This window comes from Polypterus senegalus, chromosome 9 (assembly GCF_016835505.1).
Source record: "Polypterus senegalus isolate Bchr_013 chromosome 9, ASM1683550v1, whole genome shotgun sequence".
Lineage (NCBI taxonomy): Eukaryota > Metazoa > Chordata > Cladistia > Polypteriformes > Polypteridae > Polypterus > Polypterus senegalus.
Window position 1 is genome coordinate 48,692,370 of NC_053162.1, and position 144,179 is coordinate 48,836,548.

The 144,179-nt window shown below is 38.1% G+C and overlaps 4 protein-coding genes across 8 annotated transcripts; 1 reads left to right on the plus strand and 3 right to left on the minus strand.

The window, feature by feature from the left end:
* Positions 1–6,389: 6,389 nt before the first annotated feature.
* cmtm3 (CKLF-like MARVEL transmembrane domain containing 3) lies at positions 6,390–38,627 on the minus strand. Its single transcript, XM_039763096.1, has 5 exons — positions 38,320–38,627; positions 14,055–14,210; positions 12,780–12,875; positions 9,260–9,368; positions 6,390–6,450 (listed from the first exon to the last, which is right to left on the minus strand). Exons 1-5 carry the CDS (start codon positions 38,434–38,436, stop codon positions 6,419–6,421), a joined length of 510 nt encoding a protein of 169 aa, XP_039619030.1. The 5' UTR covers positions 38,437–38,627; the 3' UTR covers positions 6,390–6,418.
* An 8,947-nt stretch (positions 38,628–47,574) lies between these two features.
* Positions 47,575–60,217, minus strand: LOC120535333 (chemokine-like factor). Of its 5 annotated transcripts, none has more exons than XM_039763099.1 (5): positions 60,148–60,217; positions 58,946–59,067; positions 54,606–54,761; positions 54,425–54,520; positions 47,575–49,292 (listed from the first exon to the last, which is right to left on the minus strand). In XM_039763099.1, the coding sequence occupies exons 2-5, from the start codon at positions 59,003–59,005 to the stop codon at positions 49,170–49,172; spliced, it is 435 nt and encodes a 144-aa protein (XP_039619033.1). In that variant the 5' UTR covers positions 59,006–59,067; positions 60,148–60,217; the 3' UTR covers positions 47,575–49,169. The 5 variants fall into 5 exon arrangements, with proteins under 5 accessions (XP_039619033.1, XP_039619032.1, XP_039619034.1 ...); XM_039763098.1 differs by lacking the exon at positions 60,148–60,217 and adding an exon at positions 59,400–59,473; XM_039763100.1 differs by lacking the exon at positions 60,148–60,217 and adding an exon at positions 59,321–59,345.
* tk2 (thymidine kinase 2) lies at positions 59,536–85,311 on the plus strand. Its single transcript, XM_039763097.1, has 10 exons — positions 59,536–59,919; positions 64,447–64,484; positions 64,840–64,914; positions 71,297–71,350; positions 72,809–72,898; positions 72,999–73,072; positions 76,434–76,522; positions 79,005–79,084; positions 79,264–79,344; positions 84,168–85,311. The coding sequence occupies exons 1-10, from the start codon at positions 59,730–59,732 to the stop codon at positions 84,276–84,278; spliced, it is 882 nt and encodes a 293-aa protein (XP_039619031.1). The 5' UTR covers positions 59,536–59,729; the 3' UTR covers positions 84,279–85,311.
* Positions 85,312–103,012: 17,701 nt separating this feature from the next.
* LOC120535334 lies at positions 103,013–117,975 on the minus strand. Its single transcript, XM_039763103.1, has 2 exons — positions 117,462–117,975; positions 103,013–104,607 (listed from the first exon to the last, which is right to left on the minus strand). The coding sequence occupies exons 1-2, from the start codon at positions 117,801–117,803 to the stop codon at positions 103,273–103,275; spliced, it is 1,677 nt and encodes a 558-aa protein (XP_039619037.1). The 5' UTR covers positions 117,804–117,975; the 3' UTR covers positions 103,013–103,272.
* Between the last annotated feature and the right edge of the window lie 26,204 nt (positions 117,976–144,179).

Genomic DNA, 144,179 nt, shown 5'->3' on the forward strand with positions numbered 1-144,179 from the left:
TAAAAAACAGCCCTTGGTTTGCATTGCAGTTGAATGAAAACACAGATGTCGCTAACACAGCAGAGAAATACAACAGGTCAGGACATTTTTCAAATTTTGGACACGTTCATGCAGGCAAATTTAATTGGTCAAATTGCATGGACATCTGTATGGATTGCGCTGCTGCCATGACTTGCAAGCGTAGTGGAGTCATTGCATTAATAAAGAGCTCCAGATGCCGTGGATACACACTGCACGCTTCACAGATAAGCACTTGTCGCTAAAAGGTTAAAGGACGACTTGCAACAAGTGCTTCAAGACATTGTTAAAGTTGTAAATAGGATCAAAGCATGTCCCCTTAACCACAGGCCATTTGCCAGACTGTGCAGTGACAAGGGTGCCAGTTTTGAAATCCTTGTGCTGCATTCTGAGGTCCGGTGGCTGTCTCTTTGGGCAGATCTACAACGAGTGTTTATATCTATCTGCGCAAAGAGCCGCTTCAGTTTCTCTCGTCTGATTACTCTCAATTTGTCAGCTGTTTTGACAAACAGTTGTGGGTTCTTAAGCTTGTGTATTTGGCCGACATATTTCAACTTTTAAATATATTGAATCAAAGCATGCAGTGCTGCAGTCACAGGATACTTAATTTGCAAGATAAGTTTGTGCATTTATATAAAAAAAAATCGGGCTTTGGGAATAAAAGCTAAACGAAGGAAATCCTGTGATATAATTTCTCCTTCAACAGGTGCTAGGAACATCCCGTGTGCCTGTAGACATAGTTCTGCCTATAATATTGTCGCATCTGACACACCTGAAGGAATACTTTAGCAACTACCTCCCAGACGTGGACAGTCATCATTTAAACTGGATCAGAAATTCATTTGAGCGCAGAACTGAAGAGGATTGTCTTGATTTGTAGTTGCAATAGCAATTAACTGAAATAGCCAATAATGGAAGTTTGAAAATTCAATTTCCTGCCATTCCTTTGTCAGAATTTTGGAGCAATCTCAGAAAACAAATTCCCAGTGTTGAGTGAAAAAAGCCATCCATTGCCTCTTACGATTTGCAACAATTTACCTGTGTGGGAGAGTTACTGTATGTCTGAATTGAAAGCACTGAAAACCAAAAACAGAGCACGTCTAAATGTGGAAAATTATTTTAGATTGTCCCCAGGCTTGCTGCAACCCAGAGTGGACAAACTGAGCAAGGATATCCAAGACCAAATGTCTCACTAGGCCTAGGGTGAGTATAATGTATTCATTTATTATGAGCAGTCTGTTTTTCCATTATAAAAGTGCCTTGTTTTATATAGTTTTGTTATATGCACTAACAGGTAGCAGGTCTGTATAGCTGTTTATTATATGCATGTCAGTTTTTGGATGGTGATAGGTAGGGAGTCCTTGGCTTAAGGTAAGTCTCTTAGGGAGGCCTTGGCATGAAAAAGTTTGGGAACCCCTGCGCTAGTGCATTCAGAATAAACTGCCAGGAACTGTGGGAGACCCTCTGAATTCATAGAGCGGAGGGCCACTCCTATGGATGATTTGCAGGTGTCCCCAGCTCTTGGGGGACCACCCAAAAAACACATGGAACATAGTACAGGCAAAGAAAATTCAGCAGATAATTAATAAAAGTAACATTAACATAAATAAATGACTCAATAAATAACGAAAATGACATAAAACAGGACTTTGAGCCCCAGCAGGAAGAAACAGTCATAGATGGTTTTAAATTAAGAGTCCGGAGATCCGAAGTCAGAAAAACAAACTAAGGTTGGTGCCAGTGAGTAAGAAAATTAGTATTTTAAACAGAGCTCAAAACATGCAGCAGAAATCTGGCGTAAAAAACAAAAAGGCGTAACAGCACGCCGAACCAAGATACAACTGCACAGACACAAGTCCTGGGATGAAATAAATGATTTATTACAGTGAAATACAGGTGTAACAAAAGGCACTATATAGGGGCCTGACCCGACACAGATAGACAAGGGGGCACATATAAAATAAAACTATATTATATTTTTCTTCAGCTGGAGGGCACGTCTTCTCCGTGTCCCCCAGCCACAACACTGTTCCAAAACACCAACACACCACACACTTTCTTCTTCTTCTTTACCACCACTCCTCCTCCTAGCTTTGTCCACCTTCCACCCGACTCTTACTGCTGAGTGGTGGTCGCTGGCTCCTTTTATTGGGTACCCGGAAGTGCTCCAGGTGCCTGATTGCCGACATCTGGCTGCACTTCCGGGTGTGGCAAAACTAGTGCCCAGAAGGTGCTAGCAGCTCCTGCTGCAGCACCCCCTGGCGGTGCCTGCGGAACCCAACAGGGCTGCACAAAACTCCAACTCCCATGAAGACCTGCGGGAGTCGGATGCAATGCTGCAACCCAGGGAGGCTGCCATCTAGTGCCCAGCGGGAGATGTTGCGTTTCCCATGCATGCTTCCTTGGTACATATGCTACAGGGGTGTCCTGGCCGGGCATGGGCCCCTAGCCATCCGTCACACAGGTTTCTTATAACCTTCATGACAATTCTCTTTTCTCCACTCTTTTTCTCCCAAGTGGGCTTTGTCCTTTTCACCTGACTCCAACTTTCCTGGGTGAGGCATATTAGTTCCTTTTATATAAGACCTGGAAGTACTTCTGGTGCTAAGACATTGGCAACAGAAAGCACTTCTGTGTCACTCGAAAGCCCCACAAAGTAGGGATCACTAATCCCTGCTGTACCCCTCAGTGGCACCAACAGAACCCAATAATAATACCCCACGGGTCTGCAGTGTTCTGTGGATGTTTGTATGGGTAGTCCAGGAATGCTGCCTTCTAGTGTTTCAATGGAGCAAACAGTCAACACAGGTTGTCTCCCTGTACCTCCATTATGAGGGCTTACTGGCCAGCTGGAGCCCCATCCGGATGCCATCATATACACTTATGTGTTGGCATTTACTGCCAAATTCCTGGCTCAACCTTTTTTCTTGCCTATTCCTAGTTTGGCTTTCCAAACAAGGATGCTAGCCCAAGCTTGTAGTCCACTACAGGACATAGCGAGAGGGTTGGGAAGTCGATAACTAATCATAAACCAAAATGAGAGACAAGAATCAAAGTCAAGAAACCAAAATGAATCAAAACCAAGATGTCAAATGAATATAATAATCTGCACACCCTGGATGATCTGGAAACGTGTGATGCTGACCTGCATCCTGGGCCTAGTGCAGCCTAGCCACTGCACGACAATAATGGCAGTGTTTATACAAAAACAAAATGGTGTTATGGGAGAAGGAGAATTAAAAATAGAAATGTTCATAAAAATGCAACAAGCAAAAAAATTCCTTGACCTCAGAACCCCCCCAAATAACAGCTTAATGATTTTTGAGGCCAATGATAGACTAAAAAAAGTTAAAATAAAATCAAGTTATGACATAAAAGGAACAAATTTTCACATTCTGCACAAATATCAGCCATTTGAATTTTTCAAAGCAAATATTTCAACTATAATCACAAAATTATGACATGAATTTAGAGGACAAACAAAAGAAAAAATAAAAATAACTTTATAAACAAATTGGAGCCAAAAAATCTGTGGATTTTCATGGGCAGTAGAAGAATAAAAAGCATAAGAATCCAGTTGTAGTGAATTAGTTACAGGATATTAAACTGTGTTAACTGCATCCGCGTTCTTCTGTTTTAGACAGTAGATGATGTGCTCATTTAAAACTTTTATAGGTGTTTACACTTGTTGATTGCTCAAGAAAAGCACAGTTAAACATATGTCAAGATAGAATATGTGAAACTGAAGAAAATGGCTCAGATGGTGGCTAACATTTACTTTATTTCAAAATGACATGGCACAGAGTAGATTTGTATTTTAATGCTATATACATGCCAACTTGGTTGAGATGACCTAGTTAGTAGGAATAACCTAAAATGCATTACAATGAAAGTTTGCACATATTGAATTATTCAGATAACTTCAAATAATGTTTCTCCCAGGATATACACAAGTGGTAAAAACAAAGTGCCATAGTAATAACAGTGGTTCACTCCCATCAAGCATCTCATCTTTACAAATGGCTGACATCCTAACGTTTTGTTCACCATAAGACGAACACAAAACAAAATGCCTGAAGTACTGAAAGTCTTTTGTGGCGTCTTTAAGAAGCTGTCGGAGTTGTGTCTCATGTTGATGATTTTTCAAAGTACTGTGTGTTCATGTACCGGAATGTTGTACCTTTGATCGACTTGGGTTTTGCCTGTTGTGCTGGCATTTTGAGCTTATTAAAGATTAATTAAAAAAGGAATTTGCCAGGGTTAAAAGCACATGGCAAGCTTTGTAAACGGTAAAATATAAGCACAACGTAAACAAAGTTAATTTAATGGAATTTAGTGAGTAAATTAATTGACAGCAATATTTAAAAAAATTTAAATCTTTCACATCAAAGTACCATGTCAAAAAAAGATTAATGGCAGACCTGCTGCCAAGGTTATTGATTCAAATACTGCTTTTGATATGACATTAAAGAAGAGTGGCATTGATAAAACGTGAGTTTATATTTTCAAGTAGCTTTTACAACGAAACAAAAAGTTTTTTCTGTTGAGGTGATCAGTAGCAGTGCTACTATCAGTGTTCCCAAACCTCCTGTATAACAGTGGCGTAGCGTGGGCTTTCGTCGCCTGGGGCCGACCGGAAATTTGCCGCCCCTCTATTTAGTTATTCTTAAAAAATAGACAAAATAAAAAAGCTGCATTAAATTTTTTATTGATTAAAAATTTACTTTTCGTATTTTTAATAGCAAAATCTTTTATACAATTGTCAATATCAATATGTATGTCATGTTCAATTGCCAGAATAGCTAAATTTGTTAGCCTTAACGTGGACATAGTTGATCTGAGATAATTTTTGATTAATTTGAGCTTAGAGAAGCTTCTCTCGCAACTAGCATTACTGATGGCAGATGTTAAAAAAATTCTCAACATTATGACAATGTTTGGTAAACCATCTTCAAGTTTGGACTCAATAATATATTTTAATAAACTCAGAGAGCCGGACCTAATGAGTTCTTTTTTACAGTCTGGGTCTGTTGCAGCTACAAAAGCTTGTAGACGCACGCGCTCAAGTAGAAATTCTTCTTTATTAATGTCTTGAGGAGCTTGGTCTGTTAAGCTCGTCCCTGCTCAATATCACTTCAGGTCTTAAAAAATCATATTTTTGCGCTAGATTTTGCAACTGTTGGAATCTTTCTCGAATTTCAGCAGATACTCTGTCTATTGAAAATTCACTTAGGTAGGTTTTATCGTCACTAGATACTGTCGTAGATTGACTCTACAATGCGCTGTAAAAACGTCTGAGAAAAATTCTATTGCACCACCTGCTTCACCTGCCACCCTTTCCGCACCCGCGCTGTCTGCTTGGCTTGAATCAGCGCGGGCGCGATTTGCAGTTTCAAATATACCTATATTTTTTAAATTTAAATATCATGGTGATTGCTGCGCCCTTTTGATACGCGCCGGGCCATGGCCCCCTCGGCACCCCCCTCGCTACGCCACTGCTGTATAAACTTTGTATTTGCTTCTGTTTTCTTTTTGCTTTCATTTTTCTTTCTCCCATTCAACACAAACTTTGTATTTCATTGTTTTTGCAGACAGCATGACTACACCTTTAGGTCAGATGTTGGTCCTCACTACATTTATAGTGTGACGGTATTCTTTTTTTATTTTTGACCATACATCGTTCTCCTCTCTTGCTAAATGAATCTTAGCCTGAAGAGGTCTGTTAATTTTTTACATTTAAGATGTCTCACTTAAACGTTTCCCAATGTTGTTATTTGTCCTAGTGCCTATATAAATACAGGGAACTCCAGTTTCTGTATTACGTCTTGCCTAAAGAAGAGGCCTGAGTTGCCTCGAAAGCTTGCATATTGTAATCTTTTTAGTTAGCTAATAAAAAGTGTCATTTTGCTTGACTTCTCACTAAACATTCATAATAAATTTAATTTCTACTGATAAGTATTGGTGACATTTTTATTTAAAGAACTAAGCATTACTTTGAATCCCATGTAAATTGATAAAAAAATTAAATGTAGTGTAGGATTTTATTCATTTAATAAAATTAACATTAAAAATTAAAATTAAATAATTTAATCTGTTGTCTTTCAAATTACCAACTTCAGAATTTTTGAAGTGATTATTATTTTGATGAACTTACCACTGACTTGCCATAGTTATTATTTTTGTAGAAAATGTACAGTCAAATTAAATAAAAAAATGGTTTACTTTAAGCTGTAAGGGTTCACTGTGGTGTGTAGATTTTATGGTTGTTTTGTTTTTGGTTTGCTTCGTCAGCTGTTTCATTTTCCCATTGGATGAGCTGGAGTATAGGGGTACAATTAAACTCCAAAAATAATAAAGGAAAAAAATCAGTGTTCTTGTCCTACATATTTTATTTCCAATATTAATCAGAATCGGAGTCAGAGTCTTCCTCACCTGTGAATAAAGGATTGAAAGAGCATTAAAGACAGAAAACCTCAAATTTACTAATGTAATATGACAGTACATGAGCTCACACAGCAACCAAAAAGTGAAAACACTTCAGTAGATAACGGACTTAAACTCTATAGGACGCAGAGTCTTCTACGCAGATGGGATTACAGAGGTAATCGAACACTTCACATTCCTTTATGCATATGGCTATGTATGAATTTGCTTGCCATGTCTTGCAGACTACCTTTTGGGCTGCAAATGTGCCAGAAAAATCAATGCACTACAATACTGCAATATTATTTGAGGAGAGATATCATCGATACACTCAGTTTTTTAGACATGCTTTCATTTTCTGTGCCATGTATAGATATGAAAATCTATGCCACGGTACAAACATTTGTGATGCACCATCTGCTGGACTAAAAACACTGTACCATCCTATTAATATGTGAAATCCAACAGATGATGTACCTCAATGTTAATGCAGCTGCCAACCTTCCTATACCAAATTTTAAGCTCACGTTTATGTACAGTTTTAGGTTCAGTTTGTTTTCACCGTGTTACAAAGAAGAAAGAGCTTTAAATGCAACATGCAATCTGATAGCATTGTCATAATAAAATGATTTGCACTAGCAAACAATAGACTCAGACTCCGTCTCCAGCTCCAAATGTCAGGAACGCTTAAAACTGATTGATATTTAGTTTAGAATGTACAGACGTATGCAATCAAAGTAAAAACAGGCTAACAAGAAACCCCGGCTGAAATTGTACACAATTTTCAAGCTTCTTTGAGATTTGGAGCGCTCCATGCTGAGTGGTTCACGTCCAACTACCCTAAAACAAAACTCCATGAGCGATAAAAAGTGGAGTAACCTCCTTAAAGTTCTAAAAGTAAGTGGATCCCAAGATTCATTAAGGTTTTTTTTTTTCTTTTGACCCTATGGTTAATTCCCATGGAAACTTTAATCAGTACTACTCATGTTTTGTATAAACTTACTTAAAATAATTTATTTTAAAAATAGCATTGTAAAGGTCTACGTGTATGTTGCCATGAGGTACATTTATGTAGCCCTTAGAAATCTGAACGCACATTTGTATAGATTTAAATTTGCCCCCTGCACGCGTCGCTTGGCAACCCCCCCTTTGCCCCACCGGCCTGCGATATGCGCCAGCCACTTCGCGTCTCTGCCGCTCACATTGTGAAGAGGGGGGCTGAACGCACTCCAAGGAGACATGTTCGCTTCTCCGAAACCCCCTCTTAAACGGTGATACAATGGGAAACAAATAGTTTTTTTTTACCTTCACTTTGTTCGATCAGCTGCTGGCTTGCTGCTGCCGTGCCGTGTGATCTGCATCTCGTGCAGTGCACTTCTGTCATATCACCTATGTCCATATATTCGATCTTTTTGTGCTTTTGCCTTTTCATCAATAACGCATTGAATTTTGATTCTGTGTTTGGAATTACATCATGACAACGCAACGTATAACTGCCCGTGAGTGAATATCGTTTCTTTCTCTCTACAAGAAATGTGTCTGACAATATCTTGCGGAATGTGAAAGTGACTTTCTAAGAAAATCACGTCTCGTCTCTCTATTCCTTCCAAGATTTTTTTTTTATAATAGAGAGACAAGATTTTAAACATGAAATATTCAAAAGTTCATTGTTACTTGCCGGTCTTATTTCAAACGTAAGATGTGATCTCACACGAACTCACCCAATGCAAAGGTCCAGTTATATACAAATATGTGTATGTGTGTTACATACTGTAAATGAATTTTCCCAGTCTTACCGTGGAGAAGGCTGAGACACTTCAAATCTGTTTCGACTATAAAATAGTGTGATGGATTAAACCAAGAATTTCTGTGATACAAAAGACTTGACATTTTTGCCTAAAAGGATACGACTTTAACCATTAACTTTTTAATATCAGAGTATGGCTCTATAGGAAATCCCGCAACTACTGGACAGAATCGTCCGAAATCCTCAAGTGAATTTGAAAGAGGGGAGATTGCTAGGAGATGGTTTTTCATGCGGGCCTGTGATGGTGAATACTACTCCACTTGGAACAGGAACAGTGTCCCAGGTCTTGTCAGCATGGAACTGAAGTCTTAAGTATACCGTCAGCAAAGATTAATGGGTTTGGGATCAGATAAACCTAAATTATGTTTATGATGACGGCCATTTGTTAGCATGGACAAAGGCTAAACAGGTAAGCACGTCAAATTAATCTTACTACAGATTTCAATACAAGTAAGTAAGCAGAACTATTCAAGGCAAGATATCACAACAAAGTAGAGGTTCGTTTACTTTCATGTCAGAATTCCTTAGACTCCCGTGTGCAGAACTCCAAATAGAAGTGCTTATGAGCTTTTCTGCTTGTGCATGATGCCTCAGCCATGTATTAAGTGATTTCATATTGGTGAGTTCACCTTTTCTCATTATTGGTGTATTTTGAACTATTATAAACTGAGGAAATGCATTAAAGGAAAAACAGAACAAAATGCTAAAAAGACTAGAAATATGACAAAACATATATAACAATATTCTCCTTTTGAAATAAGACACTGTTATTATAAACTGGTGGTCTAAGTTCTTTTATGAGGCGATGCACAGCAGTTATCTCTAAGGCAATTTGTTTAGCATTGCACAGTAGTGGAGTTAAATGATGGGATAAACTATCTAATAAAATATATGACATAACACATCCCTGTCACGCTGATTTTGACACAGGACATGTATTTCTTCTTAAGTATGTTTTTATTGGCATTTACCCAGTTACATGATTTATAAAAGGCTTTAAAGCATTCATACCTTCAGCAGGCTCGTCAGTAGTATCACCCTTCTTAAGAAAATTGGCCAAGTCATTGAAGATGATATAAAAATCTAAAGCAAACACTATTGTAGCTATAAAGCCAAATACCTGCAAAGAAGTTGAATTTGAAAAATATTAATATTATGTGAGAAAGAAACTACAATACAAAAGTGCATATGAAAAGAATATCATCATATACCCCATAAACAGATAGAATATTTTTTAATTAGCAGGTAGATGGATGACAGAGATGTATTTAGAAGGCATAAGCCTTTTAATCAAAAAGTCTTTTGTAGAACACCAGGCCACACATTTCATTAATGTTTACACTAACGTTCATGCATTTTAACAGCTGTATGCTGGTTATCTGATAGTACTCTGTGAAAGCTAAATGTATGAGAAAGACATGTCATTTGATGATGAAAGAAGTGCAGAAACATCTTTTTTTTTGTGATAACATGATCAAATTAGACATTCAAATGTTAACAATGCAGACCTCGCTGTGTGAGAGCTGTCAATAAGGTTATCATCTGAAATTGAGAATCAGAGTTCTGTTTTCTGCCTGTCTTTGGGAATTTAATGGTGCACATCTGTGCAGTTATACAGTCATATGAATTGGGAACCCCTCTCAGCCTGCATAATAATTTACTCTACTTTCAACAAAAAAAGATAACAGTGGTATTTCTTAGGAACATCTGAGTACTGGGGTGTTTTCTGAACAAAGATTTTTAGTGAAGCAGTATTTAGTTGTATGAAATTAAATGAAATGTGAAAAACTGGCTGTGCAAAAATTTGGGTACCCTTGTAATTTTGCTGATTTGAATGCATGTCACTGCTCAATACTGATTACTTGCAACACCAAATTGGTTGGATTAGCTCGTTAAGCCTTGAACTTCATAGACAGGTGTGTCCAATCATGAGAAAAGGTATTTAAGGGGGTCATTTGCAAGTTGTGCTTCCCTTTGACTTTCTCTGAAGAGTGACAGCATGGGATCCTCAAAGCAACTCTCAAAATATCTGAAAACAAAGATTGTTCAATATCATGGTTTAGGGGAAGGCAACAAAAAGCTATCTCAGAGGTTTAAACTGTCAGTTTCAACTGTAAGGAATGGAATCAGTAAGTGGAAGGCCACAGGCACAGTTGCTGTTAAAGCCAGGTCTGGCAGGCCAAGAAAAATATAGGAGAGGCATATGCGCAGGATTGTGAGAATGGTTACATACAACCCACAGATCACCTCCAAAGACCTGCAAGAACATCTTGCTGCAGATGGTGTATCTGTACATCGTTCTACAATTCAGCGCAATTTGCACAAAGAACATCTATATGGCAGGGTGATGAGACAGAAGCCCTTTCTGCACTCACGCTACAAACAGAGTCGCTTGTTTTATGCAAATGCTCATTTAGACAGTCCAGATTCATTTTGGAACAAATTGCTTTGGACTGATGAGACAAAAATTGAGTTATTTGGTCATAACAAAAAGTGCTTTGCATGGCGGAAGAAGAACACCGCATTCCAAGAAAAATACCATTATGCTGTGGGGCTGTGTGGCTAGTTCTGGGACTGGGGCCCTTGTTAAAGTCGAGGGTTGGATGAATTCAACCCAGTATCAACAAATTCTTCAAGGTAATGTTCAAGCACCAGTCACAAAGTTGAAGTTACGCAGGGGTTGGATATTCCAACAAGACAATGACCCAAAACACAGTTCAAAATCTACAAAGGCATTCAGGCAGAGGGAGAAGTACACTGTTCTGGAATGGCCGTCACAGTCTGCTGACTTGAATATCATTGAAAATCTATGGGATGATTTGAAGCAGGCTGTCCATGCTTGGCAGCCGTCAAATTTAACTGAACTGGAGAGATTTTGTATGGAAGAATTGTCAAAAATACCTCCATCCAGAATCCAGACACTCATTAAAGGAGGCGTCTAGAGGCTGTTATATTTGCAAAAGGAGGCTCAACTAAGTATTGATGTAATATCTCTGTTGGGGTGCCCAAATGTATGCACCTGTCTAATTTTGTTATGATGCATATTGCATATTTTCTGTTAATCCAATAAACTTAATGTCACTGCTGAAATACTACTTTTTCCATAAGGCATGTCATTTATTAAAAGGAAGCTGCTACTTTGAAAGCTCAGCCAATGATAAATAAAAAGCTAAAGAATTAAGAGGGGTTCCTATGCATTTTCATATGACTGTATGAGGTTGTGTCATTGTCTTTACTGGGAGTTATTCTGTCTATGAGATGTGCTAAAATGGATTGTGAGGGCGGTGGAAGGCAGTTAGTTGTGAAGGAGCTTGCTGTAAAAATTCCAAAGTAATAGAATTATAGTCTATCTTCTTTAAATCAAGTGTTACATGGTCATCAATTAAATAATGTGATCCATGTATGAGGTGTTGAAGACAAATAAGGGAAATTATTAAAAGGATATTAGAGAAGCTAAACGACAGTTTGAGAGAAATATTGCAGTAATGGTAAAAGATGACCAAAAGAGATTCTTTCAGTATTTTAATAGTAAAAGAATAGTCAAGAAGTGGGGTAAGTGTAATAGAAAGTGTAAGAGGGAATTAAAATATAAACACAGTGAACTGGCAGATGCTCTAAACTTGAATATTCTTTGCAGGTTTTAACATTTTAGGAAGTGGTAACAGGGACTACTAAGTAGGTCCTAAATGATTTGCAAATTGTGGAAGGAGAAGTACTGCCAAGATTAAAAAGTCTGAAATCAAGGACAAGATAATATTTATTCTCAAGAATTTAAGGAGGTTAGTGGGTACATAAATAAACCCTTGACACATTTTTAGAAGGTCACTGCAAACTGGGGAAATTCCTATGTCTTGGAAAATGGCAAATAATATTCCCCATGAGGATTAATAAAGTGTATCAAAATCAAAAAAGGAAACTATAAACTAGTAAGTCTGTGAAGATTCTCAGTCATCCAGGTGAAATTATCTGGTAGCTGAGTCATGACTAACATGAGTAAGATTAACATGTAGGAAATAAAATTTCAATACACAGTGGGAGATCTGAAACATGAAAGTACCAACTACAAAGAAAGAGCAATTAGGCTGATTCTAGGATGCAAGGTATGAATAATGAGGAGAGACTGAAAGAATTGAACCTTTTCAGTTTAAGAAAACAGAGATTAAGAAATGACATGATTTAAGTGTTCGAAATTACCTTGTATAAAAGAAATGAATACAGTCAATCAAGATGGTTAATTTAAAGTGAGTTCAAGAAGAACACAAGGACATAGTAACATGTTAAGAGTAAATTTTGCACAAATCTTACACAGTTATATTCCACAGTGAAATATAGATACAGTCTACAAGTGACTAAGCAGTGTGATGTACAGTAGGACTCCAAGGACATTTAAAACTTGACAGGATGTTTTTTGGAGGAATTGGCTGGATAGGATTGGTGAGCTTTGTTGGCCTGAATGGTCTATTCTCATTAAATGTTTTCCTGTTGTTCTAATGTGTCTATAAAAACATATTAAGTCAGGGTTTATACTCACCCCGGCTGCTTTGGATGCTGCATCTTTATATTTTGAAACTGCAATAATGGAAATAATAAAGTATATAACTGAAGCACTAACACAACGCAGGAAGTCCTAAAAAAAAAAGAAAAAAAAATACATAGGGTTTTATTAAAAGTGCCGTTTAGAGTACATAGCCAAGAATACCTTAAAATGCAATATACATATCAAATATAAATGAAATACACTGCATGTCAGACATACAAACATCCTGTATGTAGAGACAGATGTAAAATATTTAGTGCTTTGGTTTTATAACACAATGCGAAGAATTATGATGTTCTACTGTATGATTTTCAGCCTGTGCGTTAAGATTCAGTACTTTTTAAAGGAACCAATAATCTAAGCATTAAACATTTTAGCCAGCAGCACTTCAGAAGTGGTCATCTGCCTGAAGCTAAGCATGTTTGGGCCCAGCCAGTACTTGGATGGGAGACCATCTGGGAAAAACTTGGGATGCTGCTGGAAGAGGTGTTGGTGAGGCCAGCAGGGGGCACTTACTCTGTGGTCTGAATGTGGCCTTCAGTGCAGTGACGAGGACATTGTGCTGTAAAAATGGCGCCGTCCTTCAGATGAGACGTAAAACTGAAGTTCTGACTTTCTGTGGTCATAAAAGGTCCCTGGGTATCCTTCAGAAAGAACAGGGTGTATTCTGATTTACAGGCTAAATTACCCTTCAGGGCCTAGTTGTTCTGGCCCACTATCTTTCTCTCTCACCATCTAATAGCTGATGTATGGTGGGTGTACTCACACAAAAATGGATGCTTTCACATCATCCAGGTGGATGCTACACATTAGTGGTGGTTGAAGTGGCCCCCCACTCATTATGAAAAGCACTTTGAGTAGTGAGAAAAATGCTATATAAATGTAAAGAATTATTATTAACTTTTTGTGAGTTATAGTACACAGATATGGGTAAGGTGATATAAAATAATTAATAAATATAATGGCATTTTTTTGTCCAGCACATTTATCAGAGTAAAATGTTTCTACTTTTATGAAGATTTGTATTATAAATGCTATAGTATATCAGTAAACTGATCACAACCTGTCCACTATGTCACCAGTTTTCTTAAGTTCCAATGCCACATTATGGCTTGACACCATACATGAATGAATCAGGTGATACCAGCAAACTGTGGTCTTGTTTTAACTTTGTGCTACAAAGTGTGGGTTTAACATTAATGATTCTACAGGGTAACAAAGTGCAGCTTTCTGTTAACATAAAGAACAGACGTTCACTTCTACACTTACCATTAATGGCCAATGGAAACCTTTGAAGCGTTTGTTCAACTTGGTAGAGTAAGCAAAGAGTATGAAAAAAGCCATCAGGAATTCAATGAGTGGCACAGTCACAAAGGCAGCAGAAGTTGACACCACAAAGCAGATGAATGTTATGAATGACAGACCCTGATAAACAAGATGAATACATTGATTTGTTAAAGATTACAAATACATATTAACTAATCTCAAACATGCATTATGAATGTACAAAAATTGCTATAGGCATACTGTTCACTTAAAGCAACTGAAAATATGATACTGTCACATTGCAAGACCTGGTTTATTTGAATTAAAAAAGTGATTTTTATTAGCATATCCTCAATATATAAACTGCTGCCGACCCTGGCACCCTGGCACAATACACAAAAATATGCACAGAACATAAAAGCTTTGAAATGAATGAACATCAGTCAACTACAGTACTCTTAAGTTAGTTTTCAAGAATTATCTTTTTAATTGTTCATATTTAGGAATGGGACGTACAAAGTTGCACATACTCTTTGACTCGGCATTTCCTTGTTTTTTCTTGCAAATTAAAAAAAGAAAAATTTAAAAAACTGGCAAATGCCTTCTACTGATAGCACAGCTGGCTGGCTGCTTGTTTCAACGGTCATTTCATCAGTGCCAGGTTTTGTAATAGAAAAATGTCAGAGAGGCATATGCAGGATTAGAAAGGGAGCCTGTAAAGAGTAAGAGTGTGGTAAGTAAAATGAAAAATGGGAATTAAAGACTTTGAAGTTTTCACAGTCTACAGACAGAGTTCAGTTTTGTGGGAGGTCATTAGTAGAGAAGCCCCCTGCTGAGAAGATAGCTGAGGAATTTGTTTTAGCCAGCAGCTAATCTCCCATTAAATGTACAGCAATTGGCACTTTTGTAGCTGTTCCTTGCAAAACTTTAGCCTAATGGGAGGGAGAATTGTGGATGGAATAATGGCAACACATCAGAGACAGTTGAGAGATGACTCTTCTTCGGTGTCCACAGGTGATCCGTTTTAATCCTTTATCTTAGAATGAAATCCAGAGTTTGTCAGCTCTGCCTATTGTAATGCCATATCTCACTGATTAAGAGGCAGTTCTTTACGAAGGATACCCAGGGATCTTTTATGACCACAGAGAGTCAGAACTTTAGTGTTGCATCTCATCTGAAGGACGGCGCCATTTTTACAGCACAGTGTCCTCGTCACTGCACTGAAGGCCACATTGAGACCACAGGGTAAGTGACGCCTGCTGACCTCACCAACACCTCTTCCAGCAGCATCCCAAGGTTTTCCCAGATGGCTTCCCATCCAAGTACTGGCTGGGCCAAAACATGCTTAGCTTGCTTAGCCTGTCTAACTTAGTTTCCTGGTACTTTATCTTGTCTTGAATATTTTTTTTTTGCTTTTAAAATACCTTGTGAGTTGTGATGTAAAGTTCCCAGTATCAATTAAAGATTCCTCTGACTGACTTCTGACTTCTCTGCATGTGCCCAGCCCAGCTTTTCACCTGCCCACAAATACAACGTCCAGGACACCCTATTTGCAGCAGTTTCTGCTTTGATTCTGTAGCAGCTGCATTTAATATCCTCCTGACTTGGTCTCTGAATTCCATTTCCTTTACTAATGCTTTCACTGGCCGACTTTCTCTTTAATATTGTGTGTTCTCTAGTACTAAGTGGCCTCCAACATACCCCCCCCCCACCAGCTTTAATTCCCTTCACCTCTAGAGAACTATGTTTGCACTTCCTGTTAGCTCTGAAACATCACGTATCAGCTTGTTTTATTTTCATTACATTTTGTTTTTCTTTACAATTTGTCCATGACAAATAGAAGTTGAGGGTGAAGATTTTGCTTTTTTTTCCTCCCATGTTTTTAGTATCAAATGTCTCCAGTCAAACTGGGATTTCCAGCTTTTCAATGAACTTCTTAGATATATTTTTAAGAAAACCTTCCCTGGTATCTGCCTGTCTGGATGACGATGCAGCATTTCTTTGCTTCTTTGCTGTGCTGCATTAAAAAACAGCTGGCTGGTAATTGACTCCATGACCCTTAGAAATAAACAAATATCCCCTACAGCTACAGTACAGAGTGACACCAAAGCATTGTCATTCTCAAGCTTTTCAATATATAAACCAGAACCCATGTTAACTGATGAAGTGATATATGAGAGTATGTTTTTGTTTTGAATTTGATAAGAGCATCTAGTAGAGCAAATGGCAGCTGGGCTTTAGTATTCAGAACTCTGGGGTTAGGCCTTCAGGGCCAAATGTGTTTCTTTGCACTTTCCCTCCATTTTTGCAATACATTTCTGTACTTTGAGCCAAAGTGTTTTTACACTTACAAGTAATTTCTGATAAAAAATGATAATCTGATACATGTACAGTATTTTTGAAAATAAAAATGCAAAATAGATAGGCATTTTCTGCCAGTTTATTTACTTCTTCATTTATTGAATTGAATCTCTGTGAGGACCAGTGGTGACGATGACCTGTTTGAATTTAACATTTTCTAATATTAAAATATATGCTTAAAATAAAGCAGTCATTGTATTCATTGATAAGGTGATAGAGGTGGAATTAAACATGGTGATAAGTCACAGCAGTAGGTAGCAGCCTGTGAAGCCACTGGGAGCCCTCGTCTTCTCTGTGAGTGGGACAGCAGAGCCACAAATTTACATTGGGCTCACATGGAATGGCCAATCAGAAAAAAGCAACAGCTTGGTGCCAAACACATCATCAGACATAGCTTGGTGGGTCCAGACAAAGTGCTGCTTCCACCCCTTCATATTAAGCTTAGTTTGATGCAGCAGTTTGTCAAGGCCCTATAAAAAGATGGAGTCTGTGTGTATTTGTACCAAAAGGTTTGCCTGGGCTAAATTGAAGGAGGGCATATTTGCCAGACCTGATTTTAGAAAAATGATTTCTGATGCAGAATTTGACCTGGAACAAGACTGCTAGGGTAACATTCAAAGAAGTAATTTCTAAGTTTTTAGGTAATAATAAAGATACAACTTAAAAAGAAACTGTGAAAGATGTATTAGTTGAGTTTAAGGAATTGGGTTGCCGCATGAGTCTTGAAGTTCACTTTTTTGGAGCGGTGAGTTACGAGCAGGGTGAAAGATTCTATCGGGATATCAAGGTCATGGAAAGAAGGTACAAAGGACTTTGGGATGTCAGTAGGACATCAGACTACTGCTGGATGATTAATAGGGATTCATCAGAAAAAGTGTACAAACAACAGGCCATCAAATGACCTTTTGTATCAAAACCTAAGGGGTGACAAAACCTAGAGAAGCTATATGTAACTCAATGAGTATTTATTTCTGTTTTCTTTACCTATATTATGAGACTTATGAACTCTTTGAGACCCTCCCCAACAGGACAACACGCAGAAGCGTGATTGCCTCTTTTGAGACCCTCTCCCAACAGGATGACATGCAGACACACGGCAACTGTAGATTTGCAGCACCACAGAAATGACTACAAGGTAGTCGCTGCCATGCATAAAGCGCCAGTCACCCAATGGGTGATGCAGGGAACATTATAACTTGGCCTCTGACCTGGCCCCAACCCTGACTGTTTTCTGTGTCTGTGTATAGTAGAATGGTAGATCCTGTTACAATAAATAACCTTGCTGTTCTTGTTTTGAGTGAATAAAGCGGGTTTTGATGAAGTACAGTACTGAGACTCAGCCTCGTCTTTGGGGAGCAAGACACCGACTCACGTATCACAATATGTTTAAAAATATTAAATTGGCTAAATATTTTCATGTTGAGTTGATTTAAAACAACACTGTATTCACTTTAATAAATGGACAAGAGTGTTTGCCTATCCAGTTGCTATGTCTCTGTCATTTCAATAGATGGTGCATCAGAAACATTAACACTGCTTCTACAAATCCCGTGCCAAATGGCATATAACAGAGATATACCCATTACATGGCACATTGAAAATGTTAACCCTGAGGTCTACATTATATTACTTAGATTTCATCCTGTCTTGGATGATTAGCACAGTAGTATACAAACAAATTGTATAATTTGTTAACTTTTAGTTACATTTTTTTCAATTTTGTACTTAAATGTGATGTCATTTAAACATTCTAACTGCAAATTTTCATTGTGTTCATGAAAGCAAGTAAAAATAACTTCACAATTAAAACATTGCTTTTATAAGTTTACTTTTGCAGACCTGTGTTTTTCATATTTTCTTATGAGAAGGAGAGGAGTCTTTTATATATTTAGCTTAAAGTTTTGATGAGGTGCAACAGCACTGTATGAATAAGCACCTCCTAAAAAATATTATAAATGATGATAAAACCTCTAAAGTAATATCAAATAACTAAAAGGCTGTTCAGTTAAACAGTAAACACAAAAGACACTTGAGCAGTGAGTAAAGCTAGAGCATGAAGTTAACTGAAATTTGACTTGTTCACTCATCTAGTCTAAAAACATGTACATGTTTTGCTCCTATTTTTTTGGGATGTCTAATATTGTTTCAAAATACTGCCTCACGCATGTGCCTTGGGAACAACTTAAAGGCTCTGGTCATGGTAATACCTTGCTGATCAGCAGGGTGGCACTATATACTCATGTTTCTTCTCTTCCTCCCGCTACAGACTGTATGATTGACAGCCTTACCACCTCTGACATCACATCTGGTGTCCGCCCACCTGGACCTACCCCTTCCTATCTGGCCTATACTTAACCAGAGGTGACGCCATCTTGGAGCAGTCACTCTAGAAACTTGCATCTGTGAAGATGTTTTTTTCCCTTCCTAACATGTTTATACTTTGCATTTGCTTTCAATTATATGGGGTTTGCCGTGGGTACCCCAACTGTTTTTTCTTGTTTGTGTTTTTCATTATAATACTAATGCTTGCCTCTCATTATCTATTCATCTAATATCACTGACTACACGGTCTCTTTGCCAGTAAGCTTTTGTTCCTCTCAGCTACCTGGAATCAAACCACCATGAACAGAACTAACCAATATGCATCTGTCAACATGATAAAATGAAATGAGAACCATTTAAAAGGTCATTTTGAATAAATTAAATGGGTGTCTGAAGTACAAATAGTGATAGTCAGGGAGAGAAGATCAGTAATTCAGGCACTAGGCAACAATAAACCCAAGAAAAGGTACTTGCAGAGATGTACTCAGGCATTGGCAAAAACAAAAAGCCAAACCAAATAAGTAAGACTATTTTTGGCTGCTTTTTCATTTCCACTTGAGGGAAGCATTCTTTTTAGTGGATATTTAAGGGGTTTGGATTACCGAGTACTTGTGACCATCACATTTGTTTAGATGTTAATAAATTATAACCTGAACTAGTGAATATATTGGCAGACACTTGAGATTGCTATTGCAAGAATCACAAATAGGCAACGGTCAAAATCATCAGGCTAACTTTTGTGAAAAGGACAAACCTGAAACTCTTTAACATTTTCTTTAGAGAATGAAAAGAGTGTTTAATTTGCGGCAGCTTCTCTACCTTTAATAAGATTCTGTCCATTTAAATTGCAAAATGAGCAGAGCATTACAATGATATGATTAAATGTAACAAAAATAAGTAAAAAAATGAATTAATTTTACCTCAGTCATGTGTAAAGAAACACTGAGAAAATTTAGAGAAAATGTCAGAATAGTCTTAAATACCATTGGAATCATATAGTACCAAAGGCTGTCAAACAAAATGCTGAAGTGGAAAAACTTATTCTTGAGTAAACCCCAAAAACTGTCCAACTAAAGCCAAAGGGAAATCAGTGTGAAAACTCAACAATTATTTTTAACATATTGCTCCACTATTTTTAAATAACTGAGATATGACAGACCTTGGAAAAATGATTGTACCCCTCTTCGTCCAGTAGAAGGTGTATAAATGATGGGAAGGAGGCGTTTGTCTAAAGCCATCCCCACTTTTTCTAACCATCAGTCGTGTCTTTCAATTGATCCTCTGTTGGAATCTTGAAGTGTTTCTTTTCTTTTCATCTGACAATACAGTGAATGTTTCTCTGGCTAAATGGCATATGGTTTACTTACTCGTGACTGAAAGGTAATTTTTTTCTGTAACTGTACCTCACTGCTACAAACTGGATAGTCATAGCTATACTGTATGCTTCTCCTCTATGACATAAGCTGTTTAGTTGTTTAAAATGACAGCAAAGGCACTCAAACATGCTGATCTGGAAATGTAGGTACTAATTGCAGATGTTGCAGTCTCTAAGATGGCACGTTCCTCCTTTCTCTCACTCAGCTGGCACTCAACACTCAAATATGTTTAAGTTTCTCTGAGTGCCAGATTTGCATTACTGGAAGCTATCTCCATATGTCTGCCACTATGATGGCAGCATATTTTTGAGTATAAAGTGGCACCACCATCTCTTAATGTCTTGGTCAATTTCTATGTAACTGCAGCTACAATAGATTAATGTGCTAACACAAATGAGAAACAAGTGTGAAGAGACACCTTACAACTCTTTTGTAACAGGTTAAAACATTCTTAAAAATAGAGATGCACCTGGTGTCATGTAGTATTTGAGAATAGAAAGTTTTTTTAACTACTACTAGGAAACAGTGAAATTAAGTTTAATTGTATTTTCTAGAGTGAGAAACAGTAATTAACATAACAAATCTCCATAATGGATAAGACAGGTAAGAAAAAATCTGTTTTTTTTAAAAAAGGAATCTTTTTAATAACTTCTTAATACAGTGTATGAATGGAGAAAGCAATTGATAAAATATACCTGTATGAATATTAGTAATAAGCAAAAAATATTTTTCTAGTATATTCATACAAGTATAGATGTTAATAAGGAGATAAAACCAACTCTCCATCCATTTTGTGAACCTGAATGTTGCAGTATGCAAAATTGGGCACAAGATAGGAACAAACCCTGAAGAGAGCGCCAGTCCACTGCAGGGCACACTTCCCATCGAATATCAAATAAACTAAACCTACACACTAAATCAAACAAGATCATTTAAAGTCCAGCCAGTTAACTTAATATGCACCTCTTTGGAATGTAGGAAGAAAATTGTCCCAGACATGGGAAGAACATGCATGCTTCACATTGACAGTGACCAGGCTATGATTCAAACAGTTTTCTGGAGCTAAAAGGCAGCAGCTGTAATCCCTGTGCTACCATGGTCTCCATGTCATACAGTGATAAAAACAAAGAGCAAATGAACTAAATGTTTATTTTTGTGCTTTTCAAGAGGAGTGCTAGTGACATGACAGTAGGTACAGTACAGTATCTCATCCACATGCTTCTTAAAGCAGGGGTCTCTAGCTCCAGTCCTGGAGTGTGACTGTGGCTGCAGGTTATCATTCTAACCTTTTTCTTAATTGGTGGCCATTTTTGCTGCTAATTGTCTTCTTTTCCCTTCATTGCCTTGTTTTATTTTATATTCAGTAATTTGAATTGCTTCATTTTTCCATTAAAAAAAACCCCAAATAGAAATGAGATGTGAAGCGAGCCAGCTAATTTGGGGCCACAAACTACAACTAATTTCACTCCAACTAGTTTCTTAAATAGAAGGGAATTCTTGTTGCTAATTAAGCCGTTATTTAATTCTATGGCTTGTTGGTGTTCTCATTCTAAACAACAGCCATTTCCAAAACTGTTGATTTATTTTTCCTAAGAGCTCCATCAATGTTTTGTGGACCTGAGCAGACCACTACTGAGACCTTCTCCCTTCTTTATTACTGATATTGGAGGAGGATACAGGTTTGCTGGTCAGGTGTTGGTTGTTTTTATATATTTTTTTACTTTTTGGCTGCTAATTATGAAAAAAAGAAACAATTGAAGAAATTGAGTCTTAAATAGCAAGGCAATTAAAATTAAGGTAAAAGAGCTGATTAGCAGCAAAAACTTGTTATTAATTAAAAAAGGGTTAGAATGAAAGCCTGCAACCACAGTAGCGTTCCAGGATAGGAGTTGGAGACCCCTGTGTTAAAGGTTGTCAAGATTTCTGCTTCATCTACATGACTCAGTAGTTCATTCCAGATTCCCACAACTCTTTCCGTAAAGAAATTCTCCCTGGCTTCAGTCCTAAATGCACTTCTCCTTAATTTTCACTGGAGCTCTGAGTAGGTCATTCACCCTTAAGTTGAAAGAATTCAGCTGGATGTACTTTATAAATGCCTTTGTAAATTTTGAAGACTTGGATTAGGTCTTCTTGCAGTCTCCTCTGCTCAAGACTAAACTTTTTTAATTTACTGAGTCTCTTGCAGTGTGACATGTCCTGAAGTCCTGGGATACACCTGGGTACTCTCCTCTGCATAGCGTCAAGTGCTGGTATGTGTTTCTTGTAGTGTGGTGACCAGAACTGCACACAATCTCCTTATAGTGTCACAGCAGTGCATTATATAGTCTGAGTATAATGTTCCTTGACTTAGGTTACATTGTAAAAAGTGATTAATATAACATTTTGTATTATATAATATAAAAGTACTTGGATCATAAGTCATTGGGAGATCATTGTAATTATTTGCTGCACCACTAATGGATTAGAAGCTGAAACTAATATACATTTTTTTGGTTCTAAATCAATAGCTTATTGGATCACACAGTTCTAGTCACATTGTGAATCATCCTCTTTAATAAAACCCTTGTGTGCGTCCAGTGTCCGTGTGTGTGTCTTCTGGTGAAGTGCGCATGCATGGGGCCACACAGCACGTGTTCAGTCTCTTTCTGTGCATTCCCTGTGCAGAGAGAGGCAGACACACACACACAGGCGCGCGCGAGTCACACACACACACACACACACACACACACACACACACACACACACACACACACACACACACACACACACACGAGTCACACACACACGCGCACACGCGAGACAAACAGGCACACACGCACACAGGCGTGAGACAGACAGACACACACACAGACACAGAGGCGTGCGCTTAAGAGACACACACGCGAGAGACACGCAAAGGCGCGCAAGAGAGAGACACACACACCCAGGCGCGCGCTTGTGCATTGTTGCAATGTTACTTTTCTTGGTTGTTTATTAAATTACAGATTTTTTAAATGTTCATTTTTTCCCCTGTGTTTAAAACTCATTAAAAAAAGAGTTTTTAGCGAGCGGGTCATAAGGCTATAGCGCAAACTCATGCAGTGTTAGTTTTCTCCGTTGTTCAAGGTTTTCTTAGTGTTAGTCAATGTTTTTACATTTAGTTTACTATTACGCTGTGCTTTCTATGATATAGTTAACTATATTTGTGCTTAAAAACTTAAAAAAATATATATGTACATACAGTTCATACAGTCTGGAATGGATTATGGTCGTGAACCGAGGTTCCACTGTATTACTGTCAGACAAAATTACAGGCATTTCACGGAAATACAAACCAGTATTACTGAGAGAGAAAATTAAAGGCACACAATACAGTGACACATATTACAGCCACATACAAGGTCCCTTGCCATTTAATATAGACTGTTCATACAAATATTTATGCACTACTGTTCTAGCGCCCATTATTTTAACGGGCTTAATGTCTAGTACTAAATAAAAGTGTCTATTTTTGAGTGGTTTATTGCTTATAAAGTTTCAGCTACAGTCTTGTGATATCATTGCAACATCATGTGGTTACTCAGAGGTTAATAATTATGCCCTTTCAGGGTTAAAGCATGCCTTGGTAGCTCATGCTTCTAGTCCATCCTAAGAGGCTTGCACACTCTTAGTGCTTCCAATTAACTTGAACCACACACCTCTGTGGATGCAGGAGGAAAGGCCATACAGAGTTCCAGTTAGTGCAGCAAGGAGAAGTGGTCATTGCCTTATTTGCTTAGGCTTTTATGGAGAGAAGTAAGACAAGAGATAAGTGATGCACATGCAGAGCTTTCTGTGTCAGAAATACATCTGTAATTTTCCTTAACCCTGTTCCTCATCATGTTCAATAAAATCAATATTTACTCCAGAATGGAAATATGACTTGGAAAGTTATTTGCAAATTGTAGGGGCAGAGCAAAGTTCTTTCTACAATCTGCTGCTGCCCTTCCCCAACTCTCAGGCAACATCCTAACCCAGTGCACAACCACATGGAGTTACTGTACATCTGATTAGAGTATAACTGTAGCATTCACAAACCAGCTTAAACCAATTGAGGTGAGTATGTGCCAGAAGCAATGCAAAAAACAACACTGGACAAGGCACCAACCCATAATCAAAGGTCAATTTGGAGACACCTACTCATGCTTTGATAGAAACTGAAATAACATGACGAAGAACCAATATATGCACTACTAGCTACTGAAAATAGGGCCTAGGTCATCCAGCAATTGACCTATTTCCAGCTCTGAGGGAAAAACATAATAGGTTTGAGGGATGGCCGGGAACCTTACTTTGCCAGGATGCTCTCAGAGGGGAAAGGACTGGGGGAGATAGTGTGCATAATACATTGTCTCCACCAGAGCCCTAGATGTTCTTCGGCTCAGTCCTTTTGGGTTCCATGGGTGCCGCTAGGGAGTATTGTGGAGACTGGCAAACCCTACTTTGCTGGGCTCCCTCAGCACCCAGAAGTGCTTCCAGGTGTTACATAAAAGAAACCGCCTGACTCAGAGAGAGAGAGATAAAGAGAACACGACAGTTACTGTGTGCTTAACTGTACTTGTGTTTGTGTCGCGAGAAGTGTTTGGTGGATGAAGGGTTTCCCATATTAAAACACCCTTTGTTTATTGAGACGTGTGTTTAAGCCAGTGTGTGTCAGGGGTTTGGGGAGATGGAACACCCCCTAGTGGCCACAGAGCATAATAAAGTTGGGCCCTAACTATCCTTAAAAGTGGTCTGTGGTTAAATTGGAAGAAGACCTTCCTGTTAAAACTAATTTCACTCAACTTGTGTGTTTGCATACTAGTAAATGTTCAAGTTTTGGTTCTCTATCATGAATTCAACCTGAAAGGGGTATAAAGTCAAACCTTGCTCCAAGGAGCAGGGCGTCTGTGAAATGTGTAACTTGGAAGACAGCTATATTGCATACTTGGGGGCTACCAACTTCCAAGGTTGAGCAAGCACAGGAATCAGGTACTCAACAAATTTATATCATGCCAAGGATGAACAGCCACAGTTGAAACAAAACCATGGGCTTAGATACCAGTGTATGCACCAGCAAGATCCATAAGTTCTTTGGTAGAATCTATCTAAACTAAATGCAATAGTTTTCAGAGAATGATGCATTAAGAAGCAAGGTGTCATAAAGTGCTTTACCTGTATTAAGACAACCCAGAATTCGTTACAAAACAGTCAGCAATAATTGTGTTGCTTTCTTCTGTGTAACAGTTACCGTGTAACAAGGATCATTTATAACTCTGTTGGGAAAACTTTCCACTTTGCAAGCTGTTTAAATTCAATTTTCTTAAGCTGAAATCAAGAGATTCTTCGTAATAATGCCTGCTTAGCCCCTGTCTGGCTTAAGGCTATATGTTACAGGGTTAATTACAGCCATTTGCCTCAAGCAAAAACCACATAGCCAGGGAAAGCAGCTGATCTCCAGATTTCACTTCAATCTATAGAAAAGCATATGGAACCAAGTAGAAATTAACCTAAGAAATTATTCACGTGACTCTAGTATAGTCAATTCGGTGCTATATGCTGTTTTTTCTTATGTGTCTTGAGTGTTTACAGTAGATATTTCTTGAATCCTAGAGTTTTCCTATGCATTGAATTATTCTGTTTCATTAGACAAATGTCATTCAGTTATCTTGATCTAAATATAAAGGCTGGAGCTCTCATCTACAGAGCAAGTCAAGTAGGGTCATTATGAAAGTATAATTTATACCTTTGCCAATGGTGGCACTGATATATTGTTTAATTAAATAACAAAAACTCTTAACTCCTTGCTAACTCTTAACTTCATGTTTCGGGGTTTTCTCTCTGTGAGCCCTGACTGGTAAGCATCCAGAAAGTATCCTCAGTGCACAGGTAACCTTGCCTAGCTCTTTTTGATCTGGGGAAGCAGCAATTCTGCACCAGGGTCTTCCTGTATAGTTAAGACCCTCATATTATCTTAAAGTTTTTGGCCAGCTTTGTTTTGGGGAAATCTCATTTTGGCCATTTGTACTCAAAATCTCATTCTGATAATCACTAATATGTGACTATTAGTGAGGAGTGGGATCTAGACTGATTAGTAAACTTTAAAGTTTTGTCTGTAGACTAGGTGTCATTTAACTGCCACAATCTGATGGATTGTTTGCAAAATATCCACTGCTAAACCAATTCACTGTTCAATTTCACATCATTTCTGCCCTTGAATGAAAAAGAATATGACTCATATATGTGCATGATGATGGTTTATATGGAAATTAAAACTGATCCTAAAACAATATGAGGTCATCAGTTATAGTCCTTGGTGGCTGCAGTATTTCATTTTATGGTTTATTAGCATTTTCATTTTTCTAAGACAAATCTTTATCACATTGTAGATTTTTTGTTTCCTGGGAAAATTATCCATGTTTTGTGGTCCAGAACAGATTTGTACCTCTTGGTTTTTCCCTTTTTTAAACCATTGTATTAATACAGATACCTCATGATGCATATACTGTGCACAAGATTAAATGGAAGTTTGTTAGATGGAGAGCTGGTGGTTCCTTTCTCATCTTCACCCCAATATTAACTGATAGCTGGCTAAGAAAACGAAAACAATTAAAATCTTAATATAGCAGTTTAAAACTAAAATAGTCAATTAAGGTTTCTGAATTGTAACAAAATAACTAACACTAAGTCTTAAAAATATGTTGCTTTAGTAATAAATAAGTGTATTCTAAGTTAGAAATTGGTTAAAGTCAATAGATTAAGATGCGAGTTTATCTTGCATTAATAAAGATTTGGATATGTTTGTGCAGGCTTTTTAGCATCTTTAGCTCTAATATTTTACACCTGTTTTGCACTTTGGAGCATGATGTATCCAGATTTTTTAATTTGAAAATTATTTGAACTGGTTAAAAATATTTTTAACCATTTTGATATATTAATGGGTGCTGCCATTCTGTGATTGTTATTTTTAAGACGTGATTCACAGTAGTCTTTGGAGAGGTTTTGGGGGTGACAGCATGTGTCGTTATTTGCACAGTGGAATAAAAGATCAGCTCAGGCTTCTTGCTCTATCTGAGATTGCAGATGACTCATAACAATTGTTGGCAAAACCTTTTTCCAAAATACTTTTCTGGTTAAAGAATTTTTGAATTTTTTTGTTTATTTGACTACGAATTTTGATTGCATGCTTTTAGTTTAGATTAAAATATTTAGCTTTATGTGGTTACAATCTTTGCTTTGGTTTATGATTTGCGTCTCCTCTTCTAGTCTTTTCGTTTTGTGGATTCTATTTTCCAGTTACTAGCACAACAATATTTTTTGACTGTCTGGAAGCATTGTAACATTTAATTTCCTTGGATTCACTATATCTTTATACAACTTTAATTAAATTGATTGTTGGACTAGCCAAGCCCAGACTCCTTAAGACTACTGAGTCTATCATTACAATACTTCCACACAATTGATCCTTGAAGCATATTATAAAATAACTGCTAAGAAAAGCTGTCCAGCTCAGCTTGCCTGCAGTGAGCATGAAAAAAGGGAAAGAAAAGTTTCTATTACACCCCATGTGTAGCTCCTCTTGAGCTGTTAAGTTGATAGCCACTTAGTTTTAATTAAATTGAACACATCTTATTAAAAGATATGTAATGTTGGTCAGTTATTAATAAATTACTTAAAAAAAAAACACTGAATAGTATTGTAGAGGGTTGCAACGTGGCACACTCATTAGTAACTGTTATTGGTCGACTGGAGTTTGCATGTTCACCTTATTTAAACTTGGGTTTTCCTCAGAGTATTTCAATGTTCTCTAGCAATACAGAAATGTGTGTTAATTTAAATGGCAACTAAATTGCCATGGTGTTAATGGGTAAGTGTAAATGACTGCCAAACAATTGCCTGGTTGCCCCATCCAGGTTTGGTTCCTACCATATGCCTAATGCCACTAACAAAGGATGTTTTCTCCTTGTGGCTTTCAAGTAGATTTTAAGAAGTACTGGAGATAAAACAAGAATTCTTTGATGAAACATAACTGTGCCAAACAGTTCATTGGTATACAATTAAGTTGCTGCATTATCTTAATGTATATTTCATGCCTGACTCTTCCCATGCCATCAACCAATAATAAAAAAAACATTATGTTTTTAAAATACCAAGTACACAACTTCCATGGGTATCCATCTTCACGGTCAACTTTCATGCAATGCACTCATTGGCTTGTCAATGGAGCATCGCTAACCTTCGTTATGTATATCAGGAGTTCACTCTGCAATTTAGGAGGGTACAGCTATCACATTACAGAGAGTTGTGCTCAAGCATTGATGGAAACATAGTGGATCAAATGCATTTTTGCTGTGAGAAACCTCAGAAGACGCTGTTGTCTCCCTTCTTGCTTAGTACAATGAGTGAATATGTTCTGCTCTTCCATGTGCATCCCAGCTGTAAACTGAAGCATAAATTCTCCTTGATCCTCATGAATCATGTGGTGACCTGCATTAACAGAGAGTTGAGTGCTTTGGACTCTCCAAAATGATCAGCTTTGTAAATGTCATCTGCTCTGCTTCAGGACTCTACCTGACAGCAGAATTCGATTAAATACTAAAATAAGTAAAGAATAATAAACATTGTATTAATAATTGTTTGGAGACGTTTGTTTTATTGTTGTTTATTAATGCATGATGTACAGGTTATTGCATTTTGTGTATAGTATTAAGTGTCCACCCATACCTCATTTTCTTCATTACATAGACTTGAAAAGCATTTTATATATTAATATCTACTGCAGGGGTTTTCAGTCGTGGTCCTGGGGAACCACTGTGGCTGTAGATTTTTGTTCCAGCCAGCTTCTTTTTTTAATCGGACTCCTGGGATAATTAAGTGAACTGTTACTTCCCAAATTCTGTGTTTTGGGAACAATATAGAAATGAGAAAACTAAGTTTCGTAAAGAAAATATATATATATTAAAATGTGCTAAGCAGTTATATGGGAATAAAGTATTTTTTTTCTTTTTATCAATATTTTCATCTTGATGTTCTTTCTACTTTTCCAGGAGTTCTAGTTTAATTAATCCATTATTTACTAATTAGTGGGTCTAACACTAAAGTAGTTGCAGCCTTTGATTATTCAGTGTTGTTTGCTCTGCCAGTTTTAAATTGTCATTACTAAGATACAACGAAGGGAGCAAACTGCATAAAAAAAGGGCAAAATATAATGAAACTAGCGGCGAAGTACTGCCTTAAAATTTTTATTAAGAAGAAAATTAAACCTTTTTAAACTGAGGGAAAATATACCAATAATTATTTGTTAAGGATGTCTTTGTATACCACATTGTGAGTTTGGCCCACCGGTTGTAATATGACCAAGCTGTGCGCTGAGCTTACTCTTGAGCATGCAACGTACAGTTGGCCATGTGAACAGTAATCTTGTTTCAAATCTCACAGCTTGGATTGCTGCTGTCATAATCGGTTTGAGTTTCATGGTTTGTTTCAATTACGACAGTATTTGTGGGACGTGTTGAAGAGACATTCAGCATCTGTCAAGTGTTATAAGTATACAACCGGTTTCATCGATAACTACTGAAATCGTCACCTGTCAATCTAAGATGTTTAAGAGGCATTGGCTGTTGTCGAAATGTGTAAAATATTTGGCCATTTCGGTACACTTGAAAGTGACAACCAAACAATTCAGCGGCAGCCATCAACTCACATGCAGATCCATAGGTGAAGGGCTTAAGCATTTCACTCTTATAGTGCTCCTGTGTAGTATAATTATCTCCTGTACCTTCATCAGTCCACACTTTGAACCTGTCCCAGTCATTCAATACATAAGACACAATGTTCTTCCGGATATCAAGAGTGAGCCTGATATGGCCGTGCAATATGTAACAAAGAGAATTGAAAAGGTAGGTGCCATCTTCGGGCATGAAAACCACTCGGTAAGTGACAGTTCTTTGATCGATGGTGATCACCTCGATAGACATGTTAATGGGGGTATGGTTGGAATGATAAAGGAAATGGGTACCTGAACAATGTAAAGTAAGTCTAAAATACCTACACAATAACTATAATCATAATAAATGAACAATAAAACAGCGGAGAAGCCGTGGATTAAATAAAAAGGCTGTAGTTATCAGCAGGGAGACGTGAATCCCGTGGCGAAGCACGGAAGGGAATGTAGAGACTGGAGCGACGGACGGCCTTATATAGGCAGGCAGCCAACAACGTGGGAGGCGTTGGGATGGGGACCCAACACGCCTCACGGTGACCGAGCTGTAGGCTATGGACGTATATATGTACGTAAGTAGGATTCAGTTAGCGTTGGGTACCCGCGTACCAAATTTCTTGAAGATGGGCCAATAAGTAACAAAGACCATTGAAAAGTTCAATATGGCGGCCGACAGTGTAAGTAATCTGTAAGGAATCAGCCTGCCAAATTTCAGCCTTCTACCTACACGGGAAGTTGGAGAATTAGTGACATTGGAAACTTCAATATGGCGGCTGACAGTGGCATCATACCACTGAAATAAGTGCGTACATCGGTTTCGGTTAGCTCAGGGAAGCCGCCTACCAAATTTCGTGAAGATGGGGCAATATATAAGAAAGTTAAACATGGCGGATGTTGTTGACCGTTATGACCATTACGCATAGAATTCCGAAATGAAACCTGCTTAACTTTTGTAAGTAAGCTGTAAAGAATGAGCCTGCCAAATTTCAGCCTTCTACCTACACGGGAAGTTGGAGAATTAGTGACGTTGGAAAGTTCAATATGGCAGCTGACAGTGGCGTCATACCACCGAAATAAGTGCGTACATCGGTTTCGGTTAGCTCAGGGAAGCTCAGGGAAGATGGGGCAATAAATAAGAAAGTTCAACATGGCGGAAGTTGTCGACCGTTATCGACCATTATGATCGTTACATGTAGAATTTCGAAATGAACCTGCTTAACTTTTGTAAGTAAGCTGTAAGAAATAAGCCTGCCAAATTTCAGCCTTCTACCTACATGGGAAGTTGGAGAATTAGTGATGAGTGAGTGAGTGAGTGAGGGCTTTGCCTTTTATTAGTATAGATCAACAAAAGAGAGTTAAGCACTGAAATCTATAGCAAACATAGAAATATTTCTAAGTGTCTTGTAAATGTACAAATCATGCTGCTGTGCTTTTCTGAATGTAGAATATGAGAAGTGGAAAAAAATACTGGCTAATTAAATGAGATCAGTGTTATCAGTTGTTGTCACTGATTATGAATCTGGTTGGAACAAAAACCAGGACCAAGATTGAAAACCCCTGATCTACTCTCTAAAAATAAAAAAAAAACTTCTCTGTTCTACTGTTCTGCAATATATTTATGATACAGTATATTTTTAAAATGTACTTTTGTATTCCCTGCTCTGCGCTCCAATAAACACACGTTATCGGCAATACACTAATAACCTAATTGTGCTCCACTCACTTAGAATCTGGAACCAATGTAGAAAGCATTTTAAGACGGAGAAGCTTCTTTCTGTGGCACCCCTGCAAAAGAACCACCTCTTTCAACCCTCACAAACATATGCAGTTTTTAATATCTGGAAAAAATTTGGACTTAACTTGTTAAGAGATCTTTATATAGACAACGTCTTTGCATCCTATGAACAATTACAGTCCAAATTTAACATTCCAGCTACAAATTTCTTTCACTATCTTCAAATCAGGAACTTTGTTAAACAGAACCTTCCAGATTTTCCTCATCTTGCACCCTCATCCACGCTGGAAAAAGTATTGCTCAATTTCAAGGAGTTAGACTCCATCTCTACAATATATAAAATCCTTTTACAATCCCTTCCTTTCAAAGATCCAAGAGGACACTGGGAAAATGACCTCTCAATTAATATATCAGAAAAGGAGTGGAAAGTAGCAATGCAGAGAATTCACTCAAGCTCCATATGCGCAAAGCATACAATTATACAACTCAAAATTATATATCGAGCACATCTGTCTCGACTAAAACTCTCAAAATGTTTCCAGGGCATGATCCAACCTGCGAACGTTGCAACCAAGCCCCAGCCTCACTGGGTCACATGTTCTGGGCCTGCACCAAATTAACATTATTCTGGACAAAAATTTTTAATTACCTCTCAGACAGTCTTGGACTCACAATCCCTCCTAACCCATTAACAGCTGTGTTTGGGGTTCTTCCAGAGGGTCTTAAGGTGGAGAAAGACAAACAAATTGTGATTGCATTCACTACACTGTTGGCACGCAGACTTATTCTGATAAACTGGAAGAACCCAAACTCTCCTCTTTAAGTCAGTGGGAAACCGATGTGTTATACTATTTGAAATTGGAAAAAATCAAATACTCAGTTAGAGGATCTGTACAGACTTTTTTCAAAACATGGCAGGATCTAATCAGTAATATTTTGAAATGTGTTTATAAAGCACAGAGAATTTGTTGATTTAGGTATTTTTTACAAGCCTTAAATTTTACACCATTTGGCTTGCTCTCTCTCTCAAGGGTGGGGATCGATCTGTTCTTAGCATAATTCTTTTTTTTTTTGTAAAAACTTGATTACTATGTATTGATTATAATAAAATTAATAAAAAAAAAAAAATGTACTTTTGTTTGAATATTTCCTAATATATAACTTATAGATTACCATTCTTTTTCCAAAATGAACAGTATAATGTGAATCATGCTTTAAGTAACTTTTGAAAACACAGGTAAAGGTTATATTATATGAAATTAATTAGAGAAAAGATTTCAGTGTAATGTTAACAGTTAAAAGAAAAGCTAAACTGTGGTTTTATAACATACATTTCAAAAAAGTTAATAGTAGTCCATCCATTTGCAAACTCACTTTTTACTTAGCAGGGTCTCATGGGAACTGAAGTCTATCCTAACAGGTTGATAAGATTCCTATTCTATCAAGCAGAAGAAAGGACCCAACACTGGAAATGATGTCCGCATGTTGCATGCACACACCCACACTTACTCATACCAGGCCAGTATAAAACTGACATAATACACCATTTTTAAAGATTGTGAGAGGAAACCAGCATGTGGAGAAAATGTACACACAGAGAACAAATGTCCAAGTAGTGAACCCATATCCTAGGAACAATGAGACAGTACATTTTCATCATTTTCAAATAGCTGCTGCTAGCAAATGTCTAGGAAAAAAGCTATTGGTATGGTAATAAGCAGCGCCTAAAGTGTCATATTCCAGATCCAGATGAATTTTCTCAAGAGAAGGGGCAAGCCAAATGGATGAACCTTTTTTTGCATTGTTTAGTTTAACTTAAGAAGTAAGCTAAGGACATATTACATATCCAAATTCATTCTTTGTAAAAGGACAGATTACAAACCTGCAATCAGGGATTAAAACTATATTATTCAAAATGGATACTAGAAAGAGAAGTTCAATAAAAGTACAATGCACATATGGGGATGAGGCCCACATAGTGACACTGATGAAGCAAATATCTTACACTGGATTCTCTATACAAAATATAAATAAATAGTCTACAATGAAATGCTAATACATATTATTTCTTGATTCTTGGCTATTGTTTTTGTGTTGTATGTTTGTGTATCCCAAATTCAAACGACTTTCCCTCTGGAATAATAAAGTTTTCATAAACCTAAAGCTACATTTAAAAGGGATAAATATCGCAATGCTATACTACCTAAATAAGAACATTTAACATTATTAAAAATATGAACTTAGATTACTAAGGTTTACAAAATAAAGTAACTCTATTTCTTAATCTGCCATGAAGGCTTGAAAATCAACCACTTTTATAAATGTAAATTTTACTTCTTGAGTGTTTCATACTTGGCATAAATTATTTAGGAGTATATACAAAAAGGTCTTGTCTTGTTTAATCATTGGTTAATAGAAGTTTTAAATACAGTATTTCAAAGGTTTGCGTATTTTCTTAGGATGCCGTTTGCTTTATCTTACATTTTGACACTTTCAGGGTGCAGTCTCCACACTAAAATAATAGCGAAAAAGATTAATAACAATTGGGCTTTTATTAATGAAGCAGCAGAAGGAAGACATGAAAACAAAGAGTATACAAAGTAAAACATTAATAGAGTTCCAACTTACAGCCTCCTTGGGCTGCGTAATTCCTGATGAGTGATCCCTATCTATTAATGACATTTTCCCATCACTCCGGTTTCAAAAGGACTCCTCTTTCACTTCCTGTGTCTCATTATCTCTCTCCTTCTGTTTAATCTCAGCCTTCCTCCTGCAAGCCGAGTCTTCACCCTGTTCAACTCCTGACTCTAGACTGAATTAGGACCTTTGCCATGACCAGGCTTTACACACCATTCAGGTGTCACCTCCATCCAAACTCCAGAATTGCTTCTGACTTTTGAGAGATCTTACATTTGCTCCAAAAACACAAAAGCAGAAGTTCTTTTAGAGGTTTTTTTTTTTTGTCACTGCACCATACAAGGCCAGCTCTCCAGTGCAGCTCTTCTGCTGGTTATTCATTTTGATAGATGTTTCCTCCCTAGTTTCAATCTTATTTTCAGAGAATCCACCACTAAACGGAGCACCAGTCCAATGCAGGGTACACTTATTCACACATCTATTCTCGTGCAGAGCCAATTTAAAGCCTTTGGTAATCCTAGTCAGTTGGATGAAGAAAGGAAACCAATGGAGCCAGATTTGAAAGTGAACGGTCAAACTCCTCGTACATTGTGACAATTTAAATATGCACTTAATCCCATAACCCTAAACCTGGCAACTGAGGCACTGAGTGAATCCTAGCTTACTGTGGTCATGTTACATATTCCCACTCCGGTTACAACTCTCTCTCAGTTCTGCTTTTCTTCCTGTACAGTTTCCTTCTGGGATACTTGGCCCACACATACAGAGCCTATCACTCCCCGGAGGGCCACACTGTCAGCGACCTCTGCTGCTCTTTGTCTCTCGCTCTTCCTTGGTGGCTTTCTTTAGGAATTCCTTCTACTCTTTTTTTTTTTTTTTTGTAACTAGACTTATTTGACCAATTTATTACATTTACTTATTTAGCCAATGCATTTATCCAAGGTGACTTACAACATTTATGATACAATTGGTTACATTTCTTTGGTTTTCCAATTGAAACACAGGCAGGTCAACTGACTTGCTCTTGGTCACACAATGTCTGTAGCCAGGCACCAGTTTACGATAAATACTGAGAACTGTTATCTGTTGCTAGGTAGTGGTCATCCTTTATTCTGGTAAAGCTATATGAAGTTTCAAAGCCAAAGTGATATAAAAAAAAATGTGTACATAGTGTATGTCACATAAACAGACTGGCAGTGTAGCATAATCAGTCTTAGTTGTATAGTGCATCTTTTGATGTGAACACCACCCACGGTGCTTTCTTCTGTATAGTACAAGATATGATACATGCCTGCATGCTCTTCCATTTAAAAACATACAACTTAGTATATTAAATAATATATATATATATTGTATTATTTTTTAATCCCTAGTTCACACATCCATCCATTATCCAACCTGCTATATCCTAACCACACGGTCACGGGAGTCTGCTGGAGCCAATCCCAGACAACACAGGGCACAAGGCAGGAAACAAACCCACACACACAAACACCAAGCACACACTAGGGACAATTAAGGATCGCCAGTACACCTAACCTGCATGTTTTTGGACTGTGGGAGGAAACCGGAGTACCCGGAGGAAACCCACGCAGACACGGGGAGAACATACAAACTCCACACAGGGAGGACCCAGGAAGCGAACCTGAGTCTCCTAACTGCGAGGCAGCAGCGCTAACACCGCACCACCGTGCCGCCCATCCAGTTCACACATGTAGGGTGTAAACCTACAGTATCAACTGCAAAGTAGAAACACACCTTGGACTGGATACTTGTTCAGTTGAAGAGCACACCCATTCATTTACTCAAAACTCACTCATAATGGACCAGTTTAGAGCTGCCCAACATCTGTGGCATGCATGAAACCAGACCATCCAAGTATTCCCAACACAAATAAAAGGAGAATATGCAAAATCAATAAAAGCATAGCAAAGCACAGGAAGAGAACAAGTGACTCTGGAGCTGTGAGGCAGCAGCATTAATTACTGAAACAGAGAGAGGAACAGAAGAGAAAAGTTAACATTGAGGAATTAAATGAGAAAAAATAACTTAAACAAGAAGAGACTTTATTGAACACTTTTAAAGCCAGCTTACATGCAAAAGTTCTTCTCCTTTTCAGTGACTAACATCTGAGCCCCACAAATGCCCACCCTTGCTGCGGGGAGTTGCAGCTTGTGTCGTTTAAACACCAACACAGAAAGAACGCATGTGGCAGAACAGCTAATGCAATCAATTAATGCGCACATAATGGAAGGATAACTAGTCCTTTGAGGACTGTGCTGTATCCCAGAGGACTAGCATGTGTTACAAAATACGAACAACATACAACATTTCATTCTACAACCAACTTAATCCAGTTGAGAGGATTGGAGTGGGCAGAACCTTTTCTGGCACTGGTATCATTTTGTGCAAGGCAAGAGTCCTTCAAAGGGTCCACTCACACACATCCAAACCTGCACTCAAATGGGGTCAGTTTAGAGTCACCAGTACAAAGGGATGTGGGAGAAAAATCTACACTTACATGGGGGGAACACACTGAAACCAGGTGTGAAATTTGAACCCAGGATTATAATATAATATAATATAATGTAATATATGCAGGGAGTTTGCATGTTTTCTCCATTTCTGCAAGACTGTCCTCCAGCCATCCCCAGTCATGTGCCTTTTGCCTACCTATCTCAATGACACTGTCCTCTTTTCTAGAATCCACACTGAATTGCAGCTCTGCTTTCCTCCCTACAGAAAGCTGGAATACGTGTTAATCATGTTAATTTTCAGGACTCCTTCCATAAGGGTTCAGGTTATAGAAGCATTAAAAAAGAGAGAAGAGAACATCAGGTAAGCTGATTTGTGTTTTCTATTATTTAAAAGAAAGTTATATATTTTACTTTTTTGGAGATTCCCAATGTGTTGATCGGTCATGTAAGTAAGTAATTTCACTGCAGCCTGCACATTTGACAAAACTCCTTACTACATATTAAACTTACTGGTGGGTGATTCACACTTGACCATACTGCTACTACATATTACCCTTATTGATGGGTGCTTGTAACTTGTCCATAACCGGCACTACCTTGTGAGTGATGATGCTAGAATAGGGAACAGCAGGCTGAGAAAATAAAGGGAGAAATAATTTAAATCAGTGGCGAACCCAGAAATTGCAAAATGGGTGGGCCAGGAAACAACAGGATGGGCAAGCAATAACCCGTTCCAGGGCAGGTTTCCCCATTTAAACTTCGTGTGACTCGGTCTAATGATGGCCGCAGTAAGGTCCAGGAGGGGGGGTCTGTCCCTTGAAGTTTTCTGCCAAATGGTGTCATGTTGATTGAAGTGAAGTAAGGTCCATGGGGTCCCACTCTTAAGATTATATTACTTAGGGGCTTTGCTTTAGAATGAGGGGTGCTGAATTACTTTATATTAAATTCACCCCGAATTACTGTATATGTCTCTGTATATAAATTTTCTTTTAGCAGATGCACATGCAAGTGGTTTGAAATGCTTACAATCATACACTGAGGTGTGAACTTTTAATCTTTCGCTTTTAACACCATATCTGTGCTCTGAAAGACCACACCGCTTGCAGTATCTTAGAATAATAAGCACATCAGGAAATGACTTCAGATGTAAATGTTCCATCTCGATAGATACTTTGTGCTCTAATATTTCATGTTATAAAAAACACTATGTGGTCTTGTTTTATTTGAAAGATGCATGAAAATATTACTGCACTTCATATTCTTCTAGGGGGCAGCTGACAAGGCAGCTACCATTCACACTAAGCCACATAAATATTGTTTTACTTATCTGATTGTTTATGAAGTGCAAGCAAGGCGAGATAACAGAAAGCCACATTCATTCAGAAATACAAAACTGTTATTTATTTACAAAAACCCAAAACCATGACCAAACATTTCATTTAAGAGTTTCTAATTCTAGTTACCGGGTCTCAGTATTTGGTTATATATATGATAGTAAGTGAAATCCTAGTCTCAAATGCAGAAAGCTTAACATTACATTTCTTTTACAAGTCATTTTAGCAAACCGTTAGAAGGAAACAACAATGGAAATTCAAAAGTTGTGCGCTATAGTATTAAACAGGGAAACGACTCTCATAATTACCACTTCAGAGATAAGCAGCAGTCCTTTCCGAGAGGTGACGAACTCTCTGTCCGGCAGTAGAGCTCTAATTCCAGTTTGTGGCTCTCCTCCAGACTCGGGACGCTCAATATCCCCCATAACGGTTGCCCAGATGGACGGAACCCCCAGAAAGAGAACCCAAAGTAGGGACTGAGAGGAGCAACAATCACAGTTTGCCTGAAAACTAAATTTAAGAGGGAAACGGAAATCATGACACTGCGGAAACAGAGGAAAAAGTTGAGCATCTGCTCACTACGAAAAATTAGCGAGCGCTGGATAACTCGCAGGCTGAGGCAGGGGGCGTACGTCTGTGTGTGCGCGCGCGCGCGCGAATGTGCATGTGTGGGTGTGTGGCGGGCAGCGAGCGACAGTGATGGCCGCAAGTTTAGCGCGCAGCACTCAAATGCAGACTGCAGTGGCGAGTCGGCGTCGTTGGTGGAGGAGGAGGAACTTTAAAAACGCTTTCTTTTTGAATACTCTCAGATTGTGTGTACTTTAAATTGTACCGATTTAGAATATTAAGTTTAATAACCATCCAACGGTCATCCGCTGGCTCGTTTACGATGAGCGATTTTAGAAAAAAGGCTAAGTATATTAAACTTTGCTGCGTGATTTAAGAATATATTTCTAGTAAGCATTTAAAACCTTAAATGCCTTCATTTTTACAATAATAATAACTTTTTGTAGGCTATTTATTTGGTTCGGTTGAATGTTATATTATTTTAATGTGAAGATATAGTTGCATTTTTTTTGCTTCATAGTTTCACAGAACACGCGCATCTTTATTCTAATAATTAAACCAGATTTATCGTATTAGCTCGGCTCAAGGCTACATGGCGTCCCTAGGGTTAGGGGATAGGTGCGCGTTCATATTTGTATTCGGCATCCAACAGCGTGGGGTATGGACCCGCTCGGTGATTGTACAGCACAGTATATGAAATCAAAGACGGTGGGCGGTCTTTTATGCATATTGGTGGTCGTTTATAAACGATGCTCTGTATTAACATCCGATAGGAGAGACGGGGTTGGTGGCGTTTGAATGAGCCTTGTCGCCCCTATGCTGGTGCCTACTCAGATTTAGCCTAGAGCCGGCCCTGCGTATGAGTTGCAGATAATGAAAAGTTAATTATTAATTCCCCAAGTTTTACTTCGTCGTGTGTAATAAATATACCAAATATTGTTACATTAAGTGGCCATCTGTGGTGTGCTAAAAGTCTAAACGTTTTTGTCTGCTTGTTTTTTTTACTGTTTTTCTTACCAGATTGTAAATTCTAGCCCATATACTCCCAGATTATGAATAGTCTTAAAATTTACCTGCTGCTATATAAGTACAGTATTCTAATCCCTTCCTTGTCTACAATTTTCTTAGGCTACAGTCTTACCATAAAGTCACTTACATACATTTTTTCCGTCATGAAGGTGCACTGTATACCCCAGAATTACAAATCAAAAACAAGATTTTATAATTTTTGCAAATCTATCAAAAATTTAAATCTGAAATATGAACATTGGAACAAGTAATCAGACCTTTTACCCAGTGCATAGTTGAAAGTCCTTTGGCAGCATTTATGTTCTGGGGTCTTCTTGAGTATGACGTGACAAGCTTCAGGAAAACCTGGAATTTGGGATTTTCAGCCATTTTTCTCTGAGATTCTTTCAAACTCTGTCAGGTTGAATGGTGGCCGTCAGTGGACAGCTGTTTTGAGGTCTCTCCAGAGATGTTCAATTGACTTCAAGTTCAAGCTCTGGCAGGGCCACTCAAGGATATTGCCAGAGTTGTGCCTAAGCTACTCCTGTGTTGTCTTTGCTTTGTGCTTAGGGTTACAGTCCTGTTGAAAAGCTAACCTTTGGTCAGGTCTCAGTTCCAGTGTGCTCTGCAGCAGGTTTTCATTAAGGATATCTCAGTACTTTTCCTTAACACTGACTAGTCTCCCTGGCCCTGCTGCTGAAAAATAACCCCACAGTGTAATGCTGCTGCCACCATGCTTCACCACTGGAACGGTATTGTGCAGGTGATGAGTGGTGCCTGGTTTCCAACAGAGGTGAAAGTTAGAACTGAAGCCAAACAATTCAATCTTGGTTTAATCAGACCAAAGAATCTTATTTCTCATAGTCTGAGACTAGGCCATGGCTATTCACCCACACCCCTGGAGGGCCACAGTGGCTACAGATTTTCATTCTAACAAGTTTCTTGATTAGAAGACAGTCCTTGTTGATAATGAAATTTGATATTTAACGTTCTGGCTTGTTAGTGCTTTTATTCGTCCAAGGCACATATTTTCTGAAGGCACTGTAGATACGTCTCCAGTTAGGTAAATTACACCTAACCTAATACACTATGCAGCACTGCAGACATTTTAAGAGAAAAATCTCAGTCCAAAATCTTATAAATATAGTCCAGGGGTCTTAGTATATGCATTCACTATACTATGAAAACGAGAAAATGTTCCTTTTATAACACATTAAGCATTATATCACTCCCCACAAATACTATACAGAGAACACACAGGAAATTGATTTTTCTCATACATGTTTGGAAATTATTATTATAAATTATTTTCATAGTTATTTAGTCACAAATTTACAATGAACTATGACAGCCACTGCCCCTTCCTATCATGATGGGCACCTCTGATTACGGGTGCAGAAATGTGTCCCATTGTAGATTTTGTTTGTTTGGTTTTTTTTTTAGTTCCTCCAAGGACGGGCAGAACACAAAACTGGACACGGCTCTGGCACACATTGAAATACAAAGTTCCTGGACTCATGCTTAGTCAGCTAAGTTGCATTTTAGAAAATGTCAAATTCTGTTTTCCTCAGAGTTATAAGATCATGTGATCCATGTTAGTTTTATGAAATTTAGTATATAGTAAATGAAAAAGATTGCTTATAATTATACAGTAATTACTTTTAAGAAAATATTAATAATTAGCACATGTGCAGATCTATTCACAAATTATCATTCCTCAGTAAGTGTGGTGGGACAATTACATCTGGAATGTGTTCCATAATTCATAGGCTGTAGAATAATTGAGAACTTAGTGTGTATCATTAAATATGATTTTTTCTTCTCATTTTTTTACTCTCACAGTGATTCGTTTGCCAAATTGTTTCATTCTGACACTTTTATTTTGTGCAAATGTTTACTTTTTATTTAAACATTAAGGACACGACTGCTCATGTGGACTATTTAATCATATTGACTCTGTTTTACAATATGGCCATTTGTAAGTATGACATTTGCTTGTGAATAGAGCCCCCTAAGTCTTTATTTGGGTATTTGCATATATAGACTATCTTTACATCTTCTAACTTCTTACTGCCATATTTGGTTATGGATATTACATCTTTATTTCAATCATTGCTGTTTGTGAATATATTACATGTGCTTCCTTTAAAAGTCTAAAAGCAAGTCATGTGAAACTATATAAGACCTCACGGAGACTCTTTCTTAAACTGTTCAGAGCTTCAGGAACTTGAGCTTGAAAGGCATTCTTGTAGCAAGCCAGCTAAAATGATATACCAGACTTGATCAGTTGTAGAAAATATCCATTTCATTTTTATAATCATCCAATATTACACTTTTTACTATGTTCTTTAAAATAACAAGTGCACTACATTTTTTGAAGTTGCATCATGGACAAATTCAGTCAAAGCTATTTCTTTTTAAATGTAACATTTTTCACTGATGGGGTCTGTGATGGCACTGTTTAGGTGAGATGACCAAAATGCTTGTGTACAGTGTATTAAAATAAAAAAAAACAGACCATTGTATAAACTTTATCCAAAAAAATCTTTATTTTGTCTTCAGTTCCACAACCTCCCTATATAAAAAACTTCATATATAACACATACTTCATAAATAGTGGTGTATTACATTACATTCAGAACATAGTCAGATCCTTTTTTTCACATTTTTTTATGTTGCAGCCTACTGCTAAAATAATTTGCATTATTTTTTTTCTCTCATTAAAGCCACACTCAGTACTTCAGAATAGCAAAGTGAAAACAGGATATTAGAAATTTTTGCAATTTAATTAAAAATAAAAAACAGAAGTATGAGATTGACAAAAGTATTCAGACCCCTTAGGCATTACTTCATTGAAGTCCCCTTTGGCAGCGATTCCAGCCTGAAGTCTTCTTGGGTATGACATGAAAAGCTTCACCACCTAGATTTGGGGATTTTCTGCCATCATTCTCTGCAGCTCCTGTCAAGCTTTGTCAGGTTGGATGGAGGCCATCAGTTGACTGCTATTCATAGTTCTCTCTAGGGATGTTTGTCTGGGTTGGAGTCTGGGCTCCAGCTGGACCAATAAAGGGAATTCCCAGAGTTGACTTTAAGCCACTCCTGTGCTGTCTTCGCTTTGTGCTTAGCTTCATTTTCCTGTTTCTAAGGTGAGCCTTCAGCCCAGACTGAGGTCCTGGGTGCTTGGAGCAGGTTTTCATTAGGGATATCTCTGTGTTTGCTCTGTTCAGCTCCCCCTCAACCCTGCCTAGCCTCCCAGTCCCTGTCACTAAAAAACAACTCCATAGCATGATGCTACCACTGTGATTGTATTTAACAGGCAATGAATAGTGCCCGATTTCATCCAGAAATGACGTTTAGACTTGAGGCCAAACAGTCTTAATTTTTATCAGACCAGACAATCTTATTTCCCATAGTCTAAGAGTCCATCAGGTTTCTTTTTGCAAACCTCAAGTGGGGTTTCATGTATCTTTTTCTGAGGATGGGCTTCCATCAGGCCACTGTGCCATAAAGCCCGGATCACTGAAGTGTCGCAGTGATATGGTGATCCTTCTAGAGGTTTCATCCATCTCCACACAGTTTCTCTGGAGCTAAGCCACAGTGACCAGTGGATTCTTGGTCACCTCACTTACCAAGGCCCTTCTCTACTAACAGCTTAGTTTGCCTGGACAGCCAAAACCCTGTTTTTACTTTGTCATTCTGAAGTATTGAGTGTTGCTTATTACAAGGAAATAATTCATTAATTTGATTTTAGCTCAAGGGTGCAATATAACCAAATGTGAAAAAAGTGAAGGGGATTGAAAACTTTCTTGATGTACAGTATTACTTTTGTTTTGTTTCTTTTTGGCTCATTTACCTTGCAAACGCCAAATTCAACATAAAAGTGAGCCACTGCTTTACCGGACAGATTGTTTGCATTGAACTGTGCAAAATAATGAAAACAGAGCATTCAGTGTTATAGTAATTTGTTTAAAAATTAAGGCAATTAGTAGCAACTCTGCTATAGTGTGGCAAAGAAAGAGTCACTCCCATCTACAGTGAATTTTCCAATGTGATAACTCACGTAGGATGTTTAAAAAATGTGTTTAACCGCTGAGTATCACTGCTTCCTGGTATATTTAAATCTGGCTATGGGCAATTATGTTTTAATATATGGAAAAATATGTACTTAAAAAATTAAACACATTCTGTCAACAATAAACTTTTTAACTTCGTTCTTTCTGAATTAAAAAGGAGTAATGCTAATTTGAAAAGAAAATGCACTACAAAATTAACTTTTAATTTAAGAGTAAATTACGTATCTTTTAAGTAATACTTTATTTTACTTGAGTAAAAGTAAGTAAATAATAGGGCTTCATGATAATTAAACTACAATACATTTTTAAAGTCCAATTGTGAAAATACCGTCTTTGACATATTGATTTAACAGTTCTTTATTAGGAGCAGGCATGAGCTAACATTTTATTTTTGAATCATGCTTTTATTAAAGATTTTTTGTTTTTTATCTAACACTCTTTAAACTACTATGCTGAACAGTCCACTAATCATAAAATGTAAGGACTCAAATTACAGTCTTAAGTACAGATTTACAGAACATGCCAAAATCTTAGTGGCAATAGAAGGGGAACAAAACCTCCAGCATGACAAAAATAAACTCCTGTGGATAATTAATTCTCTGCATATGAAGAATGTCAGCACTTAGCTAACCACCTCTTTGTGTGTGGGCACCAGCACAAGACTCTACATGCCAGCCTTGGTAATGCTAGTGACTTGTGAAGCCATTAAGCAGAAATTAAGACTATACTGACACTGCTTCATCCACTTCCTGTGTTAGCATTTTTCTTGACTAGAGGAAATCAATTGGGCAACAGATGAAATGGTACAGAGGACAGAAGCAGAATGACAAAACCTTTAATGCCAACAGATAGAATTGTCATTTCAGTGGCCTCTTTCAGTCACCAGCTTTCGATCCATTTAAGCCTTTCTATGCTAAGAATGAGATGGAGCAAGACATAAAGAGTAGTGGTCTGCCATCAGGTTTATTTAGTAGTTGATCTGTCTGCATACTGAAATATTCATCTATCCATTCACCCATTTTCTGAAGTCACTTTTCCAGTGCATGGTTGAAAGTAGATAAAAGAATACTGCAGTCTTTTTAGCATTAAAAAATCACATTCTATTGACATAGAGCTTTCATACATGTAGAATATTGCAGTCTTTTTAGTGTATAAAAATCACATATTAATGGCAAAATTCTGTGATTTCAGAGTTTCTGTGTATCTAGAGGTAAATTTAGGTTATTGCTTCATGAAAACATGTACAGATATTCATAGATGCTTGTCCCAAAAAAGAGATATTGTGATACAGAAAAATGTACACTTTATCTTTTAGAGTATATCTTATTTCTGGGAAAACTTAAACTCACCGCACACTGCCTAGCATATTAACTCAATACACACTACTAGTCAAAAGCTTTACAAAACCTCTACTTTTACAGTTTTTATTGACATTTAAGTAGTTCAACTTCAGTGTATAACCTGAAATTGAACAACGGTAAGCAGTAAACTGTGTCAGGGATGCCAGGGGCAACGACCCAGCCGGGACGCCATGAGGGACCGGATGTGGGTCTGCGCCCACCCTGTTTCACATGGTTGCTTTGGGGGCCACGGGTTGAGGGCATGGAAGCCCCACCCTGTAAGGGCCCGTGGTCACCGCCAGGAGGCGCCCCAATGCCTTGGGGACCTGTTACCTCAGCACTTCCGCCACACCAGGAAGTGCTGGGGGGAAGATTTAAGAGGACACCCGGAGAGCTGCCGGGAGAACAGCCGGCACTTCCGCCACGCTGGGCGTGGCCAACGAAGGAGTGTCAGGAATCACCTGGAGCTCATCCGGGAGAATATAAAAGGGGCTGTCTCCCTTCATTCAAGGCTGGAGTCGGGTGGAAGCAGGACGAGGCAGAAGAGATTGTGGAGGCAGCCCGAAGAAGAGGCATTTGTGTGGACAGGACTGTGTGTTGGGGGTTTGTGCACTTTATTCTGTGTCTGAGTGACACCTAACTTTGTAAATATTGTACATAATAAATACGTGTGGTGGTGAAAAACAACATGTCCGCCTGTCTGTGTCGGGGTTGGCTCCACATCTGCTAGAGATAAAAAAAAAAAGTTCAGGTTACCAAAATCTGAAAAATAATGTACTTTTCAAAGTTATAGAAAAAGTTCGTTTTCAGGGTCAAGTAATGTGTTCACAGTTTACTGCTTTTCTGTAGCAACTGAAGTTAATTAGTCCTTCAAAAATCAAAGCAAACTATTCTTACAGGTGTCCCAGCATTTGCTGATTACTTACAATCCATGTCTATATCAAACCAATGTTTTGGAAAGCCAAACCTGTTCCTGTCAAAGTTTCCTCCAATTTCCAAGTTCCTTTTCATGGTGTAATAAATTGTACTTGCTGAGACCTTAGTTTTCTTCGCAATTTCTCTTAAGGCAAAGAAAAATCTACATTTTTAAGGCTTATAATGTGGAAATTAAACTACATTATTCTTCCGTTTTTGGTAACTTAAACTTTTTTTTAACCTCTGCCAGTTTTTCCGGCTACCTTTGAACCATTTCAGGTTATTTACTGAACTTGAACCACTTAAATTTCAATAAAAACTGAAAAAATTAGTGTTCTAAAACTTTGGACTGGTAGTATAATTTATTTGGTGTGGTTGTACAAGAATTTTAAGTTTAGAGTTATGTACTTTACAAGCTGAAAAAGGATCAGTCTTTCAAGTAAATCTAAAGTGATTTGTAGGGGATGGATAGCTTCTTTCATTGTGAAAGTACAGCTGAAAGTAGTAGTATTTTGCTGCACACAGTTCTGTTGTTTCTAATATGAGACTTCATGCTGCTTGAAAAACTTCCTGCTGAGTGTTAATCTATTCCAGATTTCTGCTGCAGGGTACCTTATTCAGTTTGTTGTGGGAAATTATTATGAGGATTATTTTTTCTCATGTGATTTTGGCAGTAGGAAGAAAATAAATGTTAGGATCCTTCATTATTAATTTATTTTTGCTAGATTTCTGTTACAACCCTGTAAGCACTTCCTGACTCTCACTAATGTAAATAACATAATTCTGTTGATGCCTTATAAATAAATGCATAAAAAAACAGAAAACAACTGATCCTCTGAAATAGCCCAACAAACACCATAAACCAACCACATACAGTATATAGTAAGGGCAACTTTGGTAGAAATTTCAGCCTGGAATCTTTTAAAATAAAAAAGCAGGCTTAGCACATTTGGACATTTTGATTTCAAAATATTACATGCTCCTTTAAGTTAATTGGAGACTGTTTGTGTCAGACCCTTAAATTATTGTTCACTGAATTGTGAGCTGTTGATCATACTGCATTAAACTGACAAAACCACATTAACTTGTTTCATGTTGCAAAGGAAGACAGTTTTTCTTTGCAGTTTCTTGAAAGTCTTTGATGTTGCAAATATAGTGATAAAAGAGGGGCCAAATTTATGAGCACAGCATTTAACACCGGTTACTTTTGAACTGATCTGGTGGTGACCCTTTCTTGAGTTACAGCATATAAGTGAAAAACAAAACTTCAGTAAAACAAAAAATGAGGGATATAAATCAACAAACACATATTGCACGTGGCTCAATATTAATAACATTTAGCATACCAAAGCAAATTTTGTTTTTCACTAGCTTGGATTCCATTATGGCTTAAACCTGTTTGAGGCCCATGTCTCACTGGAACCTGGCAAAGAAACTGAGACATCATATGGAAAAGTGCTGAGTTAATATTCTAAAGCTTAATCATTATATTCAGGTTTGGCCTGCTGCCACACTCAGTGTCAGAAAGCATATTTGTAGAGACAGATATGGAAATTCCAGTTTAAAACAGAATTGTAGCCTGGTGTATATGGTGTATTGTCATAAAGAAAATGCAATGTGAGATTAGTATAAAGGTAAAAGAAACATGAAAACAAAAGGATCGTATTTCATACATGCAAAACATTTAAATAAGATACAATTATACATAAAACCCCTTTAAATAGGAATACTGTGGGATTCACTTTTGTACAGCACATCAGTTGAAAATGATAGCACATAATAGTATATAAGTACTTACATTAGCATTGCATTTGTGCAGTTTAACTTATATCTCGTGTCATTCCTTCATTTGTTTTACTTTCTAATAATTACCAAAAACAAACTGACATATACCATATACACACATTTATATATACACACACACACACTGATGGAAAATGTAAAACAAATTACCAAACTGTAACTAATTCATGAAAATAACTCTGACTATTTACACCAGTTGTCTAGCAGTCTCTCTGTATTTTGTGTGCAGTCACCACTACTTTACACCTCTGGTGCATACAGTCAATACGTCTCTGAATCTGCAATTGTAGAATGTTATCCTTTTCCTGCATGAAGACGGACATTGACAGGCAGAAGGTCACATCTGCAGATGTTACATTAATGTTCAGTGTTGGGTTAAAGTCCGGAAAGAAGGCACAACAAGGCAGCACAGGCACACGTTCATTCCTCAGGATAGCTGTCACAATAGCATCTGTGTGTGGCCTGGGATTATCCTGCTGCAATGTTAAACACCTAGGAGGTGTGAGGGCAACTTTGTATGCAACTACGTTAGGCATAACTATTATTCTTTCATTACAGAAATTATTTGCAATGTTGCAAAGACTGCATGAACTGAATATTTAAGTTTAGTTAAAAGCACAGGTATATTTATTGGTTGTTAGGTGAGTATTTTATCCAATGCAGTCATAAAAGTATGAAATTACAGTGTAAATACTCCATGTAATTGCTAAACTTAACACCAGCTTAATTACTGTAAAACTGTTGGATTTGTCTAAAAAATACACAAAGTATGGAATATGTACAAAATAGCCTGACAAGGTTTATTTCATGTTATGACGCTCTGTATCTATTTCTGGTCTTAAAGGAAATACCAATATGAAAAAATATGTGATTAACAGAAGATGGCAGCAAAGTTAAATAGTCACAAGAAAAATGCAAAAGGAAGCTTACCATCACATCTGTGTTTTACATTTTCCCCATGAAAGCAGTTTCAGATCTCATACAAGTTTAAATGACATTTGGTAGCATGCCTTTTAAATAAGCCAAAAAATTCTAGCAGCTTCTGTTCCTTTGTAGCTGAAAAAGCTAGCAAATCACTAAGCCTACAGACAGCAATAATTGTTATTTTAACAAAATCTTGAAAACATATCAATATGTTCTGTAAGTTTAATCACATCTGCACTAATACATTACTGAATTAACTCATTTAAAAAAATATTTTTAGAAAATAAACACAATATCTAATACAGTATTAATACATTACTGATTATAAAATATTTTACAGTAAAATGCTCTGTTAAATCGTCTGAATATACTGGCATAAATATCAGCATAAAACTGACAAATTTATATATTGAAATACTGAAAATAGAAAAACAAGGTGTCATAATTAATAATAAAATAAACATATATAATACACAATTGTTAAACAATCCAGCAATATGATACAAATAAGTTACTTAAGTTATTTTCTCAACTTGTTTCAGGTTTATTTGTGGCTGAAATCTCAGGACGTCTACATTGATTAAAAGTAATTTTTGTGAAGAGTAGGTAGCCATCAGTAGCCAAGATTCCAGAAGCAATTAAACCAGTAATCTGTCAATAGAACAAAGAAGGATAAGGTGTTAAGGTGTATAGTGTTAAATTGTTCGTGTTTTTGAAAATATTAAGCTTACTTCCTTAAGTCCTGGATCATAGGGTGCCCAAGCCAGTCTGCAAAGGCAATGAATTCAAGGCCGGGAAACAACCCTGAAGAGGGAACCAGTCCATTCCAGGGTCCACTCATGCACACACCCACATTTAAACAAATTTCAAATTGCGAGAGAAAAAATCTAAGCAAACACAGGGAGAACGTGGAATCCCATGCTGTTAACGTCCAGGGGCCTCATTTATAAAGCATACATGTGCACAAAAAGAGGCTCAAAGTGTACATACTCAACTTCCCGTGACAAACATATTACACCTTAAAAACAATGGAACTGATGAACAAACATTATTTTAATTCCCTTTTAAAAGGTCCAAAGCTATATATTTGCACTGAGGGGCTCTTTGGTTTTTTGTCAGTATCAACTACTTGTCACTTCTTAGGGAACTGACCGACAGGTCAAAGGAATATCAAGCCAACAGCAAGCTTCTGTTTATGATGAACCATCTGCAATCAAAAGGTCTAATAAAAAAACTATTAAGACATATAAATGTGTGCTGTGTGTGCAGAGAGGTCATTGTACATTTTAAAAATAAACATAACCTGATGCAAGGGAAAAACCTTTGGCATTCGATGCCATAAATGGATGAATGGTAAACGTGAATGACATGTTGTTGCAGGAACTGTATTTACTCTTTGTTGTTCAGTGTTAGTGTGCACGATAATGTAAGAGTTGATGTATGCTTGAAAGAACTGGCAGCTATATTTATGAAAATATGATTGGCAGTTATATTCATGAAAATAAAAATTGCAAAATAGACATACCAGTAGATACAAAGATGGGGCTGCACCACCTCCACATCAACCTTCTGGCTGCACGTCTAAATGAACAACTAAAGAAATTTAACATCACCATCTAATTGGAAATGCACACGTGCCATGACAAAATAGCAGCAGCATTTTAACATATTGTATATCCATTGACAACAATACTTATCTAAATTCTGTTTTTGTTGTTATGTCATATAATGATGCAATAGTTCAAATGACAGAAAGATATCACAGCAGACAGCGGCACTTCTCTAAGTGGAGCCCAGTAGCTGTGGTAGTCTGTTTGTGTGTGTATCTGTCTGTCTCTACTGTCGCAGCGCTCATTACAACACAGTAAAATAATTCTTATGCTTTGGTTACCTTGTGCTACTGAGCTGCTGAATGGAAAATAGCAATTTTAACTTTTTATTTTATCTCAGCATCAAGTCCTTTGTTCAGTATCATTTACTTTCTCCTTGAAACCTTGGTGGTGTTTTAAACTGCCCAGACTGGAGGAAACTGGGAGTGGGGGTTCTTGGAAGAAACCTTGTGAGTGTACACTGTGTGCACAATTATTAGGCAAGTGAGTATTTTGACCATATCATCATTTTTAATGCGTATATTCCAACTCCAAGCTGTATTAACTTGAATGCTTATTGGATTTAAGCACGTCAGGTGATGTGTATTTGTGTAATGAGGGAGGGTGTGGCCTAAGGAGATCAACACCCTATATCAAGGTGTGCAGAATTATTAGGCAGCTAGTTTTCCTCAGGCAAAATGGGCCAAAAAAGAGATTTAACTGACTCTGAAAAGGCAAAAATTGTAAAAAGTCTTTCAGAGGGATGCAGCACTTTTGGAATTGCTAAGATATTGGTGTGTGATCACAGAACCATCAAACATTTTGTTGCAAATAGTCAACAGGGTCGCAAGAAACGTGTTGAGAACAAAAGACGCAAATTAGCTGCCAAAGATTTGAGAAGAATCAAACGTGAAGCTACCAGGAACCCATTATCCTCCAGTACTTTCATATTCCAGAGCTGCAACCTACCTGGAGTGCCCAGAAGTACAAGGTGTTCAGTGCTCAAAGACATGGCCAAGGTAAGGAGGGCTGAAACCCAACCACCACTGAACAAGAAACATAAGTTGAAACGTCAAAACTGGGCCAAGAAATATCTGAAGACAGATTTTTTTCAAAGGTTTTATGGACCGATGAGATGAGAGTGACTCTTGATGGACCAGATGGATGGACCTGTGGATCAGTAATGGGCACAGAGCTCCACTCCAACGTGGAGGTGGGGTACTGGTATGAGCTGGTATTTTTAAAGATGAGCTAGTTGGACCTTTTAGCATTGAAGATGAACTCAAAATCAACTCCCAAACCTACTGCCAGTTTTTTGAAGACACTTTCTTCAAACAGTGATACAGGAAAAGACCATGATTTTTATGCAGGCCAATGCTCCATCACTTGCATCGAAGTTCTCCACTGCGTGGCCAGCCAGTAAAGGCCTTAAAGATGAAGGAATAATGACATGGCCCCCCTTCCTCATCTGACCTAAACCCTATCGAGAACTTGTGGGCACTTCTTAAACGCTAGATTTACGGGGGAGAAAAACAATACACCTCTCTGAAGAGTGTCTGGGAGGCTGTAGTCACTGCTCCACAAAAAGCTGATCGTCAACAGATCAAGAAACTGACAGACTCCATGAATGGAAAGGCTTATGACTGTTATTGGAAAGAAGGGTGGCTATATTGGTCATTGATTGATTGATTTATTTTTTTTGAAATGTCAGAGATGTTTATTTGTAAATTTTGAGGTGTTTGTTTATTATTCTCACTATAACAGATGAAAATAAACAAGTGAGATGGGAACATTTTCATTTTTCCTTTAGTTGCATAATAAATCTGCACACTAATAGTTGCCTAATAATTGTGCGCACATATGTATTCCCCTGATGATGTTCACACTCACATTTCCGTTGTGAAACATTCAGGTTTCAGGTTTATTAACATTTTGGATTGACTGATAGCACTGTGTTTGTTCCATATTAAAATTAATCCTCAAAAATACAACTTGCCTAATAATTCTGCACTCCCTGTAGTGTTTGCAGTGCAGAATTATGCCACTATTCACTAAACACTTTTTAGCGGCTTGTTCTGGGACTTTGTTTTCTAATTTGAGAGTAACATCTTGTCCCGTGAGACTATGTGGTGGCTGGTTTGTTGGTAAGGTAACTGTCTAGGCCCTCAGTGTTTCATATGGCCTTTACTGTTTATTGTAACAGCAATCACTTCATTACATGTGCCAGGTGGTAGCAGCTACCCACTCAGGCACTGGTGGCTTACACCGTTCCAGGTTCCCAGAACACACAGGAGAGGTGCTATAATACAGCGCATGATCTTATGCACTCAGTTGTGGAGCACAGCCTGATACTTTTGAAGGCATGATCTTGATGTATCAGGAGGGAGCTGCTCTGTCAGCCAATGATGTTTTGCAACATTATGATTGCATATGTATGAAGTTGATTAGCAAACTGTATATATGGATGTTTCAAGGGGGCATTCAAGGCATGTTTACATACACACATTTACAGGATGATTGTGATGTATAAAGGTTAATTGTGTAGAAATGTGTGTGTGCCAGGTTTTATAAATCAGGTTTTTATTTTTGTGTGCATGTTTTACTGTTTTTCTTTTTTGAAGTGTGCTTATTTTCTCACTCAAATCCATGCAAAGTTTTGTAAATGAGGTACCAGGTGCAAGACTTTACCCAACAGCACTTTCCAAATGCTGCCACTCTTCTGATGGCTGTTAACATAGTCTCGCCTGTTTAATATTCTGTGTCTTTAGCTGTCTCCAAAAATATATACAGTATATTTGCTTTCTGGATCCTGTATCCACCCATACTCCTCTCTACAACTCAAAATATTCAGTATCTATGTGACATCAGTTTCTTTGACCTTGTACAGCCTGTATTAAATCCTTACTACAACTTGTGTTTGTATTGTAAATATCGTTCTGTTTCCTGCTGATGTGGTGTCTCCCACTGAGCTGTTTCCCTTATATCTCAATACTGATGTTCAAAGTGACTACAATCTCACTGCCCTGAAATAAACTGGCCTTATTATCATTGGGCTATATACAATATAAAAACAGAGTAGTAGATGAACAATTTACTACACCAATGAAATCATGTTTACTAAACTCCACTTTGGACCTACAAGAATACACCAATGAAATCATGAAAGAGAATGTCAATACAGTACACAGAGGTCCCCTCAGCCAGTGTCATGTGTTTAGTGTACAAGAAATTTGAGACAGTAATGCAAGAAATTATGTACCTTGCACTCCTACAAAATAATATGGAATAGAACAGTTTAAAATCTTTTAATGTCTCAAGACTGAGATCCATGAACTTGATGAATCTTAAGTCCTGGAATGATTTTGCTAACACCCAATTACATAAGAGTATCAATACAGTATTTTCAAATTATTTTCTTATGTACAGTTTGTGGTAACTCAGAATAAGACTTTTTATTTACTTCATTAATTCATTTGTTTTATGTTTTTGTTAAACTGTGTCTTAATCTTTACCAATGTTAACATATCAAAGGCAGAAAACACAGGATATGGTAAAAGGTAAAGGGCCTTAACAGTAATAACTGGCACATTCATCCATCTGTGAGAAATGAATTAACATGTCCTCATTTCGAGTGAGTGGAAACAGCTGAGCTGATTTGGGCTTGGAGCTAGAATGTCATCTGGGCACCTCCTAGGAAGAAAGAGCACTCAACAACAGATCTAGGACATGTTGGAGGAATTGCTGCATATACCTCAACTGAACAGAGAATTTGCTGAGGATGCTATGACTTGACTTAGGAAAATAATATATAAAGAGAAGTGCTACAACTACAGTACAGTACATTTCAGGGCAATATATTTGGCCCATGAAGTCTCCTTGTACCAGAGCTTAGTATGACAAATTCTGTAAATGCACTATAATAGTGCATTATTTAGTTTAAGAAAGTTTTTTATGTTTTTGCTGGTCCTTAACTACTGTTTTAATTGACTTGATTTAATATGACAATTCTTAATTTCTACTATTTCATTATTAGTCTAGTAATTGTTCTACACTTAAGAGCTTTATACTTTTTGAATGATGGTTTATAAACCATTTCATATAACTATTAATGAAATAAGGGTTTTGTTAATATAAAGACAAAATGTATAATCATGAAAGAGATGCCAAAAAAAAAAGTATACAGGTAGCACTCACCCCTCCTGCCAAAGTCCCATGTGCAGTATATGTGCTAACAGCAATTAAACACAAAATGCACATATACACTGCTGCAAAGGTTGAGTTTAAAATGTCCTATAAGAAGAAAAGATGGTTTAATTACTTCTGTATTTGTGTAATGTATATTGACACTGAATACAAGAATTAACTTTGATCTTACAATCAGAGGCCAGAATAAAATTGTTATCTTCTTGTTTAATTTTGTCAGATACAAGAGAAAAATCAGGAGACTTATCAGCAGTTCCAAGCAGGTTGCAGTAATATAAGGAGTGTCAGGAACGGAAGAAAAGCAAATAAGTGATACAAAGATAACAGCCTGAAAAGAAAACCAGAGGTAAGGATTTAGTTTATAATCACAAATACAGCATAGCATTGTTTTATTAACTACAAAAAATTAATTTTACTTCCAGTTTTATTACTGGGCGGCAAATATACAGTCGATAAGAACCTGGACACAAATAGAAGAACATACACAGGCATGGACCGCAATAGAAGTAAAATCCTGCAGTACTTCTTTGTATTCCTTGCTTTGTGCTCCAATAAACACACGTTATCGGCAATACACTAATAACCCAATTGTGCTCCACTCACTTAGAATCTGGAACCAATGTAGAAAGCATTTTAAGACGGAGAAGCTTCTTTCTGTGGCACCCCTGCAAAAGAACCACCTCTTTCAACCCTCACAAACATATGCAGTTTTAATATCTGGAAAAAAATTTGGAATTAACTTGCTTAGAGACCTTTATATAGACAACGTCTTTGCATCCTATGAACAATTACGCTCCAAATTTAACATTCCAGCTACAAATTTCTTTCACTATCTTCAAATCAGGAACTTTGTTAAACAGAACCTTCCAGATTTTCCTCATCTTGCACCCTCATCCACGCTGGAAAAATTATTGCTCAATTTCAAGGAGTTAGACTCCATCTCTACAATATATAAAATCCTTTTACAATCCCTTCCTTTCAAAGATCCAAGAGGACACTGGGAAAATGACCTCTCAATTAATATATCAGAAAAGGAGTGGAAAGTAGCAATGCAGAGAATTCACTCAAGCTCCATATGCACAAAGCATACAATTATACAACTCAAAACTATATATCGAGCACATCTGTCTCGACTAAAACTCTCCAAAATGTTTCCAGGGCATGATCCAACCTGCGAACGTTGCAACCAAGCCCCAGCCTCACTAGGTCACATGTTCTGGGCCTGCTCCAAATTAACATTATTCTGGACAAAAATTTTTAATTACCTCTCAGACAGTCTTGGACTCACAATCCCTCCTAACCCATTAACAGCTGTGTTTGGGGTTCTTCCAGAGGGTCTTAAAGTGGAGAAAGACAAACAAACTGTGATTGCATTCACTACACTGTTGGCACGCAGACTTATTCTGATAAACTGGAAGAACCCAAACTCTCCTCTTTTAAGTCAGTGGGAAACTGATGTGTTATATTATTTAAAATTGGAAAAAATCAAATACTCAGTTAGAGGATCTGTGCAGACTTTTTTCAAAACATGGCAGGATCTAATCAGTAATATTTTGAAATGATTTTATAAAGCACAGAGAATTTGTTGATTTAGGTATTTTTAAAAGCCTTAAATTTTACACCGTTTGGCTTGCTCTCTCTCTCAAGGGTGGGGATCGATCTGTTCTTAGCATAATTCTTTTTTTTGTAAAACTTGATTGCTATGTATTGATTGTAATAAAATAAATAAATAAATAAATAAATAAATAAATAAATAAATAAAATAAAAAAAAAAAATTAATTTTATGCATCCTAATTATAACCATTCAGGATCTCAAAGAGAGAGAGCATTCTTGGCACAGACAGAGACCACACCTCATGATAAATATTAACTTTATTACTTTGTGAATCACAATGTTGCAGAAAAAGAGGACATGCTGGGTACATGTGAGTGAACCAATGAAGTAAGCAGCAATTTGGAGGAAAGGCACCTTCAATTATATGTTATTGGTTAAACATGACTTATTTGAATATATTACAAGACATTATAAAGCATAATTTTAAAGTCTCCAAAAATCAATGTTTAAATTCTTTAAATTTAGCTGTAAATTTCAGTACTGTTATGTATAAAAAATCAGTCAGAGAATAACAGTAATATGTGGCATAATCTGGGGTTCCATTAATTATTTTGTAAAATGATCTGTAATAGTATTCAGACAGTTTAATATACTGCACTGTATCATAAACCAATTTGGATGCGTCAGTTAAAAAAATCCCATTGTATTTTCCTCTGTGCCCACTAGAGGTCAGGCTTTGTGTTTAATTTTTTTTTTATACTCAACTATAAACATTACTAAAACTGTAAAAAAAAATCCATAATTAAAGTGACTATACAATTTACAAACAGTCTGCTGCTAACTCTGATTTTGAGTTATATGTTCATCTTGTATAGAAAATACCATGTTTAGCACATTTAACAGCAGTCCATTATTTCCCAGCACTCTGTAAGCAAACATGATTGTTGTCTGCATAATCATGTAAATCTAATGAGTAATGATTGCCCATTTGCTTTTTGCAAAATATCAATTAGCCCTTCCCATGTATGGGCTCAGTTCCCTATTTTAAAAAGCAGAGTTGTCAACAAAAGTCTTCACCCTCCTCTATTGCAAATAGAAACAACATTCTTAAAACCCACTTAGCCTAATTCAGGGCTTCTCGGAGCCTACAGCCTAACCTGACAGCATTGGTTAGGAACCAAAAAGGGCCACTCAGACACACACAACTGCTCATATAAGGCTACATTAGAGTCACCGAATTGCAGTTGAGAAAAATCTTCACACAGAGAATGTGTTTCAGAGTATGCTCATGAAAACATCTGCACTCAATGAAATCAAACCAGTTATATTTCTCATGCACTGTATACCTTTGGGACACAGAAAGAAAGGGAATACCTAAAAAAAATATGTAACTTGACAAAAATCATGAATTAATTGGTCATATAATGTAGGTCTCTGGAGCTGTGAAGCAGTAGTGCTAACAGCTTTGCCGTCTTGCCAACACTGCTCTGACTTGCCTATCACCTATCACATATGTCATATTTATTTATTTATTATTTGGCTGACTCCTTTATCCAAGATGACTTACAAAATCTGAGAGACACAATTTGTTACATTTCTTTTTTCCACATGCAGCCCAGGCTGATGAAGTAACTTTCTTATGGTCGCACAAGGTCAGTAATGGTATTTGAACCCATAACCTCAGGGTTTGAAGCCCAAAGCCTCACCTACTACGCCACACTTTAATTATGTAGAGGAGAATTTGACTTCGATAAAAATGACAAATGATACTGAAACTAAAGTAAACAAAAAACAAAAACACCAACAACATGCAATGTGCAATCTAACTTTACCTGTTATCATCCTAAAGTATAACGTTTAACCTGTTTCAAGCCTTCTATAATTATTTGCTACTGCCTATTGTAGTAATAGTTTTAAATGTGCCTTATCACAGAGTAGTATGAAATTGATCTGTCTGTGAAAAGACAGTTTCCCCTCGGGGATTAACAAGTATATCGAATCAAAATTAAATCGAAGATCAAAATCTTTAAAATATAATGTGCTAACATCATATCGCACTGCAGTAGTTTCTTGTATTTTCCACTACGAAAGGGGAAGTTGCTGTACTCTGAGCTCCCAGACCAAAACAGAATTTGCAAAATATGCTGCATTTTTGTTTTTTTAATGTTTTTAAGTGCTGATAAAGACTGTTAAAAATGAGGCAGTGATCAACTCTAAGATAGCACTGTTCATGCTGTGCTTTATTTTTCTTAACACAGTAATGCAATATATATATAGAGTGCATCCAGAAAGTATTCTGGATCTCAATTAAATCTCAATTAAACTTTTTTCACATTGTCATTATGGGGTGTTGTGTGTAGAATTCAGAGGAAAAAATATGAATTTAATCTATTTTGGAATAAGGCTGTAACCTAACAAATTGTGGAAAAAGTGATGCACTGTGAATACTTTCTGGATGCACTTTAAATACACACATGGACAACTTCAAATAGCTCCAGGTGTTTTTGAAAAGTAGCTGCTGTGTTTTTGTAGTTGTACATTACAGTTATGAAATCAGTTAGTAAACAAGACTTTTTTCGATTTAGTTTGTTTCTGCCTCTTAATTAAATCAAATACTCAGAGGTGATTTTATGAAACTTATTTAGGTAAAGAACACTTTCTGTTGCTTGGGACACCCGGGAAGTAAATGCACATTGTTTACTTTTCTTAAGATATACAGTATATGTAGATATACATATAACCATAAGCAGAAGATGTAGAGCTGTACTTTTTAAGGAAGATAAAATCAACATTAGACGGAAAGGGGTAATCGTGCCATGACTGTACACTTAAAAGTTGAGTGGCATTTTTTGTTTATTTAAAAGCATAATAAACAAGTTCATTTGATTTGTGAATCGATCGGAAAAACAATACTCGATATCCACTGCCAACGCGCTTTAATCTTCACAATTCTTACCATTTCTGCGATCTTCAGGACGCCTCTTCGAGACTGGGGGTAAGCTGCGTCAACGTCCATATTAACTGATCGTGCGGCTTAACTCTGCTCTTCTTCCGTTATTTCTTACTGACTACATCTTCCTTGATTGCGTACACGATAAAAAAAAACCATACTATTATGATAGCTTTTACGTCATATTTGTGCAATAAACCAAACGTGTTTTGTATGCGATCTGTAACCAGTACATTGCTAAAGAGTCATGCAACCCGGTACCGACTATCATGAAAAACAAAGACACCCAAACCAGATGTATAAAGCTATTCAGTATGTAGTAAAAAAGGGAGACATTTAGTAGGCATCGTGTTAATAACAAAGGCAGACATTCTAAATTACCATTTAATGAATACTGGTGTAGCACGCTGATAAAGTTAAAACTGTATCAACTGTTTTTTTTTTTTTTTCCCAAACATACCGTCAGGTCGTTTAGGTTTATAGATATGATTGAGGGCTGGCGTGGGCGTGTCCGTTCACAGGGTGCTGTGTCACGTTCTCCACCACTATGCGCAAGAACACTAGGGTCTAGATGCCTCTGGTGGTCAGATTTAGCTCATGTATTTGTCCATTTATAACTGGAGTGCTCCAGCGGTAAACTTTTATTTTTCAGCGCGTGTCAAACAGCATGACATGTAAATTGGGCTCTTCTTGCAGGAAATGCAATTCTGACAGGAGGAAGTGAACTGTATACACGCCACAACGGAATAAGCCATAAATACAAAAAGGCAAAGACGTAAGATGCAACAGCATGCCTTTTGCTGAAATAATTCGGAGACTCGTGGATCACTGTAGCAGACTGACGGGGAAACTTCCTCTTAATTGCAGCAACCGACTTCCTGTTTACGGGGGTCTGGACATCTGCGCATTTACGCGTGCGCGTCCACCGGCGAGCCTGGTGGGCCTTCGGCGGTACAGCACCACAGACCGGCGCTGTTGTGGTAAGGACAGTCATTTGCTCTGGCCTTCAGTCCCAATGTCGTCATTGGCGAACAAAGGAAATTGTTACTAGTCTGCATTCAATGCGAGATGAGGTTTAGAGTGTTAGACAAGTGAGACATTGTATTTAGCATTTTCCTCTTTGGTTGAGCTCCAATGTACTTCATTTGCACTCGAGAAATAACATATTTATATAGTGCCCTAACACTGAAGTGCCACTGTGTACGTACATATTTTCACAATTGAACGTTCATCCATCCATTTTCCTAACCCGCTTATCCAGGGAAGGGTCGTGTGGCATACGAAGTCTTATCTCAGCAATCATTGGGCGCAGGGCAGGAACAACATTAGGAGTGGGCGTCATTCTCGCGCAAGGGGCACACAGACACCACTTGGGAATTAACGCTATGGTACCCGTCCACGTTGTGCGGGTGAGAACTAAGCAGACAGCTTTGTTGGTTATAGCGTTGATTAATGAGAAGCACACAAGGTGGTGGACGAATGTGTGGCGCTCTTCACTGAGTGCAGGCGCAGGGCGCCGTGAACACATTCTCAGTTAAAATGCAAGTATAGATTATACACATAATTACTAAATACGTAATTAGTACATATAAAGATAAATATTTATTAAGCATAAGGAAAACAAAGTAGAAAGTAATCGAAACCAACGATATCTGTCCGTTAATTAATTGAACTACGGCCAGCTGACAGTAGACAAAATAAAAATTCTAAGAGAGAATGTCAAAGATCAGACAAAATCAGACACAGCCAATCGATGCGTTTTCCGAATCTTTTAAATGAAGTTGTGTTGCTGCAGGAGGTGTGCTGATTTCAGCTGCCATGGGTGCAAAGGGGAGAAGCAGCCCAGAATGAGGCACACAGTTCATCATTATAACTTAGAACAGCCTTTTGTACTGCATCCACTGAAAAGTAGTACTATGTTTAAAGGATTTTGTTACATGGTCATAATCAGAAGCCATGCATTTGCAAGTTTGGCAACAATTAGTTTGTATTTATGTATTTCAGTTGTAATCTTGAGAACCTTACTGCAGTAATGATCAGTTATAATGTTTTATCAAATTGCATAAACCCCCATTTCAAGCTTTTTGAAAATCTGGAGTACATTTTCTTGTTTTTCTAATTTAGTGTGTACACATATGTGATTAGACTTGATGGAGTAACGTGTGGCTAAGTTACTTAAGTCTCAATTAATTGTATCCTTTCCAATGTGCATGACTGTGTTTCAAATTGCCCAATGGTAAGAATGCTTAATTTTTTGGATTTATCCCTGTCCCATAATGTTGGGATATGTACTGGCTCTCTGTATTGTGGAATTACTGAAAAATGGATTGATTTGTGTATGTGAGTGCTCTTCAGAATGTTGCTTATTTGGGTATTAAGTTTATTCTCAGTCACCTTTTAAGAGGCAGACACATTTTTATTAAATAGGGACTGATAGTCTGATTAGAAACAGAAATATTTAGAAAAATAAAATCTTCAGAAGTGAATCAGGAAGATAATTCAGTTTCAGTTAATTAATATTATTCAACAAATCACTTTACAAAGTTCCAGAGGAAAAGGAAAACACAATTAATGAAACATTTTGAGTCTTTAACTTGAATGGAAAGGTAAATAAGTCACCTTAAACAAGAACCTTGATAAGAGACATACGTTGGCACTTGATTTAAGATGTTGATTGCATTTAACATTTCCAAAATATCAGAATTTTAACTGAATAGCAAAATTTATTACATATCAGCATGTGCGTATGTGACATTCATTATGAGTATTTTGCATTTCTGACCTAAGCTGGGAGTGCAAGTGTATCATCTTGTTATAGGTGTGCCATAGACACACTTCTTAGGGATTAGTATATTAAGTCTATTTTTAAATAGCTGTTATATTCTAATTTTTCATTTCTTTTTTTTTTCTTTTTATTGATTTTATTATAATCATTCCAAAGAGAGATCAATTTTTACAAAAAATAGGATTGAAAACAAAACATCCCAACCCCCACCACTGAGAAAGAGAGTATGGCCAATGGAGTAAAACTTAAAGCTGCTCAAAATACATAAATTGATGAGTTTAATAGGCAGAAAAAAAAAAACAAATGTGAAGAAAATTATTTCCTTTAAGATCTTATTCTAAAATATAATTGATTATGTCCTGCCAGGTTTTGAAAAAGTTATTTTCTTGATTTTATGACTTTTATAACATATAAGTGATCCTTTATTATTTTTAGACAATTATACATCAAATACCTTTTTGAATTTTGTTAAGCAATCAGTCTAGTTTGATACCATAAAGAATTATTCCTTTTTCTGTTTTCACACAAGGAGGCAGCTTTGTTTTTTTCATAATATATCTTGCTTTGGAATAGAGCAGTGATTAGCATTGCTACATCTCAGTTCAGTTAAATAATGAGCCACATACTAAAGGACACCAGTAGTAATTAGAAGGAAGTACGTTCAAGATGAAATCCAGTAAGCACTTCATCACAAAAAGAGTCATGGGATTTGGAACAAATTACCAAATCATATACAGGTAGTTAAATTGACATTGACAACTTTTTAAAAATAACTGGATATGATATTGGGACAACTTGGCTATTAACTAATCAGACAGGTTTTATTGAATGTATGGCCCTTTTTAATTTATCACGCCTACTAGGTGTTCTACCTGACTTTGTTTCTAAGCATGATAAAATGTAAATTACATATGTAAAATAACTAAAAAACACATCTGACATTTATGACCACCCTCATCACCGCAGACAGATATGTATTATTTAGCGTCCTGTGCTTCTGAGCTTTAGACCTTGTGAAATTTTACTGTCAAGTTAAATGCAAGATTTAGAAAAACAATCAACTTTTTCAGCAAAAAACAATTCAATGAACAGAAATGCAAATTATCTCAGAAGTTCAGTAACAATACTGAAATGTTCTAAAGAATGTAGAATGCAGCACAACTCAGTCACTGTGAGACAAGTGAGGGTCAAGTAGCACACGTTCTCCTCATCCCAGTGCAGATCCTCACAGAGTCTGCCCTCTATCATTGCCACTGTTACTCCACCTCAAGCTGGACTCTTATCACAAATGGGTAATTTGTTTGCTTATTTTTTGCCCTAGACAAGAATTGAATGTGACCTTATTCATTTGTCATAAAATGAGCATTGAGAAAAGAGGGAACAGATTTATGGTATGATCAACCATTAAAGAGTTATTGAGCAGCAAATGTAAAACTCATCCTTTTTCAACACATATACTTTATAATTTTCAGTATAAATTGTGGTACACATAAACACCTGAAATTGGTAACATTTTGTTATGCAGTCATTTCTAATTCTTTTGAAGTAAAAAACACATCAGTATCAAGAATAAGAATATGATAGGTTCAGACTGCCTTTACTTTCAAACTGTTTAAGTAAGGCGCACTAATGAACTGTTGCTGCCATCTAGCACATATGTTGTGCTATTAGTTTAGTATTATTTCGGCTAATACTGTAATGGCAACTTTTAGTGAGATTGTCTCTGTTTTTATGTTTCCTGGATATTTTATACATAGAAAATCTAAAATTTTATTAGACTATATTCCACATTAGACTATAACTGGAAAGTCTGAAATTACTACAAGATTTTTTGGTAATAGGTGTAATGGTTTTCTGTATTTTTTTCAGACTGATGTCTGTGGATTTAAGAGTGCAACTCCCCACAACTCTGGATTTGACTAAATTGGTTAAGAAAATGGGTTGATATTTCATTTTAGATTGTAACATTTCCTTGTTATTATTTTATGAGTTTTGTTTATGTGTTATGCAAAAATCATACCATAGTGCTATGATGGTACAGGATGATGACTACTTACATTCATTTTTCACATTCAGACAAACTCAGAATTTTAATAATATATTCGTGACGTGCAGGTAGTACATTGCTGCTTGAAGATTTGTAAACCATTATTCTATAATTTTTAGAATGAAATCCTTGTTTAAAGAAAACTAATCCTTATCTTTCTTTTATACAAAATATTACTGGAATATCCACCCAAAGTTTAGAGGGGCTGCATAATGGTCACTTTTACTCAGGAACAGTGGAGAAAGGGTCTGTTTTAAAGAGTCAGTTTTGCATACTCATCCCACTCCTCAAAGTTAGAATTCCAGCCAAACAGTCTGGAAGTGTACCCACTGGCAGCATTTTTTTAGATCTAGCGGACATACTAGAGGTTTTAATGAGAAGTTGGTGAAAAAAGCTAATAGTTTAATTTTACGTTAATGGCAAGTATATTCTTTAATATGTATATTTTCAAGAACAATCCATGAAATGTATGACATTATAGAAAGTAATTTTGTTTAATAACGTTCTGTTTCTTATTGGGTCTAAGCTGATTAACTTTGAACCATTCCTCATTTTAATCATGCTTGCAGTTTTACCTAAGATACTTATGAATCAAGGAGTGATGTAGTCATTAAGATGGTTAAACATGTTTATTTTGAATAATATTTACTGCTTCAATAATTTTCCCTGTTTTAGGTAAAATATTAAGAACCTGTGTTGAAAGAAAACCTGTAGTAAGTACTGAAATCATTAAACATTTTCATTTTGTATTAGCTATTTTTAAGAAATAAATTAGATATTTGTGCACTGTTTGAGCACACAGTTTTAGTTTCAGCTAAATTGTCTCATTAGAGATGTAAGATCCTAAAGGATGTATTTTGGCTGATATGCAACAATAATAAAAATAATGGCACTCTACCTCTATGTTTTATTCTTTAAACCTTAATAAACTGTACATGTTCTCAGAGGTTTTAGCTTTATATACAAATATGCCATTTTTGATGTTGTTGCACAAATTGATATTTTTATCAACTGAACTAAAGTAAAACTGAACATATTTTATTTAACTGAAAATGTATTTTTATGTAGGTTTGTATTGAAGGGAATATTGCAAGTGGCAAGACAACTTGTTTGGAATATTTTAGCAAAACCTGCAATATTGAGGTAAAATAACTTTTATATATGACTACATTATTTTTTCAATTACACTTCTTACATAAAACATACCCTAGAAGAGTAAGTAATGTTTACACCCTAAAACTATATATATAACTATTTTAAGACATTTGCTTGTGAAAATCACTTCCTTCAGTGTATTTACCTTGTTTAAGTCATTATTTATAGAAAATAAGTTTTTTTAATTAACTTTAAACCTTTTCTATATACAGTGTTATTTTATATGAAAAGCATACTTTTTAAATATAAGGATAACCAATTAACAACAGTGGCATGTTAGGATGACAGCTAAGCTATGTACAGTATAATGCTTAATTTAATATTAAGCTGATGCAGAATTTTGATATATATTGAAATTTCCAGATATAGGACTTACATTTTATTTTAAATTTAACAGCATGAGATTATCTGAACACATCCAAAAGCAATGCTTACAAAACAGCCAACAACACATAAAATAAATTACAACAAAGAACAGTGAAGACTTTAATAATTGCGATTTCTTGACAAATTCATGTGTAGTGACTATTAACCATAAATAAAATCCTTTAGAATTGAAAATTCCATTTGGTAGTGGATAGGCATTTCAATTCACATCATTGATTTGATTGTTTCGAACTACCTGTTAAGTGAATAGATTTTTTTGATTCATTTATAGCATTAGAAGCTGGTGCTTATATAAAGTCAGGTTGCAGAGTGTTTCCCCTCTGATCGCTTCAAAAACTTTAGTAATACATGCACTATTTTCTATGTGTGTATGTATATGTTATATATATACTAGTTATACTAGCTGTAAAAAGCCTGGGCTCCTAGAAAGCATGAATTCTGGCCCTTCAATCAATCAATTGCATCGGTTGTGCATTAGCAGCTCCTTGTCATTTTCATTTTGCCGATGTGCTCATTTCCATTGTTTGTCAGTGGCTAAGCAAGTTTTCTCTCCTCGGAGGGATCATTTTGTGGATGTGTTCGCCTCGCTTGTGTATCAGCAGCGGTGGTTTCACTTTGGTGACAGAGTTGCTTTCTTTCCTCGGACTTCTGCGCTGCCCAGCACTTCCGGGATGCCTCAAACTATATAACATTCCGGTTGATTTTGCTACTTATCTCATCACACTAAATATCATAGTTCACTCGCAGTACCGATTTAATAGCGCAACTTCGAGAAAGAGGCTGCGGGCACAGGGGAGAGGGCGGGGCTCCATTTGAGTCAGTCTACCTCTCGCCACATGTTGGAGCGCACCATGCTTTCCGCTTAGCTAGAGATACCTGTTTGTTCAACAGATATTATCATCTACAGATTGTTAAGCAGTAACGTTTCACATTTTTGAGAGAGTGATCAGAGCTACATGTGTTTTAGAGGGTAGCTGCTGATTGCAAAAGATATCACGGCCACAAGCTTTTCTCCTTACACAGGGGACGTTCTCCCGTCAGCTAAATTTGATCAGATACAGTGTCAGTGTTTGACTTTGGAGTGTACCTACCTTCTGCTTGGCCAGAATTAAATTTTTTTAAAATTTAATTTTAAAGTTTGTCTTGTTTCACTAGTATGTGGGCGGAGCTACAGGGGCCAACTAGTTTGCAAATAAAATGAAGAAAGACTGTGTCACTCATTATTGGTTATTAAATTGTTTGCAAGTCAAATGAAGGAGAATTGTTTGATTTGTTTTCAGGTAATGATTTATTCGCAGATGACATGAATGACAATCATGAGACTTGTTTGAATCAAATGAATGAAAATCATGAAACAATTTCTTCTGTTAATGATTTATTTGGAACTCAAATGAATCAGTAAATTATACATGCCCAGTGCTGTCATTGAGCTGTAAAAATGTGTATGCTAAAGTAAAGTTGAAAGCAAATAATTGTTGGAAGTGATAAGAATATTTTGTAAGTTTCAGTTTTGTGTGAGTATTTTATTGCATGTACAGAGAGACACAGAGATAGTAGCTTAATATTATGTTTATATATTCTGCTTAAAACAATTCCAATAATTAATTTTATAAAGCATACCTTCTTAAATAAATGTGTTGCTATTGTTATGCTTGCATTTATAAATGAGATAATCATTTAAGAATCAATTATGAATCAAACATCTGGGGCCTCATGTATAAACGGTGCGTACGCACAGAAATGTTGCGTAAGAACTTTTCCACGTTCAAATCGCGATGTATAAAACCTACACTTGGCGTAAAGCCACGCACTTTTCCACGGTACCTCATGCCTTGTCGTACGCAAGTTCTCCGCTCGGTTTTGCAAACTGGCGGCACCCAGCGTCAAAGCAATGGTACTGTTCTTGTGTGATTACTCATTATTTTCATGATGCGGCTTTATAAATACACAGAAACTAACCGCATATTGTTTATTAGTGTAATGCATCTGATTGTAATTAACTCGTAACAATATAATGGTCCAGGGAACAGCCATAGTATTACAAATGCCATAACTGTTTTAGCGTTGTTACTCTCACTTCTCCTTCTTCTTCTTCTTCTTTCAGCTCCTCCCATTAGGAGTTGCCACAGCGGATCATCTTTTTCCATATTTCTCTCACTGCACCACTCGGAGTATTTATATCACTGTATCTGAGTGTGAATCACAGCAGCAGCTGATCGGAAAGAGAATTATCGGTATACGGCATTAAGCACACGCTGTCTCTGCCACGGCAAAACGTTTCAAAGCCTTTCCTGTACGGACCTCGCGGTTCAAAACAGTTTAATCCCAAGAACTTTAAATGCAGCCAATCAAGTGCTCCTTGTAGAACTGTTTGTACTTATAAGTACAATCACCCCACTGTAAACTTGCACTATAGTTATAATATCGCACAACCTGAGCCACTTTATAAAGCGTATTTACATATGATGATGATATCATTTTAAGGTGAAATGCAGCAAAATATGTTTGTTAAATTATACAGATAAAACTTTAACTTCATTTAAATAATCTATATTCTTCACTGGGAGTGTCTTTAAGGATAGAATAATTAAACATGTACTACGAAGATATTTCAATGTTCTTTAAACGTTTTGAAGAATCGGCCTAAGCTTACAGATGGCTTAACGTCTATTACAGAGCTGATTGTATGGCGATCGGTTACTTGGGGAAAGAAAAGCACTGACTGCAGTGACGGCTACGCCAATATATATTGAATATAAAACAGAAAGATAAAATAACAACACAGCTAAAAACGCAGCGATAAATTTCGGCAAAAGTTAAATGCTTGTGTCATGAGCACGAGGCGGCTAGTGTCTGCAACATACGTGGCCATCCACCGTGCATGACATTGGCGGGAAGGAGCCACCGATTCTTCCTCTGCCCAGTGCCACCACAAGCTTAGAGCCGCCCCTGAGTACTGCTGCAATAAATTATTTCATCGAAGTGAAACATGTTTAATAACGTGCTTTAACTCCTATCATCATGAAAATGACATCACGTATACATCTCAGTATTTTAGTTATTCAGAGAGCTGTAATATCACGAATGTAATGGACTCTGTGTCCAGTTGGAGGAAGAGAGCGGTTTAAGAAGCAAGTAGTGATTCACACACACAGAGCACATAGAAAATCAAATACAAAACAAAGCATTTAACGTGCTACTTTAATTACGATGTGATTTTAGAAACTGGTTAATTAAACAATTTTAAGATGAATTTTATGATGTTCTACTTTAATGACAAAATAAACTACGTGATTAAAGTGGAAATGTCGAGATTGAAGTGGACATTTCGTGCTTTTTCCCCACCGTGTGGCTTTTTTCTCTGTACCCTAATAAGCTTTCATATGACACTCAGGCAGAGGGCTTACAACTCGGCTTTCCACGGCGACTTTGATATGTGACTTCTTTTTATTTCCGGCACTGTGCGATTTTGTGGATGTGAGCTTTCATGTTTCTCCAACACGCTATGCCACTCGATCAACTTCCTTTTGTTGATTATACCACAGCTTATTCGAACAACTAGTATGTTTTTCCTTTGCCTCCACTTGGTATTCGCTGAAATTCTTATGTTTCCCCCCGTGCTTTTCCCATTGTCTTTTCACAGAAGGCTGCGCTTAAGGGCGATTTATATTGATTTGCATATTCAAATAGGCGTAATTCTGGGAGGATTTGGGGCGTTACATAATGCGGCGTGCCGGCGTTAGTTTTCACGCTGATTGGGATTTATGTAGCGGAAGAACGTGGAAGTTGGAGTACGCACAGATTCCTGCAACAGGATTTTTCTGTGCGTAAGCACATTTCGGCTTTTGTGCTTATGCCATGTTATAGTGCGAGTTCTACGCACGGCGTTATACATGAGGCCCCTGGTACCTGCACATGCTCATTAAACATATAAACAAAATAGGCTCACTCCATTATGCATGTGGTTTAGTACACTTTTTGAGCTCTACAGAATCAATTCGTTCAGCAGTGATCAACACAGCTTGATGAAACCTAAAAGACAGCAATTAACTATTTAAGAACGTTTATGTTAGGTATACAAGGTGAGTCACAAAAATAACCAGATCAGTAAGAAAAATAATTTATTGATGAATTACAGCATACTAAACATTGTGACCTTCTCCCCCTTCCGATCTCTTCACCGCTCCATGTGTATCTTCCACTGATTGAAATAGTGCTGGAAGTCTTCTTGCTTGAGGATTTTTCAACAGGCTTGTCGTTTCTGTCTTGACTTCATCCATTCAAGAAAAATGTGTTCCCTTCAGATCACTTTTGATTATTGGGAAAAAAAACATCACAGGGAGCTAAATCGGGCAAATAGGGAGGATGATTGAGGACAGGAATGTTTTTGTCAGTCAAAAACTGCTTTAAGAAAAAAGTATTGTGTGTGGGAGCATTGTCTTGGTGAAATACCTCAAAATCCAAAAACCTCCCCCCCCCAACCTGGGCATTGAATGTCTTCCACATTTTCTTGTCCTCATTTGAAACATTTGTTCCAATCAAAAACTTGTGTGTGAAACAAACTGTTATCACCGTACATTGTTTTTATCATTTCATGAATTTCTGTGGCCGTTTTGTTCAGTTTCGCGAGAAATTTGATGTTGATTCGCTGTTCGATTTTTTTCACCCGACATTATGGTGGCAACTTGTGTAGCGATTGTTGTGCAAATATTGACTAGGCTATTCACAGGATATACCTAGCCAGTCAGCAGTTTGAGAGGGCGTGTAGGAGGGGAAATATAGTTCTATGATTCACATTCGGCCAACCTCCAGATGGTTTTCCAGGAAAGCCCCAAGCCCAGTCCCGTTATTTTTGTGTCTCACCTCATAATGTCTGGGTAGAGTGGTCTTTTGGCCTGGAACCCCTGCAGATTTTGTTGTTTTCTCCATCTAAACTGTAGTTTTTGCTTTGTGCTCTCCCCCACCATAATCTGTCGTCTATGGGGGAGGAACGAAAGCTTTAGATCCATCAAAAATTTCGATCTCTGGTTTTTGACAGATCTCAACATTTTAAGGTCCCCTAATGCTGAACACATTGATATCTCGATGATGTGTGTGTGTCTGTGTGTCACAGTTTCATGAGGATGGTCTAGAGCTAAAATGGCTGGATGGAAAAATACCAAACTCAAAGCTTAAGCCTGTTATGAGATGACAATGTGCTAATTAGTTTTTGAACTAAATCGTGCAAGAGACAGAGGCACGCTAGAGGAACCCTCAAATGCTGTAATTGTGTAATTAATTATGAATTCTTCTTGTCAATTGCTATTATAATGACCTATTTTATGATCAGAAAGGTCAGCATCAGAGCGGAAAATAATTACTGAAATGTTATAGAATAGGTTGGGTAACTTGGTTCCTAGGGCACAAAGACTGCAGACGCTCACGTCTGAATTTCTTATTTTTTTTATGGTCATCTGACCTTATTATTGGAGTCACATTTCTGTATTTAAGGACTGTACTTCTCTTAATTCTATATCTATGTTATGTAAGTGTGCATTATTTATCTTTTGTATATTATTTATTCTTCTTATCTAATGTTAATTTTTTTGCATGCAACTATTTATATTTGTAAAACACTTTGAGATGCATCTTTTTTCTTTTGTGCTATAGAACTAAATCTTGTTTTGCAGTTTGCCCATCACTGCCAACTGCATTTGACTGCAAGTCCTTTGCAGTTTCAGTTTGTAATAATGAAACAAAAATTGTGTTCAGAATTAGTAATTTTAAACTAAATCAACACACGTTTTCTGCCTGCAAAATAAATGCACAATCCAAAGAAAGTAGTATTTGAGAAAGATTTCATAAATTACAATTCTAAAATTACAGTTTGTTTGCATAGTGTCTAGTTTAAGATGAGAAATTCCGCTAATAACTTTTAGCTGGCAGGATAAAGAAATACACTGGATACACTGGAAGGAAACAAATATTTTTTCTCTTTGTTTAGGTTTTAACAGAACCAGTTGACAAATGGAGAAATGTGAGAGGGCAAAATCCTTTGGTGAGTTTTGATAAAATTTGGTGTTGTAATTCAGCAAGACATTTTGCTGCCTTCACATGGGAGTGTTTGGAGGTGGCATTTGTGACAGCTCATCTTCCCACTTCATTGTGTTCATGTGTTAGTCTACTGTAAGAAATACAAAGCTGTTGCTGATTTGCTATTTTGTCTGCACAGAAAATGATTAAAGCTAATATCAATTTTTTTCATGAAACTAAAAGTCAAACTGTATATTAAACATATATTGCAACAATCTAAACACAATACAAACAAAAATGCCATTTTAGGCTAACCTTATTTTTTTGTTTTATATTATTGGATGAGGTGACGTGTCAATGTTACAACAAAAGTCAGCTAATTCAGGTAGCATTGTTTTTAATGAATTTTGACACTGGCAGTTGCAGTTTCAAGGGGGAATCTTGTACATTAAATTTAGAAGAATGAAATTAAATTAAATATTTTAACATGCAGTTTAATTTTTCAGATATATTAAATGCATTTAAAGATGCCTCAGATATATTTTCAGGTATCTCAAAATAACTCCATCTGCATTTCAATATATCACAGAAAATATATGAGATCTCTATTTGACCTGTGCATTTCAAGATTTGTGGAATTCATTTCAGGATTTATTTCTAGATATCTCAAAATATATGTAAGATGTCTTAAAATGTGTTTCAGGTATTGCAAAGTGACCACGATGTAATTTTATAATATATTTAAATATACTGGTGATATTATAATAATACATTTACAATATTTACAGTAAACTATCCATCTTTTCTGATCTCTATAATTAATTTTGTGATTTTTTTAAAGCTTGTTTCAAGATATATAAAAATCCATCTTGGATATTAAGTTGATTTGCCATACATATTTCCTGTCTGTCACTGTTTCTATGGATGCAATGTCTTAACACTCATTATTTATTCAAAAGAAATGTATAATTTTTTCAAACTAAATGTGTGAAGGATACATTTTTATATTAAAAAAAAAAATCTACCAAGGAGAAAAATTTTAACTTGCAACTATATATATATATAATTATATAACAAATATATATAAAAATCATTGTTTTAATAAAAAAGTTGTCTAATGTTTGTAAGTAATTGCAATCTAATAAAAGATTATTACAATATTTTTACTTTATTATATAGTTACTATTATGCTACTTATTGCAGAGTGCTACTTGTAAAATGCATAAGCTTTTAAATAAATGCAAAAGTATATTTTCTAAATCGTTTTTACTTTTCATCGACCTACTAAAAAGTTACTTGGGTTACTTGTTCTTTTGGAAAATTGTGAAGTTGTGTACATTTTTTGCACTTGTTATTCCTGAGCTGGAGTAAATGTAAAAATGTTCCGTCTAGATGACATTGCTTTGTAAAAATCTTTGTAAAAATAATGTACTTCTGACTAAGTTAATTTCCATAACACTGTTCTATTTTACTTTTCTACCAGGCTTTGATGTACCAGGATCCAGCTCGCTGGGGAATAACTCTGCAAACATATGTGCAGCTTACGATGCTGAATCACCACATTTCCCCAGTGGTAGGACTACTGATATTCACAAAAATTACACGAATAAGTTTGGTGTTTTCCACATTGCATTGTTTTCACATCTTTCATTAATATCTAATTTAACTTTTAGATTGCTCCATTCAGAATGATGGAAAGATCTATATACGGTGCCAAATATATATTTGTAGAAAATCTGTTTAGGAGGTAAGTTACTTAAAAGTTATCTAAGTTGATTGCTTGGATGTTATGATTAATAATAATTACTTAATTAATTACATATATATATGTACCAATGTGTAGCACCAATCTGGATGATGAAACGGCAGTCATTGCTGCACCAGTACTCTCACCACAGATTAGCTATTTGGTGGCAAATGGGTGAAAGAGAGACAATTAGAGACAGGGGCTGATTAAGGGGCTAGAGTGGACTAGTCAGGATATTTACAGTAAAGTGTCCCTGTCAGTACACTGGGGTATTGGGATTCACTCACAGACCACAAGGTAAGCGCCCCCTGCTGGCCTCTCCAACATCTGTTTGAGTAGGAACCCAAACTTTTCCTAGTACTGGCTAGGCCCTAACATGCTTAGCTTCAGGTGGATGACCTGTCCTGAAGCACAAGTGGTATAGTTTACTGTGTCGGTCGTTTTAGTCTTACTACTTTTCTTCCAGCACTTATTCCCTTTTCCGTACTACTGCAGATATTGGCTCTACTAATTAAAAGACAATACAGTATAGAGTAATTGGGTAATATGCGGGTGAGGAGAAGAAGACTAAAGGTGACCCAAATGGGAGGATTTTCCATTACTCTCACTTATCACTTAAGGTTTCTAAGGTTTCCACTTGTGCAATCGTTATAACCTGAACCTACACTGATAGTCAGAGGTGAATACAATTCATTGGTGACAAAAACAGGAGGTATTTAATCACAGTGGCTGCAGATATTGGTTTCTGAAAATGTACTGTTTAGCCAACAAATTGGAAAATAACTGTAGAAAGCACAATGTACCTTGCTGTACCAAAGAAAACAATAGTTTACTTTGTTATTGGAAGTAATGTTTGTGCTTTACCTTGAACGGCTCAAATTCTTTTGTACCTTGCATCGGTTTCAGTATGTAGAACATGCTGTTATTTCATATTGTGTAAAGAAATTATATATACTGTTAAAAAAAAAATAAAGAAACACTTTTTAATCAGAGTATAGCATCAAGACAGTGAAATTTCTAGGATTTTGATCTGGTCAGTTAAGTAGCAGAGAGGCTTTGTTAATCAGTTTCAGCTACTTTGGTGTTAATGAAATTAACAACAGGTGCACTAGAGGGGCAACAATGAGACGGCCCCCAAAACAGGAATGGTTTAACAGGTAGAGGCCACTGACATTTTTCCCTGCTCATCTTTTCTGACTGTTTTTTTCACTAGTTTTGCATTTGGCTATGGTCAGTGTCACTGCTGGTAGCATGAGCTGATACTTGGACCCTACAGAGGTTGCACAGGTAGTCCAAATTCTCCAGGATGGCACATGGTACCATTGCCAGAAAGTTTGCTGTGTGTCCCAGCGCAGTTTTAAGGGCATGGAGGAGATTCTAGGAGGCAGGCAGTTACTCTGGACAGGGCCATAGAAGGTCCTTAACCCATCAGCAGGACCTGTATCTGCTCCTTTGGGCAAGGAGAAACAGGATGAGCACTTCTAGATCCCTACAAAATGACCTGCAGCAGGCCACTAGCGTGAATGTCATGACCAAACAATCAGAAACAGACTTCATGAGGGTGGCCTGAGGGGCCGATGTCCTCTAGTGGGCTGTCTGCTCACTGCCTGGCACCGTGGAGCTCGATTGGCATTTGCCATAGAATACCAGAATTGGCAAATCCTCCACTGGCACCCTGTGCTTTTCACAGATGAGAGCAGGTTCACCCTGAGCTTATGTGACAGACGTGAACATGTCTGTAGAAGCCGTGGAGACTGTTATGCTGCCTGTAATATCGTTCAGCATGATCGGTTTGGTGGTGGGTCAGTGATGGTCTGGGGAGGCATATCCATGGAGTGATGCACAGACCTCTACAGGCTAGGCAACAACACCTTGACTGCCACCAGCAATAGGGTCTGATGATCAGGATGAAATCCTTGGACCCATTGTCAGACCCTATGTCGGTGCAGTGGGTCCTGGGTTTCTCCTGGTGCACGACAATGCCTGGCCTCATGTGGCGAGAGTATGCAGACAGTTCCTAGAGGATGAAGGAATTGATACCATTGACTGGCCCCCACGCTCGCCTGACCTAAATCCAATAGAACACCTTGCGGACATTCTGTTTTGCTCCATGTGACGCTACAAGGTTTAACCTTGGACGGTCCAGGAGCTCAGTGATGCCATGGTCCAGATCTGGGAAGAGATCCCCCAGGACCCCATCCATGGTCTCATTAGGAGCATTCCCCAATGTTATCAAGCATGCATACAAGCACGTGGGGGACATATAAACTACTGAGTATGATTTGGAGTGGCTGCAATGAAATTTCAGCAAAATGGACTAGCCTGTTGCATCATTTTTTACTTTGATTCTCAGGGTGTAATTTTCATTTCCATCAAATGATGTGGCATCCTTTCGTTCCTAACTCATTTCCCAGTCCATATCAGTATGGTTATCCAGCAGGATTTTTTTTCCCATTGAGGTCTGCTGTGTTTTCAAAGTGTTCCTGCAGCAACCTCTTTTTGGAGGTGGTTGAGCTAAAAGTATAATACACACACACACAAACACACAGATTATATACTTGCCCAGTCAGTCTTTGAATAAGTACTAAATCATCATCTAATTGAAACAAGTTTAACAGAATGTAACTGCAGTTCATAGTACGTACGACATAACTCGTGACACACTCAGCCTTCTAAACACAATTCCAATGTGTTTTTTGTGTGTACTAATAAAATGCATTCCATTTTTTATTTCAACGGATGGCATTTACAAACAAAACTAGGATATAAAAAAGGCTGATAGAGGAAATATTAATCTCTGTGGTGACCAGTAATTGTTACACAGAGGGAAGCAGCTGATGTTACCAATGTGGGGATCTCAAAGTTGTGTTCTGGGAGGTCAGAGTGCTCTCTTTATAGATACTAATTGAATTTGTTATGTATTTACACAATTTATTTATCTCTCATTTTGTTACATTAATGGAGACAGATCACCAGAATGTTTAATGGGCTAATAGCAGATCAATAGTCTCTCTGGCATTCTTTTTTATTTCCTATATTTTTAAAAATGTAAATCTTAATTTATTATTTTGTTGTGTAAATTGTCTCATTTATACAGCACTTTGTATAGAATTCTCAACAGTGGGGCTAATGCTTGCAACGCATGTCATTAGGAATAAGAAATGCAGTGCATTTTACTGATACCTACATTATAAAAGTCAAGTGTTACTGACTGATGGGCAGAAATTGGCTTATACTGTATAATAATTGTATATATACATTTTTAATGAATATTATGCAGAGAAGCTGACACAATTTGCTGGTTCTTTAGTGATCATTTTTAGTATCAGATACCCTAAACTAAACCTTCCTTTTGCTTTAGTGGGGAAATGCCTGAAGTGGACTATGCAGTTTTATCAGAGTGGTTTGATTGGATTGTGGAGAGCATTGACATTCCCTTGGACCTCATTGGTACGAGTTTTGTTTCACAAATATGAGTGGTTTTTATTTTGTATATGTTATTAAAGTACTTACTGATTCATTCTTTAAAATTGTAATTAGTTCAGTTTAACTAAATTATCTACCACTGGTTAAATGTTACAGTAATAAATATTAAATTGTTCAAAAACTTGAAATTTGATCTTTAGCCATTAAAAAATGTAAGCCTATTTGATTGCTTAGTTGTAAATACTGTAACGTTAAAATTGATTTTTTTTACTTTTTTGTCCTTTTGTTTTAACATAATTTAAAGTATAAGTGATTGTACAGTATATCCCATAAATAATTAGAGTTGTTCAAAAATCCTTCATAATCCTGAAATACAGATGTTAGAAGTGAATGAATATCTTAATCACTTTTTTATTCAGTCTGTTTATAATAATAAGTACGAATGCACCAGCAAGAATCTTAAAATATGTTACAATTAGTGCGCTTTAAGTCTGCTTTAAGTATAAAAACAAAGTTTACTTTTCCCTGAGTTGGGTTCAACATCCTATTTAAATTCTTTGAACAGACTAAAAGTAGCTTTGCAGCCTTTAAGGTTTAGGTGCATTATGTCACAGAATAAATTTGTTTTCCAGTATATTGGTGTTTTGGGTAAAGCTAAAATAATGCTTTTTTATTTTAAATTTTATTTCAGATTTATTGCTTATTTGTTAAGTTATATGGTAGAATTGTTAGACTAATGTATATGGAAGGAGATTTTTTTTATTCCATTTTGTAGATCCATATTTATTTTCAAACAGTCATGGTGCATCTAAAAAACAAGATTGGCCATCTTAACTAAAAGCAGTTGATATGAAAAGTAAGAGATTTAACCAAGACTTGACAATAACATTTATAATAAACTGCTCAAAAAAATTAAAGGAACACTTTGAAAACACATCAGATCTCAATGGGAAAAAGAAATCCTCCTGGATATCTATACTGATATAGACTGGGTAATGTGTTAGGAATGAAAGGATGCCACATCGTTTGATGGAAATGAAAATGATCAACCTACAGAGCCCTGAATTCAAAGACGCCCCAAAAATCAAAGTGAAAAAATTATGTGGCAGGCTAGTCCATTTTGCCAAAATTTAATTGCAGCAACTCAAAATTGTACGCAGCACTTTGTATGGCCCCTGTGTTCTTGTAAACATGCCTGACAACATTGGTGCATGCTTCTAATGAGATGACAGATGGTGTTGTGGGGGATCTCCTCCCAGATCTAGACCAGGGCATCACTGAGCTCCTGGACAGTCTGAGGTGCAACCTGGTGGCATTGGATGGACCAAAACATAATGTTCCAGAGGTGTTCTATTGGATTTAGGTCAGGAAAGTGTGGTGGCCAGTCAATGGTATCAATTCCTTCATCCTCCAGGAACTGCCTGCATACTCTCACCACATGAGGCCAGGAATTGTTGTGCACCAGGAGCCACTGTACCAGCATAGGGTCTGACAATGGGTCCAAGGATTTCATCCTGATACCTAATGGCAGCCAAGGTGCCTTTGTCAAGCCTGTAGCGGTCTGTGTGACCCTCCATGGATATGCCTCCCCAGACAATCATTAACCCTCCACCAAACTGCTCATGCTGAATGATGTTACAGGCAGCATAATGTTCTCCATGGCTTCTCCAGACCCTTTCACTTCTGTCACGTGCTCAGGGTGAACCTGCTCTCATCTGTAAAAAGCACAGGGCATCAGTGGTGCATCTGCCAATTCTGGTATTCTGTGGGAAATGCCAATCGAGCTGCATGCTGCTGGGCAGTGAGCTCAGGGCCCATTAGAGGACATGGGGCCCTTGGGTCACCCTCATGAAGTCTTTCTGGTTGTTTGGTCAGAGACATTCACACCAGTGGCCTGCTGGAGGTCATTTTGTAGGGCTCTGGCAGTGCTCATCCTGTTCCTCCTTGCCCAAAGGAGCAGATACTGGTCCTGCTGATGGGTTATGGACCTTCTATGGCCCTCTCCAGCTCTCCTAGAGTAACTGCTTGTCTCCTAGAATCTCCTCCATGCCCTTGAGACTGTGCAGGGAGACACAGCAAACCTTCTGGCAATGACACGTATTGATGTGCCATCCTGGAGAAGTTGGACTACCTGTGCAACCTCTGTAGGGTCCAGGTATCGCCTCATGGTACCAGTAGTGACACTGACTGTAGCCAAATGCAAAACTAGTGAAGAAACAGTCAGAAAAGATGAGGAGGGAAAAATGTCAGTGGCCTCCACCTGTTAAACCATTCCTGTTTTGGGGGTCATCTCATTGTTGCCCCTCTAGTGCATCTGTTGTTAATTTCATTAACACCACAGCAGCTAAAACTGATTAACAACCCCCTCTGCTACTTAACTGACCAGATTAATATCCCATACGTTTCATTGACTTTATGCTATACTCTGATTAAAAAGTGTTCCTTTAATTCTTTTGAGCAGTATATTTTGATCAATCATTCAATGGTTGTTTCTCTTGTTTTATAGTTTACCTCCAGACGTCTCCACATACCTGTTTTGAAAGACTGAAGAGCAGATGCAGAGAGGAAGAAAAAATGATTCCAATAGTAAGTAAAATGTGAATTACATTTAATATATATTTTGTAACCTCTTGTACTCAAAGTTGAAGTGACCTTTTATTGGACTGAATTTGAGAATGTTATTTTATGTTATGGTATGTAATATATGGTGTATAATAATTGAAGTGGAAATCTGTTTAACTTATTAAAATGATGTATTTCTAAAGGAATATTTGAAAGCTATTCATGAGCTGTATGAAGACTGGCTCATCCGTAAGGTATCATACAAGGTTCCAGCACCAGTTCTTGTAAGTAAAAATATATAACTAACTTCATAAAATAAAACGATACTGTCATATTATTCTCAGAATAACTGTAATTCATATGACTTAATTTTGTATTCTGTAGCATTTTCCTGCTTTTGCATTTCATATTGGTGGTGCAGAAGGCTACATATATTAAAAGTATGGGCTGACATTGGCTTCTTTAACATTAATAATCTGATTTAATAATCTGAATTGTCCACAGTGCAAATTAACTGAGCATCCTGTGTCTCCATTCACATCTGGGACCCTGCTGCTTCTAAAGTTATACAGTATCTTCTTGAGCGGAGGCTTCCTTAGTAGGATGTCGTGATGTGATTAATTGGCACAGCTGCAGTTCCTGGTGGTATAGTACAGGGCACAGGACAGGGTCAGAGTACTGAGGGGCACTGTTTCTGTTTATTTCATAGACTGATTTGCTTGTATTCTGGGATATTGATTTCATTTTTACTTTAATAATAAAAAATAGACAACAAAAAACATCGTCTTAAAAATTAAAAACACGAATTACCAGAATTTTCATTTCTATGGGAGATTTTTTTGAAAGTTGCATGGTTGTACTAAAAAAGCTTCATACAAATTAACAACTCCTGGGCTGCACTACTTTTCAAAATGACTATTTGTACTTCCTCTCTTTCATTAGTGTTTCTCTTCACCAGTCTCTTGCTGACAGAGTTGTAATAAAATTGATTTGTTGACACTGTACACAATAAATCGATTATAAGTTAGCTTTTTCTAAAGAATTTCTTTATGCCAGTGCTAACTTTGATTAATTTAGGGTGGTTCTCCCTGTTAAACAGCCAAAAGGAACATTTTAAGCATCAAGTACAAAGGTAATGTCATTAGAAAGACACAATGTGGCCCTGACAACCACTGTGACAACCGTGTGGCAGCTAGTGAGGTAATAAGAAGGCTCTTGAGGTCCTTTTAAATTGGACTGGGCTTGTGAAGAGTGTTCTTGTATTTCAGTGATTTGTGGCTTTTCCTAATCAATAAAAATGCCCCTCTCAAATTCGAGTAGTTCTAAAAACTGATTTTGCATGCATTCCTGCTTTGAAGAGTATCATTTGTATCCACTGTGAGAAAGGCAACAGATGTACCACTAATGAATGTTTTTTATATATATATATATATACACACATATACATACACACATATACACACACACACATACGGAAGTGAAGGTTTGTGATATGGTTTGCATATTTGTAGTTGGAGATTCACATAGGGAGAGAATGAATCACGTATCATAAACTAATTTTTATTTCTTGAGCTTTCATATGCCTACATAGGAGATGTCAGAGAACCCAGCAAACAGTTGACTCCAATCTGACCCCCCATCCCACCTTCCTTATCATCACGGAGTGTCAGAAGGAGCAGCACGTATCCTGTCCAAATCAAGCATCAGAATAGCACACAAACCTGCGAACAATCTGCACACTGTCCTTTTTAAAGCCAAAAACAAGAAATCGGCAGCAGAGACACAAAACGCAGTTTATAGCATTCTATGCTGTTCTTGCCGAGCGGTATACATAGGACACACATCAAAAAGAATCGCAACACGTATACAGGAGCATCGCAGCACCATCAGAAGGAAAGACTCATGATCACTGATTTATACGCATACAAATTCAACCAGACATACATTTAACTGGGACAATGTACAGGTAAGATTTAAAGCCAGTACTAAAAGTGCCAGAGAGCTGGCTGAATCTTGGCTATCAAATGAAAATGCCATTAACAGACATTTGGACATGAACCCAGCATTTGCAAACTCAAGAAGAAGAACATCCTCATAATAAATAAAACTTTACGACCAACACCCTCCTAACCCCACCTAATTTTGCTATATATTGCCTTTGATTCTTGTATGTCTAAGCATTATCCTCTGATGATGGCTCAGGAATAAAAACTACTTTATGATACATGATTCATTCTCTCCCTTTGTGGATCTCCAACTACAAATGATATATATATATATATATATATATATATATATATATATATATATATATATATATATATATATATATATATATATAATATATATAATATATGTGTGTGTGTATATATACTGTATACAGTGTATATATTGTGGTGGCTTGCCCGGACACAGACAGGCAGATACGTTCATGTCACCCACAAACACGTTTATTTACAATATATATAACAGTCAAGTACACCACAAAACCCCCAAAGTCCTGGCCACACAATGCCTTACTTTCTCTTCAGGCTGCCTCCTTGCCTCCTCCAGCAAGCTCAGTACTCTCCACTCCTGACTCCTGACTGAAGGGAGGCGGCCCCTTTTATTCACACCCGGATGTGCTCCAGGTGGTTCCCGGCAATCTCCCACTGACACGCCCCCATGTGGCGGAAGTGCCGGCTGTATCTCCGGAAGCACTCTGGGTGTCCCTGCTCCTCTTCCCCAGGGCACTTCCTGCTGTGGCAGAAGTGCTGAGGTCCAGGGCTCCAAAGGCCTGGCGGCGACCACGGGCCCCTACAGGGTGGAGCTTCAAAGCTCTGTACCCGTGGCCCCCAAAGAAACCAGAGCGGTCGCCCCCAAATGGTCTGGGGAAGGCACAAGCCCTCCTCCGGTCCTCCTGGGTGTCCCGGCCGGGTCGCCACCCCAGCCACCTCTGACAGTGCCCCACTGCCAGTGAAGACCACTTGGGAGGAGCGGCATGTCCCGCGAGGGCAGCTTACCCCCGAAGCAGGTCCTACTCCTGAGGAGCCAGGGTCCGGTCCTGTTATCCAAACAGGCATGGGGCGGAGACGCCACTCCCCCCTCTTACCGACACCCCGGGGCCCACTCCTTCGGCACCCCCTCCAAGGTTTTCGTGCCTCTTTGGTTGGAGCCAGTCGCACCTTCGTAGCCTCCGCCAGCTGTGGCGGCACCCCCTCGCCAGCGGAGAGTCCTTCCGTCAGACAGCCCGTCCCATGAGGGCAGGTTCCCAACGGAGCGGGTCCTACTGCTCGTCCAGGGTCCGGTCTGTTACAAACAGAAACAAGGAAGCAGAGCCACTGCCTGGACACCCTTCTTTGGCGTCCCTCTACACCGCGCACTGGCAGCACTCCCCCCTCCGACCGGCACCCCGGCACTTGCCTGTTTGGCACCCCTTCCGCAGGTTCTGTGTCCCTCCTGTCAATGGAACAGATGGGACCGCCTGTAGTCCTTTCCTCTCCGCTGACCTTATGGGTTCCCTCTGCCCCTGCAGAAGGCGGCCAGCAATCGGACATGTGCACCCAGCAACACATCCCTTCCTATCGGAGGAGCCGGCATTCTCCCCTCGATTCCTCCTGTTACTCTGGGACGGAATTGCATAAAAAGAGACTCCTTCCCATCTGTGTCCCTGTAGAGCGGCGCGAGACTGCCGCCGACTCGGGGCGTAGAGCGCTAGGACCTGGGGCACTCAACAGCCCGTGTCCTGCCAGCCCTCTCGCTGTCTCTCCCCTCATCGCACGCATAGTCCCCCGCGTCGCGTCCACTGTCGGAGAACTTCCAACTCGATGCTGATCGTTGGTATCACAGCCAATTTCGGCAGATTCTCCTTTATGCTGTACGGGGACGGCTGTACTTGCCTTCCCTGCCTTACTCCTCCGGCTGAAGAATCCAGCGACGCTCCAACTTATCGTGACGCGACCTCCTTCCTCTCCAGTATCCGCAAATCCATCCAGAGGGCACGTAGCACCTGTTACAACTGCTGCTCTGCAGGATGAAGGCAGGCCTCCTGCTCACGCAGAGCAGCCGGCAAAGACAGGAAGTTAGCCGACGGTGAGCTCACCTGTCTGTCAGCAACACACGCCAGCGACTTCCTGTGGGCCTCTTCCTCCGGCCAATCGGGTCTCTCCCGATTGGATGAGGACAATTTTTCAAAGCTGCTTTAAACTACTTGGACATTTTATTTGTTACTAGTTGCCTGAAATCTTACTTTTGATAAACATTAATGCAAATGATTCCTAGCATTTACTGTATCCTAAAATTTTGTCTGACAAAGTTGTTTGAATATTATTTGCTCATTTTGATTTGGTGATGGGGAATACATACCATAGTTTTCAATTTAAGTTTTTTTTTGGTTTTAAAGGAAAAATGTATTACTTACTTCTACTTTTTCATATAATATTTTGTAAAAGAAATGCATTTGTCCAAAATGAATTTTTATTTAAAAATAAATCTTTTTTATTTCTGTGGGTTTGTGTGGTTGTTAAGGAATACATTATATGGTATTATTTTTTTTTTTGTTTAAGTCAGAATTTTCCAAATATGATATTTCAATAACATTTCCTGATAGTATCGGGTTTGTTAAATCCAAACCAGTGAACCAGTTTCTTAAAATATTTAGTTTTAATTTGAAAGCATTGCATCCTCACTGGAAATTGTTTACAAATAATTGTAAAAACGGACTAAAAGGCATTACTGCACATACTAACACGTAAATACACAAACAGACCATTTTATCCCATCTTTGTTCGTCATTTTCTTTTCGAGTATTGTTACACAAATGAGACGGCTTGGTACTGCTCACCATCTGGCATCCTAATTACTCTTTTCTGTCAAATGAAGGAAATCAATAAAAGCGTTTCTTTAACACTTAAACCTATGTGGTGTATCCTGGGAACACTTCTGTAACATTAGCTGCTTTCTTCGTCACCTTTATTGACTTTTTCTGGAGACAGTGTCCCTGTTAACAGTCAAGCTAATAACATAAAATAAAAGAAAAGTTAGTTTTCATACGGGTTTTGATATAATTGGTGTTATAGTTTATTATTATATACTGTATATTAAGTATATAATAACTATTTCTCCATAGATTATTCCTGCAGATCATGATTTAAAGAAGATGTTGAAACAGTATGAGGAGAATAAAGACAAGATACTAACTACAAGCAATGGACAAGTAAAGGAGCACTATGTGCAGTAGCAGAAATTAAATGCTTTTTTTAAAATATTTCTCCTATTACAGTTTTAGTTCATCAATGGTCAGTTAATCATGCAGTAAATGTACCCAAGATTCCAAATGTAAAGTGTTCACTAGTTGACCCCAGTTTGCTGTATACTAAGACCAGGTAATGTAAAAATTCTGTTTTTGCTTTTCATGTGGCATCTTCCAAAGAACAGTTTTATTTGTAAATATTAGTTTAACAAATAATTTTAATTTGTGTTTATAGTTTTTTGTATAAAGTTTTTGTTTATTAATAGATTTTACTTTGGACCAACTGTTTCTGTATTTATTTGAATTGTGTAGTACACACCATTAAAAGGTAAATTACATTGTAATTACATTTAGTCTTATAATGATATTTGTACTATGCCTAACAGTGCGATTGTGTCACTGTACTATAGCTTCATTTTGCCCACTCAGCAAAAGACAAGATTATTCTTTATCAAAATGCTACTGCTTTTATAATTGATTTATTTGTATTATAATAATTATACATGGTAAGTACAAATTAAACCCAAAGAGGGCTCACTTTACCACACTGTTCAAGTTGCCTTTAGAGGAACATTACAATACTTCATTATCACAAAGCCACTGGGCTGTAATGTAATATAAATGCAAATACAAATATTCTTTCTTAAATGGAAAAGTAGAAAGACAGGAATAGTGTTGTACAGAAGGCAACTTTATTTGGCTGTTCTGTAATTTATGCTTAATTAAATTTTGAGCACAAAATAATGTTTACACAAGGCCTATCAACCATTTAATTTAATAAAAATACAAGAGACAGCTAAACCCTAGCTCTACTTTTAGGGGTGCAAGTAGGATTGTTTTGATCATGGCCAAAAGGAAAGGAAAATGTTATTATGTGTTCATTGCAAATGATGATTGTCTTTTTGTAAAAAAAAAAAAAGTCATTTCTATTGTATATCAAATAATTCATTTGAGTGCTTTGAAATGATACATATCAAAATAATGATGCAGGAAAATGTCAATAAATTACTTTTTAAAAGCATGACTTCCATGTTTCCGTATTTCCTTTTTCCCTTCTATGAATGAAAGATAAATTAAATTTTATACCGTAAATATTGTGTTTGTAAAGTCTTGTTTTCAATGTTTGAAATTAGTTTCATTGAAATTTGGCAGCAGGTCTTTTTTGGCTTCAATAAAAGCAATATTTAGGTAAGTGGCAAGCTCCTGAATAATCATTATTTTATAAAAGTACAGTACTGGACAATTTGAAATGTAATAATTTTTAAAATATTTGGCAGAATGAGAATAGTTTGCTCAATTGGATTTATTTCTGTACATTTTGTACTGTCTGTGAAGGAAGTGCTTCAGAGCAGATGAGGGGTTTTGCAGAATACGCAAATCTGTAAAGAAGGCTCTCATTGTGCGCTGTGCTATGACTGCGAGTCTCTGTTTGTAAGGTCTGCGTCAAGTCATGTGCATAAAGTAGTCATGAGAGCAACTAAAGTGACAGTTGCTTCTTGTTACTCATCCCTGAGTTTTTCTAAATTAGTCTGCAATGATAAGAAATCTGTAACTGTAATGGTGTACTGAATTACTCGGATGCCAACTCCCCTGCCATGGCTGTCTGTGTGTCAAGTACAGAAGCAGTGCTGTGTAAATAGAAGCCATGGTTTGGTTCTTTAGAAAAGCTTTTGTTTGCTTATTTAGTTGAGTGTTAATCTCTGGCTGGGTTTGAGCTAGCACACTGACTGACCCTTTTAAAGTCTTACGTCAACAGGAGACATTATTGCAAATGTTCACCATTCTACTCCTGTGTTTCCAACTTCCATTTGTACATACAATAAAACATGACAACAATTGTAACAAGAACAGGCCGTTCAGCCCAACAAGCTCATCGATCCTGTTTGCCTGATTTCTCTAAAACAACATCAAGTTGAGATTTGAAAGTTTTTGTGAAATTTAAGCATTACTAGTTATTTCAGATTAGCTGACTGGTATGTATCCAGTACAGCATTGCAGTCTCATTTTTTGTTTTTTTTTGGTCAATTTCCATGACTGGGCAGTGTTTTAAAATAATCTCCTCAGCTCCTGGCGATGTCTGTGAATCACACTCTTCAAGCAGTCATTGCATACAAAGAACATGCAGCACAGTACTAAATATGGCGGCTTGAATAGACCTGCCATTGCTGTGTCCCAAACAGTATGGTGGCCTGAAACAGGGGGACCATGTAGAAAAAGTGTTTGGTAATTTCTACATAGTGTGCCAAAATGTATGCAAATACTTTTAAATAAAAATCTGCAATGTACACTTACATCACGGCTAATTTGTAATTTTAGGGGTGAATCAAGGAAAAATGTGTCTTTGTCCTAAAAATCACCTTGTGATGATACTTACATTGGCTTGACCTGCTCCTCCTGGTTTACCAGTTAGGTTACCAGTTTAAAAATGGTCTTACTGGTGTAGAGACCTTTAAACAGCTCTCCTCCTGCTGCACCATATCACTGGTGTGTAGGTCAGGGCCTACCATTGCAGTGCCAAAGCTGAATGTGGGTATTCAGCCAGACAGGAACTCCAGCAGAGATGGTTACATGGAATGAATCAGGTAAGCCTTTTACAATTCCTTGAATAACTTTGCTTATTTTTATTTTTTTGCTGTGTCTTTCTTTCTATAAAGTCTCATTATGTTTGTGATTGAATGTATTGTATAAATAATACAATTGACAGATACCTGCAATTTATAAAAAGACTCAACAGTGACAGGCCATCTGATGTTCGGTATTATATTTTATATACACATGATAAAGTTAAATGGTGGAAAAATCTAGAAACATCTGGGCACCCCTAGTCAAATTATTTAATTTTTTGACATTTGAGATAAAAACAAAAAAGTAAATACAATACAGCAAACCCACTAAAACAGTGTCTTTTTTAACTCTTTCAAGGCTGAAGTCGACTTTTGTCGGAAGGAGGAGTTGATGATGGTAATCAACTGTAAACTGTGACAAAACCGACTATTATGTTTTAGCTGGACTCTAGTTGCTAGAAGGAAAGTTAGCTTCATTGGTTTGACCGAGATTTCCTGCGCTTGTGTGAGTAGCAAGGCGCAAACAACAGCAAAAATGGCACTGACGTCTAGCAAGAGATCAAACTGAATGCATAAAGCAAACTACTGCGTGGACGACATTTTGCCCGTTATCTCTGAACTCGACTAGACAAGTGATCGAAAACGAATGTGAGGTTCCAGCTTCAGCTGACTGGTCCACAGCTAATCGTGGTGCTGAACGGGTTCATGTAGCTGATACGCCTACGGCAATGTTCACCAGGGAGGAGTGCCACTTAACAATGATAAGAGGTAGAAACCAGATTGCAATGCCTCAGCCACGTGATCCTACCGCACATTCTTGTCCAACTGGCTGCCGCAGAATGCAGCAACAGATGTTTTATGTTGATTTCTGATTTCTGAGTGAAACCATTGCTTTTGAGCTATTCAGCCCTCAAAGCGTTAATGTACATTTACAATATATTTGATAAACTGAAAATGTCAGCATTTATTCACACCCCTTTTATCGAAAATTACAGCTTGCAATGCTTTGTTCTGATTCCTTTATGTTCCACTTTCCTTTGGCACACATTTAGTCCAAGGATGTCCAGAGCCGTTTGGTTGCTGGCTGTACAGCAGTTATCCTCATTTGAGGTTTCACATACAGTGGTCCTCTTCTGCTAGCACAGAACTGTGTGTTTGCTGGGTAGCTGTTGCTTTTCTTTAGGGGGATAAGTGTGTTGCTTTGTAGCTCCCGTCTCTCTCTTGCTTGTGCACCTGGCTGTCCTTTAGCAAGGCTCGACTAAGTGCTGCAGCCACATCCATCTCCATTACAGGAGGGCGTCTGCTCTTATGGTTTGGCCAATGAGAGCCCTTCAGATTTGAAGTGTTGCTCCAGCTTTTGTTGTGGCCACCTCCTAAGTGATTGCGTTTCGTTTAAGTCAGGCTGGTAGTAAGAGAAGTGCAAATTGAGAGGAAATAGTAGACATTTTTTGCCATTGGCTTATTGGGTGCACATAAGTCCCACCTTTTAGTTGATGGGTGGTGTAAAGTTTAGCCCATCAAGGGTGCCAGTGGTTGAATTCTGGTCTTTGTTCACTGATCGAGTGTTGAAAATGTAACACACTGAGACATCTCTAGGCCAGCACTAATGTCACTGGTCAAACTCTAGTCTTGTCAAATGGCGAACCTGGAAAGGACATTCCAGGCGTAGTGCAGCTTTTGTGTACGTTATGTTGTGCTACCTGTTTTAGGAGGAGTAGGACCAAAAACAAAGCATAAGTCACAACTGAGAGAGTCAAAGATACTATCGTCAAGACCGAAATGTGGATGAAGAAATGTAGTCAAAATTGCTAAGCAAAAAGATTAAACTAAAGAGTGTTAAGCTGAATTTCCCTAGCAAATGGTTGTGTCTATCCGCAAACATGGATGAGGGAACGTTTAGCTCATCATGTCAATGATGTCTGATGCCATGACCTCTGAGGCCATGTCCCCAACAACCAGAAGCCGCATCCTAATGAATCTGTTTACAAAATGGACGTGTCCTTAAGCAAAACAAAATGGCATTAGAAACCGTGCCAAATAATTTTCACACTTTAAATTACTTATTGAATACAAAGGTGTTGTACGGTGTTAGCCATTATGGATGTTGTGAGAAGTTAAGCAAAATGACACCTGAGTTGCCTCGAAAGCTTGTATTTTGTAATCTTTCTAGATAGCCAATTAAAAATGCAGTTTTGCTTGACTTATTGAATACAAGAAAGAGATAATGGGAGCAGCTGAAAGAAGAAGAAGTGCTTGAAAAATCCATATGGGTACACACTAGCCACGAAACATGACAAAATGCCTTGCATGAAATTAATAAGTGAATAATTTAATAAAAAAAACATGCACTTTAGCTGAACTGACATTTGATCTGAAGTGTCAGCAAGGAGAAGGCTACAGTGGCAGTATTGTCCTACAATACTAAATTATCGCAAGGTTTTACATCATTTTTTCCCCACCAAAGTTATTAAAATTTGGTTTACTAGAGTGGGAAAGCAGCAGGCCCCGATGGCTACCCTGCTAAATTTTATAAGAAATTCTCCACTCAGCTAGCTCCCCTCCTATTAACAACATTCAGAGAAGCTAGAGACAATAAAATTCTACCTCAAACTTTTCGCCAAGCATTAATCACCGTCTTTCCTAAACAAAATAGGGACGTATTACAATGTGCATCATACAGACCAATTTCACTTCTGAATAATGATGTTAAGATACCCTCCAAAGAAGGATGGAGAAAGTGCTGCCTTCGGTAATATCACAAGATCAAACTGGATTTATTAAAGGCCGACACTTAGCTTCCGATCTTCAATGCCTGTTTAATGTAATAAATTCACCCACAAAGTCAAACATCCCAGAGATATTATTATCCTTGGATTCAAAAAAAGCATTTGATATGATTGAATGGAACTACCTTTTCACTACATTGGAGAAATTTGGGTTTGGCCCGAACATTTGTGCATGGATCAAACTACTATATACCAATCCAGAAGCTTCAGTTTGTATTAACAACATTAATTCAGACTACTTTAAACTAGAACGAGGTACCAGACAAGGATGCCCCTTGTCACCACTACTTTTTGCAATCGCCATTGAGCCACCGGCAGCTCACTGTCAAAATGCTTATCAGATAAAGGGGATTATCAGAAAGGACTTGAGCAGAAAATGTCTGTATATGCAGATGATCTGGTACTGTATATATCAGACCCACAAAATACGGAGCCTGCAGTCCTAACAGCACCTTACAGAATTTTCAAAGATTTCTGGTCTCAGAATTAATTTGAATAAAAGTGCGCTCTTCCCAGTGAATTTTCAAGCACACAATATTAGATTGGACACCTTCTCTTTTATCATCGCTGATCAGTTTAAATACCTCGGGGTGAACATCACAAGTAAATATAAAACTTTCTATCAACAAAATTTTGCTGTATGTATGAAACAAATTAAGTAAGACTTGCATAGATAGTCAACCCTTCATCTCACTTTAGCTGGAAGAATTAACTTTGTTAAGATGAATATCCTTCCTGAGCTTCTCTTTTTATTTCAAAACATTCCAATATACATCAATAAATCATTCTTTAAGAAATTAGATTCAACTATAGCCTCATTTATTTGGAACTGAAAACATCCATGAATCAAAAGAGCGACCCTACAAAGACCTAAATCGGAAGGTGGCACAGCTCTACCTAACCTTCAGTTTTATTACTGGGCAGCAAACATACAAACTATAAAAACCTGGACACAAATAGATGAACACACACAGGCTTGGTCTGTAATAGAAATAAAATCCTGCAGTTCCTCTTTATATTCCTTGCTTTTTGCCCCAACAAATGCAGATTATCTCCAATATACTAATAACCCAATTGTGCTTCACTCACTCAGAATATGGAATCAATGTAGGAAGTATTTTAAGATGGAGAATCTTTTATCTGCGGTACCTCAGCACGAGAACCACCTTTTTCAACCCCCTGAAACGTACACAGTTTTTAATGTCTGGAAAACATTTGGGATTAAATCACTTAGAGATCTGTACATAGACAACATCTTTGCATCCTACGAACAATTTCATTCCAAATTTAATTTTCCAGCAACACATTTCTTTCACTATCTTCAAATTAAAAACTTTGTTAAACAAAACCTGCCCATTTTTCCTCACCTCCCACCTCCCCCTGTGCTTGAAAAAATATTGATCTGTTTCAAGGAGTTAGACAGCGTCTCATTTTACATTCCCTCCACTTCAAAGATCCCAGAGTACAGTGAGAAAAGGATCTCTCACTCAACATCTCAGAAAAGGAGTAGAAGATAGCAATGCAGAGAATTCCCTCGAGCTCCATATGTGCAAAGCATACAATTATACAACTCAAAATTATATATCGAGCACATCTCTCTCGTTTCAAACTCTCCAAAATGTTTCCAGGGCAAAATCCAACCTGCGAACGCTGCAATCAAGTCCCAGCCTCACTGGGTCACATGTATGTTCTGGACCAACATCTTTAAATGCCTTTCAGAGAGCCTCGGTGTCACAATCCCTCCTAATCCACTAACAGCTGTGTTTGGTGGTCTTCCAGACGGGCTTAAATCGGAGAAGGACAAACAAACTGTGATCGACTTCACTACACTATTGGCCTCTCACTTTGAGGATCTGTGCAGAACGTTTTCAAAGCCTGTCAGGATCTAATCAATAACATTTTAAATTAAGCTCTTAAAGCACTGAGGAAGCAGATTCTCTCCCCATTTTTTTCTACTCCATTTATCTTTATTTGCTTATTAATTCATCTATTTACTTCTTTTTACTAGGTTTAAGTTTTATTCTGCTGGCTTAGCTCTCTTTCTCAGGGGTGGGGGTTGATTTGTTTTCAGTCCTATTTTTTTAATTGATCTATTTGTATGGAATGATTACAATAAAATCAATAAAATTTAAAAAAAAATGGTTTACTATGTTCCATAAAGTAATTAAAAGTTAAGTTTTAATTTTGTTTAATCAAATTTTCTTTGTTTGTTATTAGGAAGCTGGGTTACAATGAAATGAATGGGGGCACTCTTGATCATCTTCGTGCCAGTTGTGAGACTGGACTGGGCAGAGCCTTGTGCTAACAGTTGAATTTTATTCAAACTAATTCTTTGTCTCATTGGAGCTCTGAATGATTGTGTTTCATTGCACTGTACTGATTACCCACAATAACAGCCAGGAGGAAGATGGAGCTAAACGAGTTACTGATGTTGTACCTGCGATACGAAAGGTCAAGAGCAGAGATGATGAAATAATCAAATTAAGGCGAAGGTGGAAGGTGTCCATGTATGCTTGATGATAAATGGAACTGAGTGGTGTCCTCGGGGCGACAGCATGAAAGTAATCAAATTATTCTCAGGATTCAGAACTCTGCTGTTTTCATTCATCTCTTTGGTGGCATTGCAGTAGTCTCATTGCGCCCCGTCGTATGATTTAGATTATATTAGTTTATAAAGAATAGGTGGGCTTTTTTACAAGATCTAATTAAAGATAAAAAAATTATAAGGAGTCTGAAAATGTTCAGGTCAGTGTGGAAATTGACCAAATGCCAAGCTAGTTTTCCAGAGCAGATTCGGATTAGCCATACTTTTTTCCTGCAGTCCACATGTAAAAATGACATTACATCCGAGATGGTGAAGCCATATCCATGTTCACAGACCCACAACAGTGAGCACATGTCAGCCATCCTGCTCTGACGTCACTGGCTCCTTGTGTCTTACAGGACTGAATACGAAATTATATGACTTATATGACCTTCTTCTGGCAGCACTTCCTGGTGCTAAAAAGGGCTCAGTAAATGTCCAGGCACCCCCTGGCGGTGGCCACAGGCCCCAGCAGGATTGGACTTCCATGCACCAAACCCATGGCCCCTCTGCAAGCCTAGGGGGCTTCCCTCTATCAGTCTGGGTGAGACAGTATCTGGAATAAGCCCGCTCCCCTGGTGCTTCTGTGCCAAAGGTGTCCCGGCCGGGTAAGGGCCACAATGTGTAACAATGTCCTACATTCTCAACTTTCTTGCTGCAAACAGATTTCCCTCAGAGGTAATAAAGTCTACCTAACCTAACCAACGCGACAGGTTGGCACTGGTGTCTCACCTCTACTGGAGAATTCTTTGTGTTTGCGTGCAAATTCTTTTTACATTTACTTATTTGGCTGACACCTTTATCTAAGGGGACTTCCAACACTTGGGATACAATCCGTTACACTTCTTTTGGTTTTCCATTGTCAGTAGCAGGATTTGACACCACAACCTCAGAGTTTGAAGTCCAAAGCTTTACTTTACCCTCTGCACCACACTGCCTCCCTTTTTGAAAAAGATTTCTTGTCTTAAGAATTTCGATTTTATGCTTTGATTTTTTTATTAGAGGTTTAACGTTGGTGACAGATCGACTTGACTTTCGGTATTTGGATCTTTACTTGTCTCTTTACTACAGTTAGGTCCATAAATATTTGGACAGAGACAACTTTTTTTCTAATTTTGGTTCTGTACATTACCACAATGAATTTCAAATGAAACAACTCAGATGCAGTTGAAGTGCAGACTTTCAGCTTTAATTCAGTGGGTTGAACAAAAAGATTGCATAAAAATGTGAGGCAACTAAACATTTTGGTGTTTTTCAAGCTGAAGTTATTTCTTTATAATCATATATATTAATTTGTCACATACAATTTCATTCCAAAGTGAAGCGTTTTTTTTTATAAATTAAAAAAATTATTTGTCTGTTCTTGCAGCCTATAACATGGCTAATGGGGACACGGGACCATAGGTTAATGAAAAAGCGTTAAAACTTACCAAATACGTCCAGTTTGAAGCAGAATAGATTACACTTTAAGAAAATATGCCTTCTGCACTAGGGAACTCTTGTGAAAATGAAAGGAAACTGGAAATAATGATTTTATCACAGATACTTGGAAATAGTGGGCTGGGACTGGCTCCAGCAGACCCCCGGGACCCTGTGGTTAGGATATAGCGGGTTGGATAATGGATGGATGAGGTAAGAATATGTGTACGGATCACTTGTTTGCCCACAGTTTCCATCGTGGGCAGAGTTATGACTACATGACATAAGCCAAATTCTGCTTAAAATCTATAATCTCACATGAGTAAACCGGACCTCGGCCATTTAAGGCTTTATATGTTAAAAGGAGGATTTTGAAATCTGCCCTAAACTTTACTGGGAGTCAGTGTAAGGATTTAAGAACTGGAGTTATGTGCTCGTATTTTCTTGTTCTTGTAATAACTCTTGCAGCAGTCTGTACCATCGTGACGTAGAGTCCGCTTTTCAGCATGTCGCTTTTCACTTGTTCCCAATCCCGAGGTTCTTTGTGTGACGTGTTTTGACGGAGCCACCGTGTCTTAGGGTTAGGGTCACTTTTTCTGCGGGCTGAGGCATGAGGTCATGTTTGCCACCCACTGCTCATTTCTATGAAACAAAGGGCCATATCATCGCAGGCACATTATTCTTTTTATTTTTTTTTTGTAAACTATATTTGCTATTTTTTTAAAGAGAGAAAAAGTGGGACAGATAGGATAAGAAAAGTGCCACATTAAAAAGAGAATAAAGTCCACATCCCATCAGTGCCCCCCTCCACCCCTTTCAGAGATGGCTTAAAATCAATTAGTAGCCAATCCCGATTAAAACAAAATAAGCAATTTTTAGTAAATACAATTCCTTTTTTTTAAAGATATTGTGGATGAAGAAGAGAAATTAACACAAGCATCTGAAAGATCTAAAAAAGAAGTACGTTATAACACAAGTTCCTCCAAGAATGTATTAGACATTGGTCTTGCTTTTTCTCAGTGCAATGCCAGGAAGATCTTAGCAGCTAAAGAACTCACTAAAAATAAATTTACGATTAGAGGATAAAAACCGGGGGCGGTCTCCCCAAGACTTTCTCGTATACTCAGATATGGGGATGGATATTTGAGGAGTAAGCCGCAAGACAATGATTATATGTTTATATTATGTATTATGTACATTAAAGAACCATCAACAACAAATCAAATCAAATTAATAACATATTGAACAATTATTATAAAAGTAAAGTTGCATGAATAAAAGGTACAGCACCACTCCCGGCTAACGGAAATAACTAAAACGTTGATAGAAATCTATGTTTTGTGGCTAATACTTTGTCACACACGTGTGCATGGGAAGCAGCTGAAGGGCTTAGAAAATACTGCTTATACATCTGCCCGGGGGGGGCGGGGTACACTGACGCTCTTTCTGAGTTCTCTGCAGGTCTTACCCGGGAAATCCCACCAGGAGCCACCATTTCCAGGAAGGACACATCACTTCCGGTTCCGGCCCAGAGGACGACATCATTTCCGCCCTCTGTGCTATAAAGCTCACTGCCTTTGCTTTGGCAGGCAGTTCTGTTTTGGACTCTGTTGTTGTATTAACTATTTACAATGCCTCAAAGACTTTTGCAGCCGGGAAACCGAATTAAACGGGTGGCTGCCCCAAACCTTTCCACGCCTCTGGTCTCCGCTTATTACAACTTGTATGCAAAATTTGGTTGACCTAAGTGACAGTGCACTCAAGTTATTGTGTTTACATGCACACACACACAAACATAAATCCAAAAATGGTACTAAAGGTTGAGGTTTAAAACGTTGAGATTCATCAAAATCTCGAAATGGAATTTTTAGAGGATTCCAAAACTTTGTATTTAAGAGAGTCAGGCAGATCTAAAACATTGAGATTCATCAGAATCTGGACATCAACTTTTCAGACAATTACAATACTTTCCTTTGCATCCGAGAAAGTAAAAAGGAGTGCAATGAAAAATCAAGAAGCTGATTAAAAGCTGGGTGGCGCAGTGCTAGCGCTCCTGCCTCGCAGTTAGGAGGCCTTGGTTCGGTTTCCGGGTCCTCCCTGCGCAGAGTTTGCATGTTCTCCCCATGTCTGCGTGAGTTTCCTCCGGGCGCTCCGGTTTCCTCCCACAGTCCAAAGACATGCAGGTTAGGTGGATTGGCGATTCTAAATTGGCCCTACTGTGTGCTTGGTGTGTTTGTGTGTGTCCTGTGGTGGGCTTGGCTGGGATTGGCTCCAGCAGACCCCCGTGACCCTGTGTTCGGATTCAGCGGGTTGGAAAATGGATAGATGGATGGAGATTAAAAGCTGTGGAGAATAATAAAAACATCCAAAACAAGCAAAAGAGAGGTGGATATGGAGGCCCACAAAGATGGAGTAGGAGGGCAGGACCAGAACAGTGAGAAAAAGGAGCACAAATTACAAAATTGGGTCGGGGGCTAAACCCATTAAACATCATTTTAAAGGACTTGTATAAATCCTACAAACAATTTCACATTGAATAAAGTGGTGATTCGAATTTTTGGCGGTTTTTGTCCTCTGTAAAGGCCGAGTGAAGGCTTTTAGCTGGCATCCTGGAGATGTGTGTACAGCCCAGAGGCAGGTTTCAATTGAAAGCCAAAGTGATGAAAGAATGAGCTAAGATGGTCTAAGGTGATAGAAAGATGCAGCATATTGTAAAGGTCGACCTGAGCTGCAGTTAAAAGAAAAAAGTGCAGGAAAGAGGTGAGGGAAAATTATGGAATAAATGAAACCCCGACTCCCCAAGGAGATCACCAAGTGTATGAAAACTCAAAGCAGACCACCGCGAATATGAGTTGGGACACCCACCAATATTAAGAGTTTTATTATGAAAGATAGGAGTCTAAAAACACCATTTCTTCATTATCCATAGCGCATACGAAATAATAAAACCTCATTTGTTAGAGCTTGATGCCATTGGGTTCCAACTAAAAGATGAGGGAGATAAATAAACTAATGGGATAAGAGACACAAAATGAATATCCAGTGGTAAAGCTCGAAGTTGGGAAGGGACACACCTCGGTCTGCCCTGTCAGAGGCACGCTATTCTGTTTAAATAGAGTAATGGCTGGAAGATATTGAGGGCAGCAATCAATAATATTAATAATAATAATAAAAATAATCCTTCCTGCATGGAGTTTGTATGTTCTCCCCGTGTCTGTGTGGGTTTCCTCCGGGTGCTCCGGTTTCCTCCCACAGTCCAAACATATGGAGGTTAGGTGCACTGGCGATCCTAAACTGTCCCTAGTGTGCGCTTGGTGTGTGTGCCCTGTGGTGGGCTGGCGCGCTGCCCGGGGTTTGTTTCCTGCCTTGTGCCCTGTGTTGGCTAGGATTGGCTCCAGCAGACCCCCGTGACCCGGTAGCTAGGATATAGCGGGTTGGATATAAAGGGTCGCACACCCTTTTCAGTGATCGCGCCCCCGGTACATTAGCGAGATGGCCGCATTTGTCCCCGACTGCACGGTTTCTTAATTGCCGGAGTGACTGATGATCGGCACACTCTAAGTCCGTGATGGCGAACTTTTGGTCAAAAACTTCTTAAAATGCCTAATCTCATTCTGCTGGTGTGTCGCCCCCGCTAAACAAATGAGAAACTTTTTAAATTTATTTTATACAGCCCAGTCATGTGTGGTGCTATGCATTAGAAAAGTAAAAGAAAAATCAGTGATTTACAATAGAAAATATTATATGTGCACTGATAATTGGGCTTAAAATATTGCACTAGGGCGGCACAGTGGCGCAGTGGTAGCGCTGCTGCCTCGCAGTTAGGAGACCCGGGTTCGCTTCCCGGGTCCTCCCTGCGTGGAGTTTGCATGTTCTCCCGTGTTCGTGGGTTTCCTCCGGCGCCCGGTTTCCTCCCACAATCCAAAGACATGCAGGTTAGGTGGATTGGCAATTCTAAATTGGCCCTAGTGTGTGCTTGGTGTGTGGGTATGTTTGTGTGTGTCCTGCGGTGGGTTGGCACCCTGCCCAGGATTGGTTCCTGCCTTGTGCCCTGTGTTGGCTGGGATTGGCTCCAGCAGACCCCCGTGACCCTGTATTCGGATTCAGTGGGTTAGAAAATGGATGGATGGATGGATATTGCACTAAAAATGACCCTACTATTAATAGTAATTTTGAATTGAACTGAAAAAATATGGAACACTTTGTATTTGATGTTGCATCAATTAATGGCCTTTTTGTTGCTGTGTTTAAATGGAGAAGTCTGAAATTGAAAGGAGGTACTTTGTGCACTTCAAGCCCAAGTAAGCAGCACTAACTTCATCTGGCTGTCGCTGTCTTTTGGGTTTAATGTTGTTTAACGCCGAGAATACATTTTAGGACGGATTAAGAGGGAAAACTGAGAGAAAAGAAAAACTGCACACGCTTAGAAATGCAGACTCTCCGGAGCCAGAAGTCTGAAATAGTATTTGAGGTTAATAACTTCCTTACCTCTGCAGCAGTGTTGTTTGGGGAAGCTCTGAATCACACAATGGAAAAAAATGGGATAACCCTTATCTCGTACGTATCCTGTATGTACACGAAAATACCACGAACGTAGTACTGTACGTATATATGATATTTTAACATACATACGGGGTACGTACGAGATACGGGTTATCCCTCTTTTCACTGCGCAGTTCAGAGATTGTGTAGTTGTTGAAATGGCTCCTGGCACAAAAGAATTCAGTGCACTTCACAGGAGCAACGAATGTAAAAATACATTTCACACAAATGTTAACAGTGCGCTCATTTTGGAGACTACAGTTGCAGATATCGCACTTGCGCCATAAAAATGAGCTTCCAGTGCACTGGTTAGAAGTCGTGATGACAAATGATGTGCTGATACGGATGTGGTGCAGGGTCTTATATATTTTGATTATTTCTTATATCTTTGTTCGTTCTTTCTTTGGTAACTCGGGATTTAGTGAAAACCCCAAACGTCATAGGTTCGCCGTCGCTGCTCTAAGATCTTCTTCCCCTTGCAAACGTGCCCTTGTACTTTGTCTTGATAGCACTCAGTGCTGATAAATGGGACTTGCAAAGCCAAACTCAAATGTAATTTCAGCAGAAGTTGGTTTATTTTCACTTGACGATGGTGACACTTCCACTTTTTTTAAAGTTTTCTTTTCTCCAGTGTAGCTAGATAGCTTCAGTGCGACTGTGATACGAGGCTTCACGATCACTTTTATTGGCTCAGAGCGTTATGGGAGTGACTGGCACAAACGTAACATTTGCGTGCTTATCCTTTATGATTGGTACCGGAAGCCTTGGCATGAGTTAAAGAGGTCAGGCCTCTTATTTACTGCATTCCACTTTAAAAGCTGACGCGCAGGGCGGTATCTTGTCGGGTTTTGATTGGCTCGTCTGAAAACGGGAATTGTGGGATATATTGACGCGCTATATGTACGCGTGGTCGCACTGTCTGGATGTTTATACGCGGTTTTAGCGTTTCTTTAATAAGGGGCATCATTTTTTTTGTACCCTAGTTGGATGCCTCGTGGAGGTTGTTAAGAATAAGTGAAACGAAGAATAGAGGCGAAGAGACTAACTAGACCGGCAGTACACTAAATATGTATGAATAGTCAATGACCCCCTTGCAATGTATCACGGACCACACTTCGAAAAAGACTGCATTTGCGTGTTTTCCAGTTTTAATTTATTAATAAATGTTTGCCTCAAAAATGTTTACATAAACTTTTCCAACCAATCCAATGCATTATAGCAGCTACCTGTCCCATTGCATCAAACGGCAACGGACAACATTCACTCCAGTTTCATTCAACATTTTTATTTATAAGCTGAATACTCAAACCAAGGAACACATCTGTTTCCTGTCCCAGATTATGTTTTATACTCTGTTGCAATTTCACTTCTTCGCTTTTTATCCAACAGAAGGCTGTTATTATTCGTCCTGCACTTTTAATACGTGTGAATGAAGAGCACAGGCAGACGGGAGGTTCCCAGCCCGTCCTCAGGCCGTAAGGACACACGCATTGGGATTCAGAGGTAAGCTGCCTCACGGCAAATACAATTGATGAAGCGTCGAATGTCCCTTTTGGTGGCTCGTCAGTTTTTAAGTCCTTGCGTTCCTTATTGAGTGGTTTAAAACATGCAATACAAAGGACAGTGTCACGCAAATCACTTTAGAAAGTGTAAGCACTGGCAGTTCAATGGCTCGAAAAGTCAGTCCTAGGAGCTCCAGTGTGGCTGCCGCTCCACCCGATTTCTCTGTGGCCTGCCGGTTATCCCTGTCTTTAGTTAATGCCTTTGCGTAGTAACTTTCCTTATTTTTAAGTCAGAAATAGGTACAGATAACTGGGAAAAGTAGAGGTTAGAAATCTGACAAATGGCCATCGCATCATTCAGTACACACAGTAGGAATCCCCTCTACTGTATTGTGTTTTATTTCAGGTATTTTCTTTCATAAGGGAGCTGTGATCGTGGCCATTGGTGCAGTTTGTGTGGTCCCCATTTTCCTGGGTTTTCTCCAGGTGTGCTTATTTATTTTATTTTTTTTTTTTACATCCCAGGCATAGGACTGTGAGTATGCATATGGCCATCTTCTAGGGGGGGGGTATATTTTAGTGATTGGTCATTTAAATACACAGGGTCACTTGAATAGGTTTTCTACTCCTTCAAGTCTTGATCCCAGTGTGTTTTGATGGCCTCGATGTTAATATGGATTGGCAGATGAATATGTTAAAGGGTGGTGCTTTGAAGGACCTGGAGGAAGTGGTCCGAGTGGTTTGGGAGTACCGAGATGTCAGGTGAAACTGGCCAGCAATAAGGAAGTGGATTTCCAAATACCACTCTAAGTGGAAAGAGTGAAACGTGCCTTTGTATCTTTCAGCAAAGTGAGTCCAGGTCAGAAAACTGGCATAACACTCTGACCTATCAGCAGAATCAAACTGTTCGCTTGTTCTTGGGACTATTAATGTCACTTCAAGCTATCTTACTTGAAACATTTACACCACTTTCAATGATTTATCACTGCTTTTTTTTGACTTCATCTGATCAATGGAATAAAGACTAATTATTGTGTTCAGTTCTGTTAGTTGATTTAAATAAACTTTTTTAAGTGGAGTTTGAAGTACGCAAGTGGGGAAAATAAGTGTATGATTGCGTTTTTTGTCTTTCATTCTTTTAACATATGTTTACTGATGTCTGCATTATCTAATGTGACTAAGAGTGTTGTTTTGTGGGTGAAAGTTGAAAGTTTTAAGGCTTGACTTTGGCTTTCTGAACCTGATTTAAATAAAAAAAAGTCTGAATTAGCATAAACCGCCCAAGTTCAGAGTGTTCATCCTCTTTAGTAAAACCCCTGTGTGCGTCCAGGTGTCCGCGTGTGTCTTCTGGTGAAGTGCGCATGCGCAGGGCCACACGGCACGTGTTCAGTCTCTTCCTGTGCAGAGAGAGAGACACAGACAGACAGACTGACAAAGACAGACAGACAGACAGACAGGAGGGCGCGCGAGCGAGAGACAGACACACACACACACACGGCCGCATGCGAGACAGAGAGACACACACAGAGGCGCAGCACGTGTATTGTTGCAATGTTACTTTTCTTGGTTGTTTATTAAATTACAGATTTTTTAAATGTTCATTTTTTTTCCCTGTGCTTAAAACTCATTAAAAAAAGAGTTTTTAGTGAGCGGGTCGTAAGGCTATAGCCCAAACTCTTGCAGTGTTAGTTTTCTCCGTTGTTCAAGGTTTTCTTAGTGTTTTTCAATGTTTTTACATTTAGTTTACTATTACGCTGTGCATTCAGTGGTGTAATTAACTATACTTGTGCTTAAAAACTTAAAAAAAAATATATATTTACATACAGTTCATACGGTCTGGAACAGATTAATTGTATTTACATACAATCCTATGGGAGGGGCGGCACGGTGGCGCAGTGGTAGCGCTGCTGCCTCGCAGTTAGGAGACCCGGGTTCGCTTCCCGGGTCCTCCCTGCGTGGAGTTTGCATGTTCTCCCGTGTCCGCGTGGGTTTCCTCCGGGCGCTCCGGTTTCCTCCCAAAATCCAAAGACATGCAGGTAAGGTGGATTGGCGATTCTAAATTGGCCCTAGTGTGTGCTTGTGTGTGTCCTGCGGTGGGTTGGCACCCTGCCCTGGATTGGTTCCTGCCTTGTGCCCTGTGTTGGCTGGGATTGGCTCCAGCAGACCCCCGTGACCCTGTATTCGGATTCAGCGGGTTAGAAAATGGATGGATGGATACAATCCTATGGGGGAAATTACTTCGGTTCACGACCAAATCGGGTTAGAACCAGAGTTTTGGAACGAATTATGGTCATGAACCGAGGTTCCACTGTATTACTGTCAGACAAAATTACAGGCATTTCACGGAAATACAAACCAGTATTACTGAGAGAGAAAATTAAAGGCACACAATACAGTGACGCATATTACAGCCACATACAAGGTCCCTTGCCATTTAATATAGACTGTTCATACAAATGTTTATGCTACTGTTCTAGTGCCCGTTATTGTAACGGGCTTAATGTCTAGTAAGAAATGTATTAATTTACTTCATGAGGTACAAGTATATAATTAAGTGTCACATATTTGAAGTATTAAAACATGTGCTTCAAATTAAAGGTTCAAAGTCTACATATTCTGAACTTTAAGAGATTTTTTTCATTTTTCACCTTCTTGTGGAGGTCCATAATGGCCTAGATCCCTAGTAAAGGATCACAAATTAAAAATAACATCACATTCATGATCGATGACCTTGAAATAGTCTAAAATGATACCCCACATGCTTATGTTTGAAATTTGTCATTTTTAAACTTCTGGCAGTGGCTCTTCGAGGACTTCAAATATCAAAAATATCATATTTATGACTACCAACTTTGAAATGGCATAAGACAACACTCCACATGCCTTTAATGCTGATCCCCATTTTTGTTTGAGGTTTCTTGAAAAGGAGTAACTTTGAACCCTCTTATCCCATTAGTGGGTGAACCTCTGGTGTCGATTGATGTGACATGCCCAATGTCAAGTCCTTCTGGTTATTTTTGCTGAAAACACCTATTGTTTTACTTTTAATCATAAGAGTGAAATTTCCTGCACAAAATATGGTCCAAAATGGCCTAATAATTAGGGTTTTTTTTTGGGTCTTGGAGGCAAAAAATAAGGGGAACTCCAAAAAGGTCATCGTCTTACAGAAAACGATTTGATTAAAACTGACTAACAGTACTCCGGAGTGTTAATGACTTGTTATTCTAAACAAGAGCTTCTAGTTCAGTCACATTCTCATCTGTGACTTAATTGTCAAGTGGCAACTGCAATACACATTTTCAAAGAAAATTCTTATGAAATTCTCTAAGTGAAGCAAACTTTAATTGAATGATGCTTTATCAACACATTATGTGTAAAAAGAAGAGCAATATTTCCAGTTAGATAGGTGTCCAATTACAGAAAGAAATTAATAAAATCCTTAGAACCAAAAGCACTCGTTAAAAGTGTCCCTCTTGCGGCAAGCCTGGAAATCTGATTTTTGTAATGTAACGGCTCATAATAACATAGTCAGTAAAGGGTTGCTAACATGCTTCTCTTGATAAACACGGTTTATATTTCAGTCATCTAAACCAAAACAAATCCATCATCATTCAAAGGTGAAAAGTCACATTGTGACTGCTGTATATCTTTGTCAGTGCTGCTGTTCTTTAGGCATAAAAAATCACCTCTTTCAGAGTCAGTGGTTGGACTTTGGTTTTCCAAACATGGGGGAATATAAAAAGACTGTGGTGGTTCTTTAATGTTGTTATGTTTGTCAGATTTAGTACAGCATTCTAGTGAATCGCCATCCTGGTACAGATTCCTTTTAATAGGTTCATTTTTGACACAGCTACTGCATTCCTTGACATGGCAGATGACATTTGAAGAAGCTCTGCACATGACTGATTGTATCAGTTTCTTGGGTGAATTAGAATGGCTTACGCCAACTAAAGTTGAGTCTTTTAAGTGTCTGCTTCGATGGCAGTCGTGAGGTTCGAATTCAGGAGGCAGTGTCTCCTCAATGGGATATTTCATGGTTTCTCCTCTTTGATCTTCAATTTTCATTTGGGAAAACAAATGTGGAAGGACCTCATCATAGTTTGAGTGGTCTTGTGCTGGGTCCTTTTCCACATGTGATACTGAACTGACCAGTGGAAGTGTAGCAGTCAGCACTTCTGGATCCTTTGGATTTTTCAAATCTGTAGGGGTGGTCACAATTTTTCTTTCTTCTCGAGGTCGTATGTCACTAATAGTATTGGGATAGGTAAATGAAAACTCAGAGAACACTGCATTTGTGTTAGGTTCAGTTGATTCAGGCTGACTACATAGTTCACCTGGTGCAGCAGACACATCAGACCATATAACCGTGTTCTTCACTTTTTTAACTTCTCCGAAAATTGGCTTCTGGTGAATAGCAAGGTCAGGATATTCACTGTATATATCAGCAATTGATTTGTCTTCACTCATTGAACATGGGTTTAGGCTATTCAGCTCGGAGTTCATATTCTCACTGGATCTTGGCATGAGTTTGTCATTCTGTTGTAAAACATCAACAGGTTCTAGAAAGGCACGATCTGTCATGTGTGCCTCTGTAAATGACGATGAGGTTTCTTTAGGACGTTCACATGTAAAAGGCTGCTGATAATCTTCATAGGCAAGAGAATTAGAAGCCCTAGTTTGAAGAAGTTGTAAGCATTCTGCATCTTTCATTTGATCCATAGCTTCCACCAAATATTCACATTCTTGCCTAGCCAGGAATAATTCAAATCCAATCTTCTTTATTTTTTCATTATCAATATCCCGACACAGTTGGAATTCAGTGTCTGTGTGGGGTTTGTAGCCCATACTGTCCAAAATACCATGGATGACATTTCTTGGAAGCACTGGCTGAATGAAATACACAAAGGGCCCAGTAAAGGTCTGAAGAGAAAAAAAGAAATTAGAATTAGCTTCCAAAGAAAGTTTTTAGTTAATAGCCGAGATATATAAATGGCTTACAGTAAACCCTGCATTATCACAGTACAAAAAAAATGTAGCAGTAAAAATTCTGGATAAAGAGTGGTGAAGAATTTGGGAAATAATTAGAGCTATGCAGTCACTGACTCTAGCCAGGACAGCCTCTTCACGTAGCAGCTCAGTTCTCATGGTCAATCTTCAGCCTCTCCAGTCTTTTTTCTCTCTCTTTGCTCCCTCAAGCTCCTTTGTACAAAACTTCCAGCAGTCTGTCAGAACTCAGTCATCCTCTGGGATGCTGCAGGATCAGCTCTCTCTTTGCAGAATTACTGCTTGTTTATACATCTCAATTGCCTTTCATTCAGCACAAATGACAAAATTGGGTTGGCTGTAGTTGTAGATAGATATTGGAAAATGAAAAATATGCAGTGGATTCAAGAAGTACTGAAACCAATACACTTTCTGCACATTTTATTGTGTTGTAGATTTAATTTTAAATGGATATATTTGCCATTTTTGACCAAATGTCTACAATCAGTAACTCATATGACAAAGTGAAAACATGCTTTCAGAGTGATTTGCAAATTTATCAAAAACTGAAATCTTTCAATCATGGAAGTTCTCAGACCCTTGCTTCAGTACTTTAATTACTGCCAGTGGGGCTACTATAAAGTTTCTAATCTTCTTACGTAAGTCTCTACAACCTTTGCATACCTGTACTTGGGCAATTTATCTCATTCTTCCTAGCAGATCCTTTCAGGCTCCGTTAGACTGGATGGGAAGTTTCTTTAAACTGCCTTCATCAGGTCTCAGCACAGATGTTCTGTGAGTTTTAAGTCTGGCTTTATCTGGGCCACTCAAGAGACTTGTTCTGAAGGCATTCCAACAATGTCTTGGCTGTAAGCCTTCAAGTCCTTGTCGTGCTGAAAGTTGAACTGTTGCCCTAGTCTGAAGTTGCGTGCACTCTGGAGCAGGGTTTCCTCAATAACCTCTCTGTATTTGGCTGCATTCAACCTTTCCTTAATTCCACACACAATTCCAAAGTTCCTTTCCATGCCGCTGAGAAGCACCCCCATACTATAATGCTGCCTTCATCATGTATCACCCTAGGGATGGTATTAGGCAGGTGATGAGCAATGCCTAGTGCTTGGAGTTCTGCCCAGAGAGCTCAATTTTAGTCTCATCAGACCACAACATCTTTCTCTTCATGCTCTCAAAGTCATTTAAATGCCATTTGTCAAAGTCCAAGAAGGCTGTCACATGCCTTTTACTCAAGATTGGCCTCCGTCTAGCCACTGAGTGTTAAATGCCTGACTGATGAAATGCTGCTGAGATGGCGGTCCTTTCCAACGGGTTTTTCCATCTCAGCAGAGGACATCTGAAGGTCTGCTAGAGTGACTGTTGGTTTCTTGGTCACCTCCCTGTGACAAAGACCCTTTTCCCTGTTACTCAGTTTGACAGGAGAGTAAACTCTATGAAGAGACCTGGTGGTTCCAAACCTCTTCCTTTTCACAATTATTAAGTCGTCTGTGCTCTTGAAAACACGGAAAGCTTTAAAAATCCTTCTATACTCTTGTCTCCATCTGTGCCTCACCACAATTTCATCGGGGAAGTCCACAGAGAGTTTAATGAACTTAGCTTGGTTTTTGTTCTGACATACAAGTGTGAGGTGTTTGACCTGATATGCACAGGTGTGTGTCCTTTTGAATGATGTCAAACCAAATCAGTTTGCCACAGGTTATCCCCAATCTAGATACCTCTCAAGAATAATTAAAACAAATAGGGTGCACCTGACCAGAATTTAGAGTGCCACAGCAAAGGGACTAAATGCTTGTATGAATGAGAGATTTCAGTTTTTGATTTTTAATACATTTAAAATTGTTTTCATGTTGTCATTATGGGTTATCAATGTATCTATTTAAAATTAAATCTACAACACAGTATACAGAAAGTGAAGGGGTATGAATAAATTCTGAATCCACTGTAGATACAGTGGTGTGAAAAACTATTTACCCCCTTCCTGATTTCTTATTCTTTTGCATGTTTGTCACACAAAATGTTTCTGATCATCAAACACATTTAACCATTAGTCAAATATAACACAAGTAAACACAAAATGCAGTTTTAAATGATGGTTTTTATTATTTAGGGAGAAAAAATCCAAACCTACATGGCCCTGTGTGAAAAGTAATTGCCCCCTGAACCTAATAACTGGTTGGGCCACCCTTAGCAGCAATAACTGCAATCAAGCGTTTGCGATAACTTGCAATGAGTCTTTACAGCTCTGGAGGAAATTTGGCCCACTCATCTTTGCAGAATTGTTGTAATTCAGCTTTATTTGAGGGCTTTCTAGCATGAACCACCTTTTTAAGGTCATGCCATAGCATCTCAATTGGATTCAGGTCAGGACTTTGACTAGGCCACTCCAAAGTCTTCATTTTGTTTTTCTTCAGCCATTCAGAGGTGGATTTGCTGGTGTGTTTTGGGTCATTGTCCTGTTGCAGCACCCAAGGTCGCTTCAGCTTGAGTTGACGAACAGATGGCCGGACATTCTCCTTCAGGATTTTTTGGTAGACAGTAGAATTCATGGTTCCATCTATCATAGCAAGCCTTCCAGGTCCTGAAACAGCAAAACAACCCCAGACCATCACACTACCACCACCATATTTTACTGTTGGTATGATGTTCTTTTTCTGAAATGCTGTGTTCCTTTTATGCCAGATGTAACGGGACATTTGCCTTCCAAAAAGTTCAACTTTTGTCTCATCAGTCCACAAGGTATTTTCCCAAAAGTCTTGGCAATCATTGAGATGTTTCTTAGCAAAATTGAGACGAGCCCTAATGTTCTTTTTGCTTAACAGTGGTTTGCGTCTTGGAAATCTGCCATGCAGGCCGTTTCTGCCCAGTCTCTTTCTTATGGTGGAGTTGTGAACACTGATCTTAATTGAGGCAAGTGAGGCCTGCAGTTCTTTAGACGTTGTCCTTGAGTCTTTTGTGACCTCTCGGATGAGTCGTCTCTGCGCTCTTGGGGTAATTTTGGTCGGCCGGCCACTCCTGGGAAGGTTCACCACTGTTCCATGTTTTTGCCTTTTGTGGATAATGGCTCTCACTGTGGTTCGCTGGAGTCCCAAGGCTTTAGAAATGGCTTTATAACCTTTACCAGACTGATAGATCTCAATTACTTCTGTTCTCATTTGTTCCTGAATTTCTTTGGATCTTGGCATGATGTCTAGCTTTTGAGGTGCTTTTGGTCTACTTCTCTGTGTCAGGCAGCTTCTATTTAAGTGATTTCTTGATTGAAACAGGTGTGGCAGTAATCAGGCCTGGGGGTGGCTACGGAAATTGAACTCGGGTGTGATACACCACAGTTAGGTTATTTTTTAACAAGGGGGCAATTACTTTTTCACACAGGGCCAATGTAGGTTTGGATTTTTTTTCTCCCTAAATAATAAAAACCATCATTTAAAAACTGCATTTTGTGTTTACTTGTGTTATATTTGACTAATGGTTAAATGTGTTTGATGATCAGAAACATTTTGTGTGACAAACGTGCAAAAGAATAAGAAATCAGGAAGGGGGCAAATAGTTTTTCACACCACTGTATCTCTTGCATTTCCATTCCAACAACATGTGTGGTTTCACTCAGTGCTCTACAGTCTCAGGATAAAGTGTTTTTTTTTTTTATTTAGAATATAGAACTAGGAAAATCCCTTCTGGAGAATCTTCTGGGTTTTTTTTATATTGTAATTAAATTCTAGTTGTTTTTTTCAGCTTCTGCTTGTACTTTGCTGATATGAATCATAACTCTACAATATACTGTATACCATTGCCTCCTGCATCCTCCCAATGGCAGCAAGAAATGCTTTTTCATTATCAACATACGCCATTACTCAATAATCTTAATTCCACTTTAGAAACACAGTTAGAAAAATCCCTTCATATGGGGCTGTTCATTCAGGGAAGGTAACCGTTTGTGATATGGAAAGAAAAGAGATCCCAAAGGTTAAGCTGCCTTACTTGTATGTGAGGCCTGACCTTTTCCAAGATCTGGGATAGCATGAGTGAAACATAAACTTTAAATTTATGTTATTAATAATTGGCATGAAAAAATATGCATGAGGCAAATGTTCATTATCTCTTTTGATATCTGGCTATTTCTGTGAGCATATGAATTAATGTTTCAGAATAAATGTACTTCTTTTACAGCATCCCATCATAAGTGCTATAATAGTTTGCTACTAGGTGTTTTAGAATCCCGTAAATGCCAAAAGGGACTCTGCTCTGTTGGGCCCTTGAGCAAGGCCCTTAACCTGCAATTGCTGAGTGCTTTGAGTAGTGAGAAAAGCTCTATATAAATGCAAAGAATTATTATTATTATTGGTCAGGTGTTTCTTGCTGCGCTAATTGTGCACACATTAAAATGTTCTGAATTTGTACTGTTAGACTGAGGTCACTCTTTATTGTTATGTTAGACTTATCATTTTGGTGTCTGTTGTAGGAGTGAGTTGCTCTGAAACAACATCAGAATTAAAGACCCATGCAGAGAGGAAATTTAAACAGAGCCATGGGACAGAAAGTAAACATAAAAAAAATCAACATGAAACATCTTGGGGGGTAAAAAGTGAAACTACCACTGTGCTTAAAAACCAACACCCAGGTCAGCAAAGAAACGAAGTGCAACTACTGACTGAATAGTGATCTAAAAGAACATAATATATCTCACTAAATCAAACATAAATATCTTTGGGATGTGGGAGGAAGATTGTAGTACCCAAGGGAAAAACCCAGGCAGACGTGGTTAAAATGATCAAATTCCACGTTGTCAATATCTGGGCACAGTGTTCAAACTCAGGGTGCTTTATCCATAAGGCAGCAGTGCTGATCACTGTGCCAGCATACCTGCCTCTCTAAAACAATTGCTGCTAAAATCACTAACATCTTACACAGCACACAAGTGCATTTTTGACAATGTACCTTTCTCTTAAGACAGTGGAATTATAAAGGCCACTGCACAAGATACTGTACAAACCAAAATTAGAAAGTTGAGATGACAAAAAGATTACGGACCAATGGAGTAAAGATAACTACTAGGAAAGTGAGGAAGTGAAGAAAGGAATGAACTAAAAATACTCCAAGCCGCAGCACTTTATCATTCAAGCATAGTGGATGGAGTACCATGGCTTGCCCATGCACTGATGTCTCTAAAACAGACAGACTCATCTTTACTGATGACCACTAATCAATGACTGATTTCATAAGTGTGCACTGGTATCATGTCACCTTATGTACAATTGAACAGCTTTATCACGCAGCAATAAAATGACCCAAAGCTTGTCCAAATTGATGTACACAAATGAAATAATTGCCATTAGGGAGTTATGCCAGTCAATTAAACTGTGATTATTTTACCTCACAGGCAGTATTGGTTCTTTATTTTTGGTTTTGCAGCAACTAAAGAAACAAAAAAAAGGAAGCGGAGGTTCTGCTTTCAAAGTGAACACTCACTGGTATTTCTAAAGAGTTTCTGACATGCAAATTAGTTTCTACCTACTGAGCTATATATAGCTTTATAAAACCATTTAGTACTGATGACTTATTCTGTATCTGTATCTAACAAGAAGTATAATGTCAAATACAGTTACAAATTACTGTAATTTTTAAAAAATGTAATCATGCTAAGATATAAATATATGTAATGTTACTTTTCCTGGATATTCCTGAGTCTGGATGTTGCAGAGAGTGTTTTTTTTTCTAAATACATTAAATCATTTTTAACCATCAAGTCTAAAGTCTTTATACTACAACAGGTTCAAAATTGCTCACACTGTTCGGAGTATTTTCTGCTAATCATTGTTTTAACTTGAACTTAGAGGGTGTAGAGGCATTTAACAGGGACATTCCTTGCATGAAGTTTTTATGACTCTCTAAAATGTTTAGGAGAAAAAAATTGTAGCCGATTTTTATGGTGCATCGTATAATTGTTTTCACATATTTCTTCTGTTGAAACACTGGCATGTTAAATTATAGTATATGTTTAGGATCACAAAGGCAATGGAAGACAGCAGACCAACACCCTGCTAGCTTACAGTGAAACAGGCCACATTAACCCAAGCTATTTCTGCTCCTTCATTATTTTCTTTCTTTTTCTGCACCCACTAATTCTAGTCCAGTGTTGTGGGATTTTTATCTCCACATCATTAAGTGCAAGGCAGGAACCAGCACTAAATAGGGGTCCAGTTGATCATATATAGGCCATCACTGAAACTCAGCCAATTCAGAGACGTCAGTGTGGCCGACACATCTTAAGATGTGAAAAGAAACCAAAATACAAATTTTCGACAGGTTCAGGCAAAACTCTACAATTAACAGTCTGGGAGCTAAACTTGGTGATTTCTGATTAACAGATAACAAAATGTATAATATTTAAAAAGCATGTTGGACTGACAGATCTGATGTTTTTAAAACTATACATTTGAATAATTTAATACAAATTATACAAACTGTATATACCACTATAGTTTGCTAAAACACTGCATTTCTATTTAAATACTGAGGTATATTTTTAAACCAGGGGTCCCCAACCACCGGTCCGCAGCCCACTAGTGGCCATCTGACAGCCGGGCTGCAAGAGAACTGCCTGCAACAGAGACTCTCGCAGTGAAAGGCTACAGCAAAATGGCTGCCCCTTCACTGAGGACACTTTTCAGAACGCTAGGCAGACGGGGCTTTGCAGCGACTCAAAGAGAGGAGAGAGACAGAGCTGAGGAGAGATATGAGCACAAACTACAGGTAAAATTCCATTACAACGAAATTTTCATTACAATAAAGTATTTTTATGGTCCCGACAGTTTCCCCGTATGACACGAGTCTATAGAAATCTCGTTACTACAAAGTGCATTCAGCAGATACTTTCATTACAGCAAAGTGACCTTGAAATGCTTGAGTGAATCATCCACAAGAGCAGTTAGTTCTGTGGTCGCAGTTTGCACAATGATCCCCCCCAAACAGAAACATTGTAAAAAAAAGTTTCTTTCTTCAAACTTTCCTCATACTGTTTATTTTGCTGTTTTTGTTTCCTGCGGTTTTCAATGATAACTTTTGCTTATTGCTCTGCAACATTTGAAAAACATCCATTGGAATTTAACTCATCGTCAACCTCCTATAGAAACGGCTGACATTAAAAAATAACAGTTCCTATTAGAAAAAAAAAACTTTAAACATTTGCAGCTCTCAATTGCGGCAAAAAGAAAGAAGACGTTGCCAGTGAATTCGGGATTTTGCCATCAACACTGTCAACTTGAAAGACTGAGCAAAAAAAGAAGAAAAATCTCAGGTTGCAAACTGCTGCATCCTGCTGTTCTTGTTTCAAGCTGAATAAAGCTGGTTTTTCTAAAGTACTGAGACTAAGCCTCATGTTTTGGGGAGCAAGACAGGGACTTAAAGCGCAACCCCAATCTTTTATGATTTGCTTGCTGGCGCTTCACTGCAGCACTGTGAGCCTGTGGTTGCCCTGCCCCGGCAACAGACGAACAATCTTCCACAGAAGCGGTAATCACGCATCGGGACACACTACAGCGTGACGTTCCCGTTGGGTGAGGATCCCAAAAGAGTTAATAAACCTCACAATATGAAGAAGAAGAAAAGGATGATTCAGCTTCTGTTTGATAACTGTGCTGCCCACAACAGGCTTCCGCATTTAGATAATGTTCGTGTTGAATTCCTCCCACCCATTTGCACAGCAGTGCCTCAGCCATTGGATTTGGGCATCATTCGCACCCTGAAAGTGTATTATCTCAAGGAAATGCTGAGAAAAATTCTCATCAGCATAACTTATAGACAGGAGATTAAAATTAACACGAAAGAAGCTATTGAAATGATTGCAAACACCTGGACACAAGTTAAAGAAAGCACTATAGTAACAAATACAGAATCTCATTACGATGAAATTTTCATTACAACGAAATATTTTTTAAGTCCCTGGCAGTTCGTTGTAACAGAATTTTACCTGTATTTGCACCACAGGCACCATTGGGCACCCTACCTTTACCCACTCTGCAGACTCAGTATTCAGCCAGGCTGGAGGAGCCGGAGGAGGAAAATCTGAGGCAGCGGTGGAGCAGCAGCACATGTGGCAGAAGCAGAAGATGCCCGTTGTTCAAGTTGGCAGATAAAGTGGCTGCATTCAAAGCCAAGCAAATGATGGTGGCCTTAAAAGTATATTTGAGACAACTTCAAATCTCCACACGTTTTGCATTAAAGTCAAGGCGGAATATCCTGAGGTTGCCACAAAAGCACTGAAAAGTCTGCTTCCATTTCCAACATCCTATCCTAACCAAAACGAGATTACGGTGTAGACTGAACATAAGCAACACACTTTGTGTGTCACTGTCTTCCATCGTCCCCAGATGGGATCGTCTGGTTGCAGGAAAACAAGCTCAGGGCTCCCACTGATTCTGCATTAATGATAAGTTGTATAATTTCTATTACGATATTATAACTTAATAATAATGGAAATGTAATGTAAATTGTGTATAAAACTGCCCTACGAACCCACCCCGAAACCAACCCTCCTCCCCTACACACCGGTCCCTGGAAAAATTTGCTTCTATAAAAGTGGTCCTTGGTATCAAAAAAGGTGGGGACCACCGGATTAAACTATTATTAAATATAGTGAATAAAAAGGGATTGCATGATATTTTGAGATGTATTACAAGGTCTTATACACTCTTAAGCCGTGTGTTAAAATGGATGAGCAATGAGTTGTAATACTCCACAAAAAAAATTAAGAAATGAAAAATAGTATTAGACTTGTTGATTGTATTATTACTTTTTCCTACATTCCAGAATTCACCTGCTTACTTATGAAGGAATTCTGATGTAAATCACCATTCAGCACTTCTAAATGCAAACACTAGCCGGCACATTTTATTAGTCAGTTGCTTTATTCCTTTGTTGCTATGTTCATGACTAGCTGTATTGCCCAATTTCAGTTTTTAATTTAACCACTAGTGTACTACTGAATAGTTTAGGGTCTTCAATATTTTTTATCCTTGAATTGTGCAAATTACAGACAGTAACTGCACCTTAAAAAAGGATGTTTCAGGCATGTCTTTATTTTATTTGGATCTGCTGATGATGTGTGCTGAAAGAAGCATGATACACACAAGTGATTTTATTTTTTGACCTTCTGAATGAGTAGCTGGTGTTCTTTAAGTACTACTCTTTTTTGACAGAAGCAGACAGCCAGTGACAAACTGTGGTACAGTTTATGTGCTTGATGTTATGTGCACAAATCCCATTCTTTGGGATGTACTCCATGAAAATAAAATTTGATTTAAGAGGGTGCAACTTTCTCTTCCATGGAACTAAGTGTTTAGTAGTCCCTAAGCATATGCATGAAGAGTGCAGGGCTGCAACTTTTTTTTTTAGGTTTAGCAATGCCACCGCCCACATTATTACTGACCAAGCAAGACAAAAAGATACAACATAAATTTTCAGCAGGTTTGTCAGCTCATAAGAATGTAAATGTATGGGGAGTGTTATCTAATGTATGGTATGTTGCTGTAATCATCTTTATTAAAACAAGACACTGTGCTGGCTGAAATGAATCAGTAGAATAGTTCCCACTGTATTCTCATTTTTAATTAAAGATTTCTACCAAAAAAAGTCTAAAACTCATTGCTTAAACAGTGATGAAAATAAAATGAAAAAACAGTTAAAATTGTTATTACAATAAGTTTAGTAGTACTCTACACTGATTATGTATATATTACTAACATCAACCTTTAATATAAATATAAAGGCATATTGGAAACTTGCAAAAAAGTCTGGGTGGAGCACTATATAATCAAGTATTAAGACAATGATATACAGTAATTATCTTGTTCTTCTTTCGGCTGCTCCTGTTAGGGGTTGCCAAAGCGGATCATCTTCCTCCACATCTGTCCTCTACATCTTGTTCTGTTTCACCATCACCTGCATGTCCTCTCTCACCACATCCATAAACCTTCGCTTAGGCCTTCCTCTTTTCCTTTTCCCTGGCATCTCTTCCTTAGCATCCTTCTCCCAATATACCCAGAATCTCTCCTCTGCACATGTCCAAACCAACGCAATCTCGCCTCTCTGACTTTATCTCCCAACCGTCCAACTTGAGCTGACCCTCTAATGTCCTCATTTCTAATCCTACCCATCCTCATCACACCCAATGCAAATCTTAGCATCTTTAACTCTGCCACCTCCAGCTCTGTCTCCTGCTTTCTAGTCAGTGTCACCGTCCCCAACATACTGCTGCTCACTAATCATCTCCTCACTTCTTAACCGAGCTTCCACTACTCTTTCCCATAACTTCATGCTGTGGCTCATCATTTTTATTCCCCTGTAGTTACTGCAGTCCTGCACATCCCCCTTATTCTTAAATATCAGCACCAGTACATTTCTTCTCCTCCTCTCACTTTCCAAGATTCCATTAAACAGTCTGGTTAAAAACTCCACTGCCAACTCTCCTGAAAACCTCCATGCTTCCATGGGTATGTCATCTGGACCAACAAATTTTCCATTTTTCCATCCTCTTCATAGCTGTCCTTACTTCCTCCTTGCTAATCCATTGCACTTCCTGATTCACTATCTCCACATCATCCAACCTCTTCTTTCTCTCGTTCTCTTACTTAATTCTCTTCCTCTGTATACTCTCCTGTATTTCCTCATTTCACCACCAGGTTTCCTTTTCCTCCTTCCTCTTTCCAGATGTCACGCCAAGCACCCTTCTTGCTGTCACCCTTACCACATCTGCTGTAGTTTCCCAGCTTTCTGGTAACTCTTCACTGCCACCCAGTGCCTGTCTCAACTCCTCCCTAAACTCAACCTTGCAGTCTTCCTTTTTCAAATTCCACCATTTGATCCTTGGCTCTGCCCTCACTCTCTTCCTCTTCTTGATCTCCAATGTCATCCTACAGACCACCATCCTGTGCTGCTTAACTACACTTTCCCCCTGCCACCACTTTGCAGTCTTCAATCTCCCTCAGATTGACTCTTCTCCAAAGGATGTAATCTACCTGTGTGCATCTTCCTCCACTCTTGTACGTAACCCTATGTTCCTCCCTCTTCTTAAAATACGTATTCCCCACAGCCATAATGTACAGTAATTATGTGGGGGGAGAAAATAAAATTAAGCAAAATGTTACTTGTATTCATTATACCTTGTTCACCTTAAAAAAGACATTCTGTAGGCATATGAGAATATAAAAGACATTCTGTAGGCATATAAGAATATACTGTATTACTCAACAAACATTCTGTATAACTTTTGTTAATAACATAGCACACAGCATAAATTGACGAGGTTTTAATTGTACTATGGATTTTAATTTAACTTTCATTAGAACTCTGTAAAATGTAGAGATTTTCAAACATACAGTAAGCAAATATAACAAATAATTACATGGGTGGTGCAGTGGTAAGCGCAGCAGCCTCAAGGTTCAAATCTTGTATTCCAGTCAACATGTGTGTGGAGCCTGCATGTTGTTCTGTGTTTGACTGAGTTTTCCTCCCACATTGCCAATGATATGTAGGCTAAGTTGACTGGCTACTCTAATTTGGCTCTAGTCTGTCCAAAATGGTACCTGCGCAGCATTCTGTTCTGCCAGGCTAGCCTCCACTCCCTGTAATTCAGAATTAGATTATGTGGTTTTGAGAGTGTATGTAGTGTAAATTTACAAGCCAAAGTACATTACCAATATTTAAAATACAAATGTATATTTTTGTAGAATTATTTTAAAATAGCCAATATTTTTATTAAATGCGTTTTGTGTTCATTTGCATATGTACTATATATCCTTGTGCTACACACCATGGTGATACAGTGGTTGGCAATGCTGTGCCACAGCTCTGGAGTTGTGGGTTTCAATTTTACCTGGAGTCTGCACTTTCTCCCAATGCCTGCCTTTATTTTACATCATATACTCTGGCTTGTATCCCACATGACAACAATGTGTGTTAAATTGACCCTAGTATACAGGAATGTGTCTATCTGTGTTTAACTGTGCCCTCCGATAAACTGGTGCTCAGTCCAGAGTCAAATCCTTATTTACCCAATAATTCTGTCACAATATGTTTAGACTCAAGCAAGTTTGAACTGGAATTCAGTGATGAATTTGGTGAAAGAAAAATTATTAAATAGTAAGAAACACAAGCAAGAAAAAAGTCTACTTGCTACATAATTATTTCAAGTTATGTCCCTTTTTTCTAAAAGATTAGTACTCGATCTGAATGAGAAACATCCCCACTCTTTAAAAAAAAAATTTCTTGGCTCTTTCCTACATTTCAATTTTTATAATGAAATCCATACTTTAAATCATTAATAACCTCCGTTTCCAAGTTATCTTTTCACATTTCCCCAAGTGCTAACTGCAATCATTGCCTGACTTTTTCAGCCATAGTTTTCCTGTGAGCCTAAATTCTGTTCTGAATTATCATTCTCTTAGCAATTGTATATTTCCACTCAGATGCACACGTGTCATAGGGGAAAAATCAGCAGGTAATACAGGCAGCCGCCCTGTCAGTCGCAGTTAAGTGTGACAGTACAGTGCATTGACTGCCCTAACCCACCGTACTGAATACTGCCTGCGCTAATCCCCCGTACAGCAAGTACACTGACCTCATATAGTAAATTCGCTGACTGCTTAAGCCCCCGTATCTCCGCTTTCTGTTGAAGAAACGTGGGCTCAAGTGTTAAGAGTAAGACATACATGTCATACTGCCGACATGTGAGCTGAATGTTTTCAAAATATGTTTCAGAGCTTTATTGCATTTTCACGGTACATCACCTTAAGCGATCGGAACTCCTTCCTCCACGGAAAGAGCAGCAGGTTGATGCAGTAACTCTCCAGCACTTCCATAGCCTTGACGAGCGCCTGACACACTGCCCGGCAGCCCTTGTCACTCGCTTGTACGCACTCGTGGACGTGCTGGTAGAAGGACAGTACCCCGAACCTCTTTTGCGGACTGGGCTCGGACTTCAGGAAATGCTTCGCCTTCAAGATCAAACTCCGCTCGTGACACACTTGACTTTTGCTTCCCAGCCACGTTTTCTCGCAGTAATCCAGATACTCCTCGCAGACTTCTTCTTTAGTTACCGCCTGAGCCGTGTCGCTCTCGGGCCCCTTCATGTTTCATTAAGCTGACAAAAGTTTTTGGTTTTCTGGCAAATGCGCTTTGGGCCTCAGAGTTGACGAGGAAGTCGTCTTTAGGTTTGCTGATGGATTTGTAGCTAATGACACAAGGCGGCGAGCGATGCACTGATTGGCTCGTCTGGGACGCCGTGCGAAGTTTTGCCCCCGTTGAGGTTTCGTTGAAAGCGAAAGCGAAAGGCGTGACGATCGTTTGAAAACCGTCAACCCCGCCCGCAGGTGAGGCTGGGAAAATAAGATTCCGAAAAAAAACCGGCACAAATGACCAGTTGTTTGTTTGACATTTGCAACGTCTTTCGAAGCTGGCGTGAAAAAGTGTGTGTACAAAGTAATGGTATGGTTGGGGCCATTTCTTATTGAGTGTACGCAAGGGATCTGTAGATCAAGGAAGCTGCCTATAGAAATGAGGATAGAACACTGTTTAGGCAGGTAAGGGTGATTACCCTGAAAAGCTGGAAAATAAGTTTCCACCAGTGATCCTGCATTGGTGTGGAACGATCTGTAGGGTATCACCAGTACAGGAAACCATCCTTCCCACAGTCAGCTAGCTGACGACCTGGATGTGTTTTAATGCAGGTTTGATAAGCCCAAGGTCACCACACTCTTACTCCGGCCCTCCCAGTATACAAATACAAACTTCTCTCCCCACACCTCCTACTAGTCAAGAAACAAAACACCAAAAAGGCAGCAGGTCCAGACAGTGTCTCACACTTCAAACTTTACACAGATTTTCAGCAAATCTTTAGTGCTGTGTGATGTTTCCTTATACTTCAAGCAAACCACAATTATACCAATTTAAAAACAAACCCTGTGTGACAGGACTGAATGACTACAGGCTTGTTGCTTTGAGATCTGTGGTCATGATAACCTTTGAGAGACTGGTATTAGCTCACTTGAAGGACATTACCGTTCCCTTGTTGGAACAAACTATACCATATGGCATTTTGATTCTTATGACAAACTTAAGCCATTTGTTATTTGTATAAATGGTTGCATTGATGGATTTTCCAGAAATATTATTTGGTTAAATGCATTTAGGCTACTTTGTGGAAGCTGTAGAAAGACTCGGAGGTTGTCCTAAAATAGCCAGAGGAGATCTGGGTACTGAAAATGTTTACTTTAGAGATTTTCAAAGGTTTCTCCGCTGTAATACAAATGTACGGAGCGACATAGACAGTTACTTGGATGGAGCCAGCACTGCCAATCAACGAATACATAGAAAGTTGGTGGGGTCTTTAAGGAAGGAGTCAATAGAATTCTTCACCTCTTTGTTCACTGAAGGACAATGGCATGTTTGACAGATGCTTTCTAGATAAAAGTATTCTTCAGTTTTGTTTCATGGGAATCGTCCAGGTAAGATAATTAACATGAAACACTTTTTTTATTTTTTAATATACCACAAGAATCGCTACTATCTGTTATTCTCTTAATAACTCTTGTATGTGTTTAAAGGAGGTCATTTTATGCTATTATGTACGCCACTTTGTCTTGTGTAGGTCCTTTAGAATGTACACAACCAATTGTCTGTGACATAAGTCAACTAATCACCGGCATTTTTAAATTAGGACACTTTACTTTTTTTGACAGAAACCCGCTATACTTACATGGAGTGTAATGTGTGTGCCTGAAGAATGTATATAATAGTTTAGTGATGTCACATGAGATGTGGTAGCTGTGAAGAAAAGAAACCCTTCTGAGTTTTTAGTCCAATGTACATGAAAGAAATGTTGCTTTCGCAAACAGAAGCTGTTTACAATTGAATGCGCTTACAGAGTGTTGTAGACAGCTTATAGATTGTTTATGGCTTACAGAGTGGGCGATGACAGCAACTATGGTATCCAACTAACAGCTAGAAGCAGCACAGCTTTTAAGACAATGACAACAAAGTTATTAGCTGAATATATCCAAACAAGCGATTCAAATGCATTTCCGCTGGGCCAGGCTCATGCAAAATGAACGATCGCCTGGATCAGTTTAAAGCACCGGTCGTAACATGTTACCGGTATTCGAAAAAAACAAGTATAATTGGATATTTGGGCTGTACCGTTGGCTTTGTGAGTTACAGATGCTCCACGTTAAACAGTTATCAAAGCACAGCAATATATGACAGATGGGTGTACCTTAGCTAGCATTTAAATTAAAAGGAACGGGTACTTGTGAGCACAATCCCAGGCACTTACCCAGTGCTGTACCATTCGCATGCTAAATCATATGCAACCAATTTTTGTAAACGTTTGGCAATCTAGCGGTTATATCCATTTGGAGAAATCCTTAAATTATAGAATGGAGCTCAGTAAGTGTTTAAACTCTGACAGTTTTTAAAAAGAATCTGCAAATACAATATCGTTTTGCTGTCATTCATTGGTAGTGGTTTATTGCTTGTACTGTATAATTTGAACTATATAAATATGATTTTATTATTGTTTTACTTCGTTTGTTTCTATTCAGATAGCTTTGTCTTCATTTAATTAAATATGTAGATAGTACCTTTGCATTTACCTTTTTATTCACAGCATTTAAAACCTTTTATCAAACCTGCTTTATTTACCCTCAGGTATTAAACTCGTCCATTCATCCAACCATTTTCAAACCTGCTTCATCCTGATCAGGGTCGTGGAGAAGCTGGAGCCTATCCCAATAAGTGTAGGGTGCAAGGCAGGAAACAATCTCTGGATAGGGTGATAGTTCATCACAGAGTGAACACACACACACATACACACAGACATTAGCATCTTTCTGTAAATAGTTTTGTTCATGGAATTCAATAATCAGTTTTCCTTTATTGACAGTCTTTGAGTATGGTATATGCATTTGAGGGTTGTATTCTATTTATTGCATTTTATGTAAGATACTTTTTTCACATTTAATAAATAGTTTATTCTGGTTGGTAGGCTACACTCTTAACGATGATAAACCCCAAAGTGTTTCTTCAGATGACGCCATGTGGGAACCATTTTTAGTTCCTAAAACAATCATTCACATGAAGGTTGCAGAAAGAACTTTTATTTATTTAGAACTGTAACAGGTTTCATAAATAACCATGAATAGATGGTAACAGATTTTTCAAATCTGAAAGGATGTATGATTTCAAAAGGACTCTTGCTGCATGCAATACCACAGGATAAATTCAGGCTTTCTTGATCTGTTGTATCCTGCTGGACAGAGAACTTATACATTAAAGATTTCTGTTTTGTCTGCCTATTAGGAGCCATTTTCAAATTCCAAAAAAAACCATTTCATATAAAAAGACTCAGAATAAAATAGCTTGTATTTCGAGAAACGGTTCTACAAGGAACCATGCACACAATACAATAAAGTGTCACATTGGAAGCATTCATTTTGAGAGTGTAAACTATGAAATCAGAGATGGTATTAGGATTTTAGGGCAAATTGGGGACTAGAATAGAACCTTGTCTAATATCCAAAATGGCTTGGACTGGCCCTGGGCATTGTAATGTTTCTGAATATGTAAAATAAAAAAAAACAAGACTCAAAGAGTCGATAGGTTTCCTCTACTGCCATGTTCAATTACACTGCTGTACAAGAACGTTATCCAGTGTTTGTCATATTCTATCTTGACACTTGGATTCAATTGCTTAGCCCCTCCTCGCTTTGCTCACCCACCCCCTTCCAAGCCATCACCTCAAAAGGGCGCATTATGCGCCAGTCACTTCGCATCTCTGCCTCTCGCATTGTGAAGAGGGGGGTGGAACGCAAGCTAAGGAGATGCGATTGCTCCTCCAAAACCCTCTTAAATGGTGAGAAAATGGGAAACAAATACATTTTTTTTTACCTCCTCTATGCTCGGTCAGCTGGCTTGCTGCTGCTGCCGTGCCGTGTGATCTGCATGTTGCGCAGTGCTTTGAAAATTTAAAAGCCTGTACAGCAGCTTTCCTTTTGTTGCACTGCCTTGTTTCGTGGGACTTGAAAGTGTCTGGAAAAAATCATGTCTCGACCCAAGATTTTTTTTTTTTATAAGAGACACTACAGTTTAACAGAGTAAACGTTGCACTCATTTAACTGCCCAATTTCTACAGCTATAGCCACATGTTCATCATCAATGTACAGTATATGCTACTCCATTATCTTTCCTGTCATTTCCAGATGTGTTTAAGAAAAAGGTAAATTTTATTTTATAAAGGGTAAAAGGCCTGTGTACCAATGAATAAATTGTTTTTTTAGATATACAAGTGGTAATGCTTTTTAGCTAATTGGTTTATTTTTACATTTTTTTAATAGGATGAACTTGAGACTGCTGGTATGGAATTCACATATTATCAGACCTTCAAAAATGACAAAGTTCCCGGCGGTCATCCAAGCATCATGTACTTGATGCCGGAATTATATAGGACTGTAAACATTATCTCCTATAGACAAAGCTGATCAAGAGTGCTTGTGTATTTTGATCAACAGTCCCATGTGACCCTGATGTTTACGAGCTCTGTAATATTACCATGGTGGAATTGCAACTGGCTTTCCCAAGAGACACCTATGAAGCATTAGATTTATACATCCTTCCATCCTCTTCCGCTTATCCGAGACTGGGTCGCGGGGGCAGCAGCTAGAACAGAGATACCAAGACTTACCTCTTCCCCGGCCACTTCTAGCTCTTCCGGAGGAATCCTGAGGCGTTCCCAGGCCAGCCAGGAGAGACAGTCTCTCCAGCGTGTCCTGGGTCTGCCCCAGGGCCTCCTGCTGGTTAGATGGGCCCGGAACACCTCACCTGACTCCTCTCGATGCGGAGGACCAGTGGCTCTACTCTGAGCTCCTCCTGGGTGACTGAGCTTCTCAGCTTATCTTTAAGGGAAAGCCCAGACACACTGCAGAGGAAACTCATTTCAGCCGCTTGTATTCATGATCTCGTTCTTTTGGTCACTACCCACAGCTCATAACCATAGGTGAAGGTGGGAACGTAGATCGACCTGTAAATTGAGAGCCTTGCCGTACGGCTCAAGAGCGTTCCTCTGACATTACATTCAGGGTTTAACAAAAATGTAATTCTGAACTACCATCTGTAATCCATATTAATGGAAAATGCACATGTAAACATGCTGGCATACAATTTTTCAGAAATGAATTTGGATAAGAAAGTTTTTGCATATAATGAAATGTGTAAGACCCTGAAGAAAAATCACACCACAAACAGTTGTTCAAATGTGTTTAATAGGTGCTATAAAACATTCACACAATAAATCAGTTGCCTTTATAAATCTCTACATCAGCTACAAAATTATGCGCTTCTCACCAAATTGTAAAACAGCACCAATGCAAACTGATGAAACATTTTCAATGAGCAGCACTATTATTGCAAGGGAAATGAAATATTTTAACTATATATATAATAATATGTAAAAACCACTTAATTTTTGGATGAATGGCTGGTCCATTAAATACAAAACTGCTAAACTCGGAGCTCAAAACCTCAGGAACCAGGTATTCTACATTATCTAAAACATATTCAATTTTCTAAATGATACATTGACTATTTTTCTAAAGAGGTATATAGTCAATGTACCAAACATGTAAGAGTCAAAAAACAATTCTAGACTAAATTATGTGGACCTTTATCAAAGTATTGTTGTGGTTTAGTATACAAATTCACTCAAACATTTTAGACAAGTCAAACAACTTGCTTGTGTGGTATAATTCCAAAACTGCATTTAAAGATCACATCCCCAGAAGCAGGGTAGATTCTGCAGTAATGGGACATTACGTGATAGCTAACAATTTCCTTTCAACAGTATTTTCAGCGGATTCTTACTCGTGTACTTTTTAGTTGAATAAAATAAAATACCAAAGACACTCTTAAGTAGGAAATTTATTTGTTGAATCAATGAATGGGTTTTATCATTCAGGGTGTCTGCTATATAATCTAAATACTGTCCCATATTACATAATGTTCCATAGTACTTGGATCCACACTGCCAAACCCTGGAGTAGTGACCTAAAAGAGGGGAAAAAAAAAACCTTTAAAAAATTCCACTTTTTATGCAGTGTGTATGCCTACAATATATCCATTGCAAAGCAATTGCCAGACACAATATTGTCGAATTCTGTACAAAACTCGGCATATGAATTTATAGGTGCATGGCAACTCAAGAACTGCTCCACAAGTATTGAATGCTACTTCAATTTTGTCTTTGCACATAACATTTGAGCCTGTGCAAAACCTCAAGAAGGTCTCAAGTCTTCTCTGGTCTACACTTCGCACATAGCACAGTAAATGATTTAAGACCACTTGCTCATGCTGGCTCAAGAATTCTTTTGATGGTTTTAAAATGTGTGCTGCTTTCCTGTTTGTTGCCTTCTAGGGACTCATACAGCTTCAGTGCGCTCTACAGTGCGTGACTTGCTCTAACAGATATGAAGCAATCAATGATGAATTTTGGCTCTTGCAATAAAACTTTGTGCGCCATTGTCAAAATGGCAGACTGTATATTATCTTGTGCAGGTAAGATGTGAGAGCCTATTTCTTGGAATCTCACAAGTCTTCTTTATTAATTTTGTCCATGTTGCCTTGTAATGCCTTCTCAACACATTCTTGCTCTGCAGAAGACGACAAGTCTGACAGGTACAATACCATGGTCCACATAACCTTTAGACCATATTCTACCAACAGCCTGCCATTCCTTCTCTGAATAGTCTGGCCTGAGTCTGGGGACCCGTTCCTCCTTTCCTTCACACTGTTCTATAAACTCCTCTCAAAAGGCTGTGTAGGCTTCTCTTGATACTCCATCATCTATTGCCTTCTCACAGACAAGCACAATTCGCAAATATTACATCCAGAACTTTAGGTTCCTTGAAAACATTCATCATAGCCTGAATTCTATTTACACGTCTTATTTTTATTTTATGGACCTTTTTTACACTTTCATCCCTAGCTGATTTATCTGTTGAAGCCACAGGCATTGTTGATCATTCATTATGAACGCCTGCAAGACAAATATTGTATTAGACTTGATATGACACTTTACAGGATATGAGCAAAGCCTACATGGTACAATACATCAAATATGGCAACACAATTTTGGTGTTCTTGTTTAGTACTGGGGCATTTCTTATTCTATATTTATTCATAGATGCAATGTGCTGTACCTTTGGACAGGGAAGCGAAGAAAAATAAATCTACTTAATCTTATTCATATTTAAAATCACATCAAGCTGTGCTATTTGTAAAAGAAGGCATTGATTATTAACTACAATAATATAATAACTAGGTTTATCAGTGTGCTTGATTTATCAGAATACTCACTTGTAAAAATATGTGTACATGTATTAATGTTGTCATGTTAACTGCTATTACTTTCAGATTAATTGTCTCACTGCATTGACCAAAAAAAGTACATGTTGAGTTTGTGTTAGTGTCCTGAAATTAGAGAGCAGTGAGTTTTTTAAATTTATTTTGGTTCGATACAAATGTTTATTCTATATATATATATACATATGTGTATGTATGTTCCAGCATCACGTCCGAATGGCTGGAGTGATTTTCATGAAACGTGGTACACATGTTTCTCATTGGTCGACTATAAATACTGTAGGGTGAAATCAGCCCTAACCCACCCGCTACTGGTTAAGGTGGGGGGGTGATCTTGTGTCTTGTATGCATGTTATCATCCAGTTGACACTCAGAACGACCACCAGAGGGCGAACTGAAGGTGATACCAGCATTTGTTATATGTTTGAGGGCCACTGCGCCCCCCGTTGCTTTTGACATTAAATAGAGTTGAGTGTCAACTGGATGATAACATACATAGGTCTTGTGAGTCTTCATTGTTTGTTTATTTTTTTCTCAAACAAAAAAAATAACCTTATTTTCCTCCCTGACAACGCTGGGTATTTCAGCTAGTATTTAATAAAAGGACTTTTGCACTGATGTAACTACCCCTTGCTATTCACGTGTTTGTTCCTCATCGGCCAAGCTCATCTCAGTTTACGGTACCGACAATGTCGGGTTCAAGAAGCTCCCAAGTGCAACAGGGAGAGTAGTGCCAACCCGCACCATCACAATAATATATATTTAAAATATATATGATATTTATTAATTGATTATAATAAAAATATATCTTGATACAAAATATTTTTTATATTGCACAATGACTGAAAACCATTGTTTTAATTATACTTCAAAATTCTGTAATAGTATATGTATCAATTTAAAGACAAGTTGCAATTCTTTATTTTGCCCCAGGAGCATCCTGATTCGACAGATGTGGCGTGTGGTGGGGGCTTATTCTGACCAGGAGGACAGATTGTGAATGGAAAGCAAATTTGCCTTGTGTTTGTATTTGTCAAGTCTGTAGAGAGTACATCAGTCCAACACCAACTGGTGCTACTTTAGCATATGCTGTAATGATTTTCCATGGTTTATACACACACACACACACACACACACATTTTGTAATTTCTTAGTAATTTATTTAATGTCAACAGAACCTGTAGACAACATGCTTAAGTACCACCCAGTCACCTTTAGATGAGTATCTATGACTGCTCCTGATGTACCCGACTTGTTTTCTTATTTGTATGGAATGCTATGAATTTTATAACAGGTCCTGCCTTTTGACAGCCTCCCAAGCCTCGACTCTCTTAGAAGACAAGGAAAAACTCCCAAAAAAAACCCTTCTAGAGAAACAAATGGAAGAAACCTTGGGAAAGGCGGATCAAGGAGAGACCCCTTTCCAGGTAGGTTGGGCGTGCAGTGGGAGTCAAAAAAGGGGGTCAATACAATACACCGAACGGACTTCGTGTTCATTTCATGTTATGTTTGTATTCTCTGAAAAGGAACAACAATTGTTTATTTTGCAGGTCCAAAAAGGTTGCCATCATGTCACTCACATCCATCTTCTTCGTCTCTTTTAATTGCATTGTTCTAGGGGTGTTTTACCATAACAGCTTTCAGTTCCAGTGTTTGGGTCATCTGAAGTGAATTATGTGACTTGTATAAGCTTACTACTTGTTTCCTTTAAGATATGGGCTAATTATAATATAACATGCTTTACATCACTCACTGCTAGGTGGATTACATTACGTATTGTAAGTGGGCTATTATACATGATAATGTAGAATGCACAATTCATTAGTCAGTGTTAAATGGGTTAATATATGATAATATACAAAATACTGGTTCAGTGTCCTCCATTACGCTATCAGGTGCTACCAATGTCATGCCAGCTGCATACGACTCCAAAATTGTAGGTTCGCTATTTGGTTTAGGGCATCACACTACTGAAATTTTTGTTTTTTGCTTGGTGAGCTGCCAGATGTACGTAGTGCATCACTTATCTTTAGGTACTGAACCTGCATATTTTTCAGTTTGTCATAACACTGTTCAATTTACCTTACCAAATATCTTAAAAGAGATTGTGTGTGTTGTATCTACAGTAGTTGCTCCTGCTCTTCAGTCCAAATTTTGAATAAACACTACTTCTGCAGTAAAGCAGAGAGATCCCTTTGCCACCATATATGTTAACTGACGTCATTTCTGTGTTCTGTGCTCAGGCATGTTTAACGATCACGCTGTTCCCGAATCCTACTAACTGTGCCTGGAAAAACCTCTTCCAAACTGGTCAGGGCATGGTGCACCTAGCCTGACATGGAGCGATCACACTAGTGAAACGAACTAGACTTTGGGGAGTAACATGTGGACAAGTGTGCTTGGGCACAGAACAAATTGCTAGTGTGTGTACACCCTTTTGAGAGTTTTAGAACATTGTGCTCCCAGATTTCTCAAGGGAGTTCAATGATTCAGAGTCCAGAAATTGGTTCCAACTAGTTCCAAATAAAAATCACAAGATTACTTATTTTAACATTGTTGAACCTACGCTGAATGTAGGCCAATTACAGATACTAAACGTTGAACTGACCATAGCTCATGTTATTATAAACAATATTAAAGAGTTGACTTATCAACATTTTTTTGAAGATCAAGAAGGTAACCTACATACCTGATCTGGGAAATGCCATGAAAGTGTAGGCATAAGAGCACTCTCACTGTTATCATACATGTTGCCAAACTGAATCTCAGGATCTTCCAATGAAGTGTCAATAGCAAGTGCAATTTCAAGTTTGTCAGAATTATCAATAGGTGAGCTGGATACAAACTGCACAGATATAAAACACATTTTACTCTTATTAAATAATATCCTGTGTCCACGTCAGTAGTAACAATTAGAGGCAAGGCCTTGGGCAGCACTAGGTACAGAATCCCACAAACAGAACTTGCTGTTCCTGTTCTGATCTGATCATATTATGTATATATTAGCAAAAATGAAATCAGACTATACCTTACCCTGCTCAACTGCTCATGTGAGCATTCATGGTCAGTACCTGAAGATATTCTTCCATGACCACTACCATCATAATTTTCATGCACTTCTGTCCACTTCATCTTTCTTGCTGATTTCCTTTTTACTGTCGTGACCTATTCAAATACAAATAATCCTCAATTACAACTCAAATACAAATAACCCTCAATTACAACGTACTTCCACAATGTAAAGCTACAGAACTTAAAAAAAAAATTAACAGCTTAAATTCAGACTTTACATCTTAGAAACCATAAAGCTTAAGAGATATTTTAGTGGCTGAACTGGAGAAATGTAAATCTGAAGAATGTTCAATGCAAACCTACTATGCATACCGCGCTCTGCTCTTTGTATTGTGATTCATCCATCTCAGAAACTGACAATATGTTTCTATGGGAATGACCATCAATGTTTTCATCAACTCGAACATAGCACTGCTTGCTTAGTTTTGGTTTTCTTTTCATTACACTGACGTTTTTTAAGAAAAAACATTAGTGCTACATGTGTTTTGAAACCACTTTTAAAAATACGTACTGTACTATTATCCCATTATTTTAACAAAAACTTCCAATATAATTTGAGCCCCAGTCTTGTGATAAACATTTTATGATATAGGGTGTACTGCATACCTTTCTCAACTTGATCTGGGTTGACCCATCAGGCACAAAGCCAGAATCTGTATCTGAAGAAATGACAAGGCCTAGCTGCTCATCAATGTCTGTTTTCTTTGAACGAAGATATAGACGCAACATTCGTAATTTACTCTTGTTTATAAAGCTGACACAGTGTGACTTCTGGGAACACAATTATTTTGACCAAAGTTACGAATTTCAAGAACAAATTCATCTGCAGACCCTTTTGAAGAAATGCCTTTTGGGAAAATCGGCTCCTTCTTAACACAAGTTCTTCAACTGTTGCAGTGCATTTTGTTTTTGGCAGCCAGGTATCTTGTTCCTCCTCCGTTTTTTGTTTGCATTTGGTGTTACTCTCCATCCTGGAAATTCAACCACCCCATTTCCAGATGGCGATTATCTTTTGATGCATACGTATTTCCAAAAGGCAAATAATCTTTTGGATATATACCAGTTATCAGTAACTTCTACTTTTTAAAACTTTGCCTTTAATCTTTGCAGGATCAATGATTTTGCAGTTGATTCTACCCCAGTGGCACCTAGAGCTGTGTTTTGATGACAAAAAGCTCTACTGCAATACAATTTCCATATTTGGGGATATATGCTCCGAGTTCTTCATCACTCGTGACAGTTATGACACTCATGTCAATCTGCAATGAGAAAAAAATCATGAAAACACATCTTGCTGCAATTATTTGGTATTTAAAAGTCATTCTGTTCTCAAGTCTAATTGTTTTAAAGGTCCCTTTGTCCATTCCCTCCTGACAGAAGGTAATGAGCATCCAAACCAGTTCTGCCAGATACTACAACAGACTCTGAACTCTGTGCTAGCCCCCTGCTCTCAAATCTGCGTCTAGTAACTTATTTATATTCAATACATTTATTACTTTTTGAAAATTAGTAATATCTATTCATTTACCTATTTATTTTTTGTGTATTGATATGACAATAAAGCTAGTTGATTTTACATGTAAAGTATGCCAAGAACAATTCACAATGCTGTGGTCTAAATTTTCTGATAATTCTAGTTTAGCATACTCTCAGCAGCCCCTTTTTAGAAACATCAGAACATACCACAATTATTGCCATGCATAATTTGTGGTAGCCATTCATAAGCCCCCCATCATAATTAGTATCTCACCACAGGACCACTGTTGGAAGGGTATTTTAAGTGGCAGGACAAAGTTACACCAATGCTGCTGTTCTTGATACAACTGCATTAAAACCATACCTACTACCAGAACACTATGCGAGTGCCGCTGTACTAATTTCATCCTCTCAAAAGTAGTTAGCTAGCAACGTTAACACAAAGCAAATAAATGACATCCGCATTCATTCAGATGGATGTTTTAGGGGTGTACTCCGCTAGATGAAACAGCCAATGCAATGCAAAAGTTTACTCACACAAACTACTAACTCACTTACTGTACAGAATCTGAAGAGGTGAAGCATGCTTTACTTCTGTGCTGTAAACTGTCCCAAATCTAATTTGAAGGTCTTAAAGTTAAAATATCTGTAAAACTGATTTAATAAATGTTGCTTTTAATAACCAAATGTAAAAATACAGAAAAAATCCATCCATCCATTATCCAACCCGCTATGTCCTAACTACAGGGTCATCACGGGGGTCTGCTGGAGCCAATCCCAGCCAACACAGTGCGCAAGGCAGGAAACAAACCCTGGGCACGGCGCCAGCCCACCTCAGTACAGAAAAAATTATATGATTATATGATTAATACAGAACATAATGGAAACATAGCAAAGCATATTTCGGTCCATTAAGTCTTCAGATTTCATTAAATGTGATTGAGTGTATTGATGTACCTTGCAGTGGACTGGAAACCCATCCACAGTTGGTTCCTACCACTATTTCATTGGATATTGAGAGTTGAATAAATGTTTTTAAAAACACTTTATCCTAATATCCAGATTAAAAGACACTAAAGGGGAACACCATGCTCAGATCCAAATTTCCCTTTGTCACTGAGCGAGAGGGTCTAAATTATAACATCCAGATAATTTTGGATGTCTACTCTTGCCATTTTAACAATAGAACTACACAGCTATACCTAGTATTGTATAACATGCTATATTTATTAAAAAGAAATGATGATTTTCTGAATAAATCATCATTACTTTCTCTCAATTGCCAAAATACAATTATTCCTACCTTCCTATTACTACATTCAAAAAAACTATAAAGTTACAATGGACCAGTAATGATCTCAGCAGCACTAATAGCAGCATACAGTGGGAAGCAAAACCCTATGGATGAAGCGCCATTGCAATGTACAATCACACACACACACAACCAGAAAATTCATCAGGAGTGTTGTGGGTAACAACTATTACTATTACCCAGTAAAATCCCCAGGAAGAAATGCTTCATCATTACTATAAATAGCTTTAATGCTTTATTAGAAATAACATTTAGAAATACAGTGACCCCATGGAGCACACACTTTTTAGAAACATCAGTGGTGCAGAGGTAGTCCTTCGGCCTCACAGTAAGGAGACCAGGGTTTGTGTCCTGGGTGCTCCCTGTGTGGAGTTTTCATCATGATCTCCCTGTGTCCATTTGGGTTTCCCCAGAATACTCCAGTTTCCTATCATGGTCCAGAGACATGAAGGTTAGGTGGATTGCTGATGTTAAATTAGCCCTGGTGTGTGTTTTTGTTTTTACCCTGCAATGGACTGGCACCTCATCCAGGGATTGTTCCTGCCTTGCACAATAATTTCTGGGATAGGCTCCAGTTTTCCCGACACCCTTGCTTTTGGATAAGCAGTTTAGAAGATGGCTGGATCTTCTGGAGTTTAAACCTAATCCCGACCTTGTCACTGGCTATGATTGCAATGCATGAACCTACCCAGTGATATACAGGGCCCATTTAGTGTTCAAGGCACTGTACTGCAGACATATCAAGCAATAGCACTGCAAATGAGTAAATGTCAGTGCTATGTGAGAACAGACATGTGTAAACAATAAAGTAAAATATTACTATAACAACAAAGATGCACTGTATATGATACAAATGTGCCCATTGAAATGCACAATATGTGCATTTAATCGCAAATACTTCTACATTTGATGTTAACAAAATTCAAGCAGTGTCTTCAACAGTGTATGAGAAAAATAACAAAATGAAAAATTTTATGATGAAAAAACTAACAACTATTGTCACCATCAACAAATAACTCTGCTATAAAGAACTGTATATGTTAAAAAATCATTAACTACTCATTTACTTTGCCGTCAAGTTCAAGTCCAGCTACTGTCCTACTGTATATATTTAAACATTGGTACAAGTATAGAAAGACTACTAAGCAATCAACAATTGTTACCATGTGTACTTCAGTCATTGGCGCTGCCATCACAGTTACAAACTGCTGGTTTTAATCCAATAGATCCATTATTCTAATAAAGGGTGTGAATGTATACAAATTTTTGTCTTTCAAATGCTGGAGGCAAGGTCGCACTTTGTGGGTATCGCTGCTACATAATAACGATGAACATATAAAACTAATTCCATTTATCCCATTTTTATTTCTTATTGTTCGGGCTTGTGGAGACTCAAGTTTTTATCCCGGCATCTTTGTGAGAATTATGGAAAAAGTCCGGGCCAGTGTGTCTGTTATACTTTAAAGTAGCCCATTGTTATTCAGTGTGGGTCTCTGACTGGGTCTTGTTCAGATAGCGGATGCCACTTGAGACGGCCTTCCCCACGCCCAAACACTAACCTTAAGGTCAATAAAATAGGTCCCTGATGTTAAGTCACTATTTTAAGGCTAAAATGATAATAGAAATGTGAAACCTACTTATATACCTAATTTTAATTATTGTGAAACAACCAAGTGGCGTCCGCTTTCTGAACAAGAGCCAGATAAACTAACCTAGCCGAGTGAATGCAAAAAGTGCAAAGCAAGGGGTTAGCGTAAAAACTCTTAAAACCGCAAATGCTCTGAAGGTACTGTACTAACAACTTTTAGTCATTATGTGTAATTTAGACCTGTATGTTTATGGTCTCAGTACCCCTTTGGAGAAAAGAGTGATTTGAATTGGTAAATAAAATATAACTAAAGAGCAGGTGGAGTTTGTACCTCTAAGTCAGTAGTTCCCAAACTCGATCCTGGGGACCCACTGTGTGCAGGTTTTTGTTCGAACCAACTTCCGTTTTTCATTGGACTCTTCACCTAATTGACTGGTAGATTTTTATTAAAACGTAATAAGCAGTTAGATGGGGAATATGTAGGCCTTTTTAAAGTCGTTAACAGTATTTGCAGTCTAATTTTCATTCTGCTTTTCCAGGTGTTTTGGTTATTTAATTGATTATACACTAAATAGCGACTCTGCTAATTGATAGTATTCTTGACATAGTAAACTCGTCATTAGATACGGGGGTCTTCCCAGACTGTCTTAAGACTGCTGTAGTTAAACCCCTACTTAAGAAGAATCATCTTGACCCCTCTTCTTTTGAAAATTTTAGACCCATTTCTATCCTGCCTTTCTTCCCTTTCTCAAGTAAAATTCTAGAGAAGGCAGTCATTATGCAGCTAAATGACCACCTCAATAAACATGCTATTCTTGACAAGTTTCAGTCGGGTTTTAAAACAAATCACAGCACAGAAACTGCATTTGTTAAAGTAGTAAATGACTTGCGGGTACATGCAGACAGAGGCCATCATCCTCTTAGATCTGAGTGCCACATTCGATACCACTGATCAGAATATTCTTAGAAATCACCTTAGTCAATGGGTGGGCCTCTCTAGTAGTGTCTTAAATTGGTTTGAATCCTACCTGGCAGGTAGAAAATTGTTTTGTTAATTGTGGCAATTACAACTCGAGACACGTGATATTCTATATGGTATTAAAGGCTCTATCCTGGGTCCGCTGCACTTTTCGATCTACATGCTTCCATTAGGTCAGATTATCTTGGGCCATAATGTGAGTTACCACAGCTATGCTGATGACACACAGCTGTATTTATCAATAGCACCTAATGACTCCGACTCTGTTGTTTCACTAACACAATGTCTTACTGGTGTTTCTAAATGAATGAATAGTAATTTTATCAAGCTAAATAAAGAGAAAACAAATTTTAGTAATTGGCAATAATGGATATAGTGAGGTTATTAGAAATAAACTTGATGCATTAGGATTGAAAGTCAAGACAGAGGTAAAGAGTAAACTTAGGTGTAACTGTTGACTGAACCTGAATTTTAAATTGTGTATTAATCAGATCACTAGGACAGCATTTTTTCACTTAACATACCAAAAGTTAAGACCTCATATCATTGAAAGATGCTGAGAAATTAGTTCACGCTTTTGTTTTCAGTCGCTTAAACTACAGTAACACACTCATCTCAGGACTACCCAAAAAAGACAAATTGTTTGCAACTAGTGCAGAATGCAGCTGCTACAATCCTAACTAGGAAAAGAAAATCCGAACACATTTCCCCAGTTTTGATGTCACTACACTCGTTACCTGTGTCACTCAGAATTGACTTTATAAATACTGCTTATGGTTTACAAAGCCTTAAATAATCTCACTTCATCTTGTATATTGGAATGTCTGACACCTTATATTCCAAATCGTTAACCTTAGATCCTCAATAAAAAAGTGGTGAGGCAGCCTTCTGCTGTTATGCACCTAAAATCTGGAATAGCCTGCCAACAGGAATTCGCCAGGCTGATACAGTGGAGCACTTTAAAAAACTGCTGAAAACACATTACTTTAACATAGCCTTCTCAGAACTTCGTTTTAATTTAATCCTGATACTCATAACTATTCATGGTTGCTTCAAAATCTGTACTAACCCCTACTCTCTCCTGTTTTTCTGATTTTTCTGTGGTGGCAACCTGCGCCACCACCACCTAATATTTTTCTGTGGTGGCAACCTGCGCCACCACCACCTAATCAAAGCACCGTAATGTTCCTACATTGATGGATTAAAGGCCAGAAATCTACATGACAATCATTAAGTCCTCCAATGAGAACCCTAAATACAAAGAGGACTGTTTCATTTACTGTATGTTAGGTAGAATGCCTAAAGGGGGCTGGGTGGTCTCATGGTCTGGAATCCCTGCAGATTTTATTTCTCCAGCTGTCTGTTTTTTTGGTTTTTCTGTCCTCCCTGGCCATCTGATCTTACTCTTATTCTATGTTAACTAGTGTGGTCTTATTTTAATTCTTTGTCTTTTATTTCTCTTTTCTTCATCATGTAAAGCATTTTGAGCTACATTATTTGTATGATAATGTGCTATAAATGTTGTTGAAGTTGCTGCTTTCATCATCCCGAGTGTCTGCTCTGCTTATTGTTAATTGTCACTATTAAAGAGTTATACAGTGGGTACGTAAAGTATTCAGACCCCCTTCAATTTTTTACTCTTTGTTATATTGCAGCCATTTGCTACATGGGCTGCTACATTTAATTATTTTCCTCATTAATGTACACACAGCGCCCCATATTGACAGACAAAAAAAATAATTTTTGAAATTGTTGCAGATGTATTGGACAAGTGATGAGCAGTGCCTGGTTGTCTCCACACACTGAGGAGAGGCAAGACACATGACAGCACGCATGGAGTTTGCTGAAAGACTCTGAGATGGTGAGAAGTAAGATTCTCTGGTCTGATGAGACCAAGATAGAAAACTTTTTGGCCTTAATTCTAAGTGGTATGTGTGGAGACAACCAGGCACTGCTCATCACTTGTCCAATACAGTCCCCACAGTGAAGCATGGCGGTGGCAGCATCATGCTGTGGAGGTGTTTTTCAGCTGCAGGGAAAGGACGACTGGCTGCAATCGAGGGAAAGATGAATGCGGTCAAGTACAGGGATATCCTGGACAAAAACCTTCTCCAGAGTGCTAAGGTCCTCAGACTGGGCCGAAGGTTTACCTTTCAACAAGACAATGACCCTAAGCACACAGCTAAAATAATGGAAGGACTGGCTTCACAACAACTGACGGTTCTTGAATGGCCCAGCCAGAGCCCTGACTTAAACCCAATTGAGCATCTCTGGAGAGACCTAAAATTGGCTGTCCACCAACGTTTACCATCCAACCTGACAGAAATGGAGAGGATCTACAAGGAGGAATGGCAGAGGATCCCCAAATCCAGGTGTGAAAAACTCATGGCTGTATTAGCTCAAAAGGGTGCGTCTACTAAATACTGAGCAAAGGGTCTGAATTCTTAGGACCATGTGATATTTCAGTTTTTCTTTTTTAATAAATCTGCAACAATTTCAAAAGTTCTTTTTTTGTCTGTCAATATGGGGTGCTGTGTGTACATTAATGAGGAAAAAAAATAATTTTAATGCTTTTAGCAAATGGATGCAATATAACAAAGAGTAAAAAATTGAAGGGGGTCTGAATACTTTCCGTACCCACTGTATGAAGAGAGCAAACTACACAGGAAAAGGGGAAAATAATAGAAAAACAACAGAAATTTAAGTATTTAAAGCTTTAGAAAAAACTAATATTTGTAAATGTTTTATAAATATAAAAACCATACTGTTGTGTTTTTCTAAAGGCAGAATAAGAGAAGAGCAAAAAAGACCACTTAATTAAAAGTGATTGATTATCATCACTGATTGGTATAAAAACCTGCAGCCATGGGCGGTCTTCCAGGACTGAGTTTGGGAACCATTGCTCTAAGTGAAGCAAGCCGCAAGTAGGAACAGGAAAAAAATCGAAATCGTGTCAAGCAAGTCAATAGTGGTTGAGAAACACTGATGTTGCCTACATTTTCTGTCAATACTAAAAACTACACTGCTTAAAAACCAGTTATTTTAAAAGTATCGGTAGTTGCCAAGACAAATTGTCCTACCTTGTCGTCTTTGAGTCTCTATGTCTTCTTTTGCAACGTTTCTCGACTCTAAAAATTCAAAAATGCCTTTCTCCATGATGAACTTTACACATGAAACTGTGCAGTGAAAACTTTTTTTTAATATCATATAATCCCAATACAAAGCTCTTATGTGAGGCTCATGACAGCATCAAAGGGTGCACATGGAATAGTTTCTGATATGCACATGAAACTATCTGGTGCTGTAGTTTGCACTTGAAAGTATCTGGTTGTTAGTATCTGGTGCGCACTTGAAAGTTAGTATCTGGTACTGTAGTGTGCGCTTGTTACTATCTGGTGCTCACTTGTTAAGTTTCTGGTGCTGTTTGAAACTATCGTTGGTGCTGTTTGAAACTATCGTTTCTGGTGCTCACTTGAAACTATCTGGTGCTGGCTGCGCACTTGTTACTATCTGGTGCACACTTGAAAGTATCTAGTGCTGTAGTGCGCACTTGAAAGTTACTGGTGCTGTAGTGCGCACTTGAAAGTTACTATTTGGTGCTGTAGTGCGCACTTGAAAGTTACTATTTGGTGCTGTAGTGTGCACTTGACAGTATCTGGTGCTGGCTGCGCACTTAAAAAGTTATCTGGTGCTCACTTGTTACTATGTGGTTGTTAGTATCTAGTGCTGTTTGAAACTATCTAGTGCGCACTTGAAACTTACTATCTGGTGCGGTAGTGCACACTTGAAAGTTACTGGTGCTGTAGTGCACTTGTTGCTATCTGTTGCGCACTTGAAAGTTACTATTTGGTGCTGTAGTGCGCACTTGAAAGTTACTATTTGGTGCTGTAGTGCGCACTTGAAAGTTACTATTTGGTGCTGTAGTGCCTGGCTGCGCACTTGAAACTATCTGGTGCGCTTGAAAGTATCTGATCCTGTAGTGCGCGGTTGAAACTATCTGGTGTTCACTTGAAAGTTACTATCTGGTGCGCACTTGTTACCATCTGGTTTTTAGTATCTGGTGCTGTTTGAAACTATCTGGTGCTATAGTGCGCACTTGAAAGTATCTGGTTGTTAGTATCTGGTGCGCACTTGAAAGTTAGTATCTGGTACTGTAGTGTGCGCTTGTTACTATCTGGTGTTCACTTGTTACTATCTGGTGTGCACTTCAAACTATCTAGTACGCACCAGATAAATCCCCAGAAAAAGAAATTACACAATGTCCCCTCAGGGGCTCCATACTTTATATCAATAGATTTAGACATTTTGTCCTGAGTGTCTCTATTCCCAAAACACTTGACAAAACAAACTATTATTAAATTATTAAAACCAATAACCAAGAAAGTTTAAATTGGACTGACTTTTAACTGGTAATGCTGCAAATGCTAATAACTATGTATTGAAATTTGATTAACAGTCCAAATTACATACAAAAGTTTTAATGTTTGTAAGTATCAATAGACTCAGATGTACTAGAAACATCTAAAAATATTTACTCTCTACTTTAAGTGCTGACCATGATATGCTAATCACATTTTTTAACTTGTTCAGTTATACTACCCCAATTGCTATACAGCTCAAACAATTCAAATAATAATTGTGCAGTATTTCCATTAATAAAATAGTTACAAATTCAATAAATATTGCTTATGAAAAGGAGTTAATTTGCTTTGCTGTGCTTGCAGATAATTAGCCTTTCCTCCTGTACTATCCATAACTCCATGGTTCATGTCTTTCTTAGAGACATTGCTGCAGAAAACACGTATTAGGTTGTGGTTCCAACTCCTAGGACAAGAAGAATTCAAATACTTGGTCAACAACTGTCATAAAATTGAAAACACACGGACAAATTGCAAGGCGTATCAAGCAGAGTTAAAGTGGGCTCTGGTAAAGAACATAGAACCCTGCACAGTAAAAGTGTGAATCAGATCTTGGGGTCTAATACCACAAAGCAAAGGATATCATTATCCTGGAACTCTTCTTCATCTAATGAATGTGGTCCTGGTCTGAAGGCCATGCAGGCTGCCCTCTACGATTCTGGACCCATGATTATCTTTTGATGTCAGTGGTCACCAGCACAGTTGACTTGTTAGCAGCAGGAACCCGTGATCCCTTGGACTGGAATTTGAGTATGTTGTCCAGTAGTCAATTGGTCGACGGCCTGGTCCACTGCTGGATCCCCTCTCTGGTATGGCTTGTTTCTCCTTGGGAGTCGGATTATTAATTTGTCTATATATAAAATAAAGTCAGCCTTAGTATCTATATTACCAAAGGAAAAGCATTCAATTGTCTCAAAAATATTCAAACTATTGGCACATAACCTTTGCTGTTAATACAAATAACTTTGCAAACTAAATATCAATCTTTCCCCCCTTAGAGGGAATGTGGAGCAGTAAGGTATCAGTCAGCAAGAACCCTGAAACCAATCCCATTAATATTACAACTTGGCAAGAGCCGAATGTTCTAGTTCTCCTAGAGAGAACACACACAAATATGTCCAGGAGTGGCAAACCAAACAAAAGAAAAGTGAAAGTAGAGTGGTGTGGAGGTTATTAGTTGAAGAGTTGTGATCTGTGGAGGTTCCTGTACAAAATATTAAAGTATTTCCTTTCTTATTCCAGTCTTGAACTGAAGCCTAGACAGGCATTCTTGATCCCCTTTTCATCTTGAATGTAATAGCAGTGTCCTCCAGAAAACATCTGTCAGCATAGCAAGCAGAAGTCAAAGAAGAAATCCACAGTCTGGACTAGTAAATTCCTAATTATTTCTAGATATAAGATATAAAAATAAACAGTTAAGCTCCACATTCCCTTTCCCAATTGCTCTAATTACAGAATACTCTTCAATTTTGTGCAGTCTTAGGATTTACATTATTTAGAACAGAAATTTGTATTTCACTTCATCTAAGGTTATTTTCAGAAGCTACAATTATCTTAAAATACATATATTATTATCTCTCAACTTTTAACCTTAAAGCTTAACAGTTTCTATATTCATATCCCAGCTATTTTTCTTTAACCTAATACTTTACTAGTTAAATTGACACATACATTTCTACCTATGGTTTCAGAATTTAACGAGTGTCCGGAGTGTTTCAAATTATAGAAAATCAAGCTAAACCCTATTTATCAGCTATATAGTCATTCAAACATTAATATTCTAATTCACATTTGATATTCAAATTACTTGTGAACATGGAGTGATGGGAAAAGAAATCGACATCTCATACTGTATGAAATGCCTTATAATTTAAAATCTTGTTCAGAGCGATGATCTGCAGAAAAAGCACAGTCTACCCTTTTGTTAGTTAACCCCCCTTTTGTACAGCACATCTTATACAGAACACTACCTAGACTGGAAGCCACTGCTCAACACCAGCTTTCTTGCTATCCTGGAGAATGTCATTTACTAAAAGAACTTTCTTCCAGTTGAGTATGGCCAGTACACAAAGGAAAAAGGCACACCCATACTAAATCGGGAAACATTTCATTGGACCTAATCATATTCACTTTCTAAGTTTAAATTTAAAACCTGTATATACACCTTCGTCCATTTCCTCATCATTTTAAAACGCCACCACATTTTCACACAATGTCTTTAACCATATCACTTAAATTCCTTGAAATGCACTTCAGAGTCTTTCACATTGCACAACATTCTCAAACTTAAACACATATACTTACTCGAGTTGTTATTATTTAGCATTTACTAGTTAAAGCATTTGCACACTTTTCCTTATGTTTATTTTACTCCACGCAGAGAATATACCAAGTTTGAACCTTAGCTAGGCAACAGTGCCAACCATTGCGCCACCATATCACCCCTACTTCTATCACCTCTAACAGCTCATGGACAGCATTTAAAACAATGTCCGTAACAGATATGCACCTTCTCACACACACCCCAGTATGCTATCCTTGAAAAGAATTGTTTCATTTATATTTTAAAATGATCAAAGAACATTTTTCCTAAGACTTGCTCAGGGTCTGAAGGAAAGATGTTTTATACAGAAACATTTTTATAAGCAAAGTGGAGACGTTTTCATTTTATCAAATATTACACATTTTCAAAACTCACATTTTAACCCAAATTAACTCCGCGATATTTCTAAATTTGTGTGCACAATCTGTTTTTAGCTGACACTCAGAACACTCAATTTAACACCAGTACGTTTTAGACAATCCTCTATACATGTATTCTCTATACATTTCTTGCCGCACACTTTGCATGCGCAGTTTCGCAGCGCATTCGTATTTGACCATTTTAAAAGTATTTATTTATTTATTAACCAATCACACTCGTTACAATATGTTAATAGAATCTTCCTTCTCGGCCTCCTTCCTACTTCATCGTCACTCCACTTGCTCTCACACGTTCGGGACACTTGCTGTTGCCGTCAAAAACGCCAGTTAAAGAAAGACCCTCACATTCCCCTGTACAACATCTTCCTTCTTTCGGCCACCGGCCATTACTCTGTTTGCTAAATTCAAGACCTGTCTTCGGTTCTCCATATTTATTATCAGCCTTTGACTTCGTAGCCCAGCCCTACAACCCCAAGTTACACATGCAATCTCTCAGTCGCAATAGTTACACCATTTATTTTCTTTCAGTTCGCTCCGCACTAAGACGCCTATTTACTTACACACACTGCCCGGCACAAAAAAAATACGGACTGATTTATTTTCGCAGAACATACAAAGTCTACATAACCCTTACTTATTTACATATTCCTTGTTCTTACTAGTTAACATTTTCCACATACCGCGTAGGGTAAATTGTTTAATTATTATACAATGACTTTATTCTACCTTTTCGCCTTATCTTCCTGTGAGATTCTTCCTTCCACTGGTTGCCACCTTATTACCTCAGGGAGGATTTTAATCTTTTTTTTTTCACTGAGGCGGGGAACGCTGTCCCCCTTGCTACGTGCCTGGGACTTGAACCCAGGATTTTTCTATCCATTTAACAGCATTACTGTCTACTGGGACCTTTTGCCAAACTCGGGAGATCTGGGCATCTCCCCCCAGACAATAGTGGGTCACTTCCTCCGGACGGCAACCCACAATAATCCGCCACGAGACGAGGAGTGATCTCGGTACTATTCGTTAATGCTCTCCGTAGTCGGCAAAAGGCTCCTAACCTAACTACACTAGCTATCCTAACTCTTAAGATAAAACACTCCTAATCTAACGGCATGACATCTAACCCAGCCCCCTATCCCCAAAAGAATGAATGAACATGCCTCCTCCCACTGTTTCAGGTCCGACAGTCGCGTCCTCCGGAGGGGAGTCCCGCGCAGATGGGAACAAGTCCGCTCCAATTTCGCATCGTCCGCTTCGCATCTTTTGAGGTTCTGCTGGGAGTTCCCTCCGTGGTGCGGAACGCCTTAACGTTGAACGCCAAAAACTGTGGTCGAAATCTGACATCTTATTAAAGCAGGAAACATCCTCTAACAGGACAATTCAGTAATCAGGCAAGAGGAAAGCTGTTCATTGTATCTTTTAAGGACTCCTCTGCAAAATACCTTGAAAGGCGCATCCTTCAAAAGCAGTCTGGTTCAGCATGATCAGAATGGGCAGAGAAACAAAGGACTGAGGTTCATTTTATAACTGTTGAATTTACATACAGTGTCCATCAATGCATACATTTTATTCTGGTTGGTTCATTGGTTTACACCCAAGTGATTTATATAAAATAAAAGTCTATTATATTATATTCTGGTTCTTCTTATACCTTTTGAGATGAGACACCACCCTTGCAATTTCTGTGCATATAACAATTGTCCATTCTAGTTTATAGGACATCTGCTGATTTCTTAGTCATTGCTTAGTCATCCTTCAGTACATTTTGGATATTACATCAACCTTTCTTCTGGTACATTCTATATTTACATGACCATCTCAGTATTTTTCCTAAACCAATTCTTATATTTCAGTGTACATTTTGTTGTTCACTTGACCTTTATTTGTTTTCCCACATTTATCAACCCTTTATGCTATTTCTTTAAGATGAATGCCATTTTACCCTAAAATTATAATTATTTTTCTGCAGGGTTGATGCCCTTTGCTAGTGGCGTGGAAATTAAGTCATCAGTCTGTTTGTGTTGCAAAACTGGTCCAGAGATGCCACCAACCTGGACTTGTCAAGCAACAGTAATGGCTACTTTCATTACAACAGAGGTTAGCTTGAAAGTGCAGCAGGACATCTTTTGCATTATTTATAAAACTCTGGTTAGGTATTCTCTTAAGGGAATACTTTCTCAGGCCGTGCTCAGTATGTGTTTGTCCCAGCACTTATCCTTGCACCCCTTTATCAGTCTCTTTCTATTTCTTACTGTTTAGACTCCTAAAGCTCATTGCATTTGTGTTTGTTTTACACTTATAGTAGTTGTGTTGTTCACATTCCTGCTATGGCCCTCTACACGTCACCATAAATTCCCATTAAAATTCCATCAAATAATAACAATAGTCACTTGGTCACCTTCAGTCAAATAAATTGTCAACCTTCAAGTACTATTTTAAGTGTCTTGTAACAATCCCAATTACCAGTTTACAAAATGTCAGTATCTGTGTGTTAAATGAAACACTCTTCTGATCCAATATGCCATCAGTGTGACTCAAAAAGCCAATACAAATGTCTTTATTAAACAAATTTCTTCCAAAGCAGGCCTTTTATTACAATCATTTCCCTTCATCTTTTCTGTGCAAACGTGAATATCGGTAGAGTTTCTTTGCAGCCTTTGTCGATTTTTGCAAAGCGTTCAAATCAGTTGATCGAGCTGCCCTGTGGGACATCCTGAGGGTTCGTGGGATCCCCTCAAGGTTGCTGGATATCATGGCCGGCCTGTACACTGGTACTGTGAGCGCTGTGCAGAGTGGAGGCAGGACCTCTGTGTTTTTCCCAGTTGATTCTGGGGTTCGTCTGGGGTGTGTTTTTGCTCCTACTCTGTTCAGTGCTTGTATGGACTGAGTGTTGGGCAAAGCCGTGGGGTCCAGCGGCTGTGGGGCATCTGTTGGTTAAGAAAGATTCACTGATCTTGACTTTGCTAACGACGCTGTGATCTTCGCGGAGTCAATGGAGGCTCTGATTCGGGTGCTCAAGAGACTGAGTGAGGAGTCTGAGTGTCTGGGCTTGCAAATGTCCTGGATAAAAACCAAGATCCAGGCCTTTAATGACCTCTTGGGTACAACCATCAACAGTGTGTCTGTTTGAGGAGAAAGTGTTGACCTTGTTGAGAGGTTTACTTACCTTGGCAGTGACATTCATGTCTCTGGTGACTCTTTCTATGAAGTCAGTAGATGGATTGGGAGAGCATGGGGGGTCATGAGGTCACTGGAAAGGGATGTGTGGCACTCCCGATATCTATGCTAAAGGATGAAGGTCCAAGTCTTTAGAGTCCTGGTGCTTCCTGTCTTGCTATATGGTTGCGAGACATGGACGTTATCCAGTGACCTGAGACGAAGACTGGACTCCTTTGGTACCATGTCTCTCCGGAAAATCCTTGGGTACCATTGGTTTGACTTTGTGTCGAATGAGCGGTTGCTCATGGAGTCCCGAATGATGCACATTACCTGAATTGTGAGGGAGCGTCAGTTACTGCACTATGGCCATGTGGCGTGTTTCCCTGAAAG

Bases quoted from the DNA above. Each gene is read 5' to 3' on its own strand.
- tk2 (XM_039763097.1), top strand. From the start codon at position 59,730: ATGCCTTTTGCTGAAATAATTCGGAGACTCGTGGATCACTGTAGCAGA. The intron at 64,485-64,839 runs GTAAGTACTGAA...ATTTTTATGTAG, and splicing joins GTGTTGAAAGAAAACCTGTA to GTTTGTATTGAAGGGAATAT. The intron at 76,523-79,004 runs GTACGAGTTTTG...CTTGTTTTATAG, and splicing joins CATTCCCTTGGACCTCATTG to TTTACCTCCAGACGTCTCCA.
- LOC120535334 (XM_039763103.1), bottom strand. From the start codon at position 117,803: ATGAAGGGGCCCGAGAGCGACACGGCTCAGGCGGTAACTAAAGAAGAA. The intron at 104,608-117,461 runs GTGATGTACCGT...TTTTCTCTTCAG, and splicing joins AGGAGTTCCGATCGCTTAAG to ACCTTTACTGGGCCCTTTGT.
- LOC120535333 (XM_039763099.1), bottom strand. From the start codon at position 59,005: ATGGACGTTGACGCAGCTTACCCCCAGTCTCGAAGAGGCGTCCTGAAG. The intron at 54,521-54,605 runs GTAAGATCAAAG...TTCTTCTTATAG, and splicing joins TTTTATTCTGGCCTCTGATT to GACATTTTAAACTCAACCTT. The intron at 49,293-54,424 runs GTGAGTGCTACC...TTCTATTGACAG, and splicing joins ATGGGACTTTGGCAGGAGGG to ATTACTGGTTTAATTGCTTC.
- cmtm3 (XM_039763096.1), bottom strand. From the start codon at position 38,436: ATGGGGGATATTGAGCGTCCCGAGTCTGGAGGAGAGCCACAAACTGGA. The intron at 14,211-38,319 runs GTAATTATGAGA...CTTGTTTATCAG, and splicing joins TGCTGCTTATCTCTGAAGTG to GGTCTGTCATTCATAACATT. The intron at 12,876-14,054 runs GTAAGTGTAGAA...TTTTTTTTTTAG, and splicing joins GTTTCCATTGGCCATTAATG to GACTTCCTGCGTTGTGTTAG.